Source organism: Oncorhynchus masou, chromosome 19 (genome assembly GCF_036934945.1).
Source record: "Oncorhynchus masou masou isolate Uvic2021 chromosome 19, UVic_Omas_1.1, whole genome shotgun sequence".
Classification (NCBI taxonomy): Eukaryota; Metazoa; Chordata; class Actinopteri; order Salmoniformes; family Salmonidae; genus Oncorhynchus; species Oncorhynchus masou.
The window spans coordinates 13,503,407-13,624,522 of record NC_088230.1 but is presented as its reverse complement, the minus strand read 5'-3'; the positions used below and the strand labels follow the sequence as shown (position 1 = coordinate 13,624,522).

The window sequence follows — 121,116 nt, the reverse complement described above, 5'->3', positions numbered from 1 at the left end:
AGAACAAGTATTTGATACACTGCTGATATTGCAGTGGTTTTCCTACTTACAAAGCATGAAGAGGTCTGTAATTTTTTATCATAGGTACACTAACTGTGAGAGACAAAATCTAAAACAAAAATCCAGAAAATCACATTATATGAATTTTAAGTAATTAAGAAATTTTTATTGCATGACATAAGTATTTGATCTCCTACCAACCAATAAGAATTCCGGCTCTCACAGACCTGTTAGTTTTTCTTTAAGAAGCCCTCCTGTTCTCCACTCATTACCTGTATTAACTGCACCTGTTTGAACTCGTTACCTGTATTAAAGACACCTGTCCACACACTCAATCAAACAGAATCCTACCTCCCCACAATGGCCAAGACCAGAGAGCTGTGTAAGGACATCAGGGATAGAATTGTAGACCTGCACAAGGCTGGGATGGGCTACAGGACAGTAGACAAGCAGCTTCGTGAGAAGGCAACAACTGTTGGTGCAATTATTAGAAAATGGAAGAAGTTCAAGATGACGGTCAATCACCCTCGGTCTGGGGCTCCATGTAAGATCTCACCTCATGGGGCATCAATGATCATGAGGAAGGTGAGGGATCAGCCCAGAACTACACGGCAGGACCTGGTCAATAACCTGAAAAGAGCTGGGACTACAGTCTCAAAGAAAACCATTAGTAGCACACTATGCCGTCATGGATTATAATCCAATGACCATCTGGATGATCCAGAGGAGGAATGGGAAAAGGTCATGTGGTGTGATGAGACAAAAATATAGCTTTTTGGTCTAAACGCCACTCGCCGTGTTTGGAGGAAGCAGAAGGATGAGTACAATGCCAAGAACACCATCCCAACCGTGAAGCATGGAAACATCATTCTTTGGGGATGCTTTTCTGCAAAGGGGACAGGATGACTGCACCGTATTGAGGGGAGGATGGATGGGGCCATGTATCGCGAGATCTTGGCCAACAACCTCCTTCCCTCAGTAAGAGCATTGAAGATGGGTCGTGGCTGGGTCTTCCAGCATGACAACGACCCGAAACACACAGCCAGGGCAACTAAGGAGTGGCTCCGTAAGAAGCATCTCAAGGTCCTGCAGTGGCCTAGCCAGTCTCCAGACCTGAATCAAAAGTTTTGGAAAAACTTGTCTGTCTGTAAACCGACTTGCCAAAACTATAGTTAAGAAATTTGTTGAGGTTGAAAAACAAGTTTTAATGACTCCAACCTATGTACACTTGCGACTTCAACTGTATAAAATCAGAAAATCTGCTGTCTCAGCTACTGCCTGTCACCAAGGGAGTATCCCAAGGCTCGATCCTAGGCTCCACGCTCTTCTCAATTTACATCAACAACATAGCTCAGGCAGTAGGAAGCTCTCTCATCCATTTATATGCAGATAAGTCTCATACTCAGCTGGCCCCTCCCTGGATTTTGTGTTAAATGCTCTACAAAGCTTTCTTAGTGTTCAACAAGCTTTCTCTGCCCTTAACCTTGTTCTGAACACCTCCAAAACAAAAGTCATGTGGTTTGGTAAGAAGAATACCCCTCTCCCCACAGGTGTTATTGCTACCTTTGAGGGTTTAGAGTTTGAGATGGTCACCTCATACAAGTACTTGGGAGTATGGCTAGACGGTACACTGTCCTTCTCTCAGCACATTTCAAAGATGCAGGCAAAAGTTAAATCTAGACTTGGTTTTATCTATCGTAATCGCTCCTTTTTCACACCAGCTGCCAATTAACCCCGATTCCGATGACCGTCCTACCCATGCTAGATTACCGAGACATAATTTATAGATCGGCAGGTAATGGTGCTCTTGAGAGGCTAGATGTTCTTTTCCATTCGGCCATCAGATTTGCCACCAATGCTCCTTATAGGATACATCACTGCGCTCTATCCTCCTCTGTAAACTAGTCATCTCTGTATACCCGTCGCAAGACCGACTGGATGATGCTTATTTATAAAACCCTCTTAGGCCTCACTCCCTGCCTGAGAAACCTACTGCAGCCTTCATCCTCCACATACAACAGCTGTTCTGCCAGTCACATTCTGTTAAAGGTCCCCAAAGCGCACACATCCGTGTCGCTCGTCTTTTCAGTTCACTGCAGCTAGCAACTGGAACGAGCTGCAGCAAACACTCAAATGGACAGTTCTCAATCTCTTCATTCAAAGAATCAATCATGGACACTGACAGTTGTGGCTGCATTGTGATGTATTGTTCTCTGTGCACTGTTTATCCCATGTTGCTGCCTTGCTATGTTGTCGTCTTGTGTTGTCTCGATGTTTTGTCCTATATTTATATTTTTAATCCCAGCCACAGGAGGCCTTTTGGTAGTCCAGTGTTTTCCACCACCATCGACAAAACATCAATTTATAAAATTTCTCAGAACGTTGTCGCATCCCTCCGATAGAGTTCCAGACACTTGTAGAATCTAGGCATTGAAGCTGTTCTGGCTCGTGGCGGCCCAACACCCTATTAAGACGCTTTGTTGGAGTTTCCTTTATTTTGTCAGTTACTTGTATATCCAGTGGGATAATATATCCCCATCCATCCGTCTCGATCTTGTACGATCGTATCCAAAAGGAGTGTCTTCTGGATGTGTTAGCTGAACTATATTATTGATGCCAAAACCTTTTGTAATTAAATGTACATGTATCACCTGCTGTCCATTTTTCCATGTGTGATGTGAATTGTTTGAAGTCTTAATTTTGTTTATTCAGACTATCACTAAGATTATCAGGCTTGAGCAACCATGTTTCCATACAATTTTTTCCAGAGAAACATCACCGGACATAGGGTAGCCATCGAGCAACAGTATTAACAAGCATTCTTTTAATCATTTGTCTTGCAGTTAGTCGTCATTAAACCCCCCAAAACATAATTCAGTAAAAATGTAATTTATTTCAGCATGACACACTTCAAATGTGCAGAATTGGAGATTGAGAATGCTAATAGTTAATTCCAAATATACTGTAGATCGAGTAATTGTTTCTACATCTCAATTTGCCTATAGACTCAGTAAAGTAAGCACAGACATCAAAGAAAGCCTTGAACCAATGACCCTTACACGGACTGCCAGTCTTCCAAGTGGAAAAGGCACCGTTTGTCTACGCACGATGTAGGGCTGGTGCTACAAGAGACTGCACTAAAGAGAGTATTCATCCACATTAAATAATCAGGTTCTTTTTTTTCTAGTTTTTTTTTTTTTTTTTTTTTACATTATTCAGTAGAGTCGGGCCCCGAATCCAAAAGTCTGTTTGATGGCTTCAAAGTAGTGTCTCTTCCAACCCTCCTTTGTCCGATCCTCCTCTACCGTCGGGACTCCTTTAAATTCTACCTTCAGCTCAGTCTCATTGCCTCGATCCTTCATGTTCAGGGTAATAGTTGCATAGTGCTCTGGAAAAGGGAAATCAGAGCCAGTTTTAGAATCACTTGTTGCTAAAACAATAATATATCCAAGCCAGTTATGTTACTATCCAAGGTTTCTCAAGACCAGTTGTGGGCACCCAACTGCACGGTTTTGTTCCTGCCAAGTAGCAACACACTGGATCCAACTAATCATCATGCCTGTAATTAGTTGAGTCAGGTGTGTTCATTGTAGGATGGACCAAATCCTATATACCCTGAGGGTGCCCAGGAGCATAGTGGAGAAAGCAGTTAAGAATTGTAGAAATTACCCATATAAAAAAAGACCTAAGTAGAGAAATGCTGAAAGTTGCCAAGGAACACACACAAATCAAGGGCCCCACTGGGCAAGGTGGGGAAACCTACCACATGGCCAGGTCTTGAACCTCCATTTCATAACTATCTTTTCATCTGGGACCTAAGAAGCGGAAACCAAAACCAGTTAGATTTGGCATTTCTCCGCCAATGGGTCATGATCAACAGAACATGAGCTCAAACAGATGCATGTCCTCACCAGCTCCAGAAACTCTCCGTTGACGCTTCCCTCTAGCAGCTGAAACTTCCCTCCTTTGTCTCCATCGACCACTGCTGCAGTATGGGTGAACGCCTGGACCATCTGCATTACGATAGAGGAGACCATAGAGTAGTCAAATCAGCACGGATTCCTATGCCCATTCCTAAGCCAATTGTCGTCATGATTCATAAGAGTTATGGGACGACAATTTAAAAAGTAGGTAGGCGTTATATAATAATAGGCAACATTTTTAAAGCGGAAGTAATCCACTGAGTTAAAGTCTAGTCTATTGAGGTTGGACTTCAATCCCTATTAAAAGCAACAGATGCAGTAAAATCCAACATAAGGGTATTGGAGTGAATAAAAAACATTTGCACTGAAAATTAATTGCAGTGGTGAAATTTGCACTAGTGAAGTACAGGGGGAAAACGATAGCAAATCAAAATTCTATCAAAACCTTGGTAGAATACTTTCCATTGAAGGCAAACAAACACATGCACTCAAATATATACTTACTGGTTTTCTGTGGAAATTGTATTTATGCAAATTGTGTCAATTCAGCTTTGTTGCTATTGATACTTTAATGTCAAATTTGTGAATTAAACCATTCTCTACTGACTAGGGAAAGTACTGGGTTGTATTCTGAAAGGGGTCCCCTGACCCCTCCCGTCTCAGCCTCCAGTATTTATGCTGCAGTAGTTTATGTGTCGGGGGGGCTAGGGTCAGTTTGTTATATCTGGAATACTTCTGTCCTATTCGGTGTCCTGTGTGAATCTAAGTGTGCGTTCTCTCTCTTTCTCTCTCTCGGAGGACCTGAGCCCGAGGACCATGCCTCAGGACTACCTGACATGATGACTCCTTGTTGTCCCCAGTCCACCTGGCCGTGCTGCTGCTCCAGTTTCAACTGTTGTGCCTTATTATTATTGGACCATGCTGGTCATTTATGAACATTTGAACATCTTGGCCATGTTCTGTTATAATCTCCACCCGGCACAGCCAGAAGAGGACTGGCCACCCCACATAGCCTGGTTCCTCTCTAGGTTTCTTCCTAGGTTTTGGCCTTTCTAGGGAGTTTTTCCTAGCCACCGTGCTTCTACACCTGCATTGCTTGCTGTTTGGGGTTTTAGGCTGGGTTTCTGTACAGCACTTTGAGATATCAGCTGATGTACGAAGGGCTATATAAATAAATGTGATTTGATTTGGATTTGTATTCATTAGTGCACATCGTAGAAAAACTTTTCGCAACGGGAATGTTTTTGCAATGAAAACCAAGTTAAGAGTTTATTTCCAAAATGCTATTAAACTTGTGTTTTTCAACAGAAATGATTGCCAATGGGTACCTTCATGTGTGTTAAATATTTCACATCTCATTTATAGATTTTAGATATGAATTAAACAATTGTTTTTGTAAAACGCTGTATTATGGTTAGCTTGAATGGAATGATTGTATCCTGTATATTTGACTCTGATAAGATGAATGCACAAAGCTAAGTCGCTCTGGATAAAAGCATCTGCTAAATGACAAATGTGAAATGTAAATGTTTTAAATACAGATCTCATATGACAGTATTTCATTATGTTTTATGTCACAAATGTATCATTTGTACAGCTGTATTTGTTATGTTTGACTGTAAAACCTGAGGCGGATATACAGCGGCTTGCTAAAAATCCTGATTTGTCTCTCTGAAATGAAAACATTAAGTGGTAGATTTTAAACAAATAGATGTCTGTCATTACACAACCCAATGCCATGATTAGATTGTGAAAAAAAACTCATACATTCTTGACACAATAAATGTTAATTTACCAACATTTCTGAAAATGGATATATAGCTTTTTGAATATAAACTCTTCCAAGTGTTTATTGGACAAGTTCAGGTTAGTCCCTCCAGTTTCTGCCCTTACGCGGTTGTTTGGTTCATAGTGAATTCATCCCTGAATTGGTTTCCAAGCATATTACTTCAGCCTGCCATATCTGGCCCAATCAGTGATGTTGGTGGAAAGGACAAGGAAGGGAAGCTAGTATTTGACTACTTTACTACTCACGTCCTGGTTGATGAAGGTTCTGTACAGCTCGTCAGGTGAGGTGAGGAAGGTCTCCTTGAGACTAAACTTGCAGGTGGGGATCTTGACCCCTGTGCTAGGAGAGGGGGCTGATACGGAGGAGCCAATCTGGGGACATAGACAAGCGTGATCATCCTGTTATTCATACATTCTGATTATGAATACTTAAAATCCAGAACGTGGGAAGTTCAGTAGATGGATTACGTATTGGATTCATTATGTGGCGCTTTACATCAATAAGGGGGATGGGGAAATCACTTAATTCACTACCTATGTTGGAATTCTACTTGAATGGACACTTATCAGTTGAATTCTTGTCAATAAAAAAAACATTCCAATTTCTTTTTTCTTCAACACACAACATGTATGGAACATTTCCTACACGGTTTGTTATTGCTAGTAGGGTTTTAATCATGCTCATTAGCCCCTTAATACAGGGGTTCTTTGATTGTCTCAATTCTTCCCCCTTCTCCTTTTGTGTGTATGAGATTAAAGTAAATATTAGCTGGAGAGAGTTTCCACCATTGTTAAATCCATGACAGATGTGAAATAGGAGAAAGGTAGATAATGGGGACGTAAGGTGAGAACTGCCACCCACCTGGGTTTTGTCCACTTTGACCTTTGTCTGCGTTGGCTGTGGCTTGCTCGCCACTCCATTCGCCGTTGGGAGGATCATGCCCTGAGTGAACTCTGCAGTCATCAGAAAAGTTCAATTTCAATCAGTATCAAGCTCAACTATTAATATCTGTATAAACAGGCACAAGGGTTAAATTGACTTTAATAAATAAAGGCCTCACCGGATTTGAGGTGGTCCACATAGCTCCCCAGGGCAGCGCGCACTTTCTTCGCTCCCTCCTTCTTCATGAGTTCGGTGAGGGTTGTGTTGGGTTCATCTTTGCAAAGTGACACACTGATCTGTGCCCAGGGGGGGGATAATACCCAATGTTAGGTGTGGTCTTGTTCTTTTTACCATTACAAAAGTAATGCAAAGAAATAACATTACAACCAATAGCCATCAGCGGTCGATGTGCAAATTAGCATTCTGCCATAACCTACATCTAGGTCGTCCATGTCATTTTCATCAGAGAGGTTGGGAACTTCGATGTTCCCTTTGTACTTGATTCCGGTTTTTGATGTTCCTGGGACAGAGAGGGAAAGAGATGTCATGAAGCCTACTTTGAAGAGACACTATGACAACCCACCCACTTCTCACTGAACCCCTGGGGCTTTGTGTGCTGGAGAATATAATTACAGTCTCATTGCCATGGAAACAAGGGCTATGCTGCTCTTTAGCAGGCAAAACCCTCTGCTTCAAACAAAATGCAGGATACATTTGGTAGAAAATACACTGGCAGAAAACCTATGTTCAACATGAGTTCCATATAGAGTGATGTGTGTCTGCTTGTGATCACGAGGCCAAGTATCATGATACCACGGTAGGGAAAAAAATGGCAAAGGGGACGGCTCGGCTCTGTCTCCCGGATGCTTGTTCCTGTTTTCTTCATCTTCTGAGCATGTGCTACGCAAAAACCTGTCAATTAAATTCACACTGCCACTCAATACAATTCACACTAATACAGAATACGGCATAGATCGGCTGATTTGCTCATATTTGCAAAGGCCTACCTTTGGCTGCAGGAATATACGGGCATGAGCTGCATGTCATTGTGGCAGGCTTCAGTTAACACACCTCCCTCCTTCACACGGTCTCCCTCAAACACACCACTCTCTCTCCCACAAACACTGCTCCCAACTTTCAAAACACTAAGCACCAAACAGAACTTAAGGAGCACCAGAAAGAGATCAGTTTTTGATGTATTTTAGGCTTCCGTTAGGCCTATATGAATCATGGGGACATCACATTGGGGCGGCAGGGTAATCTAGTGGTTAGAGAGTTGGACTAGTAACCGGAAGGTTGCAAGTTCAAATCCCCGAGCTGACAAGGTACAAATCTATCATTCCGCACCGGAACAGGCATTTAACCCACTGTTCCTAGGCCGCAAAGATTTTTTTTATATTTTTGATTGAAAATAAGAATAAAATAAGAATTTGTTCTTAACTGACTTGCCTAGTAAAATAAAGGTAAAAAAAAATAAAAAAAAAAAAAAAAAAATGAGTAGCAGACCCTTTTCCTTTCTTCCTGTGCCAATCAAATTTGCCTAAACCAACTTTTAAAGGTTGTTAGCAAGCTAGGGTCCATGACTGAACACTTATCAAATCAATAATTAGCGACCCGGGATTAGTTTAAAACGGCCTGCGACATGGTTTGTGAGACGATATAAAATGCATGCGAATACCGATAGAAAGAATAAAAGGCATCTCTGGTAATATGGGTCTTATTTGAACCGTTTAGGCTAGAGACAAAGCGTTTTCTTTGCTGTAAAGCTGCACGCATGTTTGTCAATTTCCCCTCTCTGGCACTCACGAGGCTGCGTGGTAGCGAACTTGCAGTCCACTCAGACTGGCCTGTGCTCACGGCTTGTAACAGCCGACTAAATGAAACAATGTATCAAATCTTGCGCGCTGCCCCAATTGAACAAATCTACAACCATAACAGAAGACTCATCAGGGCCTGTGCACCCCCACCACGTCTAAATTATATATTTTTTAAACTGATGGAGGAATAGATGTGCATGAAGAGTGGACGGAGAGAAGCGGTGAGTGAGGGCTGGAAGAGGATGTGGTTGGCTGATTACAGCTACCACAAGTGATATGCGCATACAAGTGAAGTGGATATTATTGAACCAGAGCTTACTTGTGGCCGTTGCTTAAATTCCACTGAATTTATTAACAGACTAGGCGCCAGCAGGTTCATTTGATCGGTAAGGCCGAAATATTCAGTAGTATTATATGAAACGGTACTACGGTATTCTAAAATGTTGGCATCAGTATCATGGCGTTTTAGTGCTGTTATACCGTATACCGTTCAACACTAGCATCTGCTGCACTCACCAGTCCACGTCGCCTTGACGTTCCACTCGTAGAAGTAGATGAGCTTCCCCTTGCGGTTGTTGATGGATGCCTCACCGTCCAGATTGGGGATGTCGGTGACCTCGCAGCTCCCCTCTGGGCCCTCCACGCGCAGCCCCAATAGAAGCTCCTTCAGCTTGTCTGTTGACCAGCCGGTCACATCTCGTTCAGTCCTGTAGGGACACACAATGAACATATTCAACTGGGTTGCGTTCATTGGGAAACAGTCAACAGTCAACAGTCACTGTAACAAAGCATTCTGTAACAGAATCAAGCATTTGTTATTGGAGGATTTCCCCATTTCAAGGGCTTTTTCTAGAGGGACTCAAAAGTCAAGCTCCTTTAATAACATTCATAAGCAAGTGAATTGTTTCCTGTAAAAATATAGTTCAGTTGTAGTTAAGGGGATTCGTTGACAGTGTTTACTTTGCTCGCACCATGATCACAGTGAGGCAGACCATAATGTAATTTCCCCTGAATAAAAGTAATGATCAGGTAGAGAAAACATTTCACTCTCACGCTCGTAGCTCTTTTCGGTTCAGAGGGTTGTGATCATTGCTACCGTTTGGTGTCAAGTGTTATAAATATCCCCCATCTGCACCACAGTTGTACCCTGTCCCCGGTGGTCCAGAAATAGCTTTGCTTAAAACCCTTCAGTCAATGCCACCAACTAGAACCTTCCAGAGGCTTCTCGACAAACCATAGGGAAAGAAAACAAAATAACTTGGGCGCCTAACACTCAAAACGTTTTGATACCGTGTGAATCTCTCCGACAAGGTGACTTATCAATATACCGTGCTCTATTTACTCAGATTTGAAAATGATAATTACCATCAAAGTAGCTATCATACAAGACTGCAAGTTCCTGCACATCATCTCTAGCTGACACCGTCGCTGTCAACTTGCTAGCTACCGTGATCCAAAATGAAAAGTTTTTTTTTTAAAGTGTATTTACTGTTCTCTTATTGAACTAATATTTGCTTTTGCATTTAGTCTTGCATAGAACTCTATCCTATTAGATGTCTAGTATTTATAACATGCCACGAATACTAAGATTCTCTGCAAAAAAAGAACTAGCTATCTAGTTGATATTAGCCCAATAACCTTACTTCAGCTAACCAGATCCTCTTCTCCTTCAGCCAGTGTCAGTCTTTCCTTAATGATAAGAAATCTATTTCAATTCATGGTGTCAGAATGCACTGCTGTATTAAAAGAAATTCAGAACTAACTTGACATGTTCTGTTGCAGATTCAAACCCAGATTAACTCATTGCAGAATGTATCCATTATGAATAAGTGTATTTGACAATACACCTAGTCACCCATAAAATCACATCAAACACCTGAACTCCGACAATTACACTGTTTAAGAAATCAAAATAGTAAACGATGCATACATATGCATAACATATAAACCTCTGCATTTAAGCCAACATTAAAAGGATTTAGTCATCAATGTCACAAATCTGGAATGTCAAAGAGCACCATATGAACTATTATCATCATCCGAGAGCACACAGATTCTGCTTTTCCATTTTAGGAATTAGACCAGCACAAATAAGTGTAAAACAGAATATTGTGATTTTGGTAAGCAAGTTACAAATTGAAATAGTATTTATCATCAAACCTAGACAACTCCAGGAGAATGAGAAACACACACTCAAAACAAGGAAGCAATGCCTAATCGCAGCTATATCAACACACTTGTCAATTTAACAGGTCCATGTTGCTGCTGTCAATTGTGAGCAGATTATTTACCACTGCATTCAGTCTGAACCCCAGAATAAGCAGCAGGAGGACAACATTACACAGATGAAAAAAAGGTAGCAAAAACAATACACCACAACACTTGTGTGTTTATAGAGATAAGATTTAAACTTGAAGTGTTGAATGACCATAAAAAGGTATAGTGTGGAGTAATGGTTAACTAGAGAGATGTTTGACCATGGAATAAACATAAAATGGGGTGCTTGTATGCTTCTGCAGCACTTTTAGGCACATGTCCAGTCATACTCTGGGTCTCAGTGTGTGTCCCTTGACGTCATTCCGTCTCAGTTGCAGCATTCAATTCGTGGTCATCGTGTGCCTATGAATTACAACATTAAAGACAATGAGTGATCACAGCATTTCCACACATTGAGCCATAGACAATACAACTTCAGCATTGAGGACAGCATTTTGTTGACAACATGGTGGTTTACACTGTCTACTGTGTGTAAATGATGGAAGAATCTTACAATCAAATGGAACTACAGCTGGTGTATGTGCTTCCTTAGGCCTGCACATCAACCAGTACTGGGAACACTGTAGACTTGGAATGCTTGCTCTCAAAGTGCTGCTTGAACGTCTTCGGGTCTGCATCTATAAAAATCAAGTACAAAATGGAGGAAGTTAATCTGTGGCTTAGATTGAAATCAGAAATTGACGAATTATAAACTAAGCAATACGATGCAAAAAACAACTACCCATATGAAAAGACTGTGCCACACAGGCCAGTACAATAGTCTACACATGGAGAGAAACCTAAAGGCACGCACGGTACTAACCAATACTACTTAACCGACAGACAGGGCAGGTGTGGACCTGGGATGCAGTCTTCTGGTTCGCAGCTGCTGTCGTCTCGGCAGCCACCGCCATGACATCAGTCAACAAGTTCAACTTGAGAGTGGAGCATGTGTTATATATCAATAAACCCATGCAACGTCTTCCTGCAATGTCTGAAACAGACTAAAGCAGGAGAATAGTGTTCCAGGTTGAAACAGCGTACCTTTTTGAGAGGTGGCAAGACTCAGGCACACCCACTGGTTCTGGAATAGAGACGGTGCAAATAAGGTTTGCAATTTTGCATCAATAACATGACAGTAATTCTACCTCAAATAAATATGCGAGTACCAATTACTTTAAAACCCACCATTGTAGGAAGGACTAAATAAGGTTACATAACATTGCATACTAGCTATACTAATGATCTGTCCAGATGATAACAGAAAACAATGTTTTCCCACAGTAAATTAAGCACACTGTTGACTCAAGAGGATGCTAATCAGTCCATCTCTGAAACCTCCCAAAAAGCAAGACTATAATAATACAGCTAGCTAAGGTAGCTATACACAAAATAATGCCAGGCCCTAGCTTCACCATCTAAGTTAAGTAGCAAGCTAGACTTAATTTATAAAGCCAAGGACAACTAAACTTGTTTTAATTGATTTATCATTAATTTAAATGGCTAGATAAACAGTTAATACAGCCACCTAGCCAGGCTAATGTTGCTAACTAGATAACAGGCTATTTCAATTTAAAACTTGCCCAAGACAGTTAACAATTGTCAATTTCTGATTGACTAAATGAGGCTAACATTAGATAGCTAATTCAGAGATTCTTACCTTTGCCTCAATGTGGCAGTATCGTCCAGATCTTCAAGGCCCTGGTGAGTGTCGTTAAGCTTGAGACAGGCATTTGTAGTTCTAGACGATAACCGCATTAGCAGCCAATTAGCATAGTTATCAAAACGTACCGGCAGGGTAAACCTACATTAAAACACAGCCCTTAATTGAAGCGTTTCTAAAATCCACAATGGCTCAAACGAACAGTGGAAAAACGATTGAAACCTTTTCTGTGTTTCTGTGTTTGACTGATTAGAGTCCTTGTGGCTCAGTCGGTAGAGCATGGCGCTTGCAACGCCAAGCGTCGTGGGACTAATACAAAAGTAGTGGCCCCAGCCGACTTGTAGTCGCTTTACTATAGGTAAGTGGATCGTCCACCAAAGTCACACAGAAATATGAGTTACAGATCTTTCACTCATTGAAAGCAAGTCTAAGAAGCAGTAGATATGTTCTATGTGCCGTATTTCTATTGCTTCCATTCCTTAGATTTCGTTGTTGTATATTTTACTTTTGGTAACGTTATTGTACACCAGCTATATTTTTGGTCATGGGAAATATTTCATAGCGGTTTATAAAGTACAATTATTCTCTACACTATACTTGCTTGTTTTGTCAGATTAACTGAAATGAGGCTAACTATTAGAATTTTAGCAACCAAGAAATGGCGGAGCTGTTTCTGCACAGTGCATCTTTAAAACGCAGAAATAGTCTAGGGTAGAGAGCTACGGAACGCTCAACTCCGATCTCATAAAAAAACGCAGTTGAACGTTTCGTTCTCATAAGAGAACGTAGGTGAGCGTTCCTCGGCTTATGGACAGTACAGCTCAGATGCTGCTGTAGCCTCTCTCAACCCCTCACTTGATAACGACCTGCCGACAAGCACCCTCATAAGAACAGAAACGGAGGTGCAGGTTATGCAATGTATACGACAGCATAATCGAATCCCACAAAACATGCGATATTTGAAAAAGGCCTTTTGCCGAAGTCTCCTGAGACGGCCTTTTGCCTTAGTCTTCTGGATCTGAGACACCCCATCTAGCTGAAGAAAGCACACTAACGTTACTCACCAATGCCAGTTATTGACGTTTGTTGCATCGGCTCTCTCCTCCACGATCCAGCGTGGATCCCCTTCTCCCCATTTCGCCATGATGACAGCGGTGTCTAGTTAATGGTTTAGCTACAGTAGCAAATGTTATTTGCTAGCTACTACAAAAAAAAAAAACGTTCAAAATAATTTCCTAAAGCTGGCTAACGTCAGCTAACTAGCTAGTTAAATTAATTACAAATGCCTATAACCAAAAAGGATGAAACGCGACGAAAAGCTACGCTAGCTACACAGCTAGCCACAGGCTAACGTTGGTAATATCAACCTAGATGGCAAAGTGTAGCTACTATGTATGTATTTTTTACTGACAAATTCAATTAATCGCTAAACAAAACATTAAACCGACTGTAAATCCTTCGTATTTCATCTATCTAAAACTGCGTTATGGCCGTAGAAATGTACCTGAGCGCCGGTGTGCTTGGTTTTAGGACCCTGGTTTTTCTCGAAAACTCGTTTTGAAATGCAAGGAGCTTGCGCACTCGCCGTAGAAATTACTAGAAGCGGACTAGAAATGACTGGAAGGGGAAAATAAGCGGATGTAGCTACTTGCGGAAGTTCCTGTCAAAAGGAAATGGTCGTCACTAGTTCCAAAGCCACACACCTCGCCTATTTCTACCATTTCTCTTCTTTAACATTATGCCCTACCTTCAATTATGACAAAAATAATCATTTTTTAAAATTAATTATTACGATATAGCGTCTTTGTGGCAACTTGTGGAAACCAAATAAAAGCCCCGATATTTATTTTTACATTTAAAAACAAATGAAGCCTATGTTACAGTACTAACAGTATTTGATATCAAGACACGTCTTAATACTAAACATATTGCTTTGTTTGGAAAATGTGTGACAGGAAAGTGATTCCCCTCAGTCTCTCTACGATCCATTTGTTCCACAATAGGATGTTATTAAGAAATCATAACATTTTCCCTATTTGGACGTTTTAATTAAAATGAGTTATTGTGAATTATTAAAATGACAATATCAGGTTTGCAGTAAAAACAATATTACTTGTGAATAAAAACAACCAATTTAGGGGACACGGAAGTAAAACAATTGAGGATACATGAAGATATTACGTTTGTAGTCTTTTTGTGGTTGTCCTTAATTCTTTGACGCATATGGTAAATCACAAGCGCACTACATTTCCCATCAAAGGGTAAGGCAGATTGACCAAAAGACGTCAACTGCTACCGACCAGCTGTATAGCTACATTTCTGAAGGTAATTATTCGTTTATGATCATTTAGATCCATCATTTACTAATTATCCTTCACTCTTCCACAGCCCTGAAATATGTCGATATTTCCTGACATGGTGATATCAAGATAACATTTTCCTTTCTCTCTCTGCCTCCCTCAAAAATACCTGCCATCAATTACCACAATCATAGCCTAGCTACAGGCTCACAAGAAGAATACTTGCCTGTTGTCTAGCAATCGAAAACCCTACTCTCCATAGGGTTTTTAGCGGTTAGCTTCCACACAGCTGGCCATGTGAACTACAATTCTAAATCGACGCTGTGTTACAAAAATCAATAAGACTCGCTTGTGAAACGGTTTTTAGAAATATGTGGCCCCTGTCTTCCATATTAGCGAGAAATAATCTATTTTTTTAAACGACACACTTACTATATCTAGCAGATTTGCACAGATCCATACGCTGTGTGTGCCTCCAGTTGACAAACTACATTTCATCCTCAGTTAATTTTACAGGAAACATACACAGAGGTGTTCGACGCAAGCTAGATGGCTAATTAGAACAGGTCTTCCATAAACAAGCACTGAGACATGGCTGTGTGGGAACACTAACCCTAAAAAGGTGTGTAGTAATTTAACTTTAGTTTTTTGTTTTTATTATTTCTAGCTGAGATGAAAGATAAGTTCCTTATTTCCAAAACCAACCCGCAAACAACGCGTTTTAACGTTTAGAACAAGCTTCGAGGCTATTAACAAAACTTCCCGGACAGAATATACTATTATCAATACGCGCTTATGGTAGTTTGTGTCTGATTGGGTTATCTGTTGTCAGAATTGTTTGCAATATATATATATTTTATACCATGTTTGTCATGAGTGTGCAAATCGAACAATCGTGTCAGAAGCAAAAGTAGCAGGGGAAAACATATCCCAATATATTAGACCTCCGATTATTTAATGAATTAATAAGACAAGGTCTAAGGGAATTCCATAGTGACTGCGGTCGAAATAACTTATAGTCCAATGACTGTACCTGCTAGCAGCATGTGTCCAAAGCTACATACATAATATATAGATGGTTCTGATTGTTTTTAGATGTACCCCCACCCACCCAAATCAAAATATACACTGAACAAAAATATTAACGCAACATGTTGCACAAAAATATTATTTATTTCAAATTTTGTACACACATTTGTTTACATCTCTGTTAGTGAGCATTTCTCCTTTGTCAAGATAATCCATCCACCTGACAAGTGTGGAATATCAAGAAGCTGATGATACAGCACGGTCATTGCACAGGTGCACCTTGTGCTGTGGAAAGTAAAAGGCCACTCTAAATGTGCAGATTTGTCACACAACGCAATGCCACAGATGTCTCAAGTTTTGAGGGTGCGTGCAATTGGTATGCTGACTGCAGGAATGTCCACCAGAGCTGTTGCCAAATAATTGAATGTTAATTTCTCTACCATAAGCTGTCTCAAACATCGTTTTAGAGAATTTGTTTTAGAAAATTTGTCAGTACGTCCAACCGGACTCACAACCGCAGACCATATGTATTGTGTCGTGTGGGCGAGCGATTTGCTGATGCCAAAGTTGTAAACCGAGTGCCCCATGGTGACAGTGGGGTTATGGTATGGGCAGGTATAAGCTACGGACAACGAACACAATTGCATTTTATTGATGGCAATTTCAATGCACAGAGATACCGTGACAAGATTCTGAGACCCATTGTCGCGCCGTTAATTCATCGCTATCACCTCATGTTTCAGCATGATAATGCACGGCATAATGACACAAGGATCGGAACACAATTCCTGGAAACTGAAAATGTCCCAGTTCTTCCATGGCCTGCATACTCAGACACATCACCCATTGAGCATGTTTGGGATGCTTTGGATCAACGTGTACGACAGAGTGTTCCAGTTCCCACCAATATCCAACAACTTCACACAGCCATTGAAGAGGAGTGGAACAACATTCCACAGGCCACAATGAACAGCCTGATCAACTCTATGCAAAGGAGATTTGTTGCGCTGTATGAGGCAAATGGTGGTGACACCAGATACTGACTGGTTTTCTGGTCCACTCCTCTATCTTTTATAAAGTGACCAACAGATTAATATTTGTATTCCCTGTCATGTGAAATCCATAGATTAGGGCCTCATGAATTTATTTTAATTGACTGATTTCCTTATATTAACTGTAACTCAGTCAAATCTTTCAAAATGTTGCATTTATATTTTTGTTTAGTACAATATGGATGCCCATGTTTTGTTTTTGCTTTGTGCGCACACCTGTCTGGTTCACACCTGTTTCTTGTTCGCTAATGAGTCCCCCAAAACAGGCAGGTGCTGCCCCAGAAGGGTAGTAAAGGAAATGTGTGCGCATTGGTATTCATATTTGATTTTGATTTGGGGAGGGGGTATCATCTAAAAACTGGATTTAAGTTTCTTGTTCACTGCTCGGCAATGTAAACATGGTTCTGATTGGAGAATCTATAGACCAATTATGGATGTGGCATCAGACGCGGGACACAAGCAGCTAGCAAGTAGTCATTGGACCAATGATAAAATTGAATGGAATTCTACAGTTTTTCATTTAAATGTTTATAGGACAAAGTTATATGTATTTAAGTATGTTTTTGTTGTAATGGGGACAGTAACGTAAAAATAAAAAAAGTACTTTGAAGTAAATATATTTGTATGTTTAGCTCACATAATATAATTTAAAAGTATGGATTAAGGTTTCTGTAATATAATACATTTGCCAAAAACAAATGTAGACATTCATAAATGCATTTCTATTGCTTTTTTACAACTGTAGGGGAGTGCCAAGATGGAGGTATGGTGGCTTCAAAACAGTGTCCCCTGGCAGTCATCTAGTGTACATATAAATCATTGCATTAGACCATGAGTTATCTGGAACGCAGTCGCAATGAAATGCCCTTAGACCTTGTCTTATTAATTGATGAAATAATTTGTCAAGAGGTCTAATATATTGGGCTAGGGGAAACAAAGTGTACAGTACATGCTGACACTGACCAAGTGTGTCAGCTACAATCTCAAGAAGCATTTCAGTTAGGCCTCCAGCAGGGGGAGGCAACCCTGTTCCTGGAGTGCCATATATACTGCAGGATTTTGTTCCGACGAGGCACTACACTTGACCAACTGAGCTTTTGATCAGTTCAATGATTGTCTAAATTCAACACACCTGGTATTCCAGGTTGGTAAAATCAAAAACACGAAGTACCTGTGGCACTCCAGGACCAGGGTTGTCTACCCCTGACCTACAGGCTAGTGAAAAGACTATATTTGAATATTATATGACATTTTGGATACAGTAGCGAATTCTGGAGGAAGCCCGGCTGGGACTTGAACCAGCAAGCCTAGCTTCTGTCTGTCCTTATACAACATAGTCATCGACATGGCCACAGTGGAGAAAGTCAAATGGTTCAGGTTCCTGAAATGGTCCCTTCACACCAGCATTGTGGCGAATAAGGAGCAGCAGCGCCTCTTCAACCTCTGAAGGCTGAAGGAATTTGTCTTGGCCCCTAAGACCCGCACAAACTTCATCAAAGCTGGAACCGAGAGACTGAAAAACAGCTTTTATGTCCATCACTAGCCGGCCTCCGCCCAGTACCCTTGCCCTGCACCTTAGACACTGTCACGAGCCAGCTACCACCCGTTACCCTACCCTGTACCTTAGACTGCTGCCCTATGTACACAGTCATTTGACTATTTTAGTGATGTTTATCGTTCTGAAATCATTTCTGTAGTTAGAAACCGATAAGATTAGCATTCCTGCAGCATTATTTTGTAGAAATTTTAATTTGATCTCTTGAGAAATTAAGCTAAATGTTTACTCATTTTATATATACATACTGTATTCTCGAGATACAGTAGCTCATCCTATATAACTACTGCTGGGCATACCTTTTCCTACTTATACAGTGCATTTGGAAAGTATTCAGAACCCTTGACTTTTTCCATGTTTTGTTAAGTTACTGCCTTATTCTAAAATATAAAAAATCCTCAGCAATCTACACACTACCACATAATGACAAGTGAAAACAGGTTTTTAGAAATTTTTGTACTTATGGAAAAACCAAGCCATGAGGTTGAAGAAATTGTCCGTAGAGCTCCGAGACAGGATTGTGTCGAGGCACAGATCTGAGGAATGGTACCAAAACATTTCTGCAGCGTTGAAGGACCCCAAGAACACAGTGGCCGCCATCATTTTTAAATGGAAGAAGTTTGGAACCACGAAGACTCTTCCGAGAGCTGGCCTCCCGGCCACACTGAGCAATTGGGGGAGAAGGGCCTTGGTCAGGGAGGTGACCAAGAACACGATGATCACTCTGACAGAGCTCCAGACTTCCTCTGTGGATATGGGAGAACCCTCCTGAAGGACAACCATCTCTGCAGCACTCCACCAATTAGGCCTTTATGGTAGCGTGGGCAGACGGAAACCTCTCCTCAGTAAAATGCACATGACAGCCTGCTTGGAGTTTGCCAAAAGGCACCTAAAGACTCTCAGACCATGAGATACAAGATTCTCTTGTCTGATGAAACCAAGAGTGAACTCTTTGGCCTGAATGCCAAGAGTCACGTCTGAAGGAAACCAGGCACCATCCCAACGGTGAAGCATGGTGGTGGCAGCATCATGCTATGGGGATGCTTCTCAGTGGCAGGGACTGGGAGACTAGTCAGGATTGAGGGAAAGATGAACGGAGCAAAGTACACCTGCTGCTTCCACCTCACCTTCCAATAGGACAACGACCTTAAGCACACAGCCAAGACAACACAGGAGTGGCTTCGGGACAAGTCTCTGAATGTCCTTGAGTGGCCCAGCCAGAGCCTGGTCTTGAACCCTATCGAACATCTCTGGAGAGACTTAAAAATAGCTGCTCCCTATCCAACCTGACAAAGTTTGAGAGGATCTGCAGAGAAGAATGGGAGAAACTCCTCATACAGGTGTGCCAAGCTTGTAGCATCATACCCAAGAAGACTCAAGGCTGTAATTGCTGCCAAAGGTGCTTCAATAAAGTACTAAGTAAAGGGTCTGAATACTTATGTTAATGTGATATTTCATTTTTTTTTTAAATTAGACACTTATTGCACTGCTGAAGCTTGAAATAATAAGCATTTCGCTGCACCTGCTTTAACGTCTGCTAATCTGTGTAATGCGACAAATGAACTTTGATTTGATAGCCATTAGGCTATGCCAAGAAGTCTCAACTTTCTGATAACATTCCTGGTGTTGTAAAAGCATGCCTCTATGTTTAACTACCTCATGGATCCAAAGGATGTTTCCACTGATCTCACTGTAGCACCTTCCCACTTCTGAGACTAATGTAGCAAATTCTGGAGGACTCAAACCTGCAGCCTAATGTCTGAAACCGCTTGATGATGTTGCTGTTGTACAAAGGACGCTGCCGCAATGGTTGTATAAACAATAGAGTTATGATATATCCTTCTGTGGTATAAACCATGTGCAGTAAATTTAACTAACTCTGTTCCAGATGATAAGGGGTAAACCAGATGAGGATGACTACTGGAACAGTTCGAAGTTCAAAGCTTTCACATTTGATGATGAAGATGATGACTTTACCAGGGTAAATAACTTAAGTCTTAGGGGTGTCCCAAATGGCACCCTATTCCATATATAATGCCCTACAAGGTTTTTATAGTAAACTGAAACTAAAACCCATGAAATAAAATAATTCACAAACCGGTTTGAACTTTTAAGGTAGCTGACTTGATTTTTTTTACATACTAAAGTTAACGATTGACCACAGCGGGGCCAATGTGTACAGCTGTCCCGATGCTCTGTCTAACTCCTAATAATCACTGTGTGCAATACAGTTATGGAACCTCAGAAATTATACTTTTATATCACCCCAAATAGATTTTACAACTACCAAAGATACATGTACTCTGTGGAAATCTCTGGTAAAACCGCTAACAGTAAGTGTATCTTTTGTATTTGTCAAGTCATTTTTGTATGATAATTAAGTTGTGTTCAAGGTTTCCAATGGCAATCAAAGATCAATTGTTTCTAGATAGTGTTTCACACTTTACCAAATCACCTCAGCTAATCTAAAGGGATGTGGAATTAGTCATGAGAAGGGCTTTCCTAACCTATGACCTGGCCCACTGTTCAGGCACCATGAATTGATGAGGAATTGGAAAGCTGTATGGTTGAAAGGGAAGGGGCAAAAGGAGTGCCTAAAATGTCTGACTGCCCATCTGACTGGCTGACTTACTTCAAATTGAGAAATGATGTGACTAAACTCAACAAAAATGAGAAACTGTATTATGAATCCAAGATCTATGATATAATGAACTTTGGAGTACTTTAAATGAAATTATGGGCAGAAAGACATTGAATAAAATTGTATTTGTCACATGTGCCGAAAACTACAGGTGAAATGCTTACTTACAAGCCCCTAACCAACAATGCAATTTAAAATATACAAATAAAAGTAACAAGTAATTAAAGAGCAGCAGTAAAATAACAATAGCGAGATTATATACAGGGGTACCGGTACAGAGTCAATGTGCGGGGGCACCGGTTAGTCGAGGTAATATGTACATAGGTAGAGTTATTAAAGTGACTATGCATAGATAATAACAGAGAGTAGCAGAGGTGTAAAGGGGGGATGCAAATAGTCTGGGTAGCCATTTTATTAGATGTTCAGGAGTCTTATCGCTTGGGGGTAGAAGCCGTTTAGAAGCTGCTTGGACCTAGACTTGGCACTCCGGAACCACTTGCCGTGCAGTAGCAGAGGGAACAGTCTATTACTAGGATGGCTGGAGTCTTTGACCATTTTTAGGGCCTTCCTCTGACACCGCCTGTTATATAGGCCCTGGATGGCAGGAAGCTTGGCTCCAGTGATGAACTGGGCCGTTCGCAACTACCCTCTGTAGTACATTGCGGTCGGAGGCCGAGCAGTTTCCATACCAGGCAGTGATGTAACCAATGCTCTCGATGGTGCAGCTGTAGAACCTTTTGAGGATCTGAGGACCCATGCCAAATCTTTTCAGTCTCCTAAGTGGGAATAGGTTTTGTCGTGCCCTCTTCACAACTGTTTTGGTGTGCATGGACCATGTTAGTTTGTTGGTGATGTGGACACCAAGGAACTTGAAGCTCTCAACCTGCTCCACTACAGCCCCGTCAATGAGAGTGGTGGTGTGCTCGGTCCTCCTTTCCTGTAGTCTACAATCATCTTCTTTGTTTTGATCACGTTGAAGAAGAGGTTGTTGTCCTGGCACCACGCAGCCAGGTCTTTAACCTCCTTCCTATAAGCTGTCTCGTTGTTGTCGGTGATTAGGCCTACCACTGCTGTGTCATTGGCAAACTTAATGATGGTGTTGAAGTCATGCCTGGCCGTGCAGTCATGAGTAAACAGGGAGTACAGGAGGGGACTGCGCATGCATCCCTGAGGGGCCCTGTGTTGAGGATCAGCGTTTCGGATGTGTTGTTACCTACCCTTACCTCCTGGGGGTGGCCCGTCAGGAAGTCCAGGATCCAGTCACAGAGGGAGATGTTTAGTCCCAGGGTCCTTCACTTATTGATGAGCTATGAGGGCACTATGGTGTTGAACACTGAGCTGTAGTCAATGAATAGCATTCTCACATAGGTGTTCCTTTTGTCCAGGTGGGAAAGGGCAGTGTGGAGTGCAATTGCATCATCTGTGGATCTGTTGGGGCGGAATGCAAATTGAAGTGGGTCTAGGGTTTCTGGGATAATGGTGTTGATATGAGCCATGACCAGCCTTTCAAAGCACTTCATGGCTACAGACGTGAGTGCTATGGGTTGGTAGTCATTTAAGCAGGTTACCTTCGCGTTCTTGGGCACAGGGACTGCTTGAAACATGTTGGTATTACAGACTCAGACAGGGAGAGGTTGAAATTGTCAGTGAAGACACTTTCCAGTTGGTCAGTGCATGCTCTGAGTACACGTCCTGGTAATCCGTCTGGCCCTGAATGTTGACCTGTTTAAAGGTCTTACTCACATCGGCTGCAGAGAGCGTGATCACATAGTTGTTCGGAACAGCTGGTGCTCTCATGCATGTTTCAGTGTTATTTGCCTCAAAGCAAGCATAGAAGTAGTTTAGCTCATCTGGTAGGCTTGTGTCACTGGGCAGCTCTCGGCTGTGCTTCCCTTTGTAGTCTGTAATAGTTTGCAAGCCCTGCCACATCCAATGAGTGTCAGAGCCGGTGTAGTACGATTCGATCTTAGTCCTTTATTGATGCTTTGCCTGTTTGATGGTTCGTCGAAGGGCATAGCGGTTTTTCTTATAAGCTTCTGGGTTAGAGTCCCACTCCTTGAAAACGGCAGCTCCGCCTTTAGCTCAGTGTGGATGTTGCCTGTAATCCATGGCTTCTGGTTGGGGTATGTACGTATGGTCACTGTGGGGACAACGTCATTGATGCACTTGTTGATGAAGCCAATGACTGATGTGGTGTACTTTTTAATGCCATCGGAATAACCCCGGAACATATTTCAGTCTGTGATAGCAAAACAGTCCTGTAGCTTAGCATCTGCTTCATCTGACCACTTTTATATTGACCGAGTCACTGGTGCATTCTGCTTTAATTATTTTGCTTGTAAGCAGGAATCAGGAGGATAGAATTATCAGATTTGCCAAATGGAGGACGAGGGAGAGCTTTGTACGCGTCTCTGTGTGTGGAGTAAAGGTGTTCTATACTCCCCCCCCCCTCTCCCCCCTCTGGTTGCACATTTAACATGCTTAAAGAAATGTGGTAAAATGTGTTTGCTTATGGCGGAATACAGCTCATTGAGTGTGGTCTTAGTGCCAGCCTCAGTCTGTGGTGTTATGTAGACAGCTACGTAGAATACAGATGAGAACTTTCTAGGTAGATGGTGTGGTCTAAAGCTTATCATGAGATACTCTACTTCAAGCGAGCAAAACCTAGAGACTTCCTTATACATCGTGCACCAGCTGTTGTTTGCAAATATAGATAGTCCACCACCTCTTGTCTTGCCAGATGCCGCTGTTCTATCCTGCCGATACAGTGTATAACCAGTGTATGTTGATGTCGTCGTTCAGCCACGACTCCTGGAAGCATAAGTTATTACTGTTTTTAATGTCCCATTGGTAGTTTAATCTTCCTCGTAGGTCATCGATTTGATTTTCCAATGATTTCAAGTTAGCTAGTAGATCGGAAGGCAGTGGGGGTTTATTTGATTGCCTACATATTCTCAGAAGGCAGCCCAGCCTCCGCCCTATTTATCTCCATCTTTTTTTCACACGAATGACGGGGATTTGGGCCTGTTCCCGTGAAAGCAGTATGTCCTTCACGTCGGACTCATTAAAGGAAGAAAAAGCTTCTACCAGTTCGTGCTGAGTAATCGCTGTTCTGATGTCCAAAAGTTACAAACAACGCAAAAAAAAGCACACAAAAAAACAGTTGGTTAGGAGCATCTTCTCGGGCATCATGCTATATCATCACAAAACCATTTGATGTTACCAATTATTTTAATGATTACTTCATTGGCAAAGTGGGCAAACTTAGGCAGAAAATGCCAACAATGAACAGTGAGCCATCGTACTCTGCATGAAAAAAACAAATATTGAAAGAAAAGCATTGTCTTAAGTTTGAATTTTGTCAAGTTAGGAGAGGTGAAAAATAATTGTTTTAGATGAATAATGACAAACCTCCAAGTATTGACAACTTAGATGGAAAGCTACTGAGGATGGTATTTGACTATAGCCACTCCTATCTGTCATATCTTTAATCTGAGCGTAGAGGAAAGTATTTGTCCTCAGGCCTGGAGGGAAGCCAAAGTCATTCCGGTACCCAAGATTAGCAAAGCAGCCTTTACTAGTTCTAACAGTAGACCTATCAGACCTCAACATGTACTGCACTGACACAAATGACTGACTGGTTGAAATAAATTGATAATAATAAGATTGTGGGAGCTGTACTGTTAGATTTCAGTGCAGCCTTTGATAATTATTGATCATAACCTGCTGTTGAGAACTTATGGCTTTTCAACCTCGACCATATCGTGGATTCAGAGCTATCTATCAAATAGAACTCTGAGGGTTTTCTTTAATAGAAGCTTCTCTGATGTAAAGTGTGGTGTGCCGCAGGGCAGTTTTCATTTTTTTACCAATGACTTTCCACTGGCATTAAACAAAGCATGTGTGTCCATGTATGCTGATGATCAAACCATATAGACATCAGCTAATGTAGTCACTGAAACCCTAACAAAGATTTGCAGTCAGTTTTGGAATGGGTGACCTGTAATAAACTGATTCTGAACATATCTAAATCGAAGAGCATTGTATTTGGTACAAGTTCTAGACCTCAGCTGAATCTGGTAATGAATGGTGTGGCTGTTGAACAAGTTGAGGAGACTAAATTACTTGGTGTTATCTTAGATTGTTAACTGTCATGGTCAAAACATATAGATTCAATGGTTGTAAAGATGGGGATATATTAATACTATGCATTTCAGTCTCTCTTGGCGAAGAGTTGAGGAAAGACTGACTGCGTCACTAGTTTTTATTATAAACATTGTGTTGACATTCCGAATTGTTCGCATAGTCAACTTACACACAGCACTGACACACACACACTTACCTCAACAGACATGCCACCAGGGGTCTTTTCACAGTCCCCAGGTTCAGGAAAAATGTATGGAAACGTACAGTATTACACAGAGACATGATTGCGATGGAACTCCCTTCCATGTTAAATAGCGCAAGTGAACAGCAAATCAGGTTTTACAAAATCGAATAAAGCATCACCTCACGGCACAAGGCCTCTCCCCCATGTGACCTACTCCACCATGTGACATTTGTACTGACATGTATGTGTGATTCTCTCACACACACACTACATGTTAATGTTTCTAAATGTATGTCAATTGTGAAGTCTTTTGTCAGTAATGCCTTTTTAGGTTTTGTGTCGGACCCCAGTAAGACTAGCTTTCTCCATTGGCATCGGCCAATGGGGATCCTAATAAATCAAATCCATTACCTTATGTATTACTGGCTGCCAGTTGCAAGAACTGACATCCCTAAAAGCCAAACTATATAACCCAAATGGCTCCTTGCCTCCCACGCACGCTTTAATACTATAATAAAATATTTAAATATATAACTACATTTAAAAAAAATGCAAATCAGGTTTGAAAACTAACTGAAACTCAGCTAAACTAAGCTGAATTGCATATTGTTTGTGTGGAAAAACTCAGAAATAAAACACTAAACCATATAAACCTTGATGCACTACTTTTTACCAGGGCCCATAGGGGTGGTACTATGTAGGGCAGTGTTGCCCATCTCCGGTCCTCGAGTATCTCCAACAGTACATGTTTTTTTTAGTGGCCCCAGGCCGACAACAAAAATATGTGCTGTTGGGGAGTACTCCAGGGCCTGATTTGGGAAACACTGATGTAGGGAAGTGCTCTCCAAATCTGTTTCTGGAGAGCTAACCTGTAGGGTTTCGCTCCAACCCTAGTTGTAACTAACCTGATTCAGCTGATCAACCAGCTAATTATTAGAATCGGGTGTGCTAGATTAGGGTTGGAGTGAACCTACAAGAACTTAGCTCTCCAGGAACAGGGTTGGAGAGCCGATGTAGGGAGTATGATGCCATTTGGGACACAATACTTTTATGCCAGGCGGTTGGCCAATCCTCTTCCTGTTAAACCTACTGAGTATGCAGGCTTTTGCTCCAGCACACTTGATTCTATTAATCAGCTGCACATCAAACCGGTGTGTTTGAGCAGGGCTTGAGCAAAAGCCTACATACCCTAAAGATCTTCAAGAGGAGGGTTGGCCACCTCTTATGTATGTTACATTTGGATACTTTAACTAGCTTACCCTATCACACAAGGGTAGGCCACCAAAGAAAGACAATGGTGGAAACGTTTAGCAAATGTCAACATGTCAGCATGGCCAGCGGCTGGGTATGTGGTATCTGAAGTCTGGAAACATACTTGCTCACATTGGACTGTCAAGGTACAGAAATGTAGTGTGAACATAAACATGTTTTTTTCTATTTCGAATGTATTTAAGCTAAAGGAATCCAAGCGGGCTGTGAACAGTATCCGCAGCCTGGTAGAGGAGGAGGATGAAGAAGATGATGTGGAGAAGGTCAGCTGGAGTGGAGAGCCTGTTGGAAGTAAGAGAACTGTCCATCATATGATGCAAAAAGCATCATCATCAGTTTTTTTTCTCTGTACTGAAAGTGCACTATAATGGAAACTTGACTGCTGAGTGACATACATTTTGGGGGATTGTATTAACCGTAGACTAATGAACAAAATATTAAAAGCTTTTTAAGTGAACTATTCTTTTAAAAAGGTGCAGTCTGTATGTTCTCTTTCCTGTAAAAAAAAAAAAATGTGGTGCGCTGACAATTAATGGGTTTTTGCAAGTGCCAAGATGAGAAGATGAGGTTGGTGCAGTCATTGGTGTAAACCGAACAATGAAAAGTGCTACAATAGAAATATACATTGAGTGTATACAAAATATTATGAACACCTGCTCTTTCCATTATATAGACTGACCTGGTGAATCCAGGTGAACGCTATGATCCATTATTAATGCACTTCAATCGGTATAAATGAAGGGGAGGAGACACGTTAAATAAGGATTTTTAAGCCTTGAGACATGGATTGTATATGCAACTCAATGTTTTGAAGGCGTTCTTAATGTTTTGAACTTAATGTATTTTCCTAAATGAAGCCACAGACACTGTGTGTTTTATAATTTAGGTTGATTATTTATCATTTGGATTGTTCCCACAAGGGGAACAGAAAATGTATGGTCTGTGCCTTTTTAGGTTTTGTAATAAGTTCACTTAGGACCAGTACGTTTGATAGTAACTTGAATGGTTCTGGGCCGAAATGTTGTAAGTTTTGCCCTAAATGTTGGTGTTCCCTCAGGCATCTCGTGGTCGGTCAAGGAGACAGAATCCAGCATTCGCTCCACAGGAGAGGTGCGGGACCAGAGCTTCCCCAAAATCCACACTGCCCCTTCGTTGCCCAAGAATAGTTCTGGCTACTCCTTAAGCTCCTTATTCAAAGGTACAAATCAGTCCACCTCTTGACAGGTTTTAAGGCCATTTTTGTTGGGTGTATTTAGATTGGAAGTTTTGTGTTGTGGGTCGATTTTTTTTGAGTTTGGTATAACCGATCTTGTGACCTTTGCATTCGACCCAATCAAAATGGGTTTGCTTCATTCTGTCAAACAGATTTGCCCTCGGTACAGTTTTGAATCTATATAAGAAACACCAATGAGCTCTAGCTATACACTAACCATTGTCCGTAGTTTTGCACATTCTCAATGCGAATACTAATGTCAACATAAGTATTTCCTTATCAATTAACACACACTCTCTTTTTTTAGGAAAGGCTAAAACTGGGAGCTTCCAGTCCTTCTCTGAGTGTGGGTAACATTTTAGCTAGAGATGTTACTCCATTTTTGCCATATGTGTGTGAAAATTGCTATTTTCTCAACTTTTCTACTATTTTATAGCTTTCGGTGATCCATCCATCCGAAATTATGCCCCGGAGCTTCGGAAACCGAAATCTGAATACAAGGTAAGATATATGTTTTATGTTACACACAATCAGTATATTTCAGAGCACTCTGAAAAGTTATTAACATCACTAATACTTTATTTACTGGACTGTCGTTGGTCTGTTCATGATGACGTCATCTTGTTGTGGCAGGACTACGTCAGTGACTGGACCCCTGAGGAGACTGTGAAGAGGATGCAGCAGGGAAAGGTAGGATCAATGGTGTAGAATCAACGTTTTGTCTTCAAACGGACTGTAAATTGCAAGCTGACTGTTGTTATGCCTACTGTTAGTCACTTTGGATAAAAGTGTCTGCTAATTGGCATACAGTTTATTAGGTTGTTATTATCATCTGTTGTCTCATGCTCCAGCAAATACTCTGTTTTATGTATTTTACGATTCTATGGACTGTGATGTATTATTAATATTGTATTATTCTAACTCTGTCCATGATTGTATTTTCTCATAGGTCTACTCTTTGGAGAAGTTCCGCTCCTTACAGGACAAACTGCTGCTATTGGACGAGGCTGTGAATGCACATGATGGAAACGTCATCACTGCGGTACGATTTGATTTGAATCTAGTTGAAAGAAAACCATTTTTGTTACAATGAACAAAAATATAAACGCAACATGCAACAATTTCAAGGATTTTACCGACTTACAGTTCATTTAAGGAAATCGGTCAATAGAAATACATTCATGAAGCCCTAATCTATGGATTTCACATGACTGGGAACACAGATATGCATCTGTTGGTCACAGATACTTTTTAGTTATGGGCGTTGATCAGAAAACCAGTCCGTATCTGGAGTGACCACCTTTTGCCTCATGCAGCGCAACACATCTCCTTCGCATAGAGTTGATCAGGCTGTTGATTGTGGACTGTGAAATGTTGTCCCACTCCTCTTCATTGGCTGTGTGAAGTTGCTGGATGTTGGCAGGAACTGGAACACACTGTTGTACACGTCGATCCAGAGCATCCCAAACATGCTCAATGGGTGACATGTCTGGTGAGTATGTAGGCCATGGAAGAACTGGGACATTTTCAGCTTCAAGGAATTGTATACAAATCCTTTCGACATGGGGCCGTGCATAATCATGCTGAAACATGAGGTGATGGCGGCAGATGAATTGCACGACAATGGGCCTCAGGATCTTTTCACGTTATCTCCGTGCATTCAAATTGCCATTGATAAAATTCAATTGGGTTTGTTGTCCGTAGCTTATGCCTGCCCATACCATAACCCCACCACCACCACCATGGGGCACTCTGATCACAACGTTGACATCAGCAAACTGCTCTGCCACGGACAGTTGTGAGGCCAGTTGGACATACTGCCATATTCTCTAAAATGATGTTGGAAATGGCTTATGGTAGAGGAATTAATATTAAATTCTCTGGCAACAGTTCTGATTGATATTCCTGCAGTCAGCATGCCAATTGCAAGCCCCCTCAACTTGAGACATATGTGGCATTGTGTTGTGTCATAAAACTGCACATTTTAGAGTAGCCTTTTATTGTACCCAGCACAAGGTGCACCTGTGTAATGATCATGCTGTTTAATCAGCTTCTCGATATGCCACACCTGTCAGGTGGATATTTTGGCAAAAGAGAAATGTTCACTATCAGGGATGTAAATAAATTGGTGCACCACATTTTAGAGAAATAAGCTTTTTGTGCGCGTGGAACATTTCTGGGATCTTTTATTTCAGCTCATGAAACATGGGATCAACACTTTACATGTTGCGCTTATATTTTTGTTCAGGATACTTATATTGTTCTGTAAACCTCTCATTGCAGGTTTTAATATATTTAAAGAAGTCATTAAATAAAGGTAAGGTTTTTAATCCATTTTTTTTTTGTCCATTAGATTGAACTATTTTTTAACCTTATTCTATTCTGGTTGAGTTACCAGGACTTTTTTCTTCTTCTACATTTAGTTCTACCTTTTTTATTTATTATTCCCAGGTGTTGAAAATGTATGCATGCTGACAAAAGCATCTCCTAAATGGCATATATTATTCCTTTAGAACAATAACAGTTGCAAACTTTGGATGTTGCAAAAGTTAAGTGCACATGGCAAATATTCTGCAAATAATGACAGTTCACTGTGTTTCTGTGCAGAGATTCTCTTCCGGGAGTTGATAACAAGAGAAATAGCTCTTAGGCATTATATCCACTACCTGAAGGAAATAGGAGAACAGAAGCTTTTGGTGGAGCTTTTCAAGTGAGTGACAATTCATGAAAAAAAAGTGCATTCGGAAAGTATTTAGACCCCTTGACTTTTTCCACATTTTGTTACTTTACAGCCTTATTCTAAAATTAATTCATTATTTTTTTCTCATCAATCTACACACAATACCCCATAATGAGAAAGTAATGATAATAGACATTTTTGCAAATGTATTAAAAGTAAAAACAGAAATATCGAGACAGGATTGTGTCGAGGCACAGATCTGGGGAAGGGTACCAAAAAATGTCTCCAACATTAAAGGTTACCAAGAATACAGTGGCCACCATCATTCTTAAATTGGAAGAAGTTTGGAACCATCAAGACTCTTCCTAGAGCTGGCCACCCGGGCCAAAGTGAGCAATTGGGGGAGAAGGGCCTTGGTCAGGGAGGTGACCAATAACCTGATGGTCAGTCTGACAGAGCTCTAGAGTCCTTTCTGGTAGAGTGGTCAGATGGAAGCCACTCCCCAGTAAAAGGCACATGACAGCCCACTTGGAGTTTGCCAAAAGCCACCTAAAGACTTTCAGACCATGAGAAACAAGATTCTCTGGTCTGATGAAACCAAGATTGATCTCTTTGGCCTGAATGCCAAGCGTCACATCTGGAGGAAACCTGGCACCATCCCTACGATGAAGCATGGGGGTGGCAGCATCATGCTGTGGGGATGTATTTCAGCGGCAGGGACTGGGAGACTAGTCAGGATCAAGGCAAAGATGAACGGAGCAAAGTATAGAGAGATCCTTGATGAAAACCTGCTCCAGAGCACCCCAAACTGTGGTGAAGGCCAACACAATGCAGGAGTGGCTTCGGGACAAGTCTCTGAATGTCCTTGAGTGGCCCATTCAAAGCCCGGATTTGAACCCGATCGAACATCTCTGGAGAGAACTGAAAATAGCTGTGCAGTGACTCTCCTCATCCAACCTGACGGCGCTTGGGAGGATCTGCAGAGAAAAATGGGAGAAAATCCCCAAATACAGATGTGCCAAGTTTATAGCGTCATAACCCACGACTCAAGGCTGTAATCGCTGCCAAAGGTGCTTCAACAAAGTACTAAGTAAAGGGTCTGAATACTTATGTAAATGTGTTATTGAAAATATATATATTATATATACATTTGCAAACATTTCTAAAAACCAAAAGGCAGTTTTTGCTTTGTCATTATGGGGTATTTTGTGAAGATTCATGAGTGAGAAAACATCCATTTGAATCAATTTTAGAATAAGGCTGTAATGGTAACAAAATGTGGAAAAAGTCAATGGGTGTGAATACTTTCCGAATGCGCTGTATCCTTTAAGCCATAAGATTGTATCAATGGAGTTGTCATGAAACCTTGTTGGACTGGTTTTTACTGCTCCTGTTCAAGTGTAGCATCTGAGTTGTGTTTATAAGGCACCAAAGGAAGTACAACAGACTGAAACAGGGAGGGACTGTCAGGATTTGTCCATTTTAAATATTTTCCATTGCGTACCCAAATGATGGTACTGTGTGGTCAACTTGCTACTTGTATGCAGGCATGCTGATCAGTCCTCTTTTCTCTTGTGTCATCAAGGTCCATGGACAGAACAGAAGACATGGCGGTATGTACTTCCTATGAACTGCCAAGCCATTCTGGGGGGGGACGGGACAGTTACCTCGAAAGTCTAATTCAGTTACATTTCAGTCCATCCTAAAATGTGTCAAACAAGTGCAAGGGCAGCACTTTTGAGTTGAAATAACCGAATGTAGCAGGTGTCAAATAAATGCATGAGCAGGGTCTCCACATCTGGTTTTCAGGGGAAAAGGAAGCTCTGTTGAAGATACTGTATCCCTGAAAACTGTCTGTGACACTGCTGACAGTGGAGTTGAAATGAACATTACAGATTGTGCCTTTTAATGCTCTGCACTCATTGGTTGTTGATGTTTTTAAATCTCAATGCACCTTCCTCTGTTTCCATGTCCATGTTCAGCTCATGCAGTACAGAGATCACCTCAATGTCAGAGACGAGAACAAGAGGAGGGACTTTCTGAAGAACTGCCTCAGGTAAAGATCCACTCCACATTACCTCACGTCTCGGGTGGTGTTCATTAGGCACAAAACGGAAGAAATCGTACAGACACAGGAAGGCACTACATGAACGCGTCCAAAAAGAAGTGCTGATTTCCGTTTTCTGTTGCAAAAAACCCTAAGGAACAGAACCAAGGTAAATAATCCAACGTTTTCTCTCGTGAACAGCATCTTTTTCTTTTCCCATTTTCCTGCCACATTTTGATATTGTTGACTGAGGTGTTTTTAAATCCTACAAGGTCGTACAAACCTTTTCCTGAAGTAAGGTCATTGAACACATTAGAATGTTACCTACTCCTGGAGTCAGAGATACTACACAGCAGTATTAGCTTTGGAGAACAGCGTTACTAACGAGCACCATGGACTTTGTTGCAGTCTCCCTTTCTCACCAGACGATGCCACTCACGTTCAAGACCACTACACACTCCTGGAAAGGCAGATTATCATCGAGGTGAGAAACCGCTGCTATTTTTGAAACATACTCGATTGAAGAACACCAATGTCTGAATCTCACTCATGGTACAATAGTAACATTTTTTTTTGTGCTTTAAATAAAATCTTGTTTGAAATCTGTTAAAAAGCATGGCGCACTAACATGGTCTCCATAAGGTTTCAATGTGTAATTTGGGAGAACAGTTTTGCCACAGATACCTACGCTATGACATATTTTGTCATAAGCTCGATCATTGCATAATATGTCAAATTCCATGTCATGTTTGACATGTTTATGTAGGCTTTAAAACCAAACATTCCAAACCTTCCCTTCTCTGTTTCTTCAGGCTGACCCTATGTCATATCAAGCCGTAAGTCATGCTTATGACAGCCTTATGTAGGTTTTAAAACCATAAAATTCCATCCCCCGTTCAGGCGAACGACAAACAGGTGGAGAGTAGCGGCCAGGCGGACATCTTTAAGAAATACCCGCGGAAAGCCTCCATCCTCAACATGCCCATCATCACTACTCTCTACTACTCCTGCTTCTACCATTATGGGGAGTCTGATGTGAGTTCTGGAACTGATGTGGCCTTCAAACCTGGTCCTGGAGAACCACAGGGTGCGCAGGCTTTTGTTCCAGTACGAGGAAGTGCTCCAGATTTGGCATGATGATAAGTTGATCAGGTGAATGTGGTGTTAGTCCTGTTAGGGCTGGACTGGAGCCAGAGCCGGCACACCCTGTCGCTCTCAGGTTTGATGACCACTTTGCTACAGAGGTTTTTTCTAACTGTAATTCACTATTGCAACCACAAGATGGAGACAGAGATTGTCAGTTACCTGGCTGTAGTAGGGAACCTAGTGTTAATCAGTGTGATGTAAAAATGCATTCATCTGTGCATTAATCTATCAATCTTTTATAAATACTGCCATTATATCCAAACATTTAATAATTAGTCTTGTTGTTAATTGAAATAACATTATGGTTGTAGTGGATTATGGTCTGTTTGTGCGTGTTTGCCTGTGTGTGTGTGTGTGTGTGTGTGTGTGTGTGTGTGTGTGTCTGTGTCTGTATCTGTAACTGTGTGCACAACATCAACTAACTAGCCCAGTCTCTCCCACAGGGCACGTTCAGCAGTCCCGCCAACATACGGAAGACCTTCAGGGTAAGAGAGAGAGAGAGAAGCTCGGACTACACATGAGTATTTGTTTGTCCATTTTGTTTTTGAATTAACTGGGCCTGGTCTTTATTACTAGGTAAATGTGTCTGGCTTGAGTCACTGTTGTGAATCTTTTTGTTCAACAATATTCTGGCTCCGTTTGCAATGAGACCATATGTATATTTTCGTTATTCATGCCAATCCATTTGTCCAACTATTTTAAGACCTTCCTTGAGCTGAAGTTGTCAGAAAGACATCGATTTGCCTTCAACCCTATTTCCCAACAGAGTGAAGGAAAAATGTGTGTTTCCAGGTTAAACAACATTCAATGATTGTAATAACTCCCAAGTTTTTATCATCATCCAGATTTCAGATAAACAGTTTCTCCTCACATGTCTGGGTGCGAGGGCAAAGCTGAAAGCCTGGTTCGATGTGGATGCTCTGTTCACCACCAAGAACTGGCTGGGCTACACCAAGAAGAGGTCTCCCATTGGCTTTCATAGAATAGTGGACATCCTTCAGAAAAACAACGCACCAGTACAGGTCGGTAGGACAACTCCAGCTGCATTTCCCCAGTCTGAACACCAGGTGGTACTGTGTTTTTAAAATCACCTGAAATAAGTGCTGGTCTCTTCCCATTGTTTTCAGTATTCTGCAGATGTATTGGGTGTGGCACATTACATGCAATGCAGTTGAATTGGACAATTCAAAATTCCATAAGCATAATAGCTCAAATTAAACCATAAAATGGCACTAAATAGAATTTTATTTAATAGTTAGATGCTGTGTGTTTTCATTTTTAGGGATTACACTGACTGTTATGCCACATCATGCAGATGTGTTGCCACATTTATTTTAGTCTCATCCCTCTCTTTCTGTCCCTCTTCTCCTTTCTACTCCTAGGTGTTGCAGGATTACGTCAACCTGGTTGAAGACGTGGAGCAGAAGATCAGTTTGGCGCAGAAGTATAAGTGTCACGACGTCATCATCAATGTGAGACATCTGACAGACACACATGTTATAGCTGAATGTAGGAGTCACCCCTAACCACAGATCTTGGATCAGATTATGCAATCCCAAATCCTCACCTTAACCCTTAGAGGCATAGAAAAATGGTCTGACCCTGGATCAGTGGTTAGAGGTAACTTCTACCAACTCCCATGTTTTAAAGCACTATAATGAGTTGATTATCTATTTAATTTTTATTTCAACCATTTTTTTAACCAGGCAAGTCAAATTCTTATGTAGAACTACATCCTATGTCTCTAGCACTACTGTTACAGTATTTTGACATAACTTACATTGGTAACAGTATTGCAGTTTAATACTATGCCTACAATGCCTAGTGCGCAAGAACTTGAACAATTGTGGCAAATGATATCATTGACAGTATAGATAACATTTAATCTCTTATCCTGGCATCACATGCAATTTATCATTATGTGGCATGACGATTGATTGGCGGTTCTTTTGCCCAATCAGACGTACAGGGACCTGAAGGACCGGCAGCAGTTGATTGTGTACCGGGGGAAGGTGGAGAGAGGCTCATCCGAGTACAGGAAGATCGAGGAAATCCTCAGCAACTCGGTAAGGCTCTGGGGTGAAGTTTCCCCTAGGTACAGATCTAGGATCTGCTTCCCCTCCTCCAATCTTAACCTTAACCACTAGTGTGGGAAATGCACCCTACACTATAAGATAGGGGTCATCACCACAAGTCGGCTTCAGTGTGTGCAGGCTTTTGCTCCAGCCCATCACTAACACACTTGAGTTTACAAATCGGTTACTCAAAAAAACTCAATGAGGTCAATCAGTGGTATAAGTATCCGAGTTGAAAGAGAAAGCCATACACCCTTTAGGTCTCCAGGGGTCAATGACCAATGAGTTAACCTGTACACTGGAGGACAGACGTGTGCCGGCTTTTGTTCCAGCCCTGCACTAACACCCCCGATTTGGCTACTTAAAGTCTTGATTAGCAGTTCGTATCAGGTGGTATAGGGCGAAGCTGGAAAGTACAGCCTTTCCGTATAGTGACCCTCCCAGGTGCAGAAGTGAATGACACTTATAGGCGTTTTTACGACACAAATACAACACAATTTGGCCCTAAGGAGACAGAAAATCAACAATTAAAGTTGCTTTGATTGTAAAGCGCGAGGACATTAAGCAAAATGACGCCTTTCAACACCCAACAGTACAAGACTCCTTTGCATCAAAGGGTAAAGAAGAGAACAATATTGTGCAGTAGATTGCCTAAGTATGTGCAACAGACTGCGTTTCCCATGTGAATTGGGTCATTTTCATTGTGGCGCACAACGGAAACGTTTTTTAAACATTTTGCAATACAAAAATGTCCAGGTAGCCCCTCCCTGTTTCAGTCTGTTTTTCTTAAATTTGGTGCCTAATGAAAACAAACCTGTCTGAAAGTGTCATGTTTCATCTAGCAAGACGGGAAGTCTTGCTTGTGTAAGGAAGTGGTGAGGATCAGATAAGGTGAACATTTAGTCTCTCGCCTGTTCCTCTTGTAATGATAAATATGACAATCATAAGAGGGTGGCTCATAATAAGACATTGTGATGATGTCTCTACTTCAACGGAAGTGGCTGGTCATTGTCAGTTTTAAGTGGAAGGCTAAAATTGACAGCCCTATTTTCTTATGGGGCATGCACTGTTGTGTTAACACAATCTGTTTTCTCAGTCTGGTTGTGTTTTTATGGAAAGACAGTAGTTCCTCTTCAACCTTGGTTCCTTTCTGTGTTGGTACTCATGGCCAGACAATGTATTTAACCTTCAAAAACACTTCCACTTCTCTTTTGTGCATCTCAACGGAACTATACTTGTGCATTGTAAAATCAGAGTTACATAATCAGATTAGTCAAGTTGAAGGGACATTTTCACACACCCATATTCTCCAGCCTATTCTAAACTGCATTATAGTCAAGACCAAACTTTAGACAGGCAGCCCAATTCTGATCTGTTTCCACTAATTGGTATTTTGATCAATCACATCAGATCTTTTTGCAGAGGGTGTGTGTGTGTGTGTGTGTGTGTGTGTGTGTGTGTGTGTGTGTGTGACGTAGTAATAAAGTAACTATCTTCAAAGTGTTTTCATTTCTAAATGATAAAACCGATATGTATGAAATTACCCTCAAATGAAAAGTGACATTCTGTCGCCTCATATAAAAATTTGATCTCAAATCCAAAATGTTGGAGTATAGAGCCAAATTAAAAGTTTAAGCTTCACTGTCCAAATAAATACGTAGGGGAGTGTATATATTTCAAAAATAAGTTTGAGTCAGAGTGACTTCCGGCGATGCAACTGAGGACTAGTTTGTCGCTCAGATGCACTCTGTGTGAACTTTTTGCATTTATTTGTCAAATTATCCTATAAAACTGTGTTAACCCACTTCGAAAAGTGAACTAAACCCTTGGTCTGAGTAAACCGGTCTGAGCTTGGCAGGCAAACTTCGAAGACAAAAGAAGTTAGAGTCACAGTATTTAGTCCCAGCTCTAGTCCAGAACAATTCATCCAAGGGTAATCAACTTTGAGGAAATCACATTTTTAGTTCTCCATGAAATAATTAGATCTGCCTCTGGATTTATTCAATCAGAATCTGTGGAACAATTAGATAGTTGTTTTATATCAAATCATAATTCAACATGGTTAAAGTCAGAGTTGAATCATCACTAACAGGACTTTGGCTCTTTTCTTGCAGCAACTCCGATGGAAAAACTGACATCCGTTTCTAGAAGACTGACTACACTGCTTCAAATGGACATTTGTTTCAGATGAGACATGATGTGTGGGACAAATTATTTGAAAGTAATGGATCTTGGAGCGAAGATGCAGTTGACGGTTTGACTGCAAGACGAAGTTCACCTTCCATACTATGTTAGCTCTGGTCCATGGCATTAGTTTGCTTTCCTCCACTAACCGTTAGTAGAGGAACACACACTAATGCCCTGGACAAGAGCTAGCTTTAAGTGTGACAGCAGAGGAGAGAGCAAGTGGCCATACGAATGAATGAGCCAAAACCTTCAATTTTCATGACTTTTTTTGTTTTTGTTTGCAGTCTTGTGTAATGCTTGCTAGACGTGCGTATCCATCTTTTCACCCACCCTGTTAGCTGTGCTCTTTACGCCAGCCGAAGGTGCAACAGCGGTAGTAAAAGTCTGAACAACAGTATATAGACATGTATCCCTCTGACCCCCTGATCTAATTTATGTTTTTATAAACATGAAAATAAAACTTTAATAAGAACGGCTGAAGCACGTTCTTGACTTGCAACTGTGGTGGTACCTACAATTTAGAGCTCATTTACCTTTTTGGTGTACCATTTGTTTTTTTGTTTTTTTTATCTAATTTGTTATTTTTCTTCAAAATGAGATATTTTAACAGATGGTTACCAAATGATTTACAAAATGGTGAGTTGCAATCAGATTGTTGCAGTCAACATCAAATTCATCATCTCCAGCTCGACTGCTACAGTATGTCAACATGTGTGAAAATGACAAGTTCCTAATATTGTAGTAAAAAAGCTAGAAGATAAGGGACAACTGGAAATGTACTGGGGTGGGGGGCTTGTCAAAATTCTTTTGAGAGAGTAGTGTTTTTTTTTTTTTTTTTTACTGCTTTACATTCAGCCTTTTGCAGGTTTTACTATATCATTTATTCCATCCTAGCCACATTTCCTCAGCTGCTTGCATGTGCACCCCTATATCAAGGTGTTTTGGTACTTCCCTTATGCACTACGCTTTGCCGCACGCTAACATGCTGACCAGACCAAACACGGCACGTGCGCGAGCGTTGCAAAATAAAATTAGAAACGCATGTTATTCAATTATTGCACTCACACTGCTCGCGCGCGCCAACGAGCGTCTGCGTTGCCAAAGGCTAAATTGTCATTCCTATTTCTGACGCAGATCGTGCTGCAACTCCTGCCTCTCCCATCTCTTCATTGGTTTATAGAAGCAGGTACCCACGTGCCATCTCCTCATTGGTTATATCCACGTGGGTGATTGAAAGACGAACTGTTTTGCCGGTCGTCGTGGTACTACTATGAAATTTTAGATGCCGTTCAAAGATGAAAAAGCCTGGAAGGAGGAGAGATGACTAGAAATTATTCGGTTGACCTTTTCATGTGTGGTTTAATTGTCGGAGTAGAGGACCTTGTGCATTTCAGGTAAAACAACAACTCAATGTTTATATCAGGACAACAGCAAGCTAGCTAAATAGGACAAATTAGCTAGCATGTGCAAGCTAGCTAGCTAAATTGTCATACATGTTTAATGCTTTTCGACCTGTCCCCAAATTAATGTAATTGGTTCAGAGTTTGTTTTGATATTTTAACCTGCGTGTCGTGATCGCGTTTGGTGTGGGGGTACAAAATAAACGTATGCACGATGGGGCATGCGCGCAGCCAGTTAGGGTTCCGTGTAACTATACCACAGGTCAATATAGTCTACCTGTCTGTCTATCCTGACCTCTATCCACCATTTATAGTGATAGGTGGATAATTTGTCTGCAATAGGCTAACTAGCAATCAGCTGCACCAATTTTCCATATAAGCGAAGAGGCCAGGTGCATCATTGTGCATGAAAGAACAGTGAAGACATGAGACACACAGCTCAAAAGCTCCCCCATTGATCTTGTTCAGGGACAATATAATTATCCTACCTAGGCCTACAACACCAGCATGCAATCAATAATGAATTGACGGTGATAGGCCTGATCACCGGCGATGATGAGTCTACAGGGAGGAGGTCAGTGACCTGGCAGTGTGGTGCCGAGACAGCAACCTCCCTCAATGTCAGTGAGACCAAGGAGCTTATTGTGGACTACAGGAAATGGGAAGGGGGGGGTGAGTATGCCCCTATCCACATCAACGGGGCTACATTGGAGCGGGTCGAGAGCTTCCTTGGTGTCCAAATCACTAAGGACTTAAAATGGTCCACTCACGGCCACAGTCTTGAAGAAGGCATGAAGGTGCCTCTTCCCCCACGGGAAGTTGGAAAGGTTTGGCATGGTCCTTCAAATCCTCAAAAAGTTATAAAGCTACACCATTAAGAGCATCTTGACTGGCTGCATCACTGCTTGGTATGGCAACAGCACCGCCCTCGAACACATGGCGCTACAGAGTGTGGTATGGACAGCCCAGTACCATCCAGGACCTCTATATATCATCCCGCAAAACACCAGTCTCAACATCAACAGTGAAGAGGTGACTCCAGGATGCTGGCCTTCTAGGCATTGTTCCTGTCTAGTGCCTGTATTCTTTTGCCCATCTTAATCTTTCCTTTTTATTGGCCAGTCTGAGATATGGCTTTTTCTTTGCAACTCTGCCTAGAAGGCCAGCATCCCAGAGTCGCCTCTTCACTGTTGACGTTGAGACTGGTGTTTTTGCGGGTACTATTTAATGAAGCTGCCAGATAAGGACTTGTGAGGCGTCTGTTTCTCAAACTAGACACTAATGTACTTGTCCTCTTGCTCAGTTTTGCACCGCGGCCTCCCACTCCCCTTTCTATTCTGGTTAGGGCCAGTTTGCTCTGTACTGTGAAGGGAGTAGTACACAGCGTTGTACAAGATCTTCAGTTTCTTGGTAACTTCTCGCATGGAAAAAACATCAATTTCTCAGAACAAGAATAGAGTGACGAATTTCAGAAGAAAGTCATTCGTTTCTGGCAATTTTGAGCTTGTAATCGAACCCACAAATGCTGATGCTCCAGATACTCAACTAGTCTAAAGAAGGCCAGTTGTATTGCTTTTTTAATCAGGACAACAGGTTGCAGCTGTGCTAACATAATTGCAAATAGGTTTTCTAATGATCAATTAGCCTTTTAAAATGATAAACTTAGATTCGCTAACACAACGTGCCATTGAAACACAGGAGTGATCGTTGCTGATAATGGGCCTCTGTACGCCTATGTTGATATTCCATTAAAAAATCAGCTGTTTCCAGCTACGATAGTCATTTACAACATCAACAATGTATACACTGTATTTCTGATCAATTTAATGTTATTTTAATGGTTACATGTTTTGTTTTTTTTCTTTCAAAAACAAGGTCATTTCTGACCCCAAACTTTTGAACGGTAGTGTATGTGTTTTCCAGCAACAGACAATGGCAATAATGTCAAACGCCACACTGGAGTCTAACAAAACAGCACCCACAATCTTTTTATCATCAATTTCTCTCAGCCAATCATTATTCATTTGTGTAAGTGCTGTGCTTGTTGAATGTCCTTCCCTATAAGCGTGCTGAAAGTCTGTTGTCAATTTGTTTACTGTAAAAAAGCATTGTATCTGGTCAAACACAATTTTTTCCAAAAGTTAGTAAGAGGGTTGGTAACAGGCTGATTGGTCGCCTATTTGAGCCAGTAAAGGGGGCTTTACTGTTCTTAGATAACGGAATAACTTTTGCTTCCCGCCAGGCCTGGGGGCACACACTTTCCAGCATATATTTTATTGAATTATAAATAATGCATAAAAATTATGAGAATCTGATTTCTACCTAGCTGAGCATTGTCTGCAGCCGGCTCTGATTGCAATGTAGCCTAATGAAGCAGGCAGGGAGCGTTATCTTGTCCGTGGTGGTCGGCGAACCCTCAACCTTCTGGCCTGTAGCCCTGCTTGGCATCGACTGTGCCACAAAAGCATGCTGAAGTGGCAAAATCGATATCCATGTTTATAAACACAGTGTCGCTACAGTTATTGTTATTTGTGGTTGTAAACATTGATTTTGAGTCAATTCTATGAGTATGGGGGTGGAGCTTCTTTTTTTACCCCACACATACAGCTGAAGTTGGAAGTTTTCATACACCTTAACCAAATACATTTAAACTCAGTTTTTCACAATTTCTGACATTTAATCCTCGTAAAAATTCCCTGTCTTAGGTCAGTTAGGATCACCACTTTATTTTAAGAATGTGAAATGTCAGAATAATAGTAGAGAGAATGATTCATTACAGCTTTTAGTTCTTTCATCACATTCCCAGTGGGTCAGAAGTTTACATACACTCAATTAGTATTTGGTAGCATTGCCGTTAAATTGTTTAACTTGGGTCAAAAGTTTTGGGTAGCCTTCCACAAGCTTCCCACAATAAGTTGGGTGAATTTTGGCCCATTCCTCCTGACAGAGCTGGTGTAATTGAGTCAGGTTTGTAGGCCTCCGCTCGCACACGCATTTTCAGTTCTGCCCACAAATGTTCTATAGGATTGAGGTCAGGGCATTGTGATGGCCATTCCAATAACTTGACTTTGTTGTCCTTAAACCATTTTGCCACAACTTTGGAAGTATGCTTGGGGACATTGTCCATTTGGAAGACCCATTTGCGACCAAACTTTAACTTCTTGACTGATGTCTTGAGATGTTGCTTCAATAAATCCACATAATTTTCCTGCCTCATGATGCCATCTATTTTGTGAAGTGCACCAGTCCCTCCTGCAGCAAAGCACCCCCACAACATGATGCTGCCACCCCCGTGCTTCACGGTTGGGATGCTGTTCTTTGGCTTGCAAGCCTCCGCCTTGTCCCTCGAAACATAACGATTGTCATTACGATTGCCATACAGTTCTATTTTTGTTTCATCAGCTCAGAGGACATTTCTCCAGAAAGTATTTGTCCCCATGTACAGTTGCAAACCATAGTCTGGCTTTCTTATGATGGTTTTGGAGCAGTGGCTTCTTCCTTGCTGAGTGGCCTTTCAGGTTATGTCGATATAAGACTTGTTTTTACTGTGGATATAAATACTTTCGTACATGTTTCCTCCTGACTTGTGGAGGTCTACAATTTTTTACTGAGGTCTTGGCTGAATCCTTTTGATTTTCCCATGATGTCAAGCAAAGAGGCATTTAGTTTGAAGGTAGGTCTTGAAATACATTCACAGGTACACTTCCAATTGACTCAAATGATGTCAATTAGCCTATCAGACGCCTCTAAATCCATGACATAATTTTCTGGAATTTCCAAGCTGTTTAAAGGCACAGTCAACTTAGTGTATGTAAACTTCTGACTCACTGGAATGGTGATACAGTGAATTTTAAGTGCAATTATCTATCTAAACAATTGTTGGAGAAAATTACTTGTGTCATGCACAAAGTAGATGTCCTAACCGACTTGCCAAAACAAAACTTTGTTAACAATACATTTGTGGAGTGGTTGAAAAAAGATTTTTAATGACTCCAACCTAAGTGTATGTGAACTTCTGACTTCAACTGTACAAGATCCCTCAGTCGAGAAGTGAATTTCAAACACAGATTCAACCACAAAGACCAGGGAGGTTACCCAATGCCTCGCAAAGAAGGGCACCTATTGGTAGATGGGTAAAATTTAAAAAAGCAGACATTGAATATCCCTTTGAGCATGGTGAAGTTATTAATTACACTTTGGAATGTGTATCAATACACCCAGTCACTACAAAGATAAAGTTGTCTTTCCTAACTCAGTTGCTGGAGAGGAAGGAAACAACTCAGGGATTTCACCATGAGGCCAATGGTGACTTTAAAACAGTTACAGAGTTTAATAGCTGTGATAGGAGAATACTGAGGTTGGATCAATAACATTGTAGTCACCCCACAATACTAACCTAATTAGCAGAGTGAAAAGAAGGGAGCCTGTACAGGATAAAAAAATATTCTACTGTCCATATTTTCAAGCATATGGTGGCTGCATCATGTTATGGATATGCTTGTAATCGTTAAGCACTGTTTTTTTTAGGATAAAAACATAACTGAAAGGAGCTAAGCACAAGCAAAATAATAACAATAACCTAAAACCCAAGGCCAAATCTACATTGGAGGTTCCTACCAAGAAGACAATGAATGGCTGATTTAAAAAAATAAATAATTTAAACTTAAATCTGCTTGAAAATATATGGCAAGATTTAAATGGTTGTCTAGCAATGATCAACAACCAACTTTGACAGAGCTTGAATCATTTGAGAAGAATAATGGGTAAATATTGTACAATCCAGATGTGCAAAGCTCTAGGAGGCTTACCCAGAAAGACTCACAGCTGTAATATCTGCCATAGGTGATTCTAATATGTATTGACTCAGGGGTGTTAATACATATGTAAATGAAATATCTGCATTTCAAAACTGTCTAAAAACATGTTTTCACTTTTGAATTATAGGATATTGTGTGCAGATGGGTGAGAGAGAATTTAAAAAAAAAAAATTTTTGAATTTGGGCCATAGCATAACAAAATGTGGAATAAGTTTAAGGGTATGAATCTGGTGCCCGACGACACTGTCAATGACATGGCATTGGTTGATGATGCAACACAGGGGAACACAACCACTGATGACATCTAGTGTGCATCATGTGATTTTTAAACAAAAAAGCTAGTTTTAAACAAATCACATGATGCACACCAGATGATGTCATCAGAATTTTTTCTTCTTCCCTATAATGCCAGAGACGTGGTTTTGTTTATCTGATACTGTAGCTCAGGGTTTCCCAAACTCGGTCCACAGCTGATTCAAATGTAAATGTTTTAAATATTAACCTTTTATTTAACTAGGCAAGTCAGTTAAGTTCTTATTTACAATGACAGCCTACCGGGGAACAGTGGGTTAACTGCCTTGTTCAGTGGCAGAACAAAAGATTTTTACCTTGTCAGCTCGGGGATTCAACCCTTTCGGTTCCTGGCCCAATGCTCTAACCATTAGGATACCTGCCGCCCCATAATGAAAGCTTGATGATGAGTTGATTATTTGACTCATCTGTGTAGTGCTAGGGCAAAAAACTAAACGTGCACCCAGGGGGGGCCACAGCGCCGAGTTTGTGACACTGCTGTAGGTCACCAGAAAATTCTGAAGTAACAACAGGTTTGAAACCACTGATGTACAGCCCTGTCAAGAACCCTTAGGCTCATCGCTTCCCCCTAGGCAATTGTGTTCAACTGAAAGAATTTGATAGGTATAGATAGGCAATTGCAATTTAGTACTAGCTCCATATTTTCCCCAAATTAGTTAGAATTTTGTCATAGTTCCTCACATCTATCCAGTTCTCAGATCTTCAAAATTTCCCAGGGAAGTTCCACACCCACAGTTTTGGGTCAACAAGGGCAAAAGGAAGCTGGGTCGTGTTCAGTAGGGCCTGCAACAAAACCTTTTTCACACGTTTTGAAACGTAAAAAGTAAATAAGTGTTTGAAGCCCACTCTGAGACTCCTGACATCCTGTCCCTGGGTCGTATTTATTAGTGATCACCGTAGCAAACATTTTGCAATGAAAATGAGCTTATTTTTGGACACGTTTAGGCAGTCCCTTCCCATTTTGGTCAGTTAATATCTAGTGAATACAACTCAGGTCTCCCCTGTCCAGAGGGAAGATGAGAGAGAAGAAAGCTATGGTTCTGAAATATGACTACTTCACCCCTGAAACTATCACCTCACCTGAAGTCCCCCTTTTTTAGGGGGATTTGGATTCTGATATCCTCATGATTATATTGATATTTTTTTTATTTAACCTTTATCTAACTAGGCAAGTCAGTTAAGAACAAATTCCTATTTACAATGACGGCCTACCAAAAGGCAAAAGGCCTTCTGTGGGGAAGGGGGCCTGGGTTGAAAAGATTATAATAAGTACAATATAAATATTGGACGTGAGATACAACACTACATAAAGAGAGACCTAAGACAACAACATAGTAAGGCAGCAACACATGACAACACAGCATGGTAGCAACACAACATGACAACAACATGGCAGCAACACAACATGGTAGCAACACAAAACAAACATTATTGGGCACAGACTACAGCACAAAGGGCAAGAAGGTAGGGACAACTATACATCACACAAAGCAGCCATAACTGTCAGTAAAAGTGTCAATGATTGAGTCTTTGAATGAAGAGATTGAGATAAAACTGTCCAGTTTGAGTGTTTGTTGCAGCTCGTTCTAGTCGCTAGCTGCAGCGAACTGAAAAGACAAGCGACACAGGGATGTGTGTGCTTTGGGGACCTTTAACAGAATGTGACTGGCAGAACGGGTGTTGTATGTGGAAGATGAGGGCTGCAGTAGATATCTCAGATAGGGGGGAGTGAGGCCTAAGAGGGTTTTATAAATAAGCATCAACCAGTGGGTCTTGTGACGGGTATGCAGAGATGACCAGTTCACAGAGGAGGATAGAGTGCAGTGATGTGTTAAGGAGCATTGGTAGCACATCTGATGGCTGAATGGTAAAGAATATCTAGCCGCTCGAGAGCACCCTTACCTGCCGATCTATAAATTACGTCTCGGTAATCTAGTATGGGTAGGATGGTCATCTGAATCAGGATTAGTTTGCCAGCTGGTGTGAAAGAGGAGCGATTACGATAGATAAAACCAAGTCTAGATTTAACTTTAGCTTGCAGCTTTGATATGTGCTGAGAGAAGGGCAGTGCACCGTCTAGCCATACTCCCAAGTACTTGTATGAGGTGACTACCTCAAGCTCTAAACCCTCAAAGGTAGCAATAACACCTGTGGGAAGAAGGGCATTCTTCTTACCAAACCACATTACCTTTGTTTTGGAGGGGTTCCGAACAAGGTTAAGGATAGAGAAAGCTTGTTGAACACTAAGAAATCTTTGTTGTAGAGCATTTAACACAAAATCTGGGGAGGGGCCAGCTGAGTATTAGACTGTATAATCTGCATATAAAATGGATGGATGAGAGAGCTTCCAACTGCCTGAGCTATGTTGTTGATGTAAATTGAGAAGAGTGACAGGCCTAGGATCAAGCCTTAGGGTGCTCCGTTGGTGACAGGCAGTGACTGAGACATCAGATATTCTGCCCTCTTTGAGAGAGGTAGTTTGGAAACCAGGCCAAAGGCCAAAGACCCCTCAGAGACACCAATATCCCTTAGCCGGCCCACAAGAATGGAATGGTCTACCGTATCAAAAGCTTTGGCCAAGTCAATAAAAATAGCAGCACAATGATGCTTAGAATCGAGGGCAATGGTGACATCAGTGAGGACCTTAAAGGTTGCAGTGACACATCCATAACCTGAGCAGAAACCAGATTGCATATCCGAGAGAATAATATAGACATCAAGAAAGCCAGTCAGTTGATTATTGACTAGTTTTTCCAACACTTTTGATAAACAGGATGATAAAGGATGAACTGTGGCTGCCTTCCAAGCAATGGGAACCTCCCCAGAAAGGAGAGACAGGTTAAAAAGGTTGAAGATAGGCTTGGCGATGATAGGGGCAGCAACCTTAAAGAAGAAAGGGTCTTAACCATCTGACCCAGATGTTTTTGGGGGGTCAAGTTTAAAGAGCTCCTTTAGCACCTCGGACTCAGTGACTGGCTGCAGGGAGAAACTTTGTATCGGGGCAGGGGAAAATGAGGGAGAAGCATCAGGGATAGTCACATTAGAAGGGGTGGGAGATGAGGAAATGTTGGACGGGCAAGGAGGCATTGCTGAGTCTAATAAGAATCCTGACTTAATGAGCTGGTGATTAAAGAGCTCAGCCATGTGCTTCTTGTCAGTAACAACCACATCATCAACATTAAGGGACAATGGCAGCTGTGAGGAGGAGGGTTTATTCTCCAGGTCTTTAACCGTTTTCCAGAACTTCTTGGGATTAGACCCACAGAGAGAGAACTGCTCCTTAAAGTAACTAACTTTGGCCTTCCGGATAGCCTGAGTGCACTTATTTCTCATTTGCCTGAACGATAGCCAGCTTTGAAAGGTCTACCTTGCCGAAAAAGTTTATGACCAGGAAGGTTAACGTCAGTATACAAAACACTCTTCCTTAACCACATCTCAGTAATGACCAACACAGAAGACTTTATTTCACCTTTTATTCTTTCAGTTTCTCGAGAGTTTAGGTTTTGAAAACATGGCTCAGGGTGGTCTTGTTTTTGGCCACGTTTTGTGCCATTTTAGGTGGCTTTTGGCTCAGGAGTGGAGTAAATTTAGAAAATCCTTAGCAGCTTTCCCACTAATCATTGCTATAGCATAAAGGCTATGGAATTACTCAATGTCATTGCCTTGGCTAAATGTTAGCATTGTTGCCAATTATGACTGTGCTGGCTTACTCATTGTATTCCCTTCTGTATTTACACAGAAGACTTAGTAAATGAATCATCAACAGATAAAAAAAATGTTAAGTATTTTTGCATATATATATATATATATATATATATATATATATATATATATATATATATATATATATATATATATATATATATATATATACAAAAAACAATATCGTGCTCATGTGTGTCTTTCAAGAAGTCAGTGCAATATATTTTTTAAGGTGGTAAGAGTACACTGTAGCAATACATCAATGATTTGTCACTTGTGGTATTACTATATTCAAACCACGTGACATTTCAGAGCGGGATCTTCCCCAGCGCACGTACTACTATAGTAGCCGTGGTTTAAACAGCACTTTAACAGTATGCTTATGAATGTAGAATGAATGACAAAGGTGGAAGAAGCATGCTCTCTTTCAGGCAGTAATGAATGAAGACTGTTTACGGATTTCGAGAGATGTTACCGCAAAACGGTGAGTTTCTCTGACAAATGCTGAAATGTGTGATTGAGATAATTGTAACTTTTAAGAAATTATTGATTTAGCTAGCATTTTGCTCTGGTCAAGGTCCTTAGTGCGCCTTCCTACGTAGTGAAAGGATACGCACTAACCGCCCTGATCCAGAGCTATCATGCAGCGTGAACTTCTGGATATTTACGTTCTGACTGATATTATTATTTGCAACTTAGCTTTCAGTTCAGTTTTATGGTATATCGTGCAGTGATTGGAAGTGTCGTTTTACATTTTGGTGATCGACTAATGAGAAAAACTCTAAAAATGTTGTTATTTTTTTATTTATTTTTGTCTTCGAGGATCATGCGGGGAAATGTAGGTACATTTATAGGTCACCTCAGTTACTGGTAGTTTGCTGTTATTGTAGCCTACATTTGCGTAAGGACATGAAATAAAATTGTGAGTTTATTGTTGGTTATTTGTTATTTATACTTTATTATAATAATATTTCAAAGCAACTGTGATGAATCATTCCAGACGGCTATGCATTATTAAGTGTTCAATAAGCAAAGCATAGCTGTTCACCTTGTTCGACTCGGTGGGTAGTTAAATGTTGTATACATTTTTTTTTTGTAAACAAAGAGATGATCAATATTTAATGAATAGTTTAAATGGTAAAAATTGTAAAATATTTTAAATCAGTCAGGTTGTTGTAGGAACCTAGTGCATGTTGTTCATGTCAATTCATGTGATTAAATCTGTCGCATGAGCGCTCACGCACACTCAGACGGCTATATCTCAACCTTATTCTCGGAATATTATGTGTGTCATCAGGTAGGCTACGCTAGCCTAGACATAATAATAAGATAGTGTAGCACAACACGACCCACTTAGGTCTCCCATACAAACTGTCAAGTGAGTTGAAAGAGGCGCCTCCTCAAAAATCCCCTGAGCACCGAGATTAACGGGGGTGAAATGAATGTGCGCTACCGTCACTAATGGCAGGCGACACGTAGGGCAAATGTTTCATTTTCTCATAAAGTCATCGTGCTCATCCTTAACATAAGTGTGTGTCAGGAAAGAGGGCATGTGACACAATGAAGACAAAGCCTTACAAGCAGGCGGAGGAGCCAGCCCCTCTTTCAATATCGATCAAAAGTGTCTAGTCGGGTGGTAGATTCCCTTTCAGCACACAAACTCAGTTTCAGAGAAAATGGTCCAATATATATATGTAGTCTATGCACTTACTGAACCAGTGTGCTGGTCTATGGTTCTGTAGAAGCTGCAGCTTCTGGGCTATGATTTATACATTCTGAATTGTAAATGCCATGCTAAATGCGTAGGTTACTTGTATTCCTATGCGTTAATGATTCAAATTTGCATTTGTTTTATATAGCCTATCTCCTAGTCTCGTTTGTCAGGCAGCAGTTCCCTTATGCCTATTTTCCCAACCTGGTTTCATAGACTAGACGAACATAGTAGACGTAATATGGTAAATGTAAATCTGAGATACTCAAATTAGGGAGTTTCAAGTTCCAATCTCATTGACTGACAATTTTAGCATTTTAGCTAATAAGCAACTTTTCAACGGCTTACTGTTTTTGGGCTACTTTGCAACTACTTAGCATGTTAGCTAACCCTTCTCCTAACCCTAATTTGTTACACTATATTACAGCATTTAATTTGTAACATATCATACCATATCGGTGATGGACATCCAAAAAGTAATACATACCATACGAAACATAACATATCATATTAAATGGAGTGTCTTGGTTTATGTACAGAATAATACAGAATGCTCTGAGACCAGGTTGATTTTCCCAGTGCTCTAGTGATCCATTCATTCACCCCTAGCATCATAAATGTGACCGACCAGCTTGATTCGGTCTTATGTAGCAAAATGTGAAATTGTGTTTTTACATTGGATAAAAGTAGAGACTCAGAGCTAGAAAATGGTTTATCATACATTACAGTTAAGGAACAATGGGAAAGTAATTATGCTTTGAAAGTTGATGAAATTGTAACCCCACTTTTGAGAAAATGGCCCTTCAATATTTTTGGTGCACCTACTGGAGTGCTCTTCTTTGCCTACACACATTCAAATCAAAATCAAATCAAATTGTATTGGTCACATGCACCGAATACAACAGGTGTAGACCTTACAGTGTAATGCTTACTTACGAGCCCCTAACCAACAATGCAGTTTAAAAAAGTATGGATAAGAATAAGAAATAAAAGTAGCAAGTAATTAAAGAGCAGTAGTAAAATAACAATAGTGAGACTATATACATGGGGGGGTACCGGTACGGAGTCAATGTGTGGGGGAACTGGTTAGTTGAGGTAATATGTACATGAAGGTAGAGTTATTAAAGTGACTATGCATAGATAATAACAACAGAGTAGCAGTGGTGTAAAAGAAGGGGAGAGTGTGGGGGCCCAATGCAAATAGTCTGGGTAGCCATTTGATTAGGTGTTCAAGAGTCTTATGGCTTGGGGGTAGAAGCTGTTTTACAAGCCTCTTGGACCTAGACTTGGCGCTCCGGTACTGCTTGCCATGCGGTGACAGAGTGAACTTTGACAATTTTTAGGGCCTTTCTCTGACACCGCCTGGTATAGAGGTCCTGGATGCAGGAAGCTTGGCCCCAGTGATGTACTGAGCCATTCACACTACCCTCTGTAGTGCCTTGTGGTCGGAGGCCGAGCAGTTGGCATACCAGGCAGTGATGTAACCAGTCAGGATGCTCTCGATGGTGCAGCTGTAGAACCTTTTGAGGATCTGAGAACCAATGCCAAATATTTTCAGTCTCCTGAGGGGGAATAGATTTTGTTGTGCCCTTTTCACGACTGTCTTGGTGTGCTTGGACCATGTTAGTTTGTTGGTGATGTGGACTCCAAGGTACTTGAAGCTCTCAACCTGCTCCACGACAGCCCCGTCGATGAGAATGGGGGTGTGCTCGGTCCTCTTTTTCCTGTAGTCTACAATCATCTCCTTTGTTTTGATCACGTTGAGGGAGAGGTTGTTGTCTTGGCACCACACGACCAGGTCTCTGACATCCTCCCTAAAGGCTGCCTCGTCGTTGTCAATGATCAGGCCTACCACTGTTGTGTCATCGGCAAACTTAATGATGGTGTTGGAGTCGTGCCTGGCCATGCAGTCATGAGTGAACAGTGCAAGAGGGGACTGAGCACGCACCCCTGAGGGGCCCCAGTGTTGAGGATCAGCGCGGTGGATGTGTTGTTACCGACACTTACCACCTGGGGCCAGTCAGGAAGTCCAGGATCCAGTCGCAGAGGGAGGTGTTTAGTCCCAGGGTCCTTAGCTTATTGATGAGCTTTGAGGGCACTATTATGGTGTTGAACGCTGAGCTGTAGTCAATGAACAGCATTCTCACATAGGTGTTCCTTTTGTCCAGGTGGGAAAGGGCAGTGTGGAGTGCAATTGCATTATCTGTGGATCTGTTGGGGCGGTATGCAAATTGAGGTGGGTCTAGGGTTTCCAGGATAATGGTGTTTAGGTGAGCCATGACCAGCCTTTCAAAGCACTTCACGAGTACAGACATGAGTGCTACGGGTCGGTAGTCATTTAGGCAGGTTAACTTTGTGTTCTTGGGCACAGGCACTATGGTGGTCTGCTTGAAACATGTTGGTATTACAGACTCGGACAGGGAGAGGTTAAAATGTCAGTGAAGACACCTGCCAGTTGTTCAGCGCATGCTCGCAGTACTCGTCCTGGTAATCCGTCTGGCCCTGCGGCCTTGTGAATGTTGACCTGTTTAAAGGTCTTAGAGAGAGCGTGATCACACAGTCTTCCAGAACAGCTGGTGCTCTTATGCATGTTTCAGTGTTATTTGCATTGAAGCGAGCATAGAAGTAGTTTAGCTCGTCTGGTAGGCTCGTGTCACTGGGCAGCTCTCGGCAATGCTTCCCTTTGTAGTCTGTTATGGTTTGCAAGCCCTGCCACATCCGACGAGCGTCAGAGCCGGTGTAGTACGATTCGATAATGCAAGAATGGCGCCGACAGAGATGGTTGCCTCGCTTCACATTCTTAGGAAACTATGCAGTATTTTGTTTTTTAATGTATTATTTCTTACATTGCTACCCCAGGAAATCTTAAGTCTTATTACATACAGCCGGGAAGAACTATTGGATATAAGAGTAACGTCAACTTACCAACATTACGACCAGGAATACGACTTTCCCGAAGTGGATGCTGTTTGGACCACCACCCAGGACAATGGATCGGATCCCAGTAGGCGTCCCAAAACAACGATGCCGCAGAAGGGGCAGATGGAGCGGTCTTCTGGTCAGGCTCCGTAGACAGGCTCATCACTCACCGCTCCCGAGTATACTACTTGCCAATATCCAGTCTCTTGACAACAAGGTAGATGAAATTCGAGCAAGGGTTGCCTTCCTGAGAGACATCAGAAATTGTAACATTCTCTGTTTCACAGAAACATCGCTCACTCCGGATATGTTATCAGAGTCGGTACAGCCACCCGGTTTCTTCATGCATCGCGCAGACAGAAACAAACATCTCTCTGCTAAGAAGAAAGGCGAGGGAGTATGCCTTATGATTAACAAGTCATGGTGTGATCATGACAACATACAGGAACTCAAGTCCTTTTGTTCACCTGACCTAGAATTATTTACAATCAAATGCTGACTGCATTATCTACCAAGAGAATTATCTTCGATTATAATCATAGCCGTGTATATCCCCCCCCCCCAAGCAGACACCTTGACCGCCCTGAAATAACTTCTTTGGACTCTATGTAAACTGGAAACCATATATCCTGAGGGGCATTTATTGTAGCTGGGGATTTTAACAAAGCTAATCTGAAAACAAGGCTCCCTAAATTTTTATCAGCATATCGAATGTGCGACACGGGCTGGCAATATTCTGGATCGTGGCTACTCAAACTTCAGCGACGCATACAAAGCCCTCCCTCACTCTCCTTTCGGCAAATCTGACCACAAATCCAATTTGTTGCTCCCAGCCTATAGACAGAAACTGTTCCGGATAGCCTCAGACAACAACATTGATGTATATGGTGATTCAATGAGCGAGTTTATTAGCGAGTGCATCGGTGATGTTGTACCCACGGTGACTATTAAAACCTTCCCCAACCAGAAACTGTGGATTGACTGCAGCATTCGAGCAAAACTGAAGAGCGAACCACTGCTTTTAATCATGGCAAGGCAACCAGAACCATGACCAAATACAAACAGTGTAGCTATTCCCTTCGCAAGGCAATCAAACAAGCTAAGTATCAGTATGGAGACAAAGTAGAGTTGCAATTCAATGGCTCAGACACGAGACGTATGTGGCAGGGTCTACAGTCAATCACGGATTACAGAAAGAAAACCAGCCCCATCGCGGACACCGACGTCTTGCTCCCAGACAAATTAAACAACTTCTTTGCCCAATTTGCGGACAATACAGTGCCACTGACATGGCCCGCTACCAAAACCTACGGGCTCTCCTTCACCGCGGCCAACATGAGTAAAATATTTAAACGTGTTAACCCTCGCAAGGCTGCCGGCCCAGACGGCATCCCTAGCCGCGTCCCCAGAGCTTGTGCAGACCAGCTGCCTGGTGTGTTTACGGACATATTCAATCAATCCCTATCCCAGTCTGCTGTTCCCACATGCTTCAAGAGGGCCAACAACATCTCCGCCCCACTGATCCTCAACACTGGGGCCCCACAAGGGTGCGTTCTCAGCCCTCTCCTGTACTCCCTGTTCACCCATGACTGTGTGGCCAAGCACACCTCCAACTCAGTCATCAGGTTTGCAGACGACACTACAGTTGGTAGGCTTGATTACCAACAACGGCGAGACGGCCTACAGGGAGGAGGTGAGGGCCCTCGGAGTGTGCTGTCAGGAAAATAACCTCACACTCAATGTCAACAAAACAAAGGAAATGATCGTAGACTTCAGGAAACAGCAGAGGGAGCACCCCGTATCCACATTGACAGGACAGTAGTGGAGAAGGTGGAAAGTTTTAACGTGTTAACGGTACAGGTTCCCCAAGGGCACCCCCCCCCCCCCGCTCAACTCAAAAGGTGGCGCACAGAATGCAAAAGTATTCTTAGAAATATTTAACCTCCACACATTAACAAGTCCAATAGCTCAAATGAAAGATAAACACCTTATTCATCTACCCAGCCAGTCAGATTTCTAAAATGTTTTACGGTGAAAACATAGCACATATTAATGTCAAACCACCACAAAGACACAGACGATATACAACCATTTTGTCGAACAAAAGATGCAATCACAAACACAGGATTAAAATTAAAATAATTCATTAACCTTTTGAAAATCTTCATCAGATGACAGTAATAGGACATGTTACACAGTACATTTATGTTTTTTTCAATAATATGCCATTTATATCCATAAATCTCCGTTTACATTGATGCCATGTTCAGAAAATCCTCAAAAATTTCCGGAGAAATTATAGACAGCTCCGCCAGATAACAGAAATACACATCATAAACTTTGACTAAATATACATGAAAAAAAAAAGTTTGAAATATCCAATAAATGTCGTTCCACTTCATGATTGTGTCCCACTTGTTGTTGATTCTTCACAAAAAAATACAGTTTTATATCTTTATGTTTGAAGCCTGAAATGTGGCAAAAGGTCGCAAAGTTCAAGGGGTTCAAGCTTAGTATCTATTTCATCTGACCACTTTTTTATTGATCTAGTAACTGGTGCTTCCTGCTTTAATTTTGGCTTGTAAGCAAGAATCAGGAGAATAGAATTATGATCAGATTTGCCAAATGGAGGGCGAGGGAGAGCTTTGTGTGCGTCTTCGTGTGTGGAGTAAAGGTGGTCCAGAGGTTTCTTTCCCCTCTGGTTGCACATGTAACATGCTGATAGAAATTTGGTGGAACAGATTTAACTTTCCCTGCATTAAAGTCCCAAGCTACTAGGAGTGCCGCCTCTGGGTGAGTGTTTTCTTGTTTGCTTATGGCGGAATACAGCTCATTCAATGCTGTCTTAGTGCCAGCCTCTGACTGTGGTGGTATTTAAACAGCTACAAAAAATACAGATGAAAACTCTCTAGGTAGATAGTGTGGTCTACATCTTATCATGAGATACTCTACCTCAGGCGAGCAAAACCTTGAGACTTCCTTAGATATTGTGCACTAGCTGTTATTTACAAAAATACATAGTCTGCCAACCCTTGTCTTACCAGACACAGCTGTTCTATCCTGCCGGTGCAGCGTATAACCAGCCAGCTGTATGTTGATAGTGTCGTTGTTCAGCCACGGCTCCGTGAAGCATGAAATATTACAGTTTTGAATGTCCCGTTGTTAGTTTAATCTTCCGCGTAGATCGTCTATTTATTGGCCAAAGATTGCACGTTTGCTAGCAGAATGGAAGGAAGTGGGGGTTTATTTGATCGCCTACAAATTCTCAGAAGGCAGCCCACCCTTTGGCCCCTTTTTCTCCGCCTCCTCTTCACTCAACTCACGGGGATCTGGGCCTGTTCCCAAGAAATCAGCATATCGTTTGCGTGCGTCGGGCTCGTCAAAGGAAAAAAAGGATTCTGACAGTCAGTGGTGAGTAATTGCAGTCCAGATATACAGAAGTTATTTTCGGTCATTAGAGATGGTAGCGGCAACATTATGTACAAAATAAGTTCAAAAATAAGTTACAAACAAAAAAACAATCAGTTGGGAGCACGTGAAACGTCTGCCTTCTTTTCTGGTGCCATTTTAGTGAAGGTAGCTATGATATGGTCATTCAGCATTGTTCACACCCTCTTAAATCTTAGCCCCAGCCATCTCTTTAAGGATTCACATGTGAGGCCATGTGCTAAACAGAGTGAATATGGTAATGTACTAAACAACCAACGATGTCAAGACTAAAGGCTGGTTTATACTACCTATCGACATGTCTGTAGAGGGTTGTCGCAGTGACATCATGAACATTCTATTGTTGTTATGAAAAAGTATTAACACAAAATGACAGGCAGTCTGTTGGTTCAAAACAGCATAATTGGTGTATTTTAACACCAATAAACCTATCGTTTCAAATTGAGTTTATTATATGTCAATCTAGCAAACCAGGCAACTAAAATAAACTTTCTAAACAAGGTTTTGGTTAGTTTCTAGTTTGTTAGCCAGTTCAAATAATGACCAAATCATATCGGACAACGTCTTAACTATAACATATTTTTATTAATTATTACAGTAAAATAAACTCACAATAAGTTAATGGCGAGCTAATTATAGAAAATAACTTACGGCTGTGAGTGTGACGAAATAAAAGCAGGTAATTTTACTGGAGCATTTTAGAACTTGGACACTGTCTAGTTGTCCTAACATTATATCCCAATTTGACTTTGGTGCAGATCATGATTTTCTTCACATTACTGTCTGGTACACACATACTATATCAAATAAAATACATGTTTATTTGTCACATGCACAGGATACAGAAGGTGTAAACGCTACAGTGAAATGGTTACTTGCATAGTGGAGCCTTTTGTTTAGACATGTAGTTAGGTAGCTAGCTAGCTATCCCAACTCATAATGTCACTTCCATGGATGAATCTGCAGGTAGCTAAAGCTAACCAACTGTGTTCAATATTAGCTAGCTGGCTAACATTGGGCTATAAACTAGTAATGCAAATGGCTTTCTGAGATACAAATACTATTACTAACATTAGCTAGCTAGCTAACAGTATTCTTTAACTTGCAATGTAAACATCTTTCTGAGAAAATTAGAAATGTATAATATCTAAAAATGTATGTCGCTAGACTCTCTTACCTGTGTGTATAGAAAGTGAACACCCCCTTTTAAAAATGTTTTGTTGCCTTACAACCTGAAATGGAAACACATAAAAACAGACTTTATTTACACACGGATAACCTACAATGTCCAAGTGAAATTTTTTCTCTCCAAAAATCTCTCTAATAAACAGTAAAATACCCTATTTGGATAGGTGAACACCCCCCAGAGTTAATACTTGGTGGAACCACCTTTTGCTTGAATTATAGCCACGAGTCTCTTTGAATACGTCTCTACTAACTTTGCAGACCTAGACTGTGCAATATTTGCCCATTCTTCTTTGCAGAATTGTTTAAGCTCAGTCAAATTGCATGGTGACCGCTCATGGACTGCACCCTTCAAGTCCTTCCACAGATTCTCAATAAGATTTAGGTCGGGGCTCTGACTAGGCCACTCAAGGACTTTCTCCTTATTTTCCTTCAGCCACTGTACAGTTGCTTTGGCAGTGTGCTTTGTTTCATTGTCATGTTGAAACGTGAACCATCTTCCCATTTTTAACTTCCTGGCAGAGGGCTGCAGGTACTCCTCAAGAATCTGTCTGTATTTTGCACTGTGCATTTTCCTTTCTATCCTGACAAGTGCTCCAGTCCCTGCTGAAGAGAAACACCCCCACAACAGGATGCTGCCACCGCCGTGCTGTACTGTTGGCATGGTGTTCTTTGAGTGGGAAGATTTATTGGGTTTTTGCCAGACATATCATTTTGCTTTCTGACCACAGCACCTTTTGCCACTTAGCCTCGGAATCTACAATGTGCATTTTGGCAAAGCTCAAACAAGACTTGATGTGGCTTTTTTGAGGACTGTTTTTTTCTTGCCACCCTCCCATGGAGGCCAGATTTGTGGAGCGCTTGTGATAATGTGGTCACATACACACATTGACCAGTCTTTGCCATAAAGGCCTGAAGCTCCTTCAAAGTCTCTATTGGTTTCTTGGTAGCCTCTGTGATCAGTCTCCTCCATGCCGGTCATCCAGTTTGGAGGGACGGCCTGAACTATCCAGGGTCTGGGCGTCGCCATATGCCTTCCATTTCTTAATAATGGTCTTAACTGTGCTCAGAGGGATAGACAACACCCTTTAAATCATTTTATTTCCATCCCCTGACTTGTGCCTTTCCACAACTTTATCTCGTAGATCTTTTGAAAGTACCTTTCCGCCCGTAGTGGATTCTTTGCTTTGAATTGCACTACTAAGCAGTGGAGTCCTCTATCAACAACTGCTTTTATTCTGAACTAATCATAGTCACTACAATTGATCACAGATGGAAGTAAATTAGCTTGATTTGTTATCTGGAAAGTGTTTGGTTATACCTCAGAAAATGTGAAATTGCAATTCTAATTCTTATTCAAGTAGGGTATTTTACTGTTTTACTTTTAATACATTTAAATATTTATTTTTCTCCACTTGGATATTGTGGGTTACTGTGTGTAAATAAAGCCTGAAATGTCAAATGTTGTGTTTTCATTTCAGGCCCTAAGGCAACAAAACATTTTGAAAGGGGGTGGTGACTTTCTATACTCACTGTACATGGATGACCGCTTCTCCCTCTCTGTCACGGATGCCATGGTTGCCCTTCATTTGAAGATGTATAAAACACCTGTCTCCGGATTACAACAGCCTTCTGTGTGTTCTATTTTCAACTCCTTCTGCATATTTGCAATCAAACGGCAGAATTTTCTCCATCTCTTTAGCTGTCATGCTCTGCTTCCACCGGGCAGAGCTAGCAGGAAGGTTCTTGTCTTTTTCTGTGGTCAAACCAACAAGGCTCGTAATTTAACAATTTTATTCGTATTTACAGATGGCAATGAAAGTTCACATGTTCCAAAAGACATTTCTGCCAAAAAAAAACACATTTTGATAAAAAGAAAAGTATGTTAAAGTGAAATGCCTGTCCTGTGAAGTAGTGACGTGCAACATACATTTGTGACTCGTTTCAGGAAATTAGGTGTAACTGGGAAATTAACAATTTTATTATTTAAGCATCCATCTTGAACAGCCATAGGGTAAAAATTCTGCTCTGCCACACAGGAGAGTGTTGCTTTAGTGTTGCTCTTGTAAAAATGTAATTGGTTTAACAAGGCTTCTTGACCCACACTCATTTCAGAAGTATTTTTTGGTCAAGTAAAGACTGGGCTGGTCCAATTTGTTAATTTCTCCTCTGCACATCACAGGGACTGAGTCATCTCTGTAGCTGCAGGGTTAAATCTTTTTCAGTTAAAAAGACAAAAGCAAGATGTAACACACTCTTTGGCTGAGTCTTTGCCTTAGAGTGCAGTTTAACTGCTTAGAGTGCAGTTTAATTATATAACTGCTTTGACACAAGTCACTCAACAATTCCGCTGTATAAAATTACACAAGCCACTCTCTAATATTAAGGAAGTCTTGGTTCTGCTCACCTGAGTTAGAATACCTCATGATAAGCTGTAGACCACACTATTTACCAAGATAATTTTTATGTATATTTTTTGTGGTATTTACCACCACAAACTGATGCTGGCACCAAGACCACACTGAACAGGCTTTATAGGGCCATAAGCAAAAAATAAATAAATGCTCACCAAGAGGCAACGCTCCTAGTGGCCGGTGACTTTATGTGGTCTGATCAAGTGGATGCTAAACTACACTACTGTTTCGCTAGCCCAGACAGGAAAATGTTCTGAGATTCATCCGATGGCATTGAAGAGTTTAGCACATCAGTCAATGGTTTCATGAATAAGTGCATCAACGACGTTGTCCCCACATTGACCAAACATACATATCCCAACCAGAAGCCATGGATTACAGACAACATCCGCACTGAGCTAAAGGCTAACCCTTCCGCTTTCAATGAGTGGGACACTAATCCAGACCCTTATAAGAAATCCTTCTACGCCCTTCAATACAGGACCAAGATCGAATCCTACTACTCTGATGCTCGTTGGATGTGGCAGTGTTTGCAAACTATCACAGATTACAAAAGGAAAACCAGCCGCGAGCTATCCAATGGCATGAGCCTACCAGACAAGCAAAATACGTGTACCTTCTAAGCACGCTTCGAGGCTAGCAACACTGAACTATGCATGAGAGCACCAACTGTTCCGGACGACTGTGTGATCACGCTCTCCGTAGCCAATGTAAATAAGACCTTTAAACAGGTTAACATTCACAAGGCAGCAGGGCCAGATGGATTACCAGGACACATACTCAGAGCATACGCTGACCAGTTGGTAAGTGTCTTCACTGACATTTTCAACCTCTCCCTGACCCAGTCTGTAATACCTATATGTTTTAATTAAGCAGACCACCATAGTCCCTGTGCCCAAGAACGCCAAGGTAACTTATCTAAATGACCATCGCCCCGTAGCAATAATAGTCATAAAATGTTTGAAAGTCTGGTCATGGCTCACATCAACACTATCATCCAAGACACCCTGGACCCGCTCTAATCCACATACCGCCCCAACAGATCCACAGATAACGCAATCTCTATTGCACTCCGCACTGCCCTTTCCCACCTGGACAATAGGATCACCTATGTGAGAATGCTGTTAATTGACTACAGCTCAGCGTTCAACACCATTGTGCGCCACAAGCTCATCATTGAGCTAAGGACCCTGGGATTAAACACCTCCCTCTACATCTGGATCTTGGACTTCCTGAAGGGCCGACACCAGGTGGGGAAGGTAGGCATCCACACATCCGCCACGCTGACCCTCAACACGGAGGCCCCTCGGGGGTGCATGCTTTGTCCCCTCCTGTACTCCCTGTTCACCCACGTCTGAATGGCTGCGCATGACTCCAACACATTAAGTTTGCAGACGACAAAACAGTGGTAGGCCTGATCACCAACAACGATGAGACAGCCTATAGGGAGGTCAGAGACCTGGCAGTGTGGTGCCAGGACAACAACCTCTCCCTCAAATTCAGCAAGACAAAGGAGCTGATTGTGGACTACAGGTTTTTGGTTCTGTTCCCTGTACTGGTTTTCACCCCCTGATCTAATCAAATATATTTGATGAGATTTTAGGCAACAACACAACAGGCACAATCTTACAGTTCACAGAATATCCTACTTTAACCTACCTCACATGCATGTGTAGCCTAGTTTAAATACAACCAATGAAGACATGGGAATACAACCTAGCAGTCTTACAGCATTTATCTGACACCCTGTGTTCACGGAGGGAGTCTGTACGAGGCCTGGCAGGGTATTATACGTTTGCGACGTCGTCACAGGAATCTTCCCCTTATTATGGCTAATTAAATGTTCATTAACAGTGTCATTTCTTATCCTTGCCATATGTATTGTCAATCAACTAACTAGTCCATGACTTTAGATGTCCTCTTCTTTCAGGGCATTAACAGAAAGTCCAATTACTTCCACAGGAAACGCTTGTAAGTCACTTCAACTCACAGCTCTCTTTTGATGTTGGCAACAACTGCTTGATCACTCCGGGGTGTAGCTAGCGAGCATCACTCTGGCTGGTAGCCAGCTTGTTCGATTGAAATTCACAGCAATCCAAATGGCGAAATGACAGTCAGTATGTGTGTGTGTGAGGTAGAACAGAATAAGAATAAGAATAAGAAAGCCTGTAGTTTTACAGACGCCTATATCTCCCATTAGAAAGACAAGACAACCTCCAGAGTATTCCAAACAGGACTTTATTGCCATATTATAGATGGGAATGGTCTAAAACGGACTGAAGGTATGAGAATACAATAAGTACAATATAATGTAAGAAGACAATAGCAGTAGGCAGTAACAATAACAAGGAGAGCAAAGGGACTGAATAAATACACTGCAACAGTGAATGGCAGGCTATTATATAGTAACAGGCGATAACAAAGGACGGTGTGAAATGAATAACAAATAGATGATAGGAAATACTGGCTAATTGCTACTGACAATAATATAAGTAATAACACAATAGTAATAAGATGGAGAAACGAAGCAACACCAACTGTACTAGCACACAATGCAACAGTAACCACAATAAAGAACAAATAACAAACTTACATTCTTTCACACACCCCAAAGCCATCGATCCAACCACCCTCTCTCACAAGGAATTTACACTTGGAAGGAAAAAGGGATTTACTTATACCCTTGTGAGAGCATGGGCTGGGCTGGCTGTGAAATCACAATCCCAAAGGATGGGTGATATCTAGACAACTCGGCACCAGCCCCCCAAAAAAGTAGTAATTTATCCTAACGTCCAGGAGGGGGAATTCTTTACAATGAGGTATGAAACAATCCTCTTCCAGAACAAGCACATCCTCTTTCTCCAAATTAGGTTACTTTCTGAATTCGGCTCCTCTCCAGTCTTTTTATTTATTTTTATTTTACCTTTTTATTTTACCTTTTTACCCAAACTTCCCGAGTGGCTCCAACGCTCTAACCACTAGGCTACCCTGCCGCCCTGAGTGAGTCACATCTCTCAACATCTCTCAACTCCACCACATTACAAAACCCTGCCAAGTCTGAGTACCTAGGCAATGTACCCCTAGAGCTCCTCTGAGATCGCCAGGGACCCTCCCAATGCCATCTCTTTATGCCTACGGCCTTTCCCCTCAGGGCTAGTTGCCTTTTCCCCCCGACCTCAACAGATTTGTCTACTGCAGCTTGCAGCACTCTTGCTGGGCCATCCCGCTGACTGTCCAACTGCAAGACCCACATGGAGTCGTAAGGGTCGACCAAATACTTTTTTTGTGCACAATCTTCTCACTCTACAGAGGGATGGTGACCTTCCTTCTTCCCACGACCTTTGTTGGACCCACATAACTGGTCTGCCTCCCAATGTTCGCCCTGACACGCTTCAGCGGGGCTTCCTCTCCAGTGTCAATGGCGGTCCCACTTTGTCACAACTTCCTGGTTGGTGAACAGTAGTCCTTGAAGGTCCTACATGACATTCATTCCCACGATGACGGGCAATTGTTGTGGTTCCCTACTCTCTGACGGAGGATGCTTCAAGATGAAGACACACTTCCCATGTAGTTTTCTTCCCATGCACTTAATGTCTGTCTCTAGACAGACAAAAACAGGAATATCCAGCCCTTTGGTGGCTGTGAAACGCACCCACCTTGCACATGACAGTTCTAGATCACCAGATAGCTAGATCTACTCCAAAGTGCTTTTTTATTCAATTTAAAGTTTTATTAGAAATGTAAAGTTTTTCTCAGAAAGGAGTCTATAGATATAAAGTATTTTGCCTTTAAAGGATTGTGCTGTGACAAGAAGGGTTTCAACTTAATTCAACTGAGTTCTAAACCTCCTCTTGGAAGTAAATCATTTACATTACATTTAAGTCATTTAGCAGACGCTCTTATCCAGAGCGACTTACAAATTGGTGAATTCACCTTCTGACATCCAGAGGAAATTACTTGTCTAATTTGAAGATATATATAAAAAATGGGATCTTGGCACATTGAATTAACTGCAGAGCTCTTGAAAGGATTTCAGTGTAGTGGTTTTCTGATGAAATAGGTCTGAAAAGGTCCTGATTCCTAGAGTATGCCAAAGATTAAAGTTGGCATCCCTCAGGGCTTTTGGCAAGTCTGGGTTGCCTACTATAGGCGAGTGAGAACATATTTGGGAGGAAAAGCCCAGGTATTTCTTACAGTCCCTCTACGCTAGTAGGCTGCTGTAAATCACAAAGGTTTTGGCTGTTGCCCACTTCACTGAAGTTATTAATGAATATAATTGAGCTTAAGGGCAAAGAACCACTGGATTGGGCTTCTATTTGAATCCACGTTGACTCTTGTCTGTTTGTGATCCATGTTAGCATGTTGCGGTTTTGGGCAGACCAGTAGTACAATTGAATGGAGGGAAGGGCAAGACCACCCTTAGATTCAGGTTTCGATAGAGTGGAAAACTTGATCCTAGGTTTTTTATTGCCCCATATAAATTTGGTGATGCTTTGGTTAGTTGTTTTGAAAAAGGAAACTGGGAGATAGCATGGGAGCATCTGAAATAAATAGTTCAGTCTAGGGAGGACGTTCATACGGATGACATTAATTCTTCCTACTAAGCTAATTGGGAGGGAGATCTAGGTTTGGAGATCGTTCTTGATTCGATCCAGAAGTGGAAGATAATTTTCCTTGAAAAGGCTTTTCAGATCTGGTATGAAGATCCCGAGGTATTGAAACCCCTGTGTTTTCCATTGGAAAGGACATAGTGTCTTCATAGAGCTGGTGAGTGTAATATTGAGAGGGCAGACAGTGGATTTGTTAAAATTGATCTTATAACCTGAAAACTTGCCATACTGAGCAAAAGTGTCTAAAATGAGAGGGAGGGATTTCTCATGGTTGGATATGTAGAGCAAGACATCATCCGCGTAAAGCGAAATCTTGTGCTGCAGGCCGCCTGCAGAAACACCCATAATACTTGGATGGCTCCTTATCAGCTCTGCCAGAGGCTCCGCCCCCAACAAGTAGAGCAGGGGGGACAGCGAGCGCCCTTGTCTTGTGCCCCGTTCCAGAGGGAATCTGTCAGAGTTCAGTCCATTTGTAGTCACCATGGCATTTGGATGAGAGTATAGTGATTTGATCCATTTAATAAAATTGGGGCCCATATTGAACTTTTCTAAGAATGAAAACAGAAAGCTCCACTCCATCCTGTCAAACACCTTCTCAGCATCCAGTGAAGCCAGCAGGACAGGGGTTTTCTGTGCGTTTACTTGATCAATAATATCAAAAAGACGGCGAACGTTATCAGAAGAGTATCTGTCTCTCATAAATCCAGTATGGTCCGCTTTTATTGTTTTGGGAAGAAGAGTGTTTAGTCTTTTGGCGAGCAATTTGGTAATTATTTTGTAGTCGAAATCCAACAAGCTTATGGGCCAGAAGGACGAGCAGGATAGGGGGTCCTTGTCCTTTCTGAGCAACACTGTAATGCGAGCTGTGGGCATTGAGTCTGGGAGAACCTTCGTTTTTGCAAAAATCCTACAGCATTGGTATGAAGATAGGGCTGAGCTGGGGCCAAAAAAGCTTTGTAGAACTCTCTGGGGAATCCATCTGGGCCTGGAGACTTATTAGGTGGCATGGAGGTAATTGCCTCCAGGATCTCCTCAGGACTGAAGGGGGAGTTGAGATCTTCTTGGTCGGTCTCTGATAGTTTAGGTAGCGAGATTCCCTCTAGGAAAGAGTGGACTTCTGCATCCATGTGTTTTCTCTCAGAGGTATATAGTTTGCAGTAAAAATCCTGAAAAGTTAAATTGATATTTTTTGGGTCATATGTGACCTCGTCCTCTGCTGTTCGGATAGCCATGATTGTACACTCTGACTGCTCCTTTTTTAATTGGTAAGCAAGCAATCTACTGGGCCTATTGCTATACTCATTGTATTTCTGTTTAGTAAAGAAAACTTTTTTTTAAATCTCCTGAGTGTAGTCCAAATTCAGTTTGGCTTTGGCTGCTTTAAGATGACTCCAGGAGGTGCTGTCTCGGGATTGTTTATGTATTCTTTCACAGCATTCCAGCTCCTTCTCGAGATCTAGCCTGTGTTCTTCCATTGCTTTTTTCTTAGAGGAAGCATATGCGATTAGATGACCTCTTAGTGTGGCTTTAGCAGCGTCCCACATTGTGGCCGGAGAAACAGGAGAACTTTGTTGTCTTGTGTGTATGTTGTTGTCTTCCAATGTATGGAACACTTCGTTTGATAGCACAGAGGTGTTGAATTTCCAGCTCTTTGACCTCGGCATGTTTTTGCAGAGGTCAAAGCGGAGGTGGACAAAGGCGTGATCTGAAAGTGCTATGGGGCCGATTGTACATGTGGCTGAATTTACGAAACTCTTTGGGATACAAATGTAATCTATACGGGAGTAGGTGCTATGGACATTAGAGTAGTATGTATAGTCCATAGATTAGCTATTTGTCTCTCTCCAGATATCTATCAGTCCCATCTCTTTAGTAAGAGAGTTCAACATCTTCGCAGATCTAGGATTTGTGGTGGGGACTTGAGATGATTTGTCTAGGGTTGGGTTAAGGGTACAATTAAAATCTCCGGCCACCCCACCAAAGGAAACACAATGCTCATTGAACAGGGTTATCATTTTTGACAATGAAAGCAGGAGTATCTGTGTTAGGGGCGTATATGTTTAAGATAGTAATTGGTTCACCATATAGTGACCCAGTTATCAAAATAAATCTCCCCTCCGGATCAGATATGTTTTTGTCAATTATGAATGGAACATTCTTATGGATAAGTATGGCTGTCCCTCTACTGTTTGATTTGAAAGATGAGAAATACACCTATCCCACCCAAGCTCTGCGGAGTTTGGCATGTTCGGCATCACAGAGGTGTGTCTCTTGTCATAGAGCGATCTCTGCTTCTTTATTTTTTAGAACACATAGTATCTTTTTCTTTTTATTGCATGCCCTAGACCATGGTGGTTCCATGTCAATAGATTTAAGGTACTAGTTATCATCATCGAACAGTAATCGAACTTTAGTGCAAGTCATCGCTGGGTAAAAGTGGATAGTAGTTACAGCTGCGTTCACATAAAAGGAAAATAAATGATGTACATAAAATAACAATCTCTGAACACCCCAGCCGAGTTTCCAGACAACTTGACACATCCCGTTGGATCTATTACACCCCCCCACCCCGCTCAGTCTCAATTCTGTGTTCTGGAAAAAACTAAAAACCGGGAACAGTTAGCAACGCACAACGTCTCCCTCACCAAGGAAATGCCATCATCCTCTCCACCCCGCATTGAGTAAATGACACAGTAGCCCCCGTCCAAACCACACTAAAAGAGGGAGAAAATAAAATCAATAGCCCAGCCTACATATACCTCCCCCAAGGGACATAGGGAACCCCAAGTAATAATAGCAACAAAAAAACAGGGAAATAAAAGTAGGTTGAAACATTAGTAGGCCTAGGTTAAGCTATAGAGCCGATCCCTCTCAGCTAAAGGAAAATAAATATAAATTGGACGGCTATAATGACATTTAGCGGGGCGGGTGGGTCTTTGGATATCGGCTATATGTTGTCTTACCTCCTTTAGTAATAGCATTTAGTCATTGGTCCGTTTCTCATTGACCAGGATTGTCTTTCAAAAAACGTTTTGCCTCTTCAGGAGTTTTGAAGTTTCGCAAGGCTCATTGGTGAAGAATCTTGAGCTCGTTTGGGTATTTGAATCCCCTGAAGATGCCTCGGTCAATGGAGTATTTCTTCACTTCGTCAAACTCTCTGCGCTTTCGGCGTATTCCAGCTGACAGGTCCTGGTGTAAAGTGAGTTTGGCGTTTCCCACTGTGATGGTGTTGTTTTTCGCCGCCTGTAGGACTCGTTCCTTATCGGTGAATCTCAGGAAACGTATGGTGATTGGGCACGGTGGTTGTCTGGCTGCTGGTGGGGGCCTCAGTGCTCGGTGAGCTCTCTCTCTCTCTCTCTCTCTCTCTTGAGTTCTATGGGCCTGTCGGTGGACAGGTGGAGCCACTCGGGAAGTTTGTCTTGCAGGTAGCGGATCAGTGGCATGTTTCCCTCTTCTTTTTCGCCCAGATTTAATAAAACACAATTATTCCTTCGCCCCCTGTTTTCCAGGTGCTCTGTTTTCTCTTCCAGATGCTCTATTTTCTTTTTACCATATGCTATTGTTTCCATGGCATCTGTCAATAAGATTTCCATGGATAGGATTCACCCCTCTGCCTCGTCCAGGCGCCCTGCGTTTATGGTTATCTTGTTGTTGATGTCAGGCAAAGCGTTTTCCAGGATTGTCACCTTGCCCCCTATCGCACTGAGCTGAGAATTAATGGCATCTAATTTAGTGTTGAGTTAGTCACATCATGCAGCATGAGAATGAATTAAAAATCAAAACATATAGCCAAACGTTTGTATCACAACTAAAGTTACATAAATAAGTCTAAATGAAGCATTTAGGAGGACATGTTTCTTTGTTAACCCCTCAACACAGAATAGAAGCATGTGCGCAATCAGTCGGAAATCGTTTAGAGAAAATATCCTTTCTATTTTATTCAGATATGTTCAATTGTATTTTTAATAATATAAAATAATTTTATATCTTACCTTTATTTAACTAGGCAAGTCAGTTAAGAACCCATTCTTATTTACAATGACGGCATACCCTGGCCCATTGTGCACTGTCCTATGGGACTCCCAATCACAGTCAGATGTGATGCAGCCTGGATTTGAACCAGGGACAGTAATGCCTCTTGCACTGAGAGATGCAATGCCCTAGACCACTGCGCCACCTGGGGGCATCATCATCATCATCATCATCATCATCATCATAATAATAATGCCATGGAATTCTCCGAAATCTTGTCTGCTAAATTAATTAGCATATCCCACAGCCATATGGCATAGCCATAACAGGGCCTAACATAAGGACAACTCAGATAATGCTATTCTGTTCTTCTGAAATAGACTCCATTTTCTTCATATCATGTTTCTTTAGACCTGTCTAAAATAAATAATGGATTCATTGTGATGGTGTAGGCTATATTACAGTGATTTATTATCATGCAGATGTTAGAAAGGTCTACATCAGTGGCTTGTAGGCGATGCGTGGAAGCCATGAGATGCTAAATGTGTTTCTGTTAATTAACGGTCAATTATCATGAGACGGGCAGTTATTTGCTTGACAATCACCGTCTGACAAAATTCCATGATCCCCACACCATCCATCTCCATATTAGACTGGGACCCCTTTTTAGTTTGGTTGATCTAAAATGGGTCACAGAATAGTTCACAAAATAGCATACTGTAACCCACCTCACGTGCACGTGTAGCCTAGTTTAAAGCCAACCAATGAAAATGTACCAATACAACCTAGTAGTCTGAGAGCATTTATATCAGATAGCTCAATATCAAAACAAACAAGTAATAGGGAAAGCCACATCTCTCAACTCCGCCACACATATCTATAGACGCCTTTACAGGGTGGGTTCCAACGTGTTTTCCCTTTGAGAGATTTCGGAGTTGTTGCAGGTAAATTATATTCATTACTCACAAATAATTGTCTGGGTTGTCACACAGTTCCAGGCTGATAAATGGAAAAACAAAACAATATAGTCTGGGTGTTCTAACAGGTTCCAAAATGGTAATGATGTTGAGAAAGGGTAAACCCATGAATGTCAGAAAATAATGCAAGATAAATTCAATGGTTTACACAGTTGAAAGCAGGTTTCTCTTTGGCATCTTCCATACAGGCCTTCTACACTTCCAATTATACTGAGGCCATCTTTACCCATAATCCTTTTATGCTGTCCAACAGGCCGTTAGGTGTCACAATAGTCATCAAGTTGGGTTTCTGTACATACAATAAACAGTTGTCATACAATTCTATATTCAATAACAAATCAACCAAAATATATTTTATACTGTACATTTTCTTTATGTACCAAAATGGGTCTAACAATGACCATTAAGGTTGATGACTAGATGAGTCATCAAGGTTAGTCAACAGAGAGTCGTTTTCAGTTGAGATGCACCAACTAGGAGTTGTGGTATTACTTGTCTATCGTGTGGTTTTTGGTTGTTTGCTAATTAATTCTCAGCAAAGAAGCACTTTAACCTGCAAATGACTGAACATGCTCAGTGTCACGTTCGTTGTATGGATGAGACCAAGGCGCAGCGTGATTTGAATACATCTTTAATGAAGGAAGAACACTGAACAAACTATAGAGAAACAACACAAATTACCGTGAAGCTATATAGAATAAGTACAGGCAACTAATACATAGACAATCACCCACAAATTACCCAAGGAATATGGCTGCCTAAATATGGTTGCCAATTAGAGACGACGATAAACAGCTGCCTCTAATTGAGAACCAATCTAGGCAACCATAGACATACAAAACACCTAGACCAGTAAACAACCCCATAAACATACAAAAACCCTAGACAGGACAAAAACACGACAAGCCACCCCTTGACACACACTGACCTAACCAAAATAATAAAGAAAACAAAGATAGATAACTAAGAACAGGGCTAAGGTCAGGGCGTGACACTAAGGGCCTTGACAAATCAGATGTACATTTCCATAAAGCCGCACATAGTCATGTATGTGTGACTCACTATGCACATAACTCAGCTTCTGTGTCCTTCCAGCAACTCACTCACTCATTCTTCCTTTAGTGGCCCCTGAACAGGCAGTTAACCCACTGTTCCTATGCTGTCATTGCAAATAAGAATTTGTTCATAACTGACTTGCCTAGTTAAATAAAGGTTAAAAAAACATGGAAATGTCTGTGGACAAATGCTCTGCAAATAAAGTGTTTTAGAGTTAATCTTGTGAATCTTGTGTTTGCATACATTCAAAGGTTTTATATCACACAACCACACAACACAACAAAATAGGAAATGTGACCTCGATTCTTCTCTCTTTCCCTCTCTCTCTCTACCCTCCAGATACTATGCATGAGACGACCATGACTCAGATCAGCGTGGCGGCCACCAACTGCAACCTGACCTACTTTGATGACCGCGTGCCCCTGGTCGTGCTTTACAGTGTGGTACTGATTATCGGGCTGCCCGCCAATATCGTTACTGTCTACCTGACCTTCCTCCAGGTGCGCCGCAAAAACGTCCTGGGCATCTATCTGTTGAGCCTGTCCGTGTGCGACCTCATCTACCTCTGCACCCTGCCCATGTGGGCTGACTACGCGAACATGGGCCACCAGTGGCGCTGGAGCTCCATGGCTTGCAAGGTGACGGGCTACTTCTTCTTCAACAACATGTACATCAGCATCTTCCTGCTGTGCTGTGTCTCCAGCGACCGATATGTGGCCGTGGTCTACGCCGTGGAGTCGCGCGGCCTTCGCCAGCAGAGGCTGGCAGTTGCGGTTACCATGGTAATCGTCCTGGTGGTGTTCATGGGCCACGTGCCAGTTTTTACCATGATGGAGGGCAACGTGGTAGAGAAGAAATGCTTCGAGCCGGGCCAGAGCACGCTCACAGTGACGGGTTTCAACTACGCACGCTTCGTCATTGGCTTCTTGGCCCCGCTGGTCGTGCTGGTGGTCACCAACCGTGCCATCCTGGCCAGCGTGCAGGCCAGCACGGGGCTGCAGCCGTGCCAGAAGGAGCGGGTGCGCTACTTGGCGATTGCCGTGGTTATCCTCTTCCTGGTGTGCTTCGCGCCGTACCACATCATCCTGCTGCTGCGCGCAGTCACCTTCCACATCCCCAAGCTGCAGAAGACATGCGACTTCGAGGAAAGAATCTACACCCCTTACACTATCTCTTTGGGCCTGTCCACCTTAAACAGCGCCATCAACCCCATCCTCTACGTGCTCTCCAGCGACAACATTCGCAAGGAGCTGCGTCGCGGCCTGAAATACCTCCGGGGCGGGCCACCCTGCAGCCGCGTTCCACCGACAGTAGCCAGCACAAGATGCACAACTCCAAGAACTCGTCAGAAGTGGTGGCCGCCATACTGGATGTGGCGAAGCATGACAGAGGAAGGGTAGGGGTTTGATATGTGAGCCAGAGTGGAATGCAGATATGACTGCTGAAGGAACTCTGGGATGGTGACTTGCAGGTACTCTGGAATATTAAACAAACTCAGCATAGAGCCAGGTGGAACCCCAAATATAGCAAGCGCAATGGGAGACAATGTATTCCAGCCATCCCAGAAACTGACTGGAATGTATATGATTGAAATGTGTCAAGCAGGACTTCAACCCCACTTTAAGTTAATTTCTGCCTAATTATTTGTTGTTCGTCTCCGGTTGAAGAAATTGGGTCATTCCTGCTATGCGGTACCTTTTGGACCTCATAACTTTTGTATTCTATTTTTTGTATTCTATTTTTAGTGTACTATCAGAAAAATGGAAACATATTGGTCAAGATCAGGCACTTACATTTTTTGATAATAAATAATAATAAAATGATAATAAATAAAGCAATTATGATAAAAAACATTATTTGATGGGAGAATTTAACTAGGACTATAAAATAATGAAAACATTTTTTAAATAGTGTATTTTATGACTAATATTTCTCATGGAAGTTGATGAATAACAACCGGGGACAAAAAATACCTACATCTACTGAAGAAAAGTGTTCGAAATGCATAGAATTCCCTTTCAATATCCTTATTTTTGTGATTTTAAGGTAAAGGACACCTGACTTTATATTTAAAGCCTTTTAGAATCCACATTTTACACTGAATAAGAAGTAATATACTGAATCCTGGGGACAGAAAAGGCACCACATACGGATGTAGGAATTACCCAATTGTCAATGTTTGCCAAATTCAGCATTTATTTGTGTCCATGTGAAAAGTTTGAAACTTGACTGCTCTGGTGCTAATGTAGAAGTGAGAAACAGATTTTCTATTAATATTAGTATACTAGTATTTGTTAAAGAAATTGTGCAAAATGTGATACGCTGCGATACATATTATACATATATTGTGTTTGTCTCTAGAAACGTAGGTGATTTCACAGTAGATGAGACATAGATCAACAGCATGCTCTTACAGTTTATTTTATTTTTAGTGTTTGTTGTGTTTTTGGTGTTGTGTTTTGCAACATGAAGATATAACCTTTTATATACGTTTAGTGTTTTTCATCCTATGTTGCAGACCTTTTTAAAAGTTTGTAAAAAAGCAAAGGCTTGTTCTTGTTATTGAAACATTTCATCTCGATGAGTATTATTTATACAGTTTTACTGTACATTTTTAAATAAACATTTGAAGTAAAATGTGACATTTCAGTTTCATTTATTGAAGTGGAAGTCTGTCCAGATGTATTTTGCTCCTACAGGTGAGATGTGAGTTTCACACTATAACGGGAACAAAACAAAGAATGAGAATACATAGGCACTTCGAAGTATTGACACAAAAAAAAGCATAATAAAAGCTTTATTTCACTAAATACACTGTCAGCTTCTTTTAGTTTGCGCGTATAGTCTATATTACATGTGGTTCCAGCATTGTGACATAGAAAAAAAACAGCATTTGATGTTAAAAGAATCTGAACATGCAGATGAAGGTGTGCTCAGGAACGGTCTCAATACAAAGAGCATCCGGTAAGCTTGTGGTTTGGAACATTGTTTTTCGCCGCCAAAAACATGCATAAAAGTGTCACGTCTAGCTGTTCTTGTGCATTTCTTTTTGGTTGACACGGTCATGGGTGAAAAGTGCATGAGGTGGAGAGATTGCACAGAAACATGAGAGATGTGGGCCATAAAGTTGCAGGAATTCTTACCATTCTTAACCCATGAAAATGTTTTCTCTTGTGATGCTCTTGTGTGTATAAACGTGGTTGCTATTTGACATGCGGGGGTAGCGACACCTGCAAAAACATCTGCTAAATATGTGTATGTGACCAATACAATTTCATTTGATTTAGTTCACCAAAGGCAAATGCACACAAAGTGGTGACTACCATTGAAGAAATCCCAGCATAGATGGTTCCACATGTAGTCTAAACCAGAGCAAGTTATTATCAATCACATTTATTTATAAAGCCCCTTTTACATCAGTCGATGTCACTAAGTGCTGTACAGAAACCCAGCCTAAAACCCCAAACAGCAAGCAATGCAGATGTACAAGCACAGTGGCTAGGAAAAACTCCCTAGAAAGGCCGGATCTTCGGAAGAAACCTAGAGAGGAACCAGGCTCTGAGGGGTGGACAGTCCTCTTCTGGCTGTGCCGGGTGGAGATTATAACAGAACATGGCCAAGATCTTCAAATGTTCATAGATGACCAGCAGGGTCAGATAATAATAATCACAGTGGTTGTAGAGGGTGCAACAGGTCAGCACCTCAGGAGTAAATGTCAGTTGGCTTTTCATAGCCGATCATTCAGAGTTAGAGACAGCAGGTACGGTAGAGAGAGAGTCCAAAACAGCAGGTCTGGGACAGGTAGCACGTCCAGTGAACAGGTCAGGGTTCCATAGCCACAGGCAGAACTGTTGAAACTGGAGCAGCAGCATGATCAGTTGGACTGGGGACAGCAAGGAGTCATCATGCCAGGTAGTCCAAATACAGCGTTGTATATCAATCAATTTCTTTTTTTACCTTGATATATGTATAGGGACATGAAAGGTTTTATGAAAACAGACTGCTATAATCAAACTGACACAGGATGTAGGTGTCTGATGGTGCTGTATACTGTGGCTCTATATAGTCTGTTGCAAATACAAAAAAGTAATTTGCTAATGTTTTTTTATACAAAAACAATTTAATAGAGTAATGTAATATAGAGTAATATAATAGAACAACAGGGTCTGTTTCCTGTACGTCTACGACATGCCAGGGTAAGATTTTATGTCACACGAGTTCACACTTTGCTGACGTGGAAGAGACAAGCTCGGTGAATACATGGTGTGTGTGTGTAACTAGAGCTTGTAGTCTCAGTTTTTACAAGTAGCTGTCTCGTCAGTATACAGGATGTAAGAAAGTACCTGATTTGCATTGAAGACAACTTCCTGACATCTAAAGTCTTAAAATAAATTTGGGAGGAACTTCAAATTAAATCATTTTAGGCTACTTTACATGAAATATCAAGAGAGAGAAAAAATACATCTACAGAGGAAATAGCAAAAAAAAAATCTATCTTTTCCTTTTGTCAACCAAGATTTCACTGCAACTGCATTTCTCATGGGAAACATGTCTATATTAAATAATGGCGAAATAAACTTCAATTGTGAAAGAAAACTACGCAGCTCTGTGTACTATCCTCCAAAAAGAATAAGCACACGCATCAAAATGAATTAAATATATCTGTTTAAGAGACATCTTTCTCACTTGCATCCTTGTGCCCTGCTTGTGTTGTTGAGCATACATAACACAAGCGCAGTCACTCTGTGAGATTTCAGACCCTCGCCACGTTAATAAAACATGCCTCACCTCTTTCACCAGCATAACACCCGTTTATACCAGTTATAGCTCAGCCCTGTTGATATAACAGCCAATCCATCCAGGCTAAAAATACATCATTTGTATATGATATTATTTTGACTGGCGTATTTTCTTCAGTTTGCTGATGTTGTTTTATGACCGACAGTTTATTTGGCGTAGTCGGACTGCTTTTCTTTGTGGTTTAGTAGATGCACATTAGTGTGAACTTGTGAGCTGTGCTTTTCGGCGTTTTCTATTTGTGCCCATTTCCTCCCACAGAAACACAAACACTGTCCAAGCAGCATTAACATGACATTTTAAGTTATTTTGCTGCGAGGTTGATGGACTGACTACTCTCACCAAACAGCCTTTCCACCTCGTCAGGCTGATTCCAGTAATAAGCCCTGAATATACTGTACAGTGCTCATAAATAATAGCTTTTAAAATGGAAACCTTGGGGATTCGTTTTTACTGTATCAAACACAATAGGACAAGGAGGCAAAAGGGCAACTCTTATGTATAGCATCTTGCCAACAGGTAAGATCACACAAATGTCTTCGGGTAATTAGAAAAGCAGTCGGTAATGTCATGACACACATAGTCTGGAGAGAGTATTACATAAAAAGAAGGATATGACAATAACAATATTCAGAGGGTTGATATCTTTATTTCATGAAGACACATAGTAATCACTGATAGAGTGTGATCACATATCAGACGATGATAGTGATGGTTCAATAGAATGTTACCTTTATTTAACCAGGCAAGTCAGTTAAGAACAAATTATTGCCTGTTCAGGGGCAGAACGACAGATTTGTACCTTGTCAGCTCAGGGGTTTGAACTTGCAACCTTCCAATTACTAGTCCAATGCTCTAACCACTAGGCTACCCTGCCAATGGCCAATGGGATACAAAAGACCATACCCACCATCACATAAGGGCATATTCAACCTCCCTATCCTAGTCTGTAATCCCCTCGTGCTTCAAGATGTCCACCATTGTCCCTGTACCCAAGCAAGCAAAGGTAACCTGCCAAAATGACTATCGCCCTCCATGTCATCAAATCAAATGTAATTTGTCACATGCGCCGAATACAACAGGTGTATCCTTACTGTGAAATGCTTACTTACAAGCCCTTAATTAACCATCAATGCAGTTTAAAAAAATATATACTAAATTAAAAAAAAGTAACAATTAAATAACAATAATGAGGCTATGTTCAGGGGGGTACATATATAATAACAGAGAGTAGCAGCAGTGGGGGGTCAAGGTTATATAGTCTGGGTGGCCATTTGATACATTGTTCAGCAGTTTTATGGCTTGAGGGTAGAAGCTGTTAAGGAGCCTTTTGCACCTAGACTTGGTGCTCCGCTACCGCTTGCCATACGGTATCAGAGATAACAGTCTATGACTTAGGTGACTGGAGTCATTGACAATTTTTTGGGCTTTCCTCTGACACCGCCTAGTAAATACGCTACCGTTCAAAAGTTTGGGGTCACTTAGAAATGTCTTGTTTTTGAAAGAAAAGCAAATTTTTTGTCCATTAAAATAAAATACAGTGTAGACATTGTTAATGTTGTAAATGACTATTGTAGCTGGAAACGGTTGAATTTTAATGGAATATCTACATAGGCGTACAGAGGCCCATTATCAGCAACCATCACTCCTGTATTCCAATGGCACGTTGTGTTAGCTAATCCAAGTTTATCATTTTAAAAGGCTAATTAATCATTAGAAAACCCTTTTGCAATTATGTTAGCACAGCTGAAAATTGTTGTCCTGATTAAAGAAGCAATAAAACTGGCCTTCTTTAGACTAGTTGAGTATCTGGAGCATCAGCATTTGTGTGTTCGATTACAGGCTCAAAATGGCCAGAAATAAATAACTTTCTTCTAAAACTCATCAGTCCATTATTGTTCTGAGAAATGAAGGCTATTCCATGCAAGAAATTGCCAGGAAAGTGAAAATCTCGTACAATGCTGTGTACTACTCCCTTCACAGAATAGCGCAAACTAGCTCTAACCAGAAAAGAAAGAGGAGTGGGAGGCCCGGGTGCACAACTGAGCAAGAGGACAAGTACATTAGAGTGTCTAGTTTGAGAAACAGACGCCTCACAAGTCCTGAACTGGCAGCTTCATTAAAAAGTACCTGCAAAACACCAGTCTCAACGTCAACAATGAAGAGGCGACTCCGGGATGCTGGCCTTCTCCAGCGCATCTCCAACCACAGGCAACTGAAGAAATTGATCCTCAAGAAATTCTACAGCTGCACCATCGAGAGCATCTTGACCGGCTATATCAACGCCTGGTATGGCAACTGCACGGCCCTCAACTGCAAGACTCTACAGAGGGTGGTGTGGACTGCCTAATACATCACTGGGGTTGAGCTCCCTGCCCTCCAGGACATTCATGCCAGGCGGTGTCTGAGGAATGCCCGGAAGATTGACAAGGACTCCAGTCACCTGAACTACGGACCAACAGGCCCCCGAGATGGCTTCTCCCACCAGGCTATCAGACTGCTGAACAGCAAAAGCACTCTACCTGCGCAGACCTGCACCGTAAAAACAATTTGCACCTTAAAGACTATCTGCACCTAGAGACATATCCAAACCTTACACAAAAGCACACACATACATTACACAAACACACTTACAAATATGCACACGCACACACACACGCATACTCACACAAACACACACACAGTCAATGCTGCGGTTCTATTATATGCTATTTAGTTAAATGTGCGGCCATGTCACTATTCACTTTACATTTGTAAATACAATCAGACTTGACATAGCACATTCATAATCTATACTGTATATTCTACTGTGTACATATCCGTTTATTACTTTGCATACTTCCATGGCTTCTTCTAAGTACTTCATATTTTTTATTTGACGTTTCATTATTGATATTGATTATTGTACTGCGATGTTGAGAGAGCTACCACGCAACATTTCACTGCACCTTTCATACCTGCTGTAAACTGTGTATGTTTTATTTAATGCTGTAAACAAATCATTTAATTTAATTTGACCACCACAGCACGCTAATAAATTGCAGCAAGATGGGATCCATTTTGGAATAATGACAGAGGTCATACGGCGTGACAGGGACAGTGAGACGGTCATCTGGTGCATCGGCCCTCTCCTTCCACCACACTCTCCTCATTAATAATTAATCCACTCAATGACCAAGGCAGCCTGCTTAATTGGACCTTGATGAATCATTAAGTACCCAGCACCTGGCAAGAGCCAATAGGGCCCTCCTCTGCCCAAGGGGGAGGGGGGGGGCACCACAGCCCCTCCCCTTTGCCACCATTGTCCTTGGCCTGGTTGGTGTTTGTTAATGTATCCGTCTGTCTGAGTCTGAGAGCTGGGTGTCGGCAGCAGTGGCACAGGTAACTGTCGGGACAGCCTAACGGCCTACGGGGCTTTGGGGGTCCTGTCTGTCTGTGGGGCTGATAGGTGACCAGGGCCTCAATCTCGGAAGGTGGCCATTTACGCATCATTCCCCTGACTACACCGTTCAGCCCTGCCCCTCTCTGATCCCTTGTTGGCAGGCTAGGATAGGTCTGAGAGAGTGAGATCAACAGAGCAGAGCGGGCTGGAAAAGGTGGTGGCGTGTGGGTGGGTTGGGGAAGAGTGGGGAGGGAGCAGTTGTTGACAAGGTTCCCCTGTCCTGTTTCTAATTTGTTTTAAGGGCTTGTCTGGGTCACGTTCAGTGAGGGTACAACATTATAGAGTTCAGAAGGGTCAGTATGGGCCCCGGTAAAAAGTAGTACACTAAATGTAGTGCACTCTATAGGGAATAGGGTGCCATTTGGGACACAGTCAGCATCTCATCAGACAGTATCTCATCAGACAGTACATGATTCCAAGTATCCCAATCTGAAAGTTGGCCCCATGCCATTGTCTCATCACTTACACCCAATCACAAATCAAGCCCAAATCCACTACCTGGAGCCAGGTTCATAAACCTAGTCCTAGGGATCCACAGGGGTTCACATTTGAGCCTTTTCCCAGCAATAACTCACCTGATTCAGCTAATCAAATGCTTGAGGAGACTTGTATAGATCTTAAATTATTTGATAGGTATAGGCAATATTGTCAGAGGCCCTCTAGTTATCTATCAAATTTGTTCAGATGTACACAACAGCCCAGGGCGTGGCTAGGGGTGGTTTCTGGAAAGGACCATAGACAAATTCCATTCTGTCTGCTACTGATTTGGCATTACAGCTATATGCTTAATAAAACAGGGAATCTATGTAACTAATTTCTGAGGTCTGTGTTGTGAAATATTCTGGCTGTGTCAGTGAGAAAAATATCGGTGGGAGTTCTAGGTAAAAAAGAATAAGAAGAAAAAATAATAAATGAATTGAGGCAGAACAAGTTATTTTGATTCATTGTATGGAATTGTTACCGAATAGACAGAAGCAAACCAATACTTCAGAACTTGGTTCTGGAAATTGAAAGTAAAACAAAACTTGTTAATAAAGAGGAAGAAGTCTCAACCTGGCCACATGTGAGATACTTAACACCAAACATGTCTCTTCATTGGTTAACCATAAATATTCAACCTCACACCCTTGCATGACAATGTCTTGTAACGGGGCCCAGTAATGTCAATCGTGACCACATTTCCACTTTAGTGATTCAGCAGACATTATTTTCCAGAGCGATTTACAGTAGTAAGTGCATACATTTTCATCCATACTGGTCCCATGTGGGAATCAAACTCACAACCCTGGTATTGCAAGTGCCATGCTCTACCAACGGATCCACACTGGACCACTTGTGAGTGAATTGTCACCAAACACGTAATTTTGTTGCATTTAGGGTCTCACACATTATGCAAAGGTCCGCACGTCATTCACCATGTCCCGACATGGGGGAAAACACAGAGTTATCATAAACCGCCAATTAAAAAAACAACATTAATTTACATGTTCAGGCTTGTATGAATGTCTTGCTTAATATAATGTTTTGTGTCGCTGTCGCAAATCAACTGCATTATACTTTTTTTTAAAAACACTTACATTTCAACCAGTAACATGGCTCTTTGGCGAGCTTTGCTTCGAGCCTATGTCAATGAGCGTTAGCATTCTACCTACCAACTGCTGCATCCAAAATAGGTATTTTGTAACTATCACAACCAAATATAAGCTTAGTGACTTTTGAAGCAATGATCAAAACAACATTGTAAACATGTGAGAACCCCTAAATAGTTTTCTGTTTAGAAGTAATAACTAAGTAAATCTAAGCTATGTTTAATGGCCAGTTGTTTTCCCCCACGGTGACCATTGTACTTGTTTATGATGTGAGTAGTGATTCAAAATATTGGTACATCCAACCTGAAACAACAGTGGCAGGTTGACTGTTTTGTTGTTGTCTGAACTGCAGATTGCCCATTTAAATTTACTCCAAGCCACACCGGGAGGATTAGCAACCCTAGTTCCCTGTTCAGAAGGAATATCCTATAGATTACATAGGGCCATACATTTCCCATGAAGAACTACAGGTCAAACTGTATAACCTGGCTTCTTATTTTGAGACTTGTAATTCAAAGGGAACCATTTTCTTTCAACTTCTTTTCTTTCAACTTCTCACATAACAGTCCATGATGAAGAGTCCAATCTTGGCTTGATCATATTATAATGCATGAATAGTGGAATTCTTAAAGCTGGGTTTCTCTATAGGGACCCACAGGAATGCACGTCTTCCAATACAGCACTTCGACAGGTCAAGGCTTGCTTGATGATGGTTCAATAAAATGAAAGTTCATAGACTGATCTGTATGATACAGATGGAAAACATTCAAAAACTCAAAAAATAACCAGTTTCTAAAATAGCTATGTACAGTATGTGGTGTGTTGGGAGGGGTCTTTTTAAGGACCTACCTTGGCATGAAACTCTCTTTAACTCTTCCTCTTCCCACAGAAAGCATCTGCTTGCTTTGCATAGTGGTGACATCTCTCGCACGGACCCACTTCTCTGCTGTTTGAGGTCAAGTTTGTTAGTTTACCAAGGTGTTTGTTTTACACACTCTCTCTTCCCTACTCCTTACTGATCTCTCTTGTCTCTGAGGCTCTTTTGTTCTTTCTGCTGCTTCTCTCTCTCTTTCATGTCACCCTCCATTATGTCTTCCTTTTTCCTGAAAGGCATGCATTTTTAATGCACAAACAAGCGTGGGCTCCCACTGACTTTAGCCCCGGGAAACACAATCTCACTCTCGGATCCTCTGTTATTCCTTGGAAAAAGCTTCCTCCTTTCACAAAGGATGATTCCCCAAATGCACAGGATCTCAGGCAAGCATGAACAACTGTGAAATGAGCATGCAAATGCTACAGATACTATCTGTATGTAAAGATTATGCTTCAGCTACAGTATATCATAGACAGACTATTCAGTCATTGCATAAGGAAACAAGATATTTCAATAATGTCTTTATACTTCTGCTGTTTAACATAAAATAAATAGCTAGAAAAAGGTCACAAAAACAGGTGTGCTCGATAGAAAGTTTAATATTATAGGTGAAGGAAGGATAGATTGTCAATTGGGGACCGCCGGGACCAACTTGATGTTCTTACTCAGTTTTGCATTTTACGTCCAAGATGTTACAGCAAACATCCGCCAACCCAACCCAAATCCCAGATGTGTGCTTATGGGTAAACCTTTATGTATTGGCTGCATTGTAATGACAAACAAAGATCACAATAGTCTTTAGGAAGAGAAAATTGGGTCAAACATATTTCTACATTTTGCTAACTTATGGACCTGTTTCTCCCCCTACTGGCTAACCGAGGTACAAGCAGTACCAGTATGTGTTGACAATGTCATGTGGTGGTGATAGTCCATCGTTCTTCAGCCTGAACCTGTGGAACAATAACAAGGTGTGCAGGTTTTTGTTGCAACCAAGTACTAACACACTTGATGAAACAAATGGACTAATCATCAACCCCTTAATTAGCTGGTGTGTTAATACTTCTTGACTGGAACAAAGGGGCGCACAACCTACAGGTGACAGGATTGAGGTTGGAGACAGTTACCTCATGAAACGAGAAAAATAAAATCCTTGGCAAAAGAACACACACCGATAAATAAATGGGTGGGTAGATGGACAGATGGATGAGTGGACTGATGGAAAAGGGGTAAATTAATAGGTATATATTGTAATTGTATTTATTATCACAGACCTATCATTAGAAAGTACATAAAATACAAACCAATACCTCTAGGGTAACAGTATCTGAGTTGAAGACTGTACATGAAGTTGTTATCATGCCACTAGATGGAGACAGAAAACTAATTGGTAACTCATAACTCAGTGGCTTGCCCTCATTTCAGGGCTAGTGTGGTTGCTCTTAATTTGTTCTCCTAGTCTAATACAGGTATAGATATATGAGAACAATGAAGATGGGCTCCTCAAAACATTATCTATTCAACACTGTCTACCTCAAATAGGCTTAGTTCCTGCTCAAAACTGTCACATTTTCCCAAATGTTTCAAACCCGATAAGGATGGAGCAGACCGTTTGGTGCCATTCAGACATTCCATAGAGTCTAATCATTGGGCTACTAAAGTGGTACTAAAAGAGAGATATAGCACGTCCTGTCTTAAACGCTGTGTAGTGTGAGTAGCGCAAATGCTTCCTCTAGTCTGCAGGTTGGATGATGAGTCAGTCTGAAGTAGACCGGCAGCTAGCACATAATAATCATGCAAAATAACCAAGTCAGGCAAATACAAAGACTTAGAAAACTTGTTCAGCCAGCTCCCAACCTGCATCCATTCAGTTAGACTGATATTTTTCAGAAACGCTGTCGACAACTTGGGACAGAAGTCTTTTTTTGTCTATTTATTAGACATTTAGCAGGATAAAATCTCTTGAGAAGTTCCCTGTCTTTTTCAAGTCCCCAAATGAAAAAACTCAAAACACACAAACTATACTTAGGAACAATACACACCCTTGCAAAATACAGTGTATTCGGAAAGTATTCAGACCCTTTCACTTTTACGTTACAGCCTTTTTCTAAACTGGATTCAATTGTCCCCCCCCCCTTCCCTCCTCAATCTACACACAATACCCCAATAATGACAAAGCAAAAGCTGATTTTTTTAAAGTTAAATTTGAAAATGTATTAAAAAAATGAAATATCATATTTGCATAAGTATTCAGACCCTTTACTCACTACTTTGTTGAAGCACCTTTGGCAGCGATTACAACCTCAAGTCTTCTTGGGTATGACACTACAAGCTTGCCACACCTGTGTTTGGGAAGTTTTTCCCATTCTTCTCTGCAGATCCTCTCAATCTATGTCAAGTGGGATGGGGAAGTTCCCTGCATAGCTATTTTCAGGTCTCTCCAGAGATGTTCGATCAGGTGCAAGTCTGGGATCGAGATGGGCCACTCAATGACATTCAGATACCCGAAGTCACTCCTGCGTTGTCTTGGCTGTGTGTGCTTAGGGTCGTTGTCCTGTTGGAAGGTGAACCTCTGCCCCAGTCTGAGGTCCTGAGTGCTCTGGGGCAGGTTTTCATCAAAGATCTCTCTGTACTTTGTTACATTCATCTAACCCCTGGCCTCCTTGTCGTGCCGCTGAAAAACATCCTCACGGCATGATGCTGCCACCACCACGCATCACCGTAAAAATGGTATTGGCCAGGTGATGAGTGGTGCCTAGTTTCTTCCAGACATGACACTTGGCATTCAGGCCAAAGAGTTCAATTTTGGTTTCATCAGACCAGGAATCTTGTTTCTCATGGTCTGAGAATCCTTTAGGTGCCTTTTGGCAAACTCAGAGCAGGCTGTCATGTGCCTTTTACTGAGAAGTGGTTTCTGTCTGGCCACTCTACCATAAAGGCCTGATTGGTGGAGGGCTGCAGAGATGGTTGTCCTTCTGTAGGGTTCTCCCATCTCCACAGAAGAACTCTGGAGCTCTGTCAGAGTGACCATCGGATTCATGGTCACCTCCCTGACCAAGGCCATTCTTCCCAATTGCTATTTTTGGCCGTGCAGCCAGCTCTAGGAAGAGTCTTGGTGGTTCCAAACTTCTTCTATTTAAGAATGATGGAGGCCAATGTGTTCTTGGGGACCTTCAATGCTGCAGAAATGTGTTGGTACCCTTCCCAAGATCTGTGCCTCAACATAATCCTGACTCTGAGCTGTTTTTGCTTTGTCGGGTATTGTGTGTAGATGGATTAAATACACATTTTTCTCATCAATTTTAGAATGAGGCTGTAGTGTAACAAAATGTGGAAAAAGTGAAAGGGGTCTGAATACTTTTCGAATGCCCTATAATATGGGAACTACTGTCTAGTAACAATGAATTTAAAAAAAAATTAAAGACAAGTTGTAAAACTAGGCCTAGGTCTATTGTAACCACTGTTGATCCACTTCTGAGCTCAAGTTAAGATTGTATTTAAATAGGTGCCTTGTATTTTTTTTCCTGTATTAGCCGTTGCACACAGAGTTTTTATATCTAAGGAATTATCAAACTTTTTTCTTTAATGACAATATGTTTGTTTTTTTCATTGAAAAGGTGTCAGAGCGTTTGGTGGGATTGGCCTTAAATCAGTGGTTCCCAACCAGGGGTACTCGGACTTGGCCTATCCACGGGTGGGTACTTGAGAAGATTCATGAGACCATAGGCCTACTGGTAAAATGCAAATGAGGGGGTACTTCAGGAGTACTCCAGGCAGAGCAAAATTCAGTTGGTGATACAGTAACGGAAAAAGGTTGGGAACCACTGCCTTAGACCAATCGTCATACAGTACATACATAATCCGGCATCCTTGGGACGTACAACTCTGACATCACCCCATAGAAGTAGAAATGTAAACTCATTAGCGTTAGGTAATGGTTATGGCTAGGGTAGGGTAGGGATGTCTCAAAGATTCCGGGTAGCACTAACCCTTTCTTCACGTCTTACTTTCTCTATGATCCATTTCAAATATTATCCTCATGGTCACTGACAATACTTGTATAACCAATTAGGGTCAGTAATGTTGGGTAGTTGAGGGATTTTAGAAGAATGTCTAAAGGCTCATATGAAATAAGTAGACAAACAGAATAGCCACAATATTTTGTTTCAAATCAGCATAAGATTCAATTGAATACACCAACTGACGTGTCAATTCTGTCAAATTTCCTGGGCCACTTTTATGGATGTGCACTGTTAAGCTTACTGTATGTTTCCCAGTAGAAGCAGGTTTTTTTCCTGGGAATTTCCTGCACCATTTCTTTCTTGAGGCAAGTCGAAGTTCAGTTGCAGAAGTCTACACCCCTTTGCTGGGGATTGGTCAGCAATATCTAGTGTTTGTTGTTTACTGCACCAAACATAGTTAGACGCAAAATTGCAAGACTAAAGACCTCTGCAAACACATTAAAATGAATGGCAAATGTCTTGATTTATCTTAGATTCATTCTGACTATTTTAAGAAAGTGTTTCTTTATGTGTTGTTGGAATGGTGTTGCAAGAGGGACAAACAGTAATATTGCCACTTTTTTTCTAGTTTTTCAACCAAAGGCCTTTTTAATGGAGTATGCGAGGCACAGACGTTCGCTTTGGATAGGGAGACACAATACGGAGCCTTCCAGCGGCTTCCAGAGGCCAAATTGAGCACCATACCGCATCGCCTTGCGCCTCTCAAATTTTGTAACAATGCGGAGACTTCCAGAGGCATGCAGAGGCCAAATTGAGCACCATGCCGCATTGCCTTGCGCCTCTCAAATTTTGTAACAATGCGATGGGCTCCGTATAGCTCCACATGATTGGTTGACGGTAGGGCGGGAGGTCCTGTATAAACACAAACTCACTTCCTTGACAACAACTGGGCTCCTCCGCGAAGCGCATAAAGTATGTTTGGTCTGATTTCTGCGGAGGCCGCATCGCAGTACATGCTGTATGGCAAATGCAGAAGTCGGATTGACCATGAAGCGCCTTTTAGTGTCGCCTTTGTTGTCGCACCTCAGTCTTGTCCGTGGTTCTGCTGTCATTGCCCTTTCTGTGTGCTGACAGGCAAAGATGGGACATATGTTGGGGGGTGTAATCACTACTCACACAATAAGAATAGCTTAATATGCATTTTTAAGCAAATACAGTCCTGCACAGAGTAATGGAAACCCATTTTTGCAGGATTTACAAATTACACAGTGGTCATTTTCTGATATACTATCTGGTCAGACCGGTTTGGTTGGACAGTGACCTAGAATGCAGCCTAGTTTCATCACATTTTTCTTATGTTTTGATATATGTATATGTTTATTGAGGTGTTGAAATAATAACAACATTGTTTTATTTTGTTCACTGTTGAATTTCTTGATACTTTTGTAAAGGTCTGATGATGGCTCCATTCCGTTTCCTATATTTAGGCTATGTAGCCTGGCCCGGAGTTAAAATAGTTTATTTACCTATTACTTGGCTGATAAATATTTCTACCTTAATGTTCAATCTCTTCCTTCATTTCCATCCAAGCTAGTTGTGTTTAATTTTAGATTCAGTAAGTCTCAAATGTTTCCCAAACAGAGCGGGTATTGTGTCAGATGTCTGTGGACCCGTGGTGCAATCTGTTTATTCAGTGTGGCTTTTGTTCATGTTTTCCCCAGCTCAAGCGACGGTCTGTCGATCAAGATCCATGTGTCCGCCCACTTCACCCTTCCCTCTGCTGCATCTGGCTGCAGTGCCTCGAATGTAGTCTGTATCCAGGGAAGCTGAGAGAGCTGCGCCTTTAATTCGTTTATTCACGAAGAGCACATGAACCCTCGGCTAAAAAAGCTGATTCTGTAAAGGTAAGACAAATGAATAGAAATATGAATTAAGTAATGTGTGTTGAGTGTAACCAGTTAATGGTATTTTTTTAACATGTATTTTTATAAATAAAATACAGTTCGAATGTGTTACAAATGCGCGGTCGATTTCGAACGCAAGTGCTCAATGCGGAAGTTCACGAGCGGTATTTCTCGCTCAACGTTCCACAGATATGTGTTACATTGTAACCTCTTGTCGCCAGTAGCCTGGTAATCAGCACTTTGATGTGCTTCATCCAGACGTGGTCTAGCGGGATACATCTTAACTGGTGTTTAACGAACGAAGTTAGCAAAAGTAGCTGGTACATTCAAAATGGCTTCCTCTGTCGCTTCCCATTCCCTCTCAAGTTCCTATGTTTGCTTCTGAAAAGTAAGTTAAGGGGACAACACACAAACCAGTATTAAGTATACTGTCGTGTTGGACCAGGTTTTGTTGTTTCATAATATTGCTCAGTAATTAAGGCGCCCGCATACTAGCTTAAGTGTGCTTATAGCACAACTCAGCTAGGTGTCACGAACGTCTGTACCTCGTATACTCTTAAAACACCTTTGCTTGAAAAATATTACATTGTTTGCCTCTTGAGACGCCGTAGCAACAACATAACCAGCCACTAACTCAAACTAGTAAAATTTAATTGAAGACAAAATCAAGAAATCTGTAATTCATTTTGACCTTTTTTCTAAGGGTCTTATTAAGGCTTCTGCATGATTCGGTTTGGCTGGCGCCTAGTCAAACAGAAACGAGTGTGCTAGCATACTCCCTTAAGACTTTTGCTTGAAAAATGAGAAAAGCAGCAATAGTACTGTTTATCCAACTTGGAACGCTGTATGTAGCCTGTATTCGCTTCCTCAAAATAGTCAAAATTTATAAGATAACCTTAAATATGTATGACCGATTTTGTTGAGTTATGCCAAGGAGCTCTTAGTTGCTCAATTTTACATCTAACCAGTTGCAGTGCATGGGTAAAATCACTGGAGAAGCCCCCCACCCCTCATATAACAACTTATACTGTTTGTTTAATTGCAGTGTTTGCTGTTAATTCATATGCCTTGTGGGGCAGCAGAGTAGCCTAGTGGTTAGAGCGTTGGACTAGTAACCGGAAGGTTGAGAGTTCAAACCCCTGAGCTGACAAGGTACAAATCTGTCGTTCTGCCCCTGAACAGGCAGTTAACCCATTGTTCCCAGGCCATCATTGAAAATAAGAATGTGTTCTTAACTGACTTGCCTGGTTAAATAAAGGTAAAAAAAAGTTATATGTATATATATATTAAATAAATAAATAATTAGGCCTAAAGGCAGTGACCATAAGAAGACAGTGGAAGAATAAATTCAACCACACCTTTTGTTTTAATAACAAAACTGGATAACCTATGTCCGGTGAAGTCGACCACACATATTTCATGTAACAGTCGGTGACATTACCTACAGTATGGTTAAGCGAGTTAATGTTTCCAACATTTGTGGACCACTAAACTACTGATTTAGAACCTCGGTGTTACCACAAGTCGTAAAGCAAACAGGAGCTGCTTCCACTATTCCAGCACCATTTCAACTTCAACATCATCAAATCACCTCTGCTTAGTCTAATACAGTGACAACTAAAAGATACCAAAAACTATTTAGTCCAATCAACATCAGCTAAATATGATGTGGCTGTCCATAGTTCTGATTTCTGTTTGCGCACGCGTCTGTGCACGTGCGTTGTGCAAGTAGAAAAACGCCAATGTCATCCTCTTATGTTGATGAAACGGTATATCACTGTCATACAGTACATGGTTGTATTTTTTGTTGTCCTAGGCTAGCCTTCTACATCTAGCTACTGTACATATTGAACTTCTATCCTCTCAGGAAAGGTGCACAACAATGTATGAATTAAAGATTGGATCACAATCGCCATTATAATCATTGGCGAGTACGGAGTATTAAGTAAAACCACAAGTCCAAATCTCTATAAAGGTTAAATAATAATAAAAAACAATTTAAATCTCAATCCATGGCTAATTTAGGGAAGGGCCAATTTTAGCTAGCTAGCCCCCGGAGGACAACACAATGAGATGCAACAATTCAAGTTGTTTCTGTTAATGACGTATGCTCAAAGGGATTTGATAGGAAAGAAGCCAAATCCAAGCTGGATTCCCTTGACACTTAATATTTTTCGCCAGGACCATTCACAGTTGAGCTTGCATAGTTTAGCTCAACGCTGATTGGCTAATCTGTTAAGCTCACTCGGATGCTTTCTCCTGTGCGAATTGAAGGAAAATTATGAAACTCCGAGAGACGAAAGATAAATAATTTGATTTATATTTCTGGGTGGGGGTTACAATTTTAGGGGAAGCCTGGCTTCCCTTGGCGTCAATGAATACATACCACTGCATCTAACTAAGATGTTTAATGCAGTATTTCTCATCTATCGAAGAAAGACAAACACTTCATTGAAGAATCCCTACTGTTGACCAATGACCGACGAAAGGGTGTAGACTTCAGCTACTGAAGTTCAGCTTGCCTGGAGAATTGTTTTTTTGTGCACGAACAGCCAAAAAAAAACTTGCCGAAGAACAAAACTAACAAAACGTCATAATCCAGTGCATTCGGAAAGTAAGTTAGTCTTATTCTAAAATGTTACGTTACAGCCTTATTCTAAAATGGATTAAATGAAATAAAAAAAATCCTCAATCTACACACAATACCCTATGATAAAGCAAAAACTATTTTTTAGAAAAGTTTGCAAATGTATTAAAAATAAAAAACATACCTTATTTATATAATATTCACACCCTTTGCTATGAGACTCGAAATTGAGTTCAGATGAATCCTGTTTCCATTGATCTACTAACTTGATTGGAGTCCACCTGTGGTAAATTCAATTGATTGGACATTATTTGGAAAGGCACTCACCTGTCTATATAAGGTCCCAAGGTTGACCAGTGCATGTCAGAGCAAAAACCAAGCCATGGGGTCGAAGGAATCGTCCGTAGAGCTCCGAGACAGGATTGAGTCGAGGCACAGATCTAGTGAAGGGTACCAAAACATGTCTGCAGCATTGAAGGTCCCCAAGAACACAGTGGCCTTCTTCATTCTTAAATGGACGAAGATTTGAACCGCCAAGACTCTTCCTAGACCTGGCCCCTGGTCAAACTGAGCAATCGGGGAGAAGGGCCTTGGTCAGGGAGTACCTAAGGACTCTGATGGTCTGATGAAACCAAGATTGAACTCTTTGGCCTGAATGCCAAGCGTCACATATGGAGGAAACCTGGCACCAACCCTACGGTGAAGCATGGTGGTTGCAGCACCATGCTGGGGGAATGTTTTTCAGCGGCAGGGACTGGGAGGCTAGTCAGGATTGAGCGAAAGATGAATTAAACAAAGTAAAGCGAGATCCTTGATGAAAACCTGCTCCAGACCTCGGACTGGGGCGAAAGTTCAACTTCCAAGTAGAACAACGACCCTAAGCCCACATCCATGACAATGTGGGAGTGGCTTCGGGACGAGTCAAGTGTTTTTTATGTCATAGGTTATTGTGGGTAGATTGATGGAAAAAATATTCAAGCCATTTTAGAATGAGGCCAGGTCTTAATACTTTCCTAATGCACTCTGATGGGAAGCATGCGGGCAATTAAACATTTTACCACGGCTAGATTTTTGTGCAGTATTACTCAAGTGAAAAAAAAAATGCATAAACTAAAACTAGTAGTCTCTTGTTGAATGACAAACAATTCAAAAATCCCGTCCTTAGTTCCCACTCCTGCTAGGAGTAGTACTGTTGACCAATAACCGACGAAGGGGCGTAGAATTCGGCTACCAAAGTTCGAACTGCAGCAATAATTTGTGTGCATGAACACCAAAACGAAGAAAACTGTCATATGCGAACTGTTTAGACAGGGAAGCATGCGACATTTACCCCGCTTCTAGTCTCACGTCGATTCATTTGTAAAAAATAAATAAAAAATACTGCTATTTTACTATGTTCGCGTTCCCCTGTTCAAACATTGCGTCCATCAACCACAGGTTGTGTGCCACATTATCGACTGACAGATTGCTATAACATATGTGGTTAGCTGATAAGTCAAATACCGATCCAGGCGTTGTACGGTCTGGCAGGCGTCAGCAACGCCTGGGCGGAGGAATGCGCTGATTGTAGCCAGAGAGCGGTAGGCCTATTCCGATGAATCAGCATTGTGACTATAAGTAAGGTGGGGGGAAGGGAGGAGTAACTTTAGCTGGGTGGAATTTCCACAGGAGGGAGCCATGTTTATTTGTGCTATCTGGGGTCCTTGGGACATCTCTACCTTAAACCATAACCCAACCTACGATAACCTGTTTACATTTCAATGGGATGATGCCAGTGTTGGACGTCACAAGGATCCCGGATAGCAAGTACTATGTTGATAGAAATATCGGTATTTGTATGCGTCAGACCCTGTATGTTATTCACCACTCTGCCAATGTAACGGGCCTGGAGGATGGCATGCTGGGGTTTATTTTTTTACTTTTCAAGACAACAACTGAAGATACTACGTTTAATTTGTGTAAGTGTAGGCCGTCATTTGTAAATAAGAATTAGTTCTTTACTGACTTTCCTAGTTAAATAAAACAAAAAGTTGAATTTACATCTACTTGTGTAGAGGTCAAATTATCATATGGGGCCAGAAGACTAGTTGCTTATTGTAGACATGTTGTCAAATTTGTTTTTCTATAACTACTACAGTACAAGGTTGATTTCAAACTAATGGTTATAATTAAAAACATTTATCGCGATACAGGCAATCATTTTTCAAGCCTATCAATCCATTATGGCCCTCTTGGAGTTTAATGTCACTGTCTAAGCAAACTCAAGAGGAAACTCTGCTGTCCTATTTTACAATAAACATTTTCACTTAAAAAACCAGTATGTTACAAACAAATTCCAATCCACTGCAGGCAATTTGAAAATCATTCATGGTAATCATGTTTTTGTTGTGATTTGCCATACACGAGGTAGCTGGGAGTTTACTTACCATGGAAAATGCTCATCATTTGCAGACTTCACCATTTCAGAAATGTGGCAAAAATGGGGTCATATTTGTGTCGGGTAGGCTGATCTCCCATGCCTTCATCTCAACCATGACTCACCCCTTTCCCTCAATGTGTTATCCTTATAGTTATCCTTATAGCGAACAAGATTTTCTCCTGTGATCTTTGTGACTATCAAACAACTCGGCTCCATCTGCATACAAATTCCACCTTCAATATGAAAATATTTTTGTTGCATTACAGTGTGTGATTCTTCGTTTTTGCCTGCAACTAACATTTTGTTGGTTTGGTCTACAAAACGATGCATACTGCTCCTTGTCCTTCCATCGTCCTGAAGCTGGAGCAACCTTCAGGTTCTCACCCAATGCAATGTGACACAAACAATTTGCATTGAGGAGGTAAAAGCGGGCATTGTTATTTGTAGCTGCTCGTAGCCTTTTACAGTTCCACAGCACCTGGTCCCAGTAGCCAAGTTCTAGTGTATCACCCTCTCCCCCCTTCTGCACACACACAAGTCACCCTGTGACTTTGTATGTCATGTGCATTGACGTGCTGGTGACTATCATGTGTTCTCCCTGCTCTAGCTGGATGTTTGTCACTTTTAGGCTCCCGCCGCCCTGGTTGGCAGGCCGCCGTGGCTGGAGGCAAGTGTCCAACACTCGTCTCAGCACTGGATGTATGTACAAAGTGCTGTTTAGCCATTAGCCATTTTCAGTGTGTGTGTCTGCCATTTTATCTTTACTCAGCTGAATTATTTTGGGTTAATATTACAAAATGCTTGCATCGGGAGTGGGATCTTTTTTTCTGTTTAAGGCACTATGTTAGAATTGATAAAGGTCCAATTTCCACTTCTTATTTCACTTTTCTTGCAAATGTCTCCAGCAAGTCTGTGTTCATATTTGTTTTAGGGATATGTACTTATGATAATGATTTACAAATACTGACATTGGTCGGAATATGCTCTTGATACGTTAACTAGGAAGCTTTTTTTTAATAGTCCTGGTTTGAAGTTGATTGTCACTCTGTTTTGTCTGTAAACAGAAATTTATTTTTGAATCCCTTTGTCTTAACAGGCATTTACTAAAATGTCATATTGGAAGATGTGTTCAATGGATGTTGGATAATCAACAAAGATCCTATCACTTCAGACGAATGCCTTACTGGCATTGTTCCTCTTTCTTTCTCTCTACTGTAGCACACAAACAAGCTTTGAGTTTGCTTCCTGTTTCAAGACTGGAGAGCTAGAGTGTTCTCCAATCGCGAGAATAATGGTAGCAAACTGTACCATCTTATCAGTGTGGCGATCTAAGTTGGATGTTCCACTCAGCAGGCACCTTGCAGGTCTGTCTGAAAAGACCTGAAGGAGAGTTAAGAACTGAAGCAGTTTTTCAGTAACATGCGGAAGCAATGAGAAAAAGAGGAAGCCGTCCCATATATATGCCTGTGCGTCGCCGTAGGAAAGGTAGAGAAAGTAAATGAACACACAAGTACATTATTCATAATATCTTAGATTTTCAGGTGCACTCAAGTTGAACATTTCAGTTCTAGCATTAGCAAATTGTCATACCCTTTTGAAACCCTAATCCTGATATTCTAGTGTGTTTTATTAAGAAATCTTATTACTGTAAGTACATAGGATGTGCACTTTTGGCATCTTTACCAAACAATATAAAACACTGAAATAACTAAACATAACTTGCAAAACAACTGAATGGAAAAGGTTACTTCTTAAAAAGCTTTATATGTTCTAACCAAAGTGCTACTTGGCTCCCTCTACAGGGCCAACATGTACTCCAAGGGCACCAAACGCAAGTTCTCTGATGGTGTGGACAACAAGGCGGTGGCGGCATCCTATAGCCTGCAGCGCCAGTCCCTGCTGGACATGTCCCTGCTCAAGCTGCAGCTGTGCCACATGCTGGCGGAGCCCAACCTGTGTCGCTCGGTGCTCATCGCCAACACGGTACGCCAGATCCAGGAGGAGATGGCCCATGACGGCAGCTGGCAGGTGGTCACAGAGGCCTTAGGTGGCTCTGGCCATGGCCCATCTGACCGCTTGGTGGACACCGAGGTTCTGTGCCAGTCGCCGGAGCAGCAGGACGGTGGGCCTAGGCTATACTCAGTGATGGGCTACGACGGCTGCCGTGAGGAGGAAGTGGTGACGGACCAGGCACTGTGTTCTGTGGTGGTTGGCGACAGGGCCCCGGCCCTCCTGTTGGGGACCATTGGCCACTGCTGGGACAGGGGGGAACTGAGAGTGGAGGATGGGGTCAGCAAAGACTCCGGTACAGGGGACGAGGAGGGGACGATGTCTGGGGAGGGTGCTAAAATGGCAACGGGGCAGGTGTTTGGGACTTTCGAGATCAAGAACGGTGCCCCCGGGTCAGACCCGGCACTAGAGGAGCTGTTCTCTGACGTTGATGCCTCGTATTATGACTTGGACACCATGCTGACAGGCATGCAGAGTGCCCCCAAGATGGGGCCTTACGACTTTCTGGACAGCTTGGCCTCCTCACACGGCTCTGTGTCCAACTCCAGCTGTAGAGCCGATCTCAATGAACTTGACCACATTATGGAGATCATTGTGGGTTCATAGCTTACAGACTTAAAACTTGAATACTGTTTCATTGATCTTGTGCCACTGCCTTTTTGTCTTGTATGTGCGGACATACAGTATTTACACACTTTCCTCTGTATGGAAACTGAGTGAAATCCATCTCTGTGCAATGAAATGTTCATCTGAAAAGGTTCATACTTTCTCAAGTTCACCACCCTTTTTCTTATGTATACTTTCTTTATGTTTGTATTTGAGTGTGTTCTCTCTTCTGTTTTTTTTAATGTAGTTTCTGGTTTAATTTATTGTACTTATTACACTACATCAATTCAGAGCAGCACAACATATTTACATAAACTATAAATATTTTCTTTAAAAATATATATAAGAAAAATATTGTTAAAACGTTTCTGTATAAATATACACATATATTTTTTTACTAAAGAGACAGTCTGGGAATTGTTCTTTTTTTTCTATATTTCTATATCCAGAACAATTGCACAAAAGCTCTAATTTACCTGTTGTCTTCCAAAGGTTTAACTTTGGTTGTGTCTTTGAGCTACAAGAGTAAAGATGCATTGTCGAAAAACGTGAATTGCGTTCAGTATGGTCACAATGTGATGCACCCTTGTCTTGGTCTATGATTTGGTGCTACAGTATATGCACCATGTACAGTATTCCTTATAAACACATTGCCTTCTTGAGCCATACAGTTTGTTTTTGCACCACGGCTAGCTTAACCTCACAGCCTAGCATGTGGTGCCATTTGTTTGCTATTAGAAATAACATATGTTCTTATATTTGTGTCTCATTACAAATGAGGAATTGTAATGGGTATATTTCTCATTTTATGTTATGACTTTTAGCCTATTTTATTTATTAAGTGTAAACATATGGTGGCGTTAAACCTTGGTAATACTTAAGGTTGTAGAAGATTTTCATCTTTCTGACATTAATTGATATTTTGAAATCCTAATGAGTTTCTGGACTTTCATGCATACTTTTAGTGAAGTTATTACTTTCTTATTCAAAACAAACTGAGAACATGTAAAGAATTGTGCTTTTCAGCTGACCTATTCCAACAAGTTTTTATTTATTTCTTATTGCGTTCAAAGCCTGCACTCAGGCACAAGTTAATATTGTGAGAAAACAACTGATTGCTGATTAAACAGACATGAGGTGGGAGATCTCACATTTCTTTTTGATAAATAAGTACTGTACATTTGACATTTGTGACCATGAGCTAGAGTACATTTAGCTTTTTTAAATACAAGTAAACTGTAGCAGTTTTTACAATTTTTAATAAAGGTTACAACATCATCGTAATATGAATGAATTGTGTAGTTCTGTTTTCTGAGGACATATGAAGTATTAATTTATGTCGGATTGTCATTCCAAATTAGTGTCCCTGCCAATCTTTCAGGTAAATAAAACACTCACATCTCTGATTCAAAGTACAGTGGGGCAAAAAAAGTATTTAGTCAGCCACCAATTGTGCAAGTTCTCCCACTTAAAAAAGATGAGGCCTGTAATTTTCATCATAGGTACACTTCAACTATGACAGACAAAATGAGAAGAAAAAAATTCAGAAAATCACATTGTAGGATTTTTTAATGAATTTATTTGCAAATTATGGTGGAAAATAAGTATTTGGTCAATAACAAAAGTTTATCTCAATACTTGTTATATACCCTTTGTTGGCAATGACAGAGGTCAAACGTTTTCTGTAAGTCTTAACAAGGTTTTCACACACTATTGCTGGTATTTTGGCCCATTCCTCCATGCAGATCTCCTCTAGAGCAATGATGTTTTGGGGCTGTTGCTGGGCAACACGTACTTTCAACTCCCTCCAAAGATTTTCTATGGGGTTGAGATCTGGAGACTGGCTATTCCACTCCAGGACCTTGAAATGCTTCTTATGAAGCCACTCCTTGTTGGGGAATAATCAGAATTGGTGGATAACATAGATAAGATGTTTTATATTCATGATATGCTTATGAGTTATTTCTCATAAGAATGTATTTTGTTGTACTATAGTGGTGGCCATTGGCAGTTATCTGTTCTATGTCAAGACTAAGTTGCATGGGCTGCAGAGAGGGGAGAGGTCAAGGGGTCATCAAGTGTAAACATATCTTTTGCTCTTTTGCTCCACTGTGTCGGTGTGCCAGTCACTCCCTACTTTTCCCATCGGGGAAAGGAGGATGGCAGTGTCTGGAATCATTCTATGCTCCCTCTTTGTTGACCTATAGGGTCACTCTCCTCTCCGTGAGTTTGTCCAGGATTGGTTGTATTTAGAATTGGTTCTATCTAAATGATAATTTGATATATATCATAGGGTGGGGGTAATGTCTTGGTACCATCTTGTACCAAGGACGAGATAAGAGCTTTGTTTAGGAGACCAAACTGAACGATAATTTATAGCCAACTCTGTTTGGCTAGGGGATACTCCTCTCTGAAGTAAAGTCTTTCTTTGTGTAAGTCCCTGGGACCTATGGATTGTCATGTCGTCTAGGGGGGGGGGGGGGGGGATGGATCTTCGCTATAAAGGATCCCATTTGCCATTATGTTGGGACTCTCAACATTTCATTAGAGATACTGAACTGTTGAAAGTAAAACTGCTATTGCAATATGGAAGGGACTCTCAGATAATTAATTGATAGACACTGAATTCAATGCCCTTGCTGATGGTAGGCTTTGTTACTTTGGTCCCAGCTCTCTGCAGGTCATTCACTAGGTCCCCCCGTGTGGTTCTGGGATTTTTGCTCACCGTTCTTGTGATCATTTTGACCCCACAGGGTGAGATCCTGCGTGGAGCCCCAGATCGAGGGAGATTATCAGTGGTCTTGTATGTCTTCCATTTCCTAATACTTGCTCCCACAGTTGATTTCTTCAAACCATGCTGCTTAACTATTGCAGATTCAGTCTTCCCAGCCTGGTGCAGGTCTACAATTTTGTTTCTGGTGTCCTTTGACAGCTCTTTGGTCTTGGCCATAGTGGAGTTTGGAGTGTGACTGTTTGAGGTTGTGGACAGGTGTCTTTTATACTGATAACAAGTTCAAACAGGTGCCATTAATACAGGTAACGAGTGGAGGACGGAGGAGTCTCTTAAATAAGAAGTTACAGGTCTGTGTGAGCCATAAATCTTGCTTGTTTGTACACTGCTCAAAAAACTAAAGAGAACACTAAAATAACACATCCTAGATCTGAATGAATGAAATATTCTTATTAAATACTTTTTTCTTTACATAGTTGAATGTGCTGACAAAAAAATCACACAAAAATTATCAATGGAAATCAAATTTATCAACCCATGGATGTCTGGATTTGGAGTCACGCTCAAAATTAAACTGGAAAACCACACTACAGGCTGATCCAACTTTGATGTAATGTCCTTAAAACAAGTCAAAATGAGGCTCAGTAGTGTGTGTGGCCTCCACGTGCCTGTATGACCTCCCTACAACGCCTGGGCATGCTCCTGATGAGGTGGCGGATGGTCTCCTGAGGGATCTCCTCCAAGACCTGGACTAAAGCATCCGCCAAATCCTGGACAGTCTGATGGAGAGAGACATGATGTCCCAGATGTGCTCAATTGGATTCAGGTCTGGGGAACGGGCAGTCCATAGCATCAATGCCTTCCTCTTGCAGGAACTGCTGACACACTCCAGCCACATGAGGTCTAGCATTGTCTTGCATTAGGAGGAACCCAGGGCCAACCGCACCAGCATATGGTCTCACAAGGGGTCTGAGGATCTCATCTCGGTACCTAATGGCAGTCAGGCTACCTCTGGCGAGCACATGGAGGGCTGTGTGACCCCCCAAAGAAATGCCACCCCACATCATGCTGGAGGATGTTGCAGGCAGCAGAACATTCTCCACGGCGTCTCCAGACTGTCACGTCTGTCACATATGCTCAGTGTGAACCTGCTTCCATCTAAGAAGAGCACAGTGCGCCAGTGGCGAATTTGCCAATCTTGGTGTTCTCTGGAAAATGACAAACGTCTTGCACGATGTTGGGCTGTAAGCACAACCCCCACCGGTGGACATCGGGCCCTCATACCACCTTCATGGAGTCTGTTTCTGACCGTTTGAGCAGACACATGCACATTTGTGGCCTGCTGGAGGTCATTTTGCAGGGCTCTGGCAGTGCTCCTCCTTGCACAAAGGCGGAGGTAGCGGTCCTGCTGCTGGGTTGTTGCCCTGCTGTCCTAAGTGGACAGTTTGATTTCACAGAAATGTGATTGACTTGGAGTTACATTGTGTTGTTTAAGTGTTCCCTTTATTTTTTTGAGCAGTGTAGGTGACCAAATACTTATTTTCCAAATAAATTCATTAAAAATCCTACAATGTGATTTTCTGGAGTAGTTTTTCTCAGTTTGTCTGTCATAGTTGAAGTGTACCTATGATGAAAATTACAGGCCTCTCTCATATTTTTAAGTGGGAGAACTTGCACAATTGGTGGCTGACTAAATACTTTTTTGCCCCACTGTATGTTAAAGAGAAAGCTATAGAGTGAAAATAGTGCAATTAAGCTAAAACTACTTTGACTCAATCAAAACATAGCTGCTAGACCTAAATGTGTAATCTGTAAGATTTCCTGCTGATGTACCCATAGATCTTTAAAGAATATGACTTCAAAGACACTGCAGTGAATTCAGGGAAAGCCTTTACCGACTGAATCCCGGTCCAATGTCAACCCGATACCTTAGCCATTATGCTAAGTTTCTGATTAAGGTTGCTCATCACTTCTGAAGCCATTCAGCAAATGTGTGGGGTAAACACTTTTACACCGTTAAACCAGTAGATCTGAACCTCTAAAAGTTGCTACAATCAAATAGTCACCTCCAAAATTATTGGCACAATTGCTAAAGATGGGCAAAAAAATACTATAAAATAGATAATATAAATACTGAGCTATATTGTATAATAAAATTTTAAAAATTTTACACTAATACAATTGCTCAAAGTGCGTTTTGTAAAAAATTGTCTGAAAGATATGCATCAATGATTTGCACCCCTAATGATTCTTATAAATGAATAAAACAAAATAGAAGCTGTGTTATGTTTTTCTTTTTTTTTAAGTTAATCTAATTTTAAGGAACTGCATTATGGCCTTTCATGGCTTCCTGTTTCACACTGGGTTATAAAAATCTGGTAAGACGCATGTACAATCCATTTGTCATCCATCACCATTGAGAAAGGCAAAGAACTCACAAATGAAAAGAGACATGGTTGTTGACATTCATAAATCAGGCAATGGGTACAAAAAACTACTGAAGAGCAAATGTACCACTTTTTGGGCAACAATTTAAGAAGTTTAAAAACCACTGGGACAGTGGTAAACTTGCCTGGTAGAGGACGGAAGTGTATCTTGTCTCTACGCAAAGTGAGGAAGATGGTTTGGGAGGCAAAGAAAAGACCAAGGGCCACAGTGGGAGAATGACAAAACTTGGTCGTATCTTAGGGTCTACAATTAGACGCCACCTTCATGCCAATAGACCATTTGGAAGGGTTGCCATAGAAAGTCATAATTGAGAGCAACCAACAAATGTAAATGGCATGGGCACTTGGATTGGAACCGGGTGCTGTGGTCAGATGAGATGAAAATATAGCTCTTTGGCCACTTACACCAGTGGTGGGTATGGCCTCGAAATAAGGATTCATATGCAGAAAATAACCTAATACCTACTGTAACATATAGTGGTGGATCTTTGATGTTGTGAGACTGTTTCTTCCACTGGTTCTGGGGCCCTTGTTAAGGTCAACGGCATCATGAACTCTACCAGGACATTTTAGCCAAAACCCTGGTTGCCTCTGCCAGGAGGCTGAAAGTTGGCCGCAAGTGGATTTTCCAGCAAGACAATGACCCCAAGAACACAATCCACAAAGAAATGGTTAATTGACCAGAAAATCGACATTTTGCAATGGCCGTCTCATTCTCCGGACTTGAACCCAATTGAAAACCTGTGGTTTGAATTGAAGAGGGTAGTCCATGAGCACATACCAAATGATATCAAGGATCTGGTCTAAGATCCCTCCCAATGTGTTCTCCAATCTCATTAAACATTATAGAAAAAGGCTAAGTGGTGTTATCCACGTAAGGTGGATAGGTGCACATACAAGGGTGCACATACAATTTCATAAGACAAAATAAAAAATTACAATACAGAACAACACAAATATTCAAGAAAAACTATTGCATTTCTTAATAAGAAGATCCCAAATCAATATTTTTAATTGCTCGAGCCGCACAAGAACATCCAACTGTCATTTGTAGAAATTAGGTGCTTTAAAACTAAAAGCGGGTTTACCTCGTTCGGTGGAGACCCGAGGAACCTCAAGAGTTAACCACCCTTGTGAACGGGTTTGGTATCTCATGTTTTTATATTTTAACAGTGACCTTAGGTAAGTCAGAAGCTTTTGTAGTAGAGTTTTGTAAACAAAAAGGGAACAATTAAGTGATATACGGGACTTTAATGAGGACCAGACTACCTTTTGATACAGGATGCAGTGGTGAGTATTAAAACTGTCCCCTATGATAAAGTGAAGGGCGCTATGGTAGACGGCATCCAAATGTTTAAGAATAGTGGCTGCTGCAAACTGGTAAATGGTGTCAACATAGTCAAGAACTGGCAGGAAAGTTGACTGTACAATCTGCTTCCTGCTATTTACGGAAGGGCAAGATCTATTTTTTTTTAAAGCCCACTTTAAATCATAGCTTTTCAACTAGCTCATCCGTATGTTTTTTTAAACATTACATCTTTGTCAATCAAAATGCCCAGATATTTAAAGGCGGAAACTCGATTAATGGGAGAACCATCTAATGGATAAATATGTCGACCATCTGAAACATTTTTGTGAGAATTAGTGAACAACAGATGTTTAGTCTTGCCCGCATTAAGTAAATCCTGTGTGGTTCAGTTGGTAGAGCATGATACTTGCAATGCCAGGGTTGTGGTTTCGATTCCCATGGGGGACCAGTATGAATGAAAATATATGGGCTCACTACTGTATATCACTCTGGATAAGAGTGTCTGTTAAATGACAAAGAATGTACCTGTTTTAAACCAACCAGGGCTTTCTGTAAGCAAAGTCACATTGCAGCACTAACATAGCCTGGTCAACATTTGGGGCAATGGAATAAACACCAGTGTCGTCTGCATACAGATGAATATTACAAGTTAGCAAATATATATTTCTCAAAACGGTTGCTAGAAGACTGATCCAGCCCTATTTCAGTCAGCCTTTGGATGCAATGGTCGAAAGCTGTGGAAAAGTCTATAGATAAGGCAACACAATGTTTTTTATGATCGAGGCAATTTAACACATCATCTAGATTAGAACAAGCATAGCAGCTGAGGTGCTATGTCAATGTCTAAAACCAGACTGGTGCACATTTAGAATAGAATGAGAAATTAAAAAATGATTAGCTGAGAGTTGGCCAGGGATTCTGAAACTTTGAAAAGGCAAGATTACTTGGAAAATGGACAGTAGCTATCTAAGTCAGAAGGATTTCCTCGTCTGTGTAGCGGGAGCACGAGACACTTTCCAGATCTTGGGGATAACACCAGAAACAATTGTCAAGTCAAAAATATAGGTTAATGATTCTGCAATAAGTAGGGCAGAGAGGTGCTGAATTAAGAAGGTATCAAGAGAATCAGCCCATATGTCTGCTAGTCAGATATAGTATCAGTCAATCTAACCTTAGACCAAGCAAAATTACGTTGCTGTCATTTTTCAGACAATTCATGTGTGAACCAAGGGTTTGAGCTATCGTTTACGCATAGTTTTTTATACGGAGCATGCTTATCTGCAATAGTGTTAAACAGAGAAGTAAAACATTTAAGGGCCTCATCTAAGTCAGAGATATACTGTATGATACCACGCTCCAGTAAAACAACCCCAGATCAGACATTAAATGTTGCTCATTAAAATTCCTAAAATGTATCTTTGTAATAATGCGTAGGCGGGATTTAGGTAATTTAGCATCTCTTATGCAGTCAATGGGACAGTGGTCACTGAGCTCATTAGCAAAAATTCCATTGGCAGTATACCTATGAGGGGCATTTGTTAGAATAATATCTAAATGAGTAGATTTTTCAGGGTGTTTAAAGTTGAGGCGAGTTAGATTTAGCTCAGTACAAATACCTTTCAGCCAATCTGATCCTGGCATTAACCAATCCAGATTAAGATCACCCAATATTAATAATTCATACATAGCATGGTCAGACAGTAATTCAAACAATTTGTTTTGAGAACAGGGTGGAGCAGAGGGATGGCGATAAATTCCCACTAGTGTCAATGGGGCATAATTACCAAGACCCACATTTAGGATTAGGCATTCAAATTGCTTAGGGACAGAGGTGAAGAGGGACACAGAACATTTAAATGGCTCTTTACGAATAAGGCAACACCCCCACCTCTGTCAGATCGAAATACTGCATATTATAACCAGTCAGAGAGACACATCAGAATTCGGCATAGACTTCTATTTGCTCAGATTCAGTAATAATCTAAAGATCTGCGTTGGTTTGAGAAGCCAGAGGTACAATACAATAACAATAACATTTCTAAATCATACTTCTGACATTTACATGAATCAGTCCAAGATTATTCATGACTGTGCCGTTAGGTCTATGCCTCGAACGAGGATGTGACTTAAAACAAGAGTCAGTGAGGATAAGGGCCGGCTCCAGGCATATAATGTTACAAGCTACAGTGACCAGATAGCTAGTTTGGTAAAGCATTTAGTGTTGTGTGCATTGTGCTGCATTTACCACCCCATTTATTTTATATTAAGTGTATGTGTCACTGCCTTGCTCAGTTAGCAAGCTAACATTAGCTAACTAATAAGCTATAATGCGCATTATCAAAGCTAATCCTTTTTCAAGCACAAAACTCTGATGATGATGCTGGATTAGCCTTCATGTTTCCTTTTCCTTGTCACTCCTGTCAGCTTCCCCAAGGGGAGGTTCATGCTCTCTTATTGGCTCAAAGTCAAGTTGGTGGCCACTTCTTCTACTATGGTATATTGGCGATTGCACAATTTAATGTATTTCTACCAAACACTTCCAAGACCCCCAGTCCATTCAACTTTATCTACTGTATATCATGTGGAAACAATCTACCTTTAGGATTATTCAGCATGTCAACAACCATTTGAACAGTAACATCTGTTACCCCCCAAAACGATTTTGCTGTATTCACTATAACCTTTAACCTGGAATTTCCTCATTCCACAACCTGAGTCATGTGGATAATCTTACCAATGAAAGCTATGAAGTTAACTTTATTCACTATCAGTATCCTTTGACACAGCACATTCATGAACACAAGATTTCTGAACAGGTCTCTAAACCATGCCAGGAGCAGCAGAAGCACCAGCCCCGGCAGTAGGTCCACTTAGTACAGGAGCAGCAGAAGCACCAGCCCCGGCAGTAGGTCCACTTAGTACAGGAGCAGCAGAAGCACCAGCCCCGGCAGTAGGTCCACTTAGTACAGGAGCAGCAGAAGCACCAGCCCCGGCAGTAGGTCCACTTAGTACAGGAGCAGCAGAAGCACAAGCCCCGGCAGTAGGTCCACTTAATACAGGAGCAGCAGAAGCACCAGCCCCGGCAGTAGGTCCACTTAGTACAGGAGCAGCAGAAGCACCAGCCCCGGCAGTAGGTCCACTTAGTACAGGAGCAGCAGAAGCACCAGCCCCGGCAGTAGGTCCACTTAGTACAGGAGCAGCAGAAGCACCAGCCCCGACAGTAGGTCCACTTAGTACAGGAGCAGCAGAAGCACAAGCCCCGGCAGTAGGTCCACTTAATACAGGAGCAGCCATGGAAGCTCCATTAGTCCGCACTGTAGTTCCACCGATCTGTCTTACAGCCTCTGCATATGATACATCATGACTGATTCTATAACTCTGAGCCTCTCTAGCCTCTCTTTGCACCTAGCATGCACCAAATGCTGCACTGTGTTCCCCCCTACAATTACAACACTTCACCTTCACATTGCTCCCACATTCACCATAATCATGTTCCCTTCCACACTTGGCACATATTTTCTTTCCTTCCCACTGAACAGCTACATGTCCCATTCTTTGGCATTTAAAACACTGTAATGGGGAAGGGACAAATGCTATGACATTGAAACTAAGGAATAGCATCTGTACTTTCACAGGCAAACCCTTCTCAAACCTCAGCAGCACTGATAAGCCTTTCACTTTTTTGACCCTCTTTCCTACTGATCATCCTTTTGGCCTCAATCCCTCTGCCTCCCTTCACATTTTCTTTAATATCATCCATGGACATAGATATTGGGACCCCAGTAATGACTCCCCTCAACCTAGCATAAGCACCAGGGACATGGCTTTTAATCTTCTTCCCATTAAGCTTTTCCATTTGAAGAATCTTACCTTGCTGGGCCTGGCTACCACAAAAGATTAACCTTTTCCAATGACCCGGGCTAGTTTGATTTCACCTATGTCTTTCTCCAACCTTTTCTCCATTTCCTCCATTTTGTCCACACTACTCGCTGCCATTTCCAACCAGAGCGTGTTGTCAAGTCCTCTCTCCGTTGTTGATCACTGCCCACTGTCATTTTACAAGTAGAAACGGCCTCCATCTGTGATAAGTACCTATCAGGAGTCAGATTATTGATGTGCTTTTCTTTGGTCAATAATATAAACGCAACATGTAACAATTTCAATGATTTTACTGAGTTCATGTTCATTAAAGGAAATCAGTCATTTGAAATATATTCATTAAGCCCTAATCTGTGGATTTCACATGACTGGGAATACAGATACGCATCTGTTGGTCTCAGATACAGTACCTTAAAGAAAAGGTAGGGTCATTTTTCAGAAAACCAGTCAGTATTTGGTGTCCACCATTTGCCTCATGCAGTGTGACACATCTCCTTCGCATAGAGTTGATCAGGCTGTTGATTGTGTCCTGTGGAATGTTGTCCCACTCCTCTTCAATGGCTGTGCAAGTTTCAGGACTTTGGCGGGACCTGGGACACGCTGTCGTACACGTCAATCCAGAGCATCTCAAACATGCTCAATGGTTGACATATCTGTAAGGATGCAGACCATGGAAGAACTGGGACATTTTCAGCTTCCATTAATGACAGATCCCTTAATTACATTAATACAGATCCCTGTAACATGGGGCCGCGCATTATCATGCTGAAACATGAGGTGAGGCAGGATGGACGTACTGCTAACATCTCTAAAACGATGTTGGAGGCGGCTTATGGTAGAGAAATAAATTCTCTGGCAACAGCTCTGGTGGACATTCCTGCTGTTAGCATGCCAATTGCATGCTACCTCAAAACTTTAGACATCTGTGGCATTGTGTTGTGTGACAAAACTGCACATTTTTGAGTGGGCTTTTATTGTCCCAAGCAAAAGGTGCACCTGTGTAATTATCATGCTGTTAAATCAGCTTCTTGATATGTTACACCTGTCTGGTTAATTAATTATCTTGGCAACGGATAAATGCTCACTAATAGGGATGTAAACAAATATGTTCACAAAATTCGAGAGAAATAAGCTTTTTGTGGTTATGGAACATTTCTGGGATGTTTTATTAAAGCTCATGAAATATAGGACCAACACTTTACATGTTGTGTTTATATTTTTGATCAGTGTATAATTGGTTTCATGCTTTAGAGCTTGATTGTCCCGGACCGTAAGACCGGACCCCCTACGCCTAAAGACACTTCTTCTTGCTCCTTGACATAGGTTGGCTATATTTGTGTTTGTACCTACAATGTCCTCCACTAATATTGGCACCCTTGGTAAATATGAGCAAAACAGGCTGTGGAAAAATAAAATACTGTTTATCCTCTTGGTCTTTCATTCAAAATATTTACAAAACTCTAACCTTCAATTAAAGTAAAATAATTGAAAGAAAAAATGTATTCTTACCATAAAACAAATATTATTCTCAAATATATGTGTGCCACAATTATTGGCACCCCTTTACAACCTCCCTTTGCCAAGATAACAGGTCTGAATCTTCTCCTATAATGCGTAATGAGGTTGGAGAACACATGGCAAGGGATCTGAGACCATTCCTCCATACAGAATCTCTACAGTCCTTCAGATTCCGAGGTCCACACTTGTGAACTCTCCTCTTCAGCTCATCCCACAGGTTTCTTATGGGGTTTATGTCAGGGGACTGGGATGGCAATGGTAAAACCTTGATATTGTGGTCAGGGAACCATTTTTGTGTTGATTTTGGAGTGTGTTTGGATCATTGTCATGCTGGAAGATCCAACCACGGCCCAGTTTAAGCTTCCTAGCTGAGGCAGTCAGGTTTTGATTTAATATCTGCTGGTACATGATGGAGTCCATGATACCATGTATCCTAAAAAGTTGTCCAGGGCCTTTGGAAGAAAAACACAGCCACAACTTCAAATATCCACCACCATACTTCAGTTGGGTTGAGGGACTTTTCTGCATGGTTATCTTTCTGTCTACGTCAAACCCACCTCTGATGTTTGTTTCCAAAAAGCTCTATTTTGGTCTAATCTGACCATAGAACCCGGTCCCATTAAAAATTCCAGTAACGTTTGGCAAACTGTAGGAGCTTGAGTTTGTTGTTTGATGACAGCAAAGGCTTTTTTTATGGCAACCCTCCCAAACAACTTGTGGTTATGTTGGTGGCATCTGATCGTAGTTTTGGAGAATTTCTGACGCCAAGACCCAACTAACGTCTGCAATTCTCCAGTTGTGATCCCTGGAGATGTTTTGGCCACTCGAACTATCCTCCTCACTGTGCATGGGGTCAATATAGACACACGTCCTCTTCCAGGCCGATTGTTAACATCTCCAGTTGCTTTAAACTTCTTAGTTATTGTCCTGATAGTGGAAATGTGCATTTTCAACCGTTGAGCTATTTTCTTAAAGCCATTTCCTCATTTGCGCAGCTCAGCAACCTTTTGTCAAACATCATTACTGTATTCTGTATTCATAGTGATGGATTACTTTGGGAACTTGGCCTGTGTGTCACCTCATATTTATACCCCAGTGAAACAGGAAATCATTGCTTACCGCTAATCACTCAGGTGAATTTTTAATTTTACCTTTATTTAACCAGGCAAGTCAGTTAAGAACACATTCTTATTTTCAATGACGGCCTAGGAACAGTGGGTTAACTGCCTGTTCAGGGGCAGAACAACAGATTTGTACCTTGTCAGCTCAGGGGTTTGAACTCGCAACCTTCCGGTTACTAGTCCAACGCTCTAACCACTAGGCTACGCTGCATAAAATAAAACATAAAGTATGAATGGGAATATACTTCAGTTAGATTTTACTCATAATAATTTATGGGGGTGCCAATAATTGTGGCACACGTTTCAAGGAGAAAAATATTTATTTCACATGTATTTTTTCCAATCATTTTACTTCAATTAAAGATGAGATTTTTGTGAATATTTTGAATGAAGGACCAAGAGGATAAACAACAAAGACATGTTTTTCACAGCCCTTGTTGCTCATATTTACCAAGGGTGACAATACATATTATTGGAGGGCACCGTAGGTCAGGTTTTTGATGCTGAACAACGCTTTACACGATGTACTCCATTACCCATCCCCGTACCTTTTCCCTGGCCACTACTGGTTATGTGAGCATGCATTTCTTGTGGATTGCACCTGGCTAGGCTGCAGGATACTGTATTCTGGAAAAGTGAAAATCATTCAAAACCATTAGATTGGCAAATATATTACACATTTGTCCTCAATCTTGCTCATCGCTACTATTTTGTGCCAAAAACGTAAATGACATTTGAATCGTCTTCTTCAGCTGGTACAGTACTTTCGTTCGGTCACGTTTCCAGTATGTGAGCTCAAGGCGGCTAATTAGAACGAGAAGGTTGTGGCAGGAGTGGGGGGAAGTGTACTCTGCCAATCAGACGTAGTTACTAGGTGGGCCTGAAATTTCATTCGACCAATCAGGGTTCTCCCACCTGACGACCGTCAATCAGCTGAGCCTCTTTCGGGTAGGTTCTACAATGAATGTTGAAGTTTTGAACGGTAGTTCTTCAGTTAGCTAATAGCTAGTTCGATGCTTGCAATAGAGTAGTTTGTCCAGGAATGGCCATACTTTTGGCAAGCATATTTCGACTTTCAAAGTCAGACGATTTTATAATAAGGCCTGTTAGCATAGCTAACAGTATATTTCTTGCTAGCTAGATGTATTTTAGTTCTTAGCAGTCTGTCACAGTTTTCCTACTTTGCTGTGGCGAGAAATTGAACTAGATAGTTAGCACAACACAACATGATATGGGCCAACGGGATATTGTATCCTACGAGACGTCGGTGAGAAGAAAAAGCAGAATTCGAACTGCCTCAACAATGTGTCGTTTGGATGTGGACTGTGCCGTGAAAGGACCTGAACAACATGGAAATGCCCTCCCTTCGTCAAGGTAATATACTTTATCCAATCAATACAATTGAATTGGTTTAGTACACCATTTGTTAATGTTCGTAAAAAAAAAAAACTCAGTTTAGCTCTGCCACAAACTTCATAACTAACCTAGCTAACGTTAGCTAGCCACTTGTCTTTAGCCTGCTACTGTGTACTTCCTCTCATTTTCCTCCACAATAAGACAACTTTAAGCATATGATTTAGACATGCCAATGCCAAGTAAATATCCTATCTATACCTGAAACATTGGTCGAATAACTAAACCTAGCTAAATTCACTAACAGTAGCTAGCTAACTAACCACATTTCGTCGACCATAGGTAACTGACGTTAGCGCGAGCTGTATCGGGAACCAAAACGAACATTGTTTGAATCGATAATTTGCAACACAATTGCTCGCCTCTGTTACTATAATTTGAGTGAATTCCTAGTTATGTTAATCGGTTCTTAATGTATTTGCCATTTATGAAACGGACAAGGCGATTGTTGCGTTTACACAACTAACGTTGACGTTAGTTCACGGAGTTCGTGTGCGCTGCTGCTGTGTAATGTGGGATCAACTTGACTAGCTAGTCAACTGGGGTAGCGCCAGCAAGCAACGTTGGCCGACACATCTGAAATGTGGAGTTATCTAACTAGATCGAGCCACTTCAACATAATGGTTTTGCATTTCTGCCTGCTGGTGCGTTATGTCTGACACGTGCAAATAATCATAGCCAATATGTTTTATTAGCCATCCAATTTGATTTGGAGAAATGGAATTTAGGTTTCTGCCCTACACTATGTTGTCTCTGACTTTAAGCAAGAGGTGTTTTACAGGACCCGGACAAAATATATCTTATTTAGTAAAGATGCAGCATTCTGCAAAAAAAAGACTACAGTTGTTCACACATGCGTGTCAGTAATAAGAGGTCTCATGCTGTACTAGTGAAGTGGTCTTTCTGAAAGGAGACTACAATTAATGGATATGGTTTTTGCTCTTTCGACACTCAGAATCTGTGAGCATCATGTGCCATGAGTGTCCTTAATGATGTATAAAACCAAGCAATTATCAACGACTTTTGACAAATTATATTTGTTACATCTTCTCCAGGTTATTTACTAGGAGGAGAGTGGTAATGCCACAAATGTGTGATTTCCTTAGACACTTCAGAATGTAGGTAGGATGTTGCAGTGTTAGTTCCCCCTCAACTGGATCTACATGTTCAACCCCAATGAAATCAGTAGGTGAGGACTTATCCGTGTCTGGAAGAGTGACTAATCTGTTACCTAATGAACGTGACTCATTTCGTCAGGGTGGTTCCGCCATCCAGTGACACATCTGTCCATATAAAGACTTCCGCCAAAGCGGTCTGTCCACTTAACTGGTCATTACTCTGATCTACTCTGCTTATCAATAGTTGTCTCCGCCTCCTCTTCCCTTCCTCTCCCCGGCCATTATCTGCACTGCACTTCCTCGTTTCTACTCTTTCTCCTCCCACTTTTGCCCACAGCCTTCCCCTCCTCGCTCTCTCCTGGCCATGTATCTGTTGCCTCCAGGGCTGAGAGAGAGAGGGGGAGTGCGTGTGTAGAATCGTGACTTCACTCATGTGCCACCGATGCAGGGAAATCCATAGAGTGGGCAGAAAAGAGGCAAGAGACGCTGTTCTCCGTTTTTCAATTGGCTGACTGGTCCGTTGTTGCGTCAAGTTACAACCATTCCATATTTTCTGACGATATTCCATATTTTAACTCTATCTTATGTCCTCCCAATTCATTAGCTTATTGAAAACTATCGAGTTGACTCACTTGGCTGGGTTTTCTCACTCCATAATTCTTTCTTGTTTGAAAGTACCATAAAGCTTGGGACAGTCGTGCCCTTTAGCGCACATGATTCCCCTGCCTGGGTAGCATTCCGGCCTCTACTCAACCTATACCTTTGGGAAGCAGTCTATGTACATAGTCATTGAACACGGGTCACTTTAATAATGTTTACATACTGTGTTTTACTCACTTCATATATGTGTATACTGTATTCTAGTCATGGCTCATCTGAAATAACTACTGCTATACACACCTTTTCTATTCATATACTGTCCATAATGTCTATACACACCATTATATACATATTTATATTCCTGACGCTGACGTTGCTTGTTCTAATATTTCTGTTTGTTAATTTGTTTCTTTTTCTATTGGGGATTTACATGTTAGGTATTACTGGAGCTAGGAACTTAAGCATTTCTCTGCACCCGCGATAACTGAAAAATACACTGTCTACGAGACCAATGAAATTGGATTTGATTTAGTTGCTAGTTTACCTGTCCACACTGAATCCTTTGAATCTTTTCTTCAACAGCCAGGGTCTACAACAGGGTTTCCCATTCTCGTCCTGGGGACCCCAGGGGGTGCTCGTTTTGGTTTTTGCACTGGCACTTTACAGCTGACTCAACTAATCATCAAGCTTTGATAACTTGAATCAGCTGTGTGCTGCTAGGGCAACAGCCATACATGCACCCCTTGGGGTCCCCAGGACAGTGTTTGGGGAAACGCTGGTCTACAAGGTCCTAGTTTCTGCCGAGTCCCCAACAACCGGAACATTCGGTTTTCAGGGGAAATGGAAAGAGCCTGTGATGCTACTTCCTCTTTTGGATGATATACAAGGCGAAACTCCATCTTAACTCCTCCTCCACATTTACTGGATTGGTTGAACCGTGCAGAAGAGAACCTCCCCAGGTGTTTTTATTTTCTTGTCAATACAAGTATGTAGGGGATCTACACTGAACAAAAGTATAAATGTCACATGTAAAGTGTTGGTCCTATGTTTCATGAGCTGAAATCAAATATCCCAGAAATGTTTCATGTGCACAAAAAGCTTATTTCTCTCAAATTTTGTGCACAAATTTGTTTACTTCCCTGTTCGTGAGCATATCTGCTTTGACATGCTGACTGTAAGAATGTCCATCGGAATAGTTGCCAGAGAATCAAATGTTAATTTCTCTATCATAAGCCGCCTCCAATGTTTCAGATAATTTGGCAGTATGTCCAACTGGCTTCACAACCACAGACCACGTGTGGGCGAGCGGTTTGCTGATATTCAAGTTGTGAACAGAGTGCCCCATGGTGGGGTTATGGTATGGGCATGCATAAGCTACGGATGACAAACAATTTGTTTTATCAATGTCAATTTGAGTACACAGAGATACCGTGACAAGACCTTGATGCCCATTATCGTGCCATTAATCTCCCGCCATCCCCTCATATTTCAGCGTAATAATGCACGGGCCCGTCGCAATGGATTTGTACACAATTTACTGTATCTGTGACCAACAGATTAATATTTGTATTCTCAGTCGTGAAATCCATAGATTATGACCTAATGAATTTATTTCAATTAACCAATTTCCTTATGCGAACTGTAACTCAGTAAAATCATTGAAATTGTTCCATGTTGTGTTTTTATTTTTGTTCAGTGTAGTTTCAGATTTTTACGACTGCTACTTTGTGTTAACACCGTCCAGAACATAGTCAGCACAGGAGCAAAAAATAATAATCTGAAAGAAGCATTTCGTCATTTGGCCAAAGTCTGCATCGGAATAAAATGAAGGGCTCAGAGTAGGGGTGTCAAACTCATTCCATGGAGGGAGTAGTGTCTGATGCTTTTTAGTTTTCCCTTTCAATTCGAACTTAGACAACCAGGTGAGGGGAGTTCCTTACTGATTCATCAATCAAGTACAAGGGAGTAGTAAACCTGCAGACATTCGTCAGTCCGTGGTATGAGTTTACAAATGGTTTAGAGGACATCCTTATGTCCCGTTATATTTTCAGAACGCTGAACTGTGATGGGTTTACTTAAAATTCCCTGATGCTGCACTGCCAATATTTCCGCTCCAAAAGTCCTCTCTCTGAATCTAGGCCTATGCATCATTTGTGCACAATCCAGTGTCGTCTCGGTCTCTAGCTCTGGCCTCTCATCCAGCACTGTTGCCATGGTAAGTAGGCTGTGGTGAAACTGGCTTTATACAGAGGCCCTGTATAAAGAATAGCTCACTGCCTCAACTGCTTACATATGAGGCACAGCTAGCTATTGCTCTGCTCAGTGTCCAAGCCACAGGTTTTTATCTGCTAATGAAAATCCACGTTACAACAGTGTAGTGCAAGGGAATTATAATGGAATAAGTTTGCTTTTCAAATTTGATACATATGTTGGAACAAGTTAACATCGCATTTATCACCCAGGAGCTTGGGTGTAATCCACACTTGGATGCTGCCTTTCTCCGGCTTGTTTTCACTGCAAAAATTACAGGTTTTAATTAATTGGACAGACTACATTGATAGGATTTGATGGACTCGTTCCATTTATATACTTTTTTTGCTGCCAGACACAGGCTGCAGACTTCAGTTTCACCACCCATGTTTACAGTGTAGCCTATGTCTTTCAGATACCTCAAAAGCACAGAGCTATAATCCATTCTTCAGCCTATGACTGTTTTGTGAACACCTAGCATATAGGGCAGGTTTGTAAGGAGCACTGCTCTTTGTGGTTGCGTATGCAGTTATGTAACCACCGACCTCAGACGTGGAATTGGACCACTGCCTCCACACACAAGTTGAAGCAACACTGCACAGTACAGCACCATGAAGGTGGAAAATTATACGTTTAGATTAGAAGACTGCAGTACATAAAATGTATTTGAATACCAGCTGTTCTTCATTTGTTATTCATCTTTTAAGTTCACTATAACTTGACTTTATTAAAAAGAGCATACTTGTGTTGCGCAATGGCATTCCTTGCCACACTATCCTCGGTCATTCATTCCCATTGCTGCTGCCTCTGCTGTAGAGGAGACCAGTGTGCACTGGAACCTGTGGAGGCTGCATGCAACCAGACATCCAAGTGATGGATCAGTTGTGAATGCAGAACCGCCTACAGCACGGAGTAGGCTGCTGCAGCCCGGCTTCCTGTCGTCACCCACTCAGCGCCAACACCACACACTGATTGGAAGAGAGGCGGTGCTCCAGGAACAGAGGGAGAGCGGAGAGCTCATCATATTGGCTACATGCTGTGATTAAGGAATCACTGCAGAGGTAACTCCTGTAATAGTTAATGTAATTATTATAGTATACAGACAGGATATCCTGTGTTTTACTTCTGCCATTTACCCAACCTATGTATGTGGTGATTCTGCTCATTGTGCAAATAGAGTGAAAGGAGATGTGACGATGTGGACAGCTCAGTCAGCCAGTGCTCTGTCCTCAGACATGCTCTTGTGCTGACACTCGGGCAGGATAGATGGATATGGATTGCCATGGTGACTAGCAAGTCTAGCACCGTACTCCCAACACTGCCTCATTCCCCCTGAGAGGAGCGGGCCATGTGACCTACGTGCAGCGCTAGCTAGCGCCACAGCTCTCCCGTTCATGCTGCAGCAACCACTGACAGCCAACAGGGTTTTTCCCTCTACCCTGTGGAATGGACAGGATTTCAACAAATACAAATGCATTACTTTACAAATGTATAAAGTATTCAGACCCCCTTTTCCACATTTGGTTCCTTTACAGCCTTATTCTAAAATACACTGCTCCAAAAAATAAAGGGAACACTAAAATAACACATCCTAGATCTGAATGAATGAAATATTCTTATTAATGACTTTTTTCTTTACATAGTTGAATGTGCTGACAACAAAATCACACATTATCAATGGAAATCAAATTTATCAACCCATGGAGGTCTGGATTTGGAGTCGCACTCAAAATTAAAGTGGAAAACTACACTACAGGCGGATCCAACTTTGATGTAATGTCCTTAAAACAAGTCAACATGAGGCTCAGTAGTGTGTGGCCTCCACGTGCCTGTATGACCTCCCTACAATGCCTGGGCATGCTCCTGATGAGGTGGCGGATGGTCTCCTGAGGGATCTCCTCCAAGACCTGGACTAAAGCATCCTGCCAACTCCTGGACAGTCTGTGGTGCAACGTGGCGTTGGTGGGTGGAGCGAGACATGATGTGCTCAATTGGTTTCAGGTCTGGGGAATGGGCAGGCCAGTCCATAGCATCAATGCCTTCCTCTTGCAGGAACTGCTGACACACTCCAGCCTCATGGGGTCTAGCATTGTCTTGCATTAGGAGGAACCCAGGGCCAACCGCACCAGCATATGGTCTCACAAGGGGTCTGAGGATCTCACCTCGGTACCTAATGGCGGTCAGACTACCTCTGGCGAGCACATGGAGGGCTGTGCGGCCCCCCCAAAGAAATGCCACCCAACACCATGACTGACCCACCGCCAAACCGGTCATGCTGGAGGATGTTGCAGGCAGCAGATCGTTTTCTACTGTGTCTCCAGACTCTTGTCACGTGCTCAGTGTGAACCTGCTTTCATCTGTGAAGAGCACAGGGCGCCAGTGGCGAATTTGCCAATCTTGGTGTTCTCTGGCAAATGCCAAACGTCCTGCACGGTGTTGGGCTGTAAGCACAACCCCCACCTGTGGACGTCGGGCCCTCATTACCACCCTCATGGAGTCTGTTTCTGACCATTTGAGCAGACACATGCACATTTGTGGCCTGCTGGAGGTCATTTTGCAGGGCTCTGGCAGTGCTCCTCCTTGCACAAAGGCGGAGGTAGCTATCCTGCTGCTGGGTTGTTGCCCTCCTACAGCCTCCTCCATGTCTCCTGATGTACTGGCCTGTCTCCTGGTAGTGCCTCCATGCTCTGGACACTACGCTGACACACAGCAAACCTTGCCACAGCTCGCATTGATGTGCCATCCTGGATGAGCTGCACAACCTGAGCCACTTGTGTGGGTTGTAGACTTCGTCTCATGCTTCCACTAGAGTGAAAGCACCGCCAGCATTCAAAAGTGACCAAAACATCAGCCAGGAAGCATTAGGAACTTAGGTGATCTATGGTCACCACCTGCAGAACCACTCCTTTATTGGGGGTGTCTTGCTAATTGCCTATAATTTCCACCTGTTGTCTATTCCACTTGCACAACAGAATGTGAAATCTATTGTCAATCAGTGTTGCTTCCTAAATGGACAGTTTGATTTCACAGAAATGTGATTGACTTGGTGTTACATTGTGTTGTTTATGTTAAATTATCTACACAATACCCCATGATGACAGTTAGGAAAGCTAAGGCTAGCTTTTTTAAGCAGAAATGTGCATCCTGTAGCACAAACCTAAAGTTCTGGGGCACTAAAGTCCATGGAGAATAAGAGCGTCTCCCAGCTGCCCACTGCACTGAGGTTAGGAAACACTGTCACCACCAATAAATCCACTATAATAGAGAATTTTAATAAGCATTTTTCTACGGCTGGCCATGCTTTCCACCTGGCTACCCCTACCCCGGTCAACAGCTATGCACTCCCCACAGCAACTCGCCCAAGCCACCCCCATTTCTCCTTCACCCAAATCCATATAGCTGATGTTCTTAAAGAACTGCAAAACCTGGACCCCTACAAATCAGCCTAGCTGATAATTTGGACCCTCTCTTTAAAATAATCTGCAAAATTGTTACAACCCCTATTACCAGCCTATTCAACCTCTTTCATATTGTCTGAGATTCCCAAAGATTGGAAAGCTGCCACGGTCATCACCCTCTTCAAAGGGGGAGACACTTTAGACCCAAATTGCTACAGACCTATATCTATCCTACCTTGCCTTTCTAAAGTCTTCGAAAGCCAAGTCAACCGATTACCGACCATTTTGAATACCACCGTACCTTCTCCGCTATGCAATCTGGTTTCAGAGCTGGTCATGGGTGCACCTCCGCCACGCTCAAGGTCCTAAATGATATCATAACCGCCATCGATAAGAGACATTACTGTGCAGCCGTATTCATTGACCTGGCCAAGGCATTCGACTCTGTCAATCACCGTTTTCTTATTGGCAGGCTTAACAGCCTTGGCTTCTCAAATGATTGCCTCGCCTGGTTCACTAACTACTTCTCTGATAGAGTTCAGTGTGTCAAATCGGAAGGCCTGTTGTCCGGACCTCTGGCAGTCTCTATGGGGGTGCCACAGGGTTCAATTCTCGGGCCGACTCTTTTCTGTATACATCAATGATGTCGCTCTCACTGCTGGTGATTCTCTGATCCACCTCTACGCAGACGACACCATTCTGTATATATCTGGCCCTTCTTTGGACACTGTGTTATCAACCCTCCAGACGAGCTTCAATGCCATACTACTCCTGTGGCCTCCAACTGCTCTTAAATGCAAGCAAAACTAAATGCATGCTCTTCAACCGATCGCTGCCCACACCTACCCATCCATCCATAATCACTACTCTGGAGGGTTCTGACTTAGAATATGTGGACTACTGCAAATACCTAGGTGTCTGGTTAGACTGTAAACTCTCCTTCCAGACTCACATTAAGCATCTCCAATCCAAAATTAAATCTACAATCGGCTTCCTATTTCGCAACAAAGCATTCTTCACCCATGCTGCCAAACATACCTTCGTAAAACTGACCATCCTACCGAACCTCAACTTCGAGCTATGTCATCTATAAAATAGCCTCCAACACTCTACTCAGCAAATTGGATGCAGTTTATCACAGTGCCATCCGTTTTGTCACCAGAGCCCCATATATTACCTACCATTGCAACCTGTATGTTCTTGTTGGCTTGTTAGCCTAGTGGTTAGAGCATTGGACTATTAACCGGAAGGTTGCAAGTTCAAACTCACGAGCTGACAAGGTACAAATCTGTTGTTCTGCCCCTGAACAAGGCAGTTAACCGGCTGTCATTGAAAATAAGAATTTGTTCTTAAAACCTCTTATTAGAGATCGGGCTACTTTTTTTCAACATTCTGTTAAAAATCGCGCAACATTTCAGCGTCCTGCTACTCATGCCAGGTATATAGTATTTGCATATGATTAGTATGTGTGCATAGAAAACACTCTGAAGTTTCTAGAACTGGTTCAATGGTGTCTGACTATAACAGAACGAGTTCCGTGGTCAAAATCGCCAGAAAATCTGGTCACTAAATCGACGGAGAAAAAATCAATCCGCCAGTCTATTGGAAGGAAAAATACTTAAGGGTGAGAATACAGTTCCTATAGCTTCCACACGATGTCGCCAGTGTTGTGATTTCGATTCAACTAAATCCTTGGTCATCTGAGTAATAGCCACATCCGGTTGTCAGGTCCACAGCTGTGAACAATGGAACCGGAAAAGTTGTGCCTTATTGAACTTGTGCCTATTGAATACAGATCGCTCCGTCATCAATTTGATAGTTTATTAACGTTTACTAATACCTAAAGTTGGATTACAGAAGTAGTTTGAAGTGTTTTGTCAAAGTTTATAGGCAACCTTTTTAATAAAAAAAAATAACGTTGCGTTTTAAAAACCTTTTCCTGGCTTTGACGGTCTTCATAAATGGACATTTTGGGTATACAAGGACCGATTTTAATCGAAAAAAAGACCCAATTGTGATGTTTATGGGACATATAGGAGTGCCAACAAAGAATCTCGTCAAAGGTAATGAATGTTTTATATTTTATTTCTGCGTTTTGTGTAGCGCCGGCTACGCTAATTCCTTTGTTTACGTCCCCTTCTGGTATTTCGGGGTGTTGCCTGCTATCAGATAATAGCTTCTCATGCTTTCGCCAAAAAGCATTTTACAAATCTGACTCGTTGGCTAGATTCACAACGAGTGTAGCTTGAATTGAGTACCCGGCATGTGAGTTTTAATGAACGTTTGAGTTTTAACGAGTGCTATTAGCATTTGGCGTAGCGCATTTGCATTTATTGTTGGTAGGGGGTGCGGTTGCGTCCCGGGTGGGCCAGAGGTTAACAGATTTGCCTAGTTAAATAAAGGTAAAATTTAAATTAAATAAAAAAAACTCGTTGCCAAACCCACTGGCTCCAGGTCATCTACAAGTCTCTACTAGGTAAAGCCCCTCCTTATCTCAGCTCACTGGTCACCATGGCAGCACCCACCCGTAGCATGCGCTACCAAAGCCAACTCCTCCTTTGGCTGCCTTTCCTTCAAGTTCTCTGCTGCCAATGACTGGAACAAACTGCAAAAATCAATGAAGCTGGAGACTAATATCTCCCTCACTAGCTTTAAGCACCAGTTGTCAGAGCAGATCACTGAACCTGTACATAGCCCATCTGTAAACAGCCCATCCAACTACCTCATCCCCATATTGTATTTATTTATTTCTTGCTCTTTTGCACCCCAGTATCTCTACTTGCACATTAATCTTCTGCGCATCTACCATTCCAGTGTCTAATTGCTATATTGTAATTACTTCACCACCATGGCCTATTTATTGCCTTACCTCATTTGCACTCACTGTATATAGATTTTTATTTTTTCTACCCTATTATTGACTGTTTGTTTATTCCATGTGTAACTGTGTGTGTCGAACTGCTGTGCTTTATCTTGGCCAGGTTGCAGTTGTAAATGAGAACTTGTTCTCAACTAGCCTACTTGGTTAAATAAAGGTGAAATAAATAAAAAATGACTGAAAACAGGTTTTTAGAAATGTTCGCAAATGTATAAAACACTTAAAATGGATACCTTATTTACGTAAGTATTCAGACTCTTTGCTATGAGACTCAATTGAGCTCATTTGCATCCTGTTTCCATTGATCATCTTTGGAGTCCACCTGTGGTAAATTCAATTGATTGGACCTAAAAGACTATTAGACCATGAGAAACAAGATTCTCTGGTCTGCTAAAACCAAGATTGATCTCTTTTTGGTCGGTATGCCAAGTGTCACGTCTGAAGGAAACCTGTCACCATCCCTACGGTAAAGCATGGTGGTGGCAGCATTATGGTGTGGTTATGTTTTTCAGGGAATGGGAGACTAGTCAGGATTGAGGGGAAAGATGAAAGGAGCAAAATAAAAATTTGCAAACGTGTCTAAAAACCTGTTTTTACTTTGTCATTATGGGGTATTGTCTGTAAATTGAGGGGGGGGAAACACTATTTAATACATTTTAGAATAAGGCTGTACGTAACAAAGTGGAAGTCAAGGGGTCTGATTTACTTTCAGATGAAGACTGTCCATGAATCGGCATATGCAAACATGAGTTTATCAAATTGAAAACAATGGTTGCAGTCTCCAGCTCTTTTTGTTCTATGAAAAATAATATTCAAACACTACAAAACACACACAAACATCTACGACATAACATCTGTTCAGACCCGCATGCTCACAATCCCATCTCCAGCGCCTGCATCACTCTGCTAAATGGCCTCAAATTGCACCATTTGTTTCTCTGCGTCACCCACACACTTTCAACATTGTAGATAAAGCATTTGACCTTTCCGTTGTCAAATTGAGGATTGTTTTGATTTTCCTGTATTTAAGTTTTTTTATTTTTTTTTAAGTTTGAGAAGTATTGTCAAACCCATTGGGTATCTCACTGCACCCTCATGCTTTGTCTTGAAATATGCAGACAGACAGATTAAAAGTTAATTGACATTGTTATAGTTCTGACAGACCACTCTATAACGCCGCCCTTAACTTTAGGACTTTATAGCGTTCACAGACGGCATGGATTATTGAGTCATTGTTAGTTTTACATTTGACATGCTGTTGTACTGTAGAATTAGATTTTTATTTTAGTTCATACTGGATTAAGTGTACATTTTCATTAACTGTAATTTCATTAGTTATTGTTTTACCTCAGTGGACTGGACTGTCTAAGCAAAGATGGTGGATAAATAAAGATGTCCCACTCAAGCCAAAGACCATTGGGGGAAAAATTGTCACAATTCCAGTCTGCTTAAGAGGTGGCTCTCCTGTAGGCATCATTGCATTAGAAGCTGGGTCTGTTCTGCGTAGTTGAATTGTTCCTGAAGCAGGAAAAAGGGAGCGCTTCCTCTTCTCTAACATCCTTTCTTCCTTTTCCCTCTACAGGTACATGGTGGGCCGTGGGGTGAAACGTAAGCTTAGTGACTGTGAGGATCAGATGCTGGACCTGCCCTACCCCCAGCAGAGGCAGCTGGTGCTGGACCTGTGCCTGGATAAACTCCAGAGTTGCCAGCGCCGAGCTGAACCCAGCCTGCACCGCTCGGTGTTGCTGGCTAACACTCTGCGACAGATTCAACAGGAGATGAGGCAGGAGGGAGGCCTGCATCTGGAGTCCCCCCCTCCAGCCCCCGCCACACCGCGCCACTCCCCGGATCTGCCGCCTGTGCCCTCGGACCGTCCCTCCACCCCAGTGGC

At 41.6% G+C, this 121,116-nt stretch overlaps 5 protein-coding genes and 1 long non-coding RNA gene across 12 annotated transcripts in view; 4 read left to right on the top strand and 2 right to left on the bottom strand.

Annotated features, from left to right (window-relative positions):
- Positions 1-2,873: 2,873 nt before the first annotated feature.
- Positions 2,874-13,940, bottom strand: ahsa1a (AHA1, activator of heat shock protein ATPase homolog 1a). Of its 2 annotated transcripts, none has more exons than XM_064925012.1 (10): positions 13,835-13,940; positions 13,395-13,533; positions 8,928-9,118; positions 7,032-7,114; positions 6,773-6,890; positions 6,574-6,665; positions 5,958-6,083; positions 3,912-4,013; positions 3,764-3,815; positions 2,874-3,388 (listed from the first exon to the last, which is right to left on the bottom strand). In XM_064925012.1, exons 2-10 carry the CDS (start codon positions 13,472-13,474, stop codon positions 3,216-3,218), a joined length of 1,017 nt encoding a protein of 338 aa, XP_064781084.1. In that variant the 5' UTR covers positions 13,475-13,533; positions 13,835-13,940; the 3' UTR covers positions 2,874-3,215. The 2 variants fall into 2 exon arrangements, with proteins under 2 accessions (XP_064781084.1, XP_064781085.1); XM_064925013.1 differs by having other exon boundaries at positions 13,395-13,504.
- LOC135505832 (uncharacterized) lies at positions 9,181-12,559 on the bottom strand. Its single transcript, XR_010450315.1, has 5 exons — positions 12,328-12,559; positions 11,491-11,751; positions 11,182-11,305; positions 10,958-11,030; positions 9,181-10,100 (listed from the first exon to the last, which is right to left on the bottom strand). It is a non-coding gene; the product is annotated as an uncharacterized LOC135505832 (long non-coding RNA).
- A 631-nt stretch (positions 13,941-14,571) lies between the features above and the next one.
- vipas39 (VPS33B interacting protein, apical-basolateral polarity regulator, spe-39 homolog) lies at positions 14,572-38,326 on the top strand. Of its 3 annotated transcripts, none has more exons than XM_064925009.1 (19): positions 14,572-14,655; positions 20,155-20,247; positions 26,692-26,797; positions 27,564-27,704; positions 28,027-28,065; positions 28,156-28,220; positions 28,353-28,409; positions 28,669-28,761; positions 30,003-30,036; positions 30,327-30,429; positions 31,985-32,012; positions 32,382-32,455; positions 32,855-32,930; positions 33,347-33,481; positions 34,036-34,077; positions 34,438-34,614; positions 34,975-35,064; positions 35,554-35,658; positions 37,782-38,326. In XM_064925009.1, the coding sequence occupies exons 2-19, from the start codon at positions 20,155-20,157 to the stop codon at positions 37,800-37,802; spliced, it is 1,479 nt and encodes a 492-aa protein (XP_064781081.1). In that variant the 5' UTR covers positions 14,572-14,655; the 3' UTR covers positions 37,803-38,326. The 3 variants fall into 3 exon arrangements, with proteins under 3 accessions (XP_064781081.1, XP_064781083.1, XP_064781080.1); XM_064925011.1 differs by lacking the exon at positions 14,572-14,655 and adding an exon at positions 15,148-15,252; XM_064925008.1 differs by lacking the exon at positions 14,572-14,655 and adding an exon at positions 19,956-20,075.
- A 10,121-nt stretch (positions 38,327-48,447) lies between these two features.
- On the top strand, positions 48,448-73,018 carry LOC135505829 (probable G-protein coupled receptor 132). The gene is given in 3 exon segments (XM_064925007.1): positions 48,448-48,569; positions 70,716-71,648; positions 71,651-73,018. Coding segments are annotated over 3 exon segments (1,110 nt in total). The 5' UTR covers positions 48,448-48,526; the 3' UTR covers positions 71,785-73,018.
- A 13,788-nt stretch (positions 73,019-86,806) lies between these two features.
- On the top strand, positions 86,807-95,706 carry cdca4 (cell division cycle associated 4). Of its 3 annotated transcripts, XM_064925005.1 has the most exons (3): positions 86,807-86,941; positions 92,555-92,646; positions 93,750-95,706. In XM_064925005.1, coding segments are annotated over exons 2-3 (816 nt in total). In that variant the 5' UTR covers positions 86,807-86,941; positions 92,555-92,644; the 3' UTR covers positions 94,564-95,706. The 3 variants fall into 3 exon arrangements, with proteins under 3 accessions (XP_064781077.1, XP_064781078.1, XP_064781076.1); XM_064925006.1 differs by lacking the exon at positions 92,555-92,646 and having other exon boundaries at positions 86,808-86,941; XM_064925004.1 differs by lacking the exons at positions 86,807-86,941; positions 92,555-92,646 and adding an exon at positions 86,955-87,329.
- Positions 95,707-108,544: 12,838 nt separating this feature from the next.
- The window catches only part of si:dkey-177p2.6 (uncharacterized protein LOC568712 homolog), a 16,472-nt gene continuing 3,900 nt past the window's right edge, over positions 108,545-121,116 (top strand). Inside the window, exons 1-3 of one of the 2 annotated variants that reach the window (XM_064925003.1) lie at positions 108,852-108,942; positions 111,282-111,658; positions 120,808-121,116. The exon at positions 120,808-121,116 is cut by the window's right edge and continues 3,900 nt beyond it. In XM_064925003.1, the coding sequence (XP_064781075.1) occupies positions 120,812-121,116 (305 nt within the window). In that variant the 5' untranslated portion in view covers positions 108,852-108,942; positions 111,282-111,658; positions 120,808-120,811. Of the gene's footprint in view, positions 108,943-111,281; positions 111,659-120,807 lie in introns of both variants that reach the window. The other variant, XM_064925002.1, reaches the window with a different exon arrangement.

Excerpts from the sequence above, each read along its gene's own strand:
- ahsa1a (XM_064925012.1), bottom strand. The coding sequence starts at position 13,474 with ATGGCGAAATGGGGAGAAGGGGATCCACGCTGGATCGTGGAGGAGAGA. Across the intron at positions 9,119-13,394 it reads AACGTCAATAACTGGCATTG|GACTGAACGAGATGTGACCG; the intron begins GTGAGTAACGTT and ends GTGTCCCTACAG. Across the intron at positions 3,389-3,763 it reads GTTCAAGACCTGGCCATGTG|AGCACTATGCAACTATTACC; the intron begins GTAGGTTTCCCC and ends TCCCTTTTCCAG.
- vipas39 (XM_064925008.1), top strand. Across the intron at positions 30,430-31,984 it reads CTTTTGGTGGAGCTTTTCAA|GTCCATGGACAGAACAGAAG; the intron begins GTGAGTGACAAT and ends TGTGTCATCAAG. Across the intron at positions 32,931-33,346 it reads AAAGGCAGATTATCATCGAG|GCGAACGACAAACAGGTGGA; the intron begins GTGAGAAACCGC and ends TCCCCCGTTCAG.